Source organism: Saccopteryx leptura, chromosome 8, assembly GCF_036850995.1.
Source record: "Saccopteryx leptura isolate mSacLep1 chromosome 8, mSacLep1_pri_phased_curated, whole genome shotgun sequence".
Lineage (NCBI taxonomy): Eukaryota > Metazoa > Chordata > Mammalia > Chiroptera > Emballonuridae > Saccopteryx > Saccopteryx leptura.
In genome coordinates, this window is record NC_089510.1 from 22,055,443 (window position 1) to 22,199,621 (window position 144,179).

At 36.9% G+C, this 144,179-nt stretch overlaps 1 protein-coding gene across 1 annotated transcript; it reads left to right on the top strand.

Annotated features, from left to right (window-relative positions):
• Positions 1-11,520: 11,520 nt before the first annotated feature.
• Positions 11,521-97,173, top strand: HTR1F (5-hydroxytryptamine receptor 1F). Its single transcript, XM_066347405.1, has 2 exons — positions 11,521-11,625; positions 96,038-97,173. Exon 2 carries the CDS (start codon positions 96,076-96,078, stop codon positions 97,171-97,173), a length of 1,098 nt encoding a protein of 365 aa, XP_066203502.1. The 5' UTR covers positions 11,521-11,625; positions 96,038-96,075.
• The last annotated feature ends 47,006 nt before the right edge of the window (positions 97,174-144,179 follow it).

The following is a 144,179-nucleotide window of genomic DNA, read 5'->3' on the forward strand; positions in this document are numbered from 1 at the left end:
TAATTTCTTTTATTCCTACCCAAATTTTCCTTATCTGACATTCCTTGCCCCACATTAAGAATATGACATGTCGCCCTGGCCGGTTGGCTCAGCGGTAGAGCGTCGGCCTAGCGTGCGGAGGACCCGGGTTCGATTCCCGGCCAGGGCACATAGGAGAAGCGCCCATTTGCTTCTCCACCCCTCCGCCGCGCTTTCCTCTCTGTCTCTCTCTTCCCCTCCCGCAGCCGAGGCTCCATTGGAGCAAAGATGGCCCGGGCGCTGGGGATGGCTCTGTGGCCTCTGCCCCAGGCGCTAGAGTGGCTCTGGTCGCAACATGGCGACGCCCAGGATGGGCAGAGCATCGCCCCCTGGTGGGCAGAGCGTCGCCCCCTGGTGGGCGTGCCGGGTGGATCCCGGTCGGGCGCATGCGGGAGTCTGTCTGACTGTCTCTCCCTGTTTCCAGCTTCAGAAAAATGAAAAAAAAAAAAACAAAAAAAAAAAAAAAAAAAAAAAGAATATGACATGTCAAATCTGCTAGCACTATTTTTACTTACTTCTAGATAGATAATTTTATTGAAGAAGGTAAAATTGAAAGTTATTATATTTCCATTCTCTATGCTTTGCATAAAACTGATTCACACTATTTTGCAAAAATCCCTGAAGTTTTGGCCAATAAGATATTCGATATCATTGGCTTCTAGCAATACTTCAGTTGTTTTCTATTGGTTTATAAATTATTCCAATATAAACTCAAATAGGTGAACAATTGCATGCAATATTGTGAAGAAATTCTTCAAATTGTGATTTTAGACCCTGTTTATATATTCTGTAAAGACTGAATAGAAAATTTACGCAGAAGTTATTAGTTTAAGAAGCAGCCAAGAGTGTATACATTGAACTCTTTATCTAAGATAGATCTTCCATTTTGTCTTATAAGCTCAAAATATTAAAACTTTGTCTTGTTTTCCCCCAAATAATATGACTTTCTTTGAGTGTACTAATCTTTCATAGACTAGGTTACTACAATAGTATATAATCTTGATTTCAGGCAGTTTATTAACTTATTTCTTCTCATAGTTCAATACAGCTCCTCTTAGATTCTTCGTACTTCTTAGATTCTAACCAGGAAATATTTTTAACTATATGTGAATCATGGTTACAAAATTTTGAATTATTTAATAGTCTGGCTCATTGGCTTCTCTAAAAAATTACCCATAAATATTGCCTTGAAGATCAGTTGTTTTCAGGGTATTCAATAGAGTACTGTTGTAAAAAGGAATATTCCTATAGACAAGCACTTAAATTATTTGAATGTGATAGTTCTTAGCACAACTACACACTGAAATTAATAATTTTGAAAAGGAGCAAAAAAGGGCTTTGACCTTGGCCAATTGGTTCAGTGGATTGTCAGCCTAGTACGTGAGTGTCTGGGGTTCAAAACCCAGTCAGGGCACACAGGAGAAGTGACTGTCTGATTCTCTTCCCCTCCCTCTCCTCCTTCTCTCTCTTCTCCCCTCTCACAGCCAGTGGCTCAATTGATTTGAGCATCAGCCCCACATGGGGGTGGCTGGGTGGATCCCAGTCAAGTTGCAGCAAGAGTGTTTCTCTCTATCTCCTGTCCTCTCACTTAAAAAAGAATAAAGAGGAGAAGAAGGAGGAGAAGGAGAAGGAGAAGGAGAAAAAGAAGAAAAGAAGAAGAAGAAAGAGGAGAAGAAGGAGGAGGAAGAGAAGGAGGAGAAGGAGGAGGAAGAGAAGAACAGGAGGAGGAGGGGAGGAGGAGGAGGAGGAGGGGAGGAGGAGGAGGAGGAGGAGGAGGAGGAAGAAGAAGAAGAAGAAGAAGAAGAAGAAGAAGAAGAAGAAGAAGAAGAAGAAGAAGAAGAAGAAAGAGGAGAAGAAGGAGGAGGAGGAAGAGAAGAACAGGAGGAGGAGGGAAGAAGAAGGAGGAAGTGGAGAAGAAGGAGGAGGAAGAGAAGAACAGGAGGAGGAGGGAAGAAGAAGGAGGAAGAGGAGGAGAAGAAGAAGAAGAAGGAGGAGGAGGAGGAAGAGAAGGAGAAGGAGGAAGAGGAGGAGGAAGAGGAGGAGAAGGAGGGGACGGGAAGGAAAGAGCTATGAACAAAGTAGGGAAAAAAGAAATTAATGAGTTTTGTTTTGTAATTGTGGGAACCTTTAAAGTATAAAAGACATGACAATAGTACTTCAAGTGTCAACAGATGAAAACTCAGCTCTGAAAGATATATAATATCAGAGAGAAAAGATTAATGTTAAAATTATAGAAAGATAACTCTAAAGAATCTGGATGAAAGTGTTTTGGCTAGTGGTATTCTGGTAAGCAGCACCTTGGAGAGAGAGAGAGCAAGAGTGTCAGCTGGTAGAGTTTGCTGTATAGATACTCTGACCTGATCAATTTCAAACTATCAAGGTGCCCAGTGATTCCCATAAGCCAGTGGGAACCAACTCTAACATATCCCTGGAATAATCTTTATAACATGTTTTTGAAATGGTTACCAAGTTACATAAGATCTAACTGATAAAGGTAAAGGGTATCTTATGCCTGGTGGCATGTTTTTCACCCTTAAAATAATGAATGAGTTGATGTGCAAATCAAGGTGATTGAGACCATCAGGTTAGAAACTCATGGGTTTGAATCCAAGCTTTATCAATAGTGTCTGGTTTTAGCAAAATTACCTATTTATCCGAGCCTTAATATTTTCACCTGTAAAATTCTGAATAACGAAGGCTATTTTACAATCATCTTTTAGTGATTAAACGACAATAAGTACTAGTGTTGGTATATAAATAGATGAATATTATTTTTCTTTTATCTGAACTCTTCATTTTCTTCTTCTTGCTCTTACTCATTAGAAAGTATTCAAATGAGGTCAGGATTGGTATAATTAATTAATAAGGAGATGATCATGCCTCAGTCGTTTATACATCTCTGTAGCTACCTGAAAATTGCTTTTATACAGAGGCTAAGTTCTTGAGAAATGCAGATACCATGGGAAGAATTTAGACAGAATCACCTACATTTGTTTCTCTTTCCATCCTTGAGGTTTCAAAAAAATTAAGCACAAAACTTTGAAGAAACCACGGGGTAAAGGCACAATGATAATCTTCATGGCTTGATTATGTTGCTTATCATTTTGTAACCTATGACCAAAGAAAAGGAAGACAAGAGTATGGAATGGGTATTGAGTGTGCCAACTTGTGGTGTTTGCCACAAAAATGCAATTCTGGAAAAGTAGAACTAGTATGTTATGAGAATTCTCAGAAGAAAATAACTTTTGGCTATATTAAACAAGTTAAACTTAAAAGCTTGACATTTAAAATGGTATTTGCAGGATTTTGATGGATGGAACCAGTCAGATTTAGAACACTTTGGGTGAATCAAAAAAAATGAGCTGACATGGGAATCTAAGAGACTAATATTTTTAATTTTAAAATGCATGGCCTAATATTATTACAAATGCAAAATAAACCTAAAGTAAGATCAAGAGAGTATTAAAGAAGTACCTTGCTACCATATTAACAAATGAGAGTATGTTTATTTCCTGTGTAATTAACACATTGAAGATGCATACACTATACTAGCTGTTTATTATGTGTCCATTTCGTTCTCAGATCAATACTAAAAAGAAAACATCATCGCGTTCTATAGAGGAGGAAACTGCTGCCCAGTTATACATGGATGATCTGAGGTTATAAAACTGAGCACTAGAGAGAAGACATTGAAAGTTTTTGACCAGAGACAAAAGATGATGGAAACTGTAAATTTCTATAGTTATTTTATAATTGCTAATTAAAATTCTTAACGTATTTTATATATCAACGGTAAAATTAGAGGTTTTGATTATTACAGACATGGGTGGGGTCGTTAATTTTATGGCAAACAGTATTGTCTTAGAGCTTTCTCTAGGAAAGCAAAAGTGACCTCTTTAGCATTTCACTTTTCTCCCTCTTTGCAGTAAGTATATCATTGAAGGAGTTTTTGCCCTTTCTGATATATAAACAAAAGTTGTCTAGATAACTACCTCAGGGTTTTTATTCATCTTTTCATTGAGGAATAAGTTATCCCATCTACTTTGGTGCAAAGCATTGATTTGGATTGATCTTTCAGTTTCATTTGCAGAAAACTAAACCTTAAGGCCATTTGAAACATGACAAGAAAACGTGATTAAGTAAAGGACAACATTTGCAAACATATTAGTCTAGTTGAAAGAAAGAACATAATTAAGTGTGTAGGAAGGTATAATTCCCCTGTAATTGTTCTCACCGAAATCATTAGTGACCTCCAAATTGATAAATCCAAAATAGAATCTTCAATCCTCATCTTATCTTATTACTTGGCAGTATCTGCTATAATTTACTGAAACAACTTCTGTTTTTGAGGTATGATTGACATACAAAAGCTATACATATTTAAAGTGTACAACTTGATAAATTTGGAGATAAGTACACATTTAAAACCTCCACCATCTATGCCATAAACATCCATCACTACCAAAAGTTTTCCCTTGCACTCTTTATTTCTTACTTTTTTGCAATAAAAATGCTTAACATAAAGCCACCCTGGTAGAAAATGTTTAAGTATGCAATATAGTATTATTAAATATAGGCACCATGCTGTACAATAGATGTCTAGGATGTATTCATCTTGCATAACTGAGACTTTGCACCCTTTGACTGATATCTTCCCATTTCCTCTTCCTCTAGACCCTGGCAACCCATTCTGTTCTCTACTTCTCTGAGTTTGACTATTTCATATAAAAAGGAATTGTGTACTGTTTGCCTTTTTGTGTCTGACTGTTTTTACTTAAGATAATGTTCTCCAGATTCATCTACGTTGCTGCAAATGGCAGGATTTTCTTCTTTTTAAGGCTGAATAATATTCCATTATGTATGTATATATAATGTTCTTTATACATTCCTGTGTCAAATATCTTTTCAAGATCATTATTTTAATTCCTTTTGATAACCCCAGTAATGACATTTCTGGATTATATGGCAGTTCTATTTTTAATATTTTTAAGAATCTTCATATTGTTTTCCCCAGTGACTGCATCAATTCACCATTCCACCAACATCATACAAGGTTTCTTTTTTCTTCACACCTTCCACAAATTTGTTGCCATTTATCTTTTTGATAATACCCATCCTAACAGATGTCAAGTGGTTACGATTTGTACAATAGTTTCCTAATGATGAGCAATGTAGAGCACTTTTTACATATACTTCTTGGTCAGTTGTATGTTTTCTTTGGAGAAATATCTGTTTAGTTCCTTTGTCCATTTTTTAAGCAGGGTTTTTTTTTTTGTGGGGGGGTTGTTGTTGTTTTGGTTTTTTTTATTTCTTGCTATTAAATTGTAGGAGTTCCATATATTTTTTAATATTAATCTTTTAGCAGATAAATGACTTGCAAATGTAGTTGTAGAAGTTCCCTATATGATTTTTACATTAATCTTTTATCAGATATATGGCATACAAATATTTTCTCCCATTCCATAAATTGCCTTTTTTTATTCTTTTAATTGTTTCCTTTGCTGTGCAGAAGCTTTTTAGTTTGATATAGTTCCACTTGTCTATTTTTGCTTTTGTTGACTGTACTTTTGTTGTCATTGACAAGATCAATGTTAAGAATCTTTTCCTGCCTGACCAGGTGGTGGCATGGTAAATAGAGCATCAGACTGAGACACAGAGGACCCAGGTACGAGACCCTGAGGTTGCCAAGCTTGAGCATGGTCTCATCTGGTTTAAGCAAGGCTCAGGAGCTTGAGCCCAAAGTTGCTGGCTCGAGCAAAGGGTCACTTGGTCTTCTTGCACTCTCTCTGTCTCTGTCACTATATATATATATATATATATATATATATATATATATATATATATATATATATATACATACACACATACATATATTTTTTCTTTATGTTTTCTTCTAGGAATATTACAGTTTAAATTCACTTTTAGTTAATATTTGTGTATGGAATATGATAAAGGTCTAATTTTATTTTTGCATGTGTATATCCAGTTTGCCCAACACCATTTATTGAAAGATTATCTCTTCTGCATTGTGTATTGACATTTTTCTCAAAGTCAGTTGACAATATAAAAAATGGATTTTATTTCTGGGCTATTTTGTTTCATTGACCTGTATGTCTGTTTTTTATATATATTTTATTTTATTTTATTTTATTACAGAGTCAGAGAGAGGGATAGATAAGGACAGACAGATAGGAACGGAGAGAGATGAGAAGCATCAATTATTAGTTTTTCGTTGTGACACCTTAGTTCATTGATTGCTTTCTCATATGTGCCTTGACTGCGGGCCTTCAGCAGACTGAGTAGCCCCTTGCTCGAGCCAGCGACCTTGGGTCCAAGCTGGTGAGCTTTTTGCTCAAACCAGATAAGCCCACGCTCAAGTTGGCGATCTTGAGATCGCAAACCTGGGTCCTCCACGTCCCAGTCCAACACTCTATTCACTGCGCCACCGCCTGGTCAGGCTATATGTCTGTTTTTATGCCAGTACAATACTGTTTGATTACTGTAGTTTTGTAATATATTTTGAAATCAGGAAGTGTGATACCTCCATCTTTGTTCTTCTCGTTCACAATTGCTTTGGCTGTCCGCACAATCCCAAAACTCAAAGGTCGCCGACATGTAAAGCCCAAGGTCACTGGCTTGAGTAAAGGGAAACACTGGTTCACCCCGGACAAAGCACATGTGAGAAGCAATCAACATACAACTAAAGTGAAAGCGACTCTGAGTTGATGCTTCCTACCCTCTCTCCCTTCCTGTCTCTCTCTCAAAAAAAAAAAAAAGTGTGTTGGTTAATTTCCATGTATATTTGTGAGTTTTCTCATTTTCCTTTTGTTATTCTAGTTTTATTCCACTGTGGTTGGAAATGTACTTGGAAGTAATTCAGTCTTCTTAAATTTGTTGAGATTTGTTTTGTGCGTAGCTATGTTACCTATCCTGGAGAATGCTCTATATGCATTTAAGAAGAACGGAAGAATGTGTCTCTGCTCCTGTTGTATGAAATGTTTTACATATGTCTGTTAGATTCATTTATTCTGTAGTGTTATTCAAGTCTGTTGTTTTTTCTTTTTTTTGTCTGGATGATTCATCCATTATTGGTAGTGGGGTATTGAAGTCTCCTCCTATTATTTTATTGTCTATTTCTTTCTTCAACTCTATTAATGTTTGTTTTATGTATTAGGTATTCCAATGTTGAGTGCATATTTATAATTATATTCTCTTGGTGACTTAAAAATTTAATGATAATTTCTCTGGATATTTTTTTCTAGAACAGTTTTTGACTTAAGGTCTTTCTTTCTGATTTAAGTGTAGCTACCCATATACTCTTTCGGTTACCATTTGAATGGATTAACTTTTTCTAACCTTTTATTTTCATGCTATGTATATCCTTTAATCTAAAGTAAGCCTCTTATAGACAGCATATAGTTAGAAATTGGGGGGTTTTTTGTTCATTTAACCACACTATATCTTTTTTTTTTTTTTTTTTTTTTTTTTTACAGAGGCAGAGATAGACAGGGACAGACAGACAGGAACGGAGAGAGATGAGAAACATCAATCATTAGTTTTTTGTTGCCCATTCCGACTTCTTAGTTGTTCATTGATTGCTTTCTCATATGTGCTTTGACCACGGGCCTACAGCAGACCGAGTAACCCCTTGCTGGAGCCAGCGACCTTGGGTCCAAGCTGGTGAGCTTTTTGCTCAAGCCAGATGAGCCCGCGCTCAAGCTGGCGACCTCGGGGTCTCAAACCTGGGTCCTTCCACATCCCAGTCCGACGCTCTATCCACTGCACCACCACCTGGTCAGGCAGCCACACTATATCTTTGATTGGTGAGATTAAAAGGTTTATATTTTAAAGTAATTATTGATAGGAAAGGACTTACTATTGCCATTTTGTTCACTGTTTTCTATCAGTTTTGCAATTCTTTTGTTCCCCTTTCCCTCCTGTACTGTCTTCCTTTATGATTTGATTGAGTTTTTGTCATAATATATTTGATACTTTTCTCTTTGTCATTACTGTATCTACTGTAGGATTTCTCTTTAATGTTACCATGAGTCTTACACAAAATTTCTTGTAACATTCCACTATACACTGATAACAACGTAACTTCAAATGTATAGAAAACCTCTACATTTTCTCTACCCGCCCTCACTTTATGTTGTTGATGTCAGAATTTAGTTTGTTTTAGTTTGTGTATCTGGTTACAGTTATCCTTAGCACTTTTGTCTTCAGAAACTAGTTCTTAAAATTCTCTAATTAGTTCCTACAGCAAAACTCTCTTGACTTTTGACTATTCTTTCTATATCTATATATTTTGTTAATTTGTTTTGGTTTGGATGGTACTTGAAGTCTATTCACTGTGACAAAATCAAGGTAGTAAAAGAGTGAGAAAATCAAGTACATTTAACCTTTTGTAAAGATTCTTTACAGTCTGACCTCTACATTTTGAATTTCATTTCTAAACCATACTCACACAGTGTCCTGAATTTCTTTTTCTTTCCTTTTTTTTTTTTTTGTACTTTCCTTTTTTTTTTTTTTTTTTTCTGAAGCTGGAAATGGGGAGAGACCGTCAGACAAGACTCCCGCATGCGCCGACCGGGATCCACCCGGCATGCCCACCAGGGGCGACACTCTGCCCACCAAGGGGCGATGCTCTGCCCCTCCGGGGGGTCGCTCTGTTGCAACCAGAGCCACTCCAGCGCCTGGGGCAGAGGCCAAGGAGCCATCCCCAGCGCCCGGGCCATCCTTGCTCCAATGGAGCCTTGGCTATGGGAGGGGAAGAGAGAGACAGAGAGGAAGGAGAGGGGGAGGGGTGGAGAAGCAAATGGGCGCTTTTCCTGTGTGCCCTGGCCGGGAATCGAACCTGGGGCTTCCGCACGCCAGGCCGACGCTCTACCACTGAGCCAACCGGCCAGGGCCTGTGTACTTTTCTGAAATTGAAAATGGAGGCAGTCAGACAGACTCTCGCATGCGCCCGACTGGGATCCACCTGGCACGCCCACCAGGGGGCGACACTCTGCCCGCCAGGGGGGCGACGCTCTGCCCCTCCTGGGCGTCACTCTTTTGCGACCAGAGCCACTCTAGCGCCTGGGGCAGAGGCCAAGGAGCCATCCCCAGCGCCCGGGCCATCTTTGCTTCATTGGAGCCTCGCTGCAGGAGGGGAAGAGAGAGACAGAGAGGAGGAGAGGGGGAGGGGTGGAGAAGCAGATGGGCGCTTCTCCTGTGTTCCCTGGCCAGGAATCGAACCCGGGACTTCTGCACACCAGGCCGACGCTCTACCACTGAGGCAACTAGCCAGAGCCTGTCTTCTTGCTTTTGTCATCACAGATAGATGGGAAGAATAATGGCAATTGAGCCTTTTTTATAAAGGCACTAATTCCATTCATGAAGGTTCCATTCTCATGACCTGAACACTCCCAAAGGCCTTCTAAATATATCACATTGCAGATAAAGTTCAACATAATGAATTTGGCGCGGAGTGGGGGGGGCAAACATTCTGGTTATAGCACAGGGTAATTTTGGAATCCTTTCATAAGTCCTGCAGGAACTTAACTGGCCTCAAGAACTAGAACCTTCCTACACTTACGTATTGGGTTCTTGCCTTCTATCTTCAGCTTTTTCTGAAATTCCAGGAAACAGGAAAATATCCTCTGACATCCTGTTACATATAGAACAACAGAAAGAGTTTTCTTCCAATTTCTTACTGTTACAAACAGTTCAATGAATTGTCTCGTGTGCATAATATTTTTCTTCATTTAATCTATTTTTGCATGGTAAATACTTAGAAATGGGATTACTAGTCGGTGATATGAACATTTTCAGGCTGTGTTGCTTATTTCCAAGATTTTTAAAAAAAGAATTTAACCAGTTTTCACTGTAAATTTGTATAATTGTGTTCATTTCCTCACAACTCGATACACACATATGTGTTTTTTAAATACTTTTATTTTAATTTATTATGTTAACATGGTTTCAAGTGTCCCATTCAATATAACACCCTCTACACACCACATGCTGCACCACCATGCCCCATGCAAAGTCTCCACCCTCATTTCCGGTCTTTGTCACACTCCCCCGACCTCCACCCCTTCTTTCCCTCTGCGAATTGCTACCCTGTTGTCTGTATCTGTGGTATGTATTTATGGTTTTGGCTAATCCCTTCACTTTCTTTGATCCCGTCCCCTCTTCCCTCTGACAGCTATCCATCTGTTCCCTGTGACCTGCCTCTGTTTCTACTTTGTTCTTCAGTTTATTGTGTTCATTAGATTTCACATATAAGTGAAATTACATGATATTTGTCTTTCTCTGCCTGGTTTATTTCACTTAGCATAATCATCTCCAGGCCTATCCATGCTGTCACAAAAAGTAAGATTTCTTTCTTTTTTATGGCAGCATAGTATTCCATTTTGTTTATGTACCACAGCTTTTTTATCCATTCGTTCACTGATGGACACTTAGGCTGTTTCCAGATCTTAGCTATTGCAAATAATGGTGCAATGAATATGAGGGTGCATATCTTCTTCTGCATTAGCGTTTTAGGATTCTTAGGATATGTTTCCAGAGATAGGGTAGCTGGGTCAGGCAGTTCCATTTTTAAATTTTTGAGGAAATACCAGGTTGTGTTCCACAGTGGCTGCACAATCTGCTAGCAGTGCAGCAGGGTTCCATTTTCTCTACATCCTCACCAGCACTTGTTAGTTGTTGATTTGGTAATAAAAGCCATTCTGGCAGGTGTGCGGTAGTCATCTCATTGTGGTTTTAATTTGCATTTCTCTGATGATTAGTGACTCAGCATTTTTTCATATGCTTATTGGCCATCTGTATGTCCTCTTTGGAGAATTACCGGTATCTATTCAGGTCCTTAACCCATTTTATTAATTGAATGGTTTAACTTCTTAATGTTAAATTTTATAAGTTCTTTATAAATTTTGGTTATTAACCCCTTATCAGATGAATCAGTGAATATGTTTTTCCATAGAGTAGGTTGTCTTTTTATTTTAATAATGATGTATTTTGCTGTGCAAAAGCTTTTTAGCTTGGTAAGTACCATTTGTTTATTTTGTCCTTTTCCGTTTGCCTGCGGAGATACATCAGCAAAAATATTGCTTCTAGAGATGTCAGAGAGTCTACTGCCTGTGTATTTTCTAGAATTTTTATGGTTTCATGACCCACATTTAAGTCTTGACCCATTTTGAGTTTATTTTTGTGAGTGGTATAAATTGGTGCATGAATATTTACAACGGTTATATTCTCTTGTTGGATTGCTCCCTTTATTATAATGTAGTGACCTTCTATGCCCCTTTGTTTTAAAAAGTTTTGCTAATTTAGTACATATTTTTTAATTTATCTTTTTTTAAAAAAAGACCTTTTCTGTCACTTTAAACCTTTAAAAATTGGCTATTTGTTGAGGAGTGGAAGGAAGGGCTACAGTTCTATCAAAACATCAGAGTAAGAGTATATAATTTGTTTCACTTTTTAATCTTTTTCAGGAAAGGCTAAGAAGAGAGGGTGAGACTAAATTGGACTCTGAGCTTTCACTAACTTCTCAGAAGAGCAGGAGCATGAGGAGGCAGAGTGGTGATGAAAACCAATAATTAAATCTTCCACAATATGGTGAGCATTCCCAGATTTAACTGATACAGAAAGGTAACTTAAGAATTAGGGAGAAAAAATTTTAAAAAAATATGGTCAGTAAAAGAAATAAAAACAAAAGTGTAAGTACTGTTTCCAGGAATGGCCACTTCCATTGACTGATTCACTCCCATTGACTGATTCACTCCCATTGATTGATTGATTCACTAATGGACAGTTGTAGTTAAAGGTGAGAGGAAACTGAGACCCAAGGACCTGCTGGAAGAAGATAGGCTAGAAACGTAAAAATGTTGCCAAGGGGACATGTGAGTGAGTAAACATGAATTAAGAATAAAGTGAATTTAGAGAAGTATTTCTAGAAAATGAAAAAATGGCATAAAAAATATATTAGGATAAAAAACCTGCTGAATATTAAATTTAACAGATAATCAGCACTTGATAGTTCAATTTTTCTTTCTTTATTATTTAGAGAAATGATAATTATCCCTGACAGAATGATACATTGGTTTTAGCTGTTATGTTTTCGTGTATCTAGAGTTATTTGAAATAATAGGCAAAGTAATGTTTTAAGCATAGCCACAATTTATATTGCTCAGGCTGCTAATTGCCCAGTTACCCGTACAGTACACAACCTATACAACCCATAGACATGTTTCTGATTCTAAGTGTAAATAAGAAAACAAATTACATAATAAATGGTGATCCTGGTAAAAGCAGTGGATTTGGAGTCCATAAGATCCTTGTTTAGATCGCACACATATCTTTTAGTTTCTCGCTAGATGGTGTTATTCAAATTAACCTCTCTGAATCCCAGTGTCCTTATTAGTAAAACAGGGAAAATAATATTCATCTTCAAAACTTAAATATTGATTGAGTTAATCAAAGAATGTTTTCTAGAATTTCAAGTTTTATCAAAATGCACATGTTTTAAAAGACTAATGCAACCACAAGGGAATCATGTTGCCACATATACAGATTTTAATCTTTTTAAAGAGATAGTATTGCATACTATGGTATGTAGCTATAGTTCCAAAGCTAGAAGTACCTATTTAATAAATAAACTATTATTTTGGTTTAAAAAATAGCCATAATGTTACTATGACCAAAAAAAAATATTGTTTATATTAATTTGTAAATACATATATTAGATTTAGAAATCCTATTGGTCCCCATTATCCTTAATATTTTTTAAAAGATATTTCTTTACCTAGTGAATTGATTCTCTGTTGTCATGGAGAATATCCACAGTTTCTAAGCTGTAGTAGACTGCTAGTTTGACTAATATAGAGAGCAGAAATATCCTAATTCACAATCGAACTGCCTTTTGACCCTGCTATCCCACTTTTAGGAACATACCCTAAGAACACCATAGCACTCTTCCAAAAGAAGAAATGCCCCCCCCCCATGTTTATGGCAGCATTGTTCACAATAGCAAAGATCTGGAAACAGCCCAAGTGTCCATCAGTGAATGAGTGGATTAAAAAGCTTTGGTACATATATACTATGGAATACTACTCAGCCATAAGAAATGATGACATCGGATCATTTACAATAACATGGATGGACCTTGATAACATTATACTGAGTGAAATAAGTAAATCAGGAAAAACTAAGAACTATATGATTCCATACATAGGTGGGACATAAAAATGAGACTCAGAGACATGGACAAGAATGTGATGGTAATGGGGGGGGGGGAGGAGAGAGAGGAGGTGGGGGAGGGGAACAAAAAAAACAGATAGAAGGTGATGGAAGACAATTTGACTTTGGGTGAGGGGTATGCAGCATAATCAAATGTCAAAGTAATCTGGAGATGTTTTCTCGGAACATATGTACCCTAATTTATCAATGTCACCCCATTAAAATTAATAATAAAAAAAAAGATCTTCTTGTCCATGCATACTATACACAGTCTACCCTGCAGCTCATCCTCCTTTGTAGGTCCTCTAGATGTTGAATGATCTAGGAGTCTTCCGTCAACCCTCTTCCTTTATTTATTCACACCTAGTTTATCTCAACAGTTTCCATGGCTTAAAAACATTTACATAAGCAGAAGTTTTCAGATTTCAGATTTCTAGCCCCAGTCCTGAATTGCCCATAACCTCTAGACTTAGATATCAAGTGGCTCTGCCACATTTTCCACTGTATGGGTAATCTATATCTCAGAATAAACATGTCTCAAATCAACTTTTCAATGCTCCATCTAAACTTGTTCTTCTACCAGAAATCTTCCTAATTTTTCTTATTAATGACACTAAACTTCTGGTTGCTTAGGTCAAAATTATGAGTGTTATTCTTGATCCCTCTTTTTTCCTCTCATCCCCATCCAATCCATCTGCAAGTCCTATTGGTCCTACTCTAGTGTAAATCCCTTATCATGCCCTATAAATGCTACATGACTGTATCCCTGGCCACTGTTTCAAGTTCATCTATGTAAAACAGGTTTTTTTCACCTATCACTCTTCATAGCACAAAGCCTTCCTTGAAATTAGATTTATACTTATTTTTTTATCTATTTGTTGTATCTCTTCCTTATTATAGAAGGGCTTCTGTTTTATTCTCAGATTGCTAGCTGGCACATTGTAGGCACTCAATAATACTTCTTCATGCATTAACTCATAGCTATAATATAAATGGCCTTGGGATTGACGAGAATCAGATTGACAGCTATACATGAGCGTCAATGTGTTAGATGCCATAAACACATTCTTTTTTATGAAATAGATTCGTGGTGTTCATTTTAAACACAGAGAACCAAAAATATGTTGCTTCAAAGAAATAATTCTACCTATTTTCAACTCAACTTAATTCTATAAGAATGAAAGCTCTCAGAAACGAAGGAAGGGAAGGTCATATTGTTTATTTTTGAAGAATCAATTTCTCCATTCATCATGCCTTACCTCTTGGATTTTTATACTTAGGAACATATTTTTTCTTTCATCCCAGAGTCAAAAATAATATTCAGACTTGATCATAGTGATCATAAGAAATATTACACTGTCAAATCATTTCAAATTGTGCAGCAGCCAAAGCTCATAAAAATATGTCATGGTAATAAATCTGTTTTGCTACTTTTCACAATGTTTTTTTTTTCCCTAACAACTTTCAGACAATAGATATAATAAATTAATTTTCCAGTGTGAATTGCATATCCTTCATGGAAAAGTAGTACATATTTCAGATATCAAAGTTATTTTTTATATATTTAAAGAATTCTAAATAATACTCCTCTGAGTTATTCTGATCTGCCTGTTAATGAAGTTTATAGTCTACTATAGCATTTATGGCCTAGGCCAGCAACAAATTAATTTCCAGGAAATATGGGAAAAATGTGTTTTTGTAAAATCCCTGGTTTCTCTCTCCTGAAATACTTGGATAATTACTAAAGTATGTGACATCGTTTTGAGCTCAAATTTAATCTTCCAATCATGGATCTTGTTCCTCCTCCCATATTCTGTATGTCAGTTGATGATATCTTCTCTTCTCCAGTCTCTCAAGCTAGAATAATCACTCCTTAATGCCTGCCTCACCTTCATTTGCCAAATCAAATGAGTCACTATATCCTCTCAGTTCTGCCTAAGAATATCTCTGGCATCTATTTACTTCTCACCATCATGACCTGTTTTAAAGATTTGCTCATTCAACTTTCATAAAGGTTCATTCACCTGGCTTCTCACTATATATATCATCTCTTTGCCATAAAACCAGAGGGAAGTCAGCTCAGAATCATGTGCCAAAGTCATGAAAGGCAGTAGGATTTACGAATGGTTAGTTGCCTTGCTAATATACACTAACCTGCTGAGATGCTCCTTGAGGCAGAAGATTCTACAAAAAAAAAAAAAAAAAAAAGTGTAAGTTGTCATACCAGTAAGACAGGGCTTTAAGTCATGTCTCTGCTTCTACCAGTGGTGTTATCTTGGATGAATTTATCTCTCTGAAATGATATTTAACTCTGAGAAAATAATTTATACCTCATAGGGTTGTAGTGAAAACTAAATAAGACCATGTGTATTGAAAGATATTTTCAGATATGTGTTGGAATGTCCGTTCTCTTGCATTCTCCTACCAGTTCTAGACACCGTCATGTTACACAGAACACTCCTGTGGGAACTTTCTTAGCCCTCTTGTACTGATTGATATCGTCTGGGTACTAAAGACTTTGTTATTTCTAAACCAGGAGAGAAGAACCTGAATATAATTCTATTCTAAGGAAACCATTTGCTTCTGCAAATCTTTGTGCCAGAATACTTGAAAACTATTTCTCTTCATGTTGTTTTCTTGCTTTAACATACATCAATGATTGCCTCTGAGTTACAAATAGAAATACAGATTTCTTAGCCTTCCTACTCTACTCTGGCATATTTATATAAAAAAAAAAGAAAAAGAAAAAGAAAAACTCAGCTTTGAGACTCATTTTTTTTAGCTACTTGGCTTTCTCATAAAGTTTATGGCCTTTACTGTTTAGTGCTCTGCATGGCCAATCTGTCCAAATAGCATGCCATTTCCTCCTTGTAGGTCCACTCAACTACTTACATTTTCAGATAAAAGTCTGCTATAAAGCTTTGTCAACCTTTGCTGCATCATAGGAAGTCTGTTTTTTCCAGGTCAGTGTTCCCATTACACTTCTTTGAAACTATTTTATTTTTAAATTATAGTTGAAATACAATAATATTAGTTTCAAGTGTACAACCCCATAATTAGACATTTGTATATATGACTAAGTGATCACCTTGATAAATCTAGTTCTTTCCTGACACCATACATAGTTATTACAATATCATTGACTCTACTCTCTATGCTGTACTTTAAATCCCCATGACTATTCCGTCACTGCCACTTTGGACTTCTAAATCGCTTCACCGTTTTCACCTATCTCCCCCAGCACCCTCTCATCTGGCAACTGTCAAAACATTCTCGCCCTGGCCGGTTGGCTCAGTGGTAAAGCGTCGGCCTGGGCGTGCAAGAGTCCCGGGTTCGATTCCCGGCCAGGGCACATAGGAGAAGCGCCCATCTGCTTCTCCACCCCTCCCCCTCTCCTTCCTCTCTGTTTCTCTCTTCCCCTCCCACAGCCAAGGCTCCATTGGAGCAAAAAGATGGCCCGGGCGCTGGGGATGGCTCCTTGGCCTTTGCCCCAGGCGCTAGAGTGGCTCTGGTCACGACAGAGCGACGCCCCAGATGGGCAGAGCATCGCCCCCTGGTGGGCGTGCCCGGTGGAATCCCGGTGGGGCGCATGCGGGAGTCTGTCTGACTGCCTCCCCGTTTCCAGCTTCAGAAAAACACACACACAAAAAAAAATTCTCTGTTTTTATGAGTCTGTTTGTTTATTTTGTTATTTAGATTCCACATATAAGTGAAATCATCTAGCATTTGTCTTTCTCTGACTTATTTCACAGTAAAATACCCTCTAGATGCATCCATGTTGTTGGACCTAGCAAGATTTTATTCTTTTTTATGGCTGAATCATATCCCATTATATATATATATATATATGCACCACTTCTTTATCTATTTATTTATTGATGAACATTTAGGTTGTTTCCATTGGCTATTGTAAATAATGCTGCAGTTAACACATGGATGTATATGTCTTTTTGATTCAGGGTTTGGGGTTTATTTGAATAAATACCTGGAGATGGAGTTGCTGGGCCTGTCTTTGTCTCTTGTTAAAGCCTTCATTTTAAAGTCTGTTGTGTCTGGTATAAATATTGTCACCTCCAACATTTTTTGTTTGTTTCCATTTTATGAAAAATATCTTTTTCCATCCCATTACTTTCAGTATGTGTGTGTCTTTTGATCTAAAGTGAGTCTCTTTTTTTTTTTTAATAATTTGGGTGGTTTTTTTTGTTTTTTTTTTGTTTTAGATTTTATTTATTCATTTTTATTAGAGAGAGAGGAAAGAGACAGAGAGAACAGGGGGAGGAGCAGGAAGTATCAACTCCCACATGTGCCTTGATCAGGCAAGCCCAGGGTTTCAAACTGGCGACCTCAGCATTCCAGGTCAACACTTCATCAACTGCACCACCACAGGTCAGTAAAATGAGTCCCTTATAGACAGTATATGTAAGGGTCTTGTTTTGCTATCCATTCAGCCACCGTATACCTTTTGATTAGAGCATATAACTCATTTGCATTTAAATTGAATATTGATATGTATGTATTTATTGTCATTTATTATTCATTTCTAATCTTTTTTTTTTCTTCTTCTTAAAGAAGACCCCTTAACATTTTATATAATACTGGTTTTGTAGTGATGAACTCCTTTAGCTTTTTTTAATCTGGGAAGCTCTTTATCTATCTTTGGGTTCTAAATAATAGCTTTGCTGGGCAGAGTAATTTTGGTTTATAGGTCCTTGTTTTTCATAATTTTGAATGTTTTTTGCCAATTATTTCTGGCTTACAAAGTTTCTGTTGAGAAAGCTGACAGTCGATGGGAGCTTCCTTATAGGTAACTGATTTTATCTTGCTACTTTTAAGATTCTCTGGGTTTTTTTAGACTTTGTCATCTTTTTATTAAATTATTTTTATTTATTTATTCATTTTTTAGAGCAGAGAGACAGACAGAGAGAGAGAGAGATAGAAAGAGAAGGGGGGAGGAGCAGGAAGCATCAACTCCCATATGTGTCTTGACCGGGCATGCCCAGGGTTTTGAACCGGTGACCTCAGCATTCCAGGTCGATGTTTGATCCACTGCGCCACCACAGGTCAGGCAGACTTTGGCATCTTAATTACAATGTGTCTTGGTGTGGGGCTCTTTGAGTTCATCTTGTTTGGGAATCTGCGATTCCTGGCTTTGCATGCCTATGGTTCTTTCATCAGGTTAGGGAAGTTTTCAGTCACTATGTTTTTTTTCAGTCACTATTTTTTAAAATAGATTTTCATTAAGCATTCTTATAGTCAGTGTTTTGAACTCTGCATCTGGGAGATTGCTTGTCTACATTTTGTTTAGTTCTTCCTCTGAAGTTGTGTTCTGTTCTTTCATTTGGGACATGTTTGTTTTTCTCCTCATTTTGGCTGCCTCCTTGTGTTTGTTTCTATGTCTTGGGTAGAGCTGCCTTATGTAGCAGGTGTCCTGTAGGACCCAGTGGCACCCGTGTGGGCTGTGTGTACTGTCTTGTTGCAGTTGATCCTTGACTGATGTTGGTGCCTCAGTGGAAGAGCTTTATCCTTTCCCCCCCTGCCAGCTGTTCCGCTGTGAGGAACTGTGGAGGAACTGCTTTTTTTCAGGGGCTAACCTCATGGAGCAGAACTCACTTCAGAGGGCCTAGTACCCAGCAAGTCCGCTCCTTGATTATGTCACTCATGTAGATGGTTAGATGGTGGCGTGGTGTTGTATGAAGCTGTCCACTCGGTGCACTGGCTCTGGGGCTGTCTGGGAAGTACAGGCCAAGGTCAGCCACCATCTCTGCCCTTCCCCAGGGCTTCCCGGCATGAGCTACAAAGCAATATGTACATGCTACTTGTCCTTGGTTTGGAAGTGCCCACCTGGTTAGGAGAGGCCAACCTGTATACCAAGATTATCTGCCTCTAGTTCTAGAGCTGGGGCCACTTAGCAAAGGGTGTGGGGTGCACCGAGGCCAGCTGCTGCTTGTTTGAGAGATTTTAGGAAAATCAGTAACATGAGCCAAGATAAGCAGTTTGTATGGAAAAGCCATTAGAAAGAACTTGTGTGGGTCTGTATGGTGGGTAGGTTGTGGTCTCAGGGAATCTCCAGGGCTGGCCAACAACATTAGCCAGGGTAGTGCAGACTCATATATGGCACCTGCCTGTTGGCTCTGTGGGGAGAAGGTTCAGCAAAGGAACTATGGCCTTTGCCAGCACTTCTATCTGGGAGAATGCTGGCTTTTTAGCCATGATCTCAGCTGGACAATTCAGTTCCTGTGTGTCCCTGGCACCTTTGGAGCTACTGCTCTTACACCAGATTTTAGAGCTAGTGATTCCTAGTAAGTCTGTGCAGGGGCCATTTAAGAAGAATGCCTGGAAAAAAATAAAAAATAAAAAAGAAGAATGCCTGGGACTCCAGCAGCCCACCATCACAGCCACAATCTCCACTGGTTTTTACAGCCAGGAGTTACAGGGATTTTTCTTTCAGCACTGGAACCCTGGGCTGTGGGTCCTGGTATGGGGCTAAGACCTCTCACCTCAGGGGAAAATTCCACAGGTGAGATATTCCTCCTGATTCTTATCTGCCACATGTGGGTATGGGACCCACCTGTTCCGTGTCGCTACCCCTCCTACCAGTCTCAATGTGGTTTCTTCTCTATACCCTTGGTTATAGGACTTCTGTTCAGCTAGATTTCAGGCAGGTCTCAATAATGATTGTTCTGTAGTTTAGTTGTGCTTTTGATGTCATTGTGAAAGGAGCTGAGTACCGGCATTTACCTACACCACTATCTTGTTAGGAAGTCCCCATTATACTTTGATATGTCTCTATAAACATGTATCTTGTCATGTTGGAACTATTAGTATACTGTTTGTGTTATGCACTCATGTAAATTTCTTGAATGGATAACAGTACCATGGTACCTAGAATGTGCTTGAAGTTCCGTAAACCTTTAATGGATAATGAAGATGTTATTATCATTTTTATTATTGAAATTTTTTTCTTTTCTTAATTTTCTTTGTTAAACTATGCTGTTATTTCAGATTCTATACTATAAGCAAATATGATTAATATGCAATTGCTATTTTCATATAACTAAGAACATCAAGATGTAAAAACCTAGATGCATTCTCTGGTATGTGTACATATCTTAGTTGCATGAAAATAACATTCTACAGTTGAGATTTCAAAGCTGAAAAATTTCAAAGCCTTGTTTAAAAAAAACCAGAAAAATTAATCATAATTTATTAAATATAAATTTATTGATCATAAGTTATTAAATAAATTGGAAAACAACAAAAATAGTTTAAATAAATTAAAACAAACATTCATTCCCAAAGTTCTTTAATATTACAGTTGGCACCCAGCTATTGTATCAGATTTACCGTTAGGACAGCCAGGTCAGAGATGACCATGCATACCTAAAATCTGCATTCTTCTCTCCTGTGGCAACTTAATAAACTTCTGTGGTTCCCTGCACAGGATCTTCAGCACTGAGGTCAAGGTCAGAGAAAGAAGAGCATTTAAACATCTAGCCAATAAGCTTACTTTACAGTAGATCTAGACTAGAAGGTTTGAAGATTTTTATACATATTTCCATCTGGGAATGGGGATAGCAATTGTACTGGCCCTTTCCATATTTGTGATGTGTTTTACATTACTTACATTATTTTAAGATTATTTTATGAATTCTTTCCCATCTCTTAAAAAAACCTGATAGGTTATTGTATGTCTATACATTCTTCAGTTTGTGCATGAGAATTTCCAAAACCCGCTTTGTAAAATAACTGGTAAAATGGGAAATTTGTACTTTTTGACATAAGAGCTGAGGGTAACATTCAAGTTTTATCAGTTAAGCTCTAAAAATATTAATCTCATGCTTGGGGAAAGATGGGAATATTTTTAGGCTTTTTTATTACTTGAAGAAGAATTTTATAACAAATTCAGTTTAGGTATAAATACAGTTCTTAATTATTTGTAAAAGTGATGAAAGAAAAATGAAATCTACAGATAATTCTAACTTTTTTTTTAAATAAAGCGCATTGAGCCTTTGTTCCCAGTGAGCTTCTTCACATGGCTCAGATGTGAGGATTAATTTGTGTGGATTCTATCTTTTTAAATTTGTCACCTCACCCACAGAACAGGAGCTGATCAGTGGTAAATTAGACACTAAGTATAGAATGGGATGAAAAAAGTGAAATCATAAACCAAAGGACTTGAATCAAACACAAAATTCATATTTAAACCTTGAAAATTAAACATGAACTAAATCTTCATTTTGTTTTATCTTAAAGAACTAAATACAAAACATATCCCATGTGAATTTTTAAAAAAATCATCTCTTGTCATTTGAAAACATAGATAAATACATTTTGATTAAACTTTTTGGATCAAGCAGTACAAATAACTCCTAACTTCCTAAAAAAGCCTTCCTAAAAAAACAACACAAACAAAAACGCCTTCTTTGCTTCCCTTCTGTGGTTTTCAAGTTCTGTTTATCAACAGAAAACCATTTGCAGTTAGGGTTCCATTTCAAAAGTAGACAAGTAATGTTTTTATTTGTTGTGTCAAGTCAGCATGCAAAAAATCAAGTCAACAAGATCTGTTCTGATGCTTTCTTTGGTTCTGAGTCTGTCTTTAGAAAGGAACACCACCCAACCAGAACAAACACAGCAGCAACCACAGATGGCTTCTTTTACAAACTCACCAATAGTTCTTGCTTTGCAAAACCTCAGTTTTGTCTCCAAAAACTCTGATATTGGGGTTGGGTGACTTCATGAGAATGAGCTACTGATTTATAAAAGGATATTTATTTTCATTTTCATTTATTATCATTTGTATGTAATATGCAGACTCAGAAATCCAGCCCTGAAATGGTCAAATGAGGCTTAAGTGGTGATACATTGGATATACGTAAAGAAATCACCAAGGGTTGAAGCATCATCCATATATGCCCAGATTTCCTCCCCGTTCGGGACACATACAAGAATCAACCAATGGATGAAAAATAAGTGAATCGCAATCGGTGCTTCTTCTCTCTTTAAAATCAATAAATAATATTTTAAAATAATCATCTTTCTCAATAAGCTGAAACTTCAATCCTCCATTTATGAGAAAGAATGCAGACCACTACCCCTCACTATCCCTCTCTTGGGATTTCCCATTTCCTGAGGCATCCATTGATGACATTTCCAAATGTTGAAGCTTGAGTGGGACTGAGAAGCACTGCATCTAGGTTTCCACACTCGATTTTCATTCACCGAGCATGTGATTAATACTCTTTGTTGCTTCAAGTAAATACGACACACCCTTATTCTCATGGAAACAGTAAATAGGTCTCCATTTAGAAAGGAGATCATTTATTTAAATTGTTTGTGAAAATAATGGTAACCTTGCTATTTAATCAAAGGTGCATTCGATTTGTAAATAGTTTAGAAATTACTGATATCTTCAGTTAAACCCAGTAATTAATGATAAAAACCAATAATTGCTATTACTAGAACCAAAATTAATAACTTATTAATAATTAATAAATTATAACTATAATCCCAATGAAATGACTATTAATCTTTGTTTAAAATTTTTAGCCCAAAAATAGTCTTTAGTCTGACATATACAGTAGTATTTCTATAATTTAAGCAAACAACCTTTAGTCTTATACACAAAATAGTCTATATAGAGGCTTTAAAACAGAAGATACATTGTCATAGCCCTTTTTACTGAATTAAGACACAAAGAAAAATTTTAAGTCTATACAAAAAAAAAACAGTAAAAAATTTATGAAGCTACTAAGATCCTTTTCTGCCATCTCAGCCTGACATTTCTTAAGTTATTTTGGCTAATGCTTTTATTCAAACCAGTTTTCTTGTCTTTACATTTTGAATGTTTTAATTTGTTTCTAAAATATAACAGGCAGAGAAACAACACAAAAATCATTTTTTCATTTTATGAAAAATAAACTTTAAAGACTTCAAATATGGAATTATTTGGTATCTCTAATATATGACTGCATATTTTAAAGCTTATCTTACAAATGAAATTCATGGGTGAAAGTTTTGTTATTTAATGACTTCACCTATTTGGTAATAATAATGCTCCTTTTTATTACTTTGAAATAATTAATAGATTCATAAGAAATTGCAAAATAATAAAAAGAGTCCCCTAGTACTTTTTACCCAGTTAACTTGTTAAGATGAGCTTACATAGTTCTATGCCATTTTATCAAATATGTAGGTTCATGTAACTATCACAAAAATACAAAACTATTCCATCACTATAGAGAGCTTCTTCATGATATTTTCTCTCACAACTCCTAGCTCTGATAACCACTACTGTTGTTCATTACTATAATTTTGTCAATTTGAGGTTTATGTAAATAAAATTATATAATATGGGAAAATTTAATAAAGTTTTTTTTTACTCAACATAATGTCCAAGTTATTGTTTGTTCTTTTTCATTGCTATGATTGCTTTTGGTTATGAAGCATTATACATTTAAATTGTTCCAAAATTATTCTTTTGCAAGCAACTTTCCAGTGTTCCCAGCACCAATTATTGAAGAGGCCTCCTATTCTCCACTGTATGTTTTAAGCTCCTTTGTAGAAAATTATTTTCCCATATACATGAAATTTTAGTTCTGGGCTATCAACTTTGTTCCGTTGGTCTGTGTGTCTGTTTTTCTACCAATAACACTCTGTTTTCAATACTGTTGCTTTGTAGTTATATTTAAAGTCCAGGGAGTGTGATACTTCTGACCATTCTTTTATTCTTGGGATAGTTTTGGCTACTCATGGTCTTTTGTGTTCCTATAAAAATTTAATGATTTTTTTTCTGTTTCTTTGAATAAATGGTATTCAGATTTTGATAGGGATTGTATTAAATCCGTACATTGTTTTGGATAATATGGTCATTTAAACTATATATGTTTTGTCAATCATACACAAAAATTAACTTAAAGGAATCAGAAACCTAGACATCAGGCCTGAAACAGTAAATTACATAGTAGAAAATATAGGTACTAAATTTATCAACCTTGGTCTTAGAAAGGATTTTATGAATTTGACCTCAATGACAAGGGAAATAAAAGCAAAAATAACTGAATAGGACTCCATCAAACTAAACAGCATCTGTACAGCAAAAGAAACCATCAACAAAACTAAAAAATACCAACTAAATGGGAGAAAATATTTGCAAACAACACCTCTGATAAGGGCTTAATATTGAAAATAAATAAATAATTCATACAACTCATCAAAGTAAAAACAATCCAATTTAAAATGGGCAAGGAACCTGAACAGGTACTTCTCTCAAAAACACATACAGAAAGGGCGACAAGATGGCGATGGAGTAGGCAGCCATACCAACTTCCACCTCCCAGAACCAAAGTGGATTACAACTTAATTTGAAAAACCATCATCTGGAAAAACCAACTTTGGACTAAATTAAGAGGAGTCTTTAACCAAGGAGCACTGAAAAAGCCACACTGAGGAAAAGCGGAAACACGGAGAGGGCTGCCCAGCTCCCGGGAGGAAATGGCAGCCCAGAGAGACTCACGTGGCTGGAAATGAGTTTAGCAGAGAGGGGAGTGTCCTGGATCACAGGAACAAAGCCCCAGCCTGCAGCCCCAGAGCCTAGAAGAGGCGTATGGACAGTATTTAGCTATGAAACAAGGCAGGATACTGTTTGTGAGAAAAAGACTGATTTCTCAGACCCAGGATTCTTAAAGGGACCACACAGAAACCCTCTTTTACAACCACTCACTTGGGGCTCCAGGGGACAGGGAGAGATGAGAGATCCAGAGTAGCAGGAAGAGAGTGTAATCTAGGAGGCACAGGGAGAAACAATTTGAGGGACAGCCACCCTAACCCCTGGGTGTCACCCCCCCAAATCTAAAGTGAATATTTCCCCTGGAACCAGCAACACTAGCAAAAGGAAGCAAGACGCCAGTCAAATAAGCTCTCCTGCGGCACTCAGAGCTGAGTCAGAGTCGCTTAGAAGGAAGGAGTCTTCAGGAATACAGTATTGAGTGCTAAGTTCTGAGCTGCACTGCCCCAACCCACATTGCTGAGGGCTCGCTGGAGGGCAGGAAGTGGTGCAATGCATAAGCGCAGTACCATCAGTGAGGACGAAAGCTGGACTGCCATGACTGAGGCCCAGCATGAGCTCAGTCTCACCTGGTGGGGTCAGAGGAGATGCACGAAAATGGTCAGACCCAGCTGCAGGCCAAGTGAGCAAGAGCGGTCCCACCTGTAATCCCACCCACAGGGGAAAGGTGAGAGCCTGGAAACGGCAGAGTCCCGCACCTGAGTGCAGGCACGCAGCCCCACCTGGCACGCAGATCCGGGGCTTGCAGCCTATTAAACAAGAACAGATCCACCTGCGGGGGTAAAGTGAAAGCCCAGGAACAGGCGGAGACCCACAGCTGAGTGCAGAAGAACAACCCACCTGGCCTGCAGAGCTGGGGCCTGCAGCTCGGCGCACGAGCACAGCTCTGACCACATGGGGGGGGCAAAACCTGGTGAGCAGAAAGAGACCTGTGGCTGAGTGCCAGCATGCAGCCTTGCCTTGCCCACAGAGCAGGAACTTGTGGCCCAACACCTGAGCGCAACTCCACCCATGGGGCCAGGCGAAAGCCAGAAAATAAGCAGAGACCAGCAACTGAGCAAAAGTGTGCAGCCCTGCCCATGGTGCCAAGGCTTGAGGCCCCAGGCATGGCACACAGCCCCACCCGCAGGCACAGGGCGAAGGCTGCTGCAGGCCGAGGCTTGTAGACTCTGGCATGTGAACACAGCCCCTCCCGTGGAGGAGAGGCAGAACCCACAGTAACAGCTGCAGTGGTCCAGCACTGGCGATACCCATAACCAAACCGCCAAGACAGTGGCAGAGGAGGTGGTGGGCTTGCAGATAGACCACACCTAGGGAACACTGAAGCCACACCCATTGGACTCCAGTGGTCACACCCTTCTTATACACAGACAAAATAGGAAGGCAGAGAAACACAACCCAAATGAATCAAGAGAAATCCCTAGGAAAAGACTTGAATACATCAGATATAAGCAAATTACCAGATGCGGAGTTTAAAAAATGATTGTTAGGATGCTCAAAGATCTTAGAACAACAATAGATGGTCATAATGAACACCTAAATAGATAGCAAGTATAAAAAAGGACATTGAAGTCATAAAAAAGAATCAGTCAGAAATGACAGATACAATATCAGAAATGAAGAACACAATGGAAGGAATTAAAAGCAGGATGAATGAAGCTGAGGATTGAATCAGTAAGTTAGAGGACAAGATAAATGAAGGCATGGAAGCAGAGCAGAAAAAAGAAAAGAGACTCAAAATGTCTGAAGAAACTCTAAGAGAGCTCTGTGACAACATGAAAAGAAATAACATCTGCATCATAGGGGTCTTTCAAGAAGAAGAGAAAGAACAAGGGATAGAAACTTTGTTCAATCAAATCATAGCTGAATACTTCCCTAAATCAATGCAGGAAAAAGTCATACAAGGTCAAGAAGCACAGAGAATTCCATTAAAGAGAAACCCAAAGAAATCTATATCAAGACACATCATAATTAAAATACCAAAGATAAGAGATAAAGAGAAAATATTAAAAGCTGCTAGAGAAAAAAAAGCTATCACCTACAAAGGAGCCCCCATAAGGATGACATCCGACTTCTCAACAGAAACACTTGAGGCCAGAAGGGAATGGCAAGAGATATTCAAAGTAATGCAGAACAAGAGCTTACAACAAAGACTACTTTATCCAGCAAGGCTATCGTTTAAAATTGAAGGAGAAATAAAAAGCTTCCCAGAAAAAAAAACTCAAGTCATTACAACCAAACCAATGTTGCAAGGAATGTTAAGGGGCCTGTTTTAAACAGAACAAAGGGGGAAAATTATAGCAAAAGAGAAATACAGCTTTAAAGAATAAAATGGCAACAAACAACTACATATCAATAATATCCTTAAAAGTAAATGGATTAAATAATGAAATCAAAAGACATAGAGTAGCTGCGTGGATAAGAAAACAGGGCCCATATAAAAGATGCACATGGACTGAAGGTAAAAGGATGGAAAAAATATTTCATGCAAATGGAAATGAAAGAAAAGCTGGGGTAGCAATACTTATATCAGACAAAATGGACTTTAAAACAAAGGCTATAGTAAGATATAAAGAAGGTCACTACATAATGAAAAAGGGAGCAATCCAACAGGAAGATATAACCATCATAAATATCTACACACCTAATACAGGAAAACTTAAATATATAAAGCAGACTTTGATGGATATAAAGGGCGAGATCAACAGCAATACTATAATAGTAGGGAATTTCAATACCCCATTAACATCACTAAATAGATCCTCAGGAAATAAAATTAACAAAGAAACAGCAGACTAAAAGGACACACTAGATCAACTGGATTTAATAGATATCTTCAGAACCTTTCACACTAAAGCAGCAGAATATACATTCTTTTCAAGTGCTCATGGTACATTCTCTAGGATAGACCACATGTTAGGTCACAAAAGCAGTCTCAACAAATTTAAGATGATTGAAATCATATCAAGCATTTTCTTTGATCACAATGGTATAAAACTAGAAATCAACCACAACAGAAAAACTGAATAATACTCAAAAACTTGGAAACTAAATAGCATGTTATTAAATAACAAATTGGGTTAACAATGAGATCAAAGAAGAAATAAAAAAAATTCCTAGAAACAAATGTTAATGAGAATACAACAATTCCAAATTTATGGGACACAGCAAAAGCAGTACTGAGAGGGAAGTTCATAGCATTAAAAGTATACCATAAGAAGCTACACAAAGCTTAAATAAACAACCCTGCATCTAAAAGAACTAGAAAAAGAACAGCAAGTAAAGCCCTGAGGTAGTAGAAGGAAGGAAATAATAAAGATCAGAGCTCAAATAAATGACATAGAGGCTAAGAAACAATACAGAGGATCAATGAAATCAGGAACTGGTTCTTTGAAAAGATAAACAAGATCAATGAACCTTTAACCAGACTCACCATGAAAAAAAGAGAGGAGACTCAAATAAATAAATTTAGAAATGAGAGTGGAGAAATAATAACCAACACAACAGAAATACAAAGTGCTGTAAGAAAATACTATGAAGAACTGTACACCAAAAAATTAGACAACCTGGATGAAATGGACAAATTCCTTGAAACATATATTCTTTTAAAAATCAATCTGGAAGAATCAAAAAACCTAAACAGACCAATTACAATAAATGAGATTGAAACAGTTACAAAAAAATTCCCAACAAACAAGAGCCCTGGGCCAGATAGCTTCACAAGTGAATTCTACCAAATATTCAAAGAGGAACTAACTCCTATACTTCTCAAGGTATTTCAAAAAATTCAAGAGGAAGGAAGACTTCCAAGCTCCTTTTATGAGGCAAGCATAATTCTGATTCCAAAACCAGGCAAAGATAACACAAAAAAAGAAAATTATAGGCCAATATTCCTGATGAATTTAGATGCCAAAATCTTCAACAAAATATTAGCAAACCAGATCCAGCAATATATGAAAAAAATTATACACAATGATCAAGAGGAATTTATTCTGGGGAGGCAAGGCTGGTACAATATTTGCAAATCAATCAATGTGATTCATCATATAAACAAAAGGAAGGAGAAAAACCACATGATAATTTCAATAGATGCAGAAAAGTATTTGATAAAATCTAGCACCCATTCATGATCAAAACTCTCAGCAAAGTGGGAATACAGGGAACATACCTCAACATGATAAAGGCCATCTATTGACAAACCCACAGCCAACATCATACTCAATAGGCAAAAATTAAAAGGAATCCCCTTAAGATTAGGAAAAGGCAGGGGTGCCCCCTTTCACCACTCTTATTCAACATAGTTCTGGAAGTCCTAGCCACAGCAATCAGACAAGAAGAAGAAATAAAAGGCATCCAAATTGGAAAAGAAGAAGTAAAAATATTATTTGCAGATAATATGATATTGTATATAGAACACCCTAAAATCTCAGTCAAAAAACTACTGGACCTGATAAATGAATTCAGCAAGGTGGCAGGATATAAAATTAATACTCAGAAATCAGAGGCATTTTGTTTATTTATTTATTTCTGAAGTTGGAAACAGGAAGGCAGTCAGACAGACTCTCACATGCACCTGACCAGGATCCACCCGGCATGCCTACCAGGGTGTGATGCTCTGCCCATCTGAGGCATCGCTCTGTTGCAACCAGAGCCATTCTAGCACCTGAGGCAGAGGCCACAGAGCCATCGTCAGTGCCCAGGCCAACTTTGCTCCAATGCAGCCTTGGCTGCAGGAGGGGAAGAGAGAGACAGAGAGGAAGGAGAGGGGGAGGCGTGGAGAAGCAGATGGGTGCTTCTCCTGTGTGCCCTGGCCGGGAATCGAACCTGGGACTCCTGCACACCAGGCTGATGCTCTACCACTGAGCCAACCGGCCAGGGCCAATCAGAGGCATTTTTATACACCAACAATGAACTATCAGAAAGAGAAATTAAAGAAACAATCCCCTTTACTATTACAACCAGAAAAATAAAGTACCTAGGAATAAATTTAACCAAGGAGATTAAAGACTTGTACTCGGAAAATTATTCAACATTAATAAAAGAAATCAGGGAAGATACAAACAAATGGAAGCATACACTGTGTTCATGGTTAGGAAGAATAAACATTATTAAAATGTCTATATTACCCAAAGCAATTTATAAATTCAATGCAATACCAATTAAAATATAATGACATACTTCAAATATAGAGAAAAAATATTCCAAAAATTTATAAGGTACCAAAAGAGAACACGAATAGCCTCAGCAATCTTAAAAAAGAAGAATAAAGTGGAGGTATCACACTTCCTGATATCAAGTTATACTACAAGGCCATTGTACTCAGAACAGCTTAGTAGTGGCATAAGAACAGGCACATAGATCAATGGAACAGAACAGAGAACCCAGAAATAAACCCACACCTTTACGGACAACTGATATTTGACAAAGGAGGTAAGAGCATACACTGGAGTAAAGACAGCCTCTCAATAAATGGTGTTGGGAAAATTGGACAGCTACCTGCAAAAAAAATGAAACTAGACCACCAACTTACACCATTCACAAAAATAAACTCAAAATGGATGAAAGACTTAAATGTAAGCCATGGAACCATAAGCATCTTAGAAGAAAACATAGGCAGTTAGCTCTCCAACATCTCTCACAGCAATATAGTTGCTTATTTATTTCCATGGGCAATTGAAATAAAAGACAGGATAAATAAATGGGACTATTTCAAACTAAAAAGCATTTGCACAGCTAAAGACCATAAGAACAGGATAAAAAGACAAACTACCCAATGGGAGAACATATTTGACAATATGTCTGATAAGGGGTTAAAAACCAAAATTTATAAAGAACTTGTAAAACTCAACACCAGGAGGAAAAACAACACAATCAAAAAATGGGCAAAAGAAATAAATAAACACTTCTCCACAGAGGACATACAGATGGCCAATAGGCATATCAAAAAATGCTCAACATCACTAATCACTAGAGAAATGCAAATTAAAACCATAATGAGATATCACCTCACAGAAGTCAGAATGGTACTCATCACCAAACAACACAAAATAAGTGCTGGCGAGGATGTGGACAAAAGAGAACCCTCCTACACTGCTTGTGGGAATGCAGACTGGTATGGAAATTCCTCAAAAAATTAAAAATCGAACTGCCTTTTGACCGAGCTATCCCATTTTTAGGAATATACCCCAAGAACACCATAGCACTGTTTCTAAAGAAGAAATGCACCCCCATGTTTATGGCAGCATTGTTCACAATAGCGAAGATCTGGAAAGAGCCCAAGTGTCCGTCATTGGATGAGTGGATTAAAAAACTTTGGTACATATATACAATGGAATACCATGGGGCCATGAAAAAGAAGGAAATCTTACCTTTTGCGACAACATGGATGGACCTGGAAACTATTATGTTCAGTGAAATAAGCCAGGCAGATAAAGAAAAATATCATATGATCTCAAGTCATTTGAGGAATCCAATGAACAATGAGAACTGAGAAACCGAGTTGAGACAGAGGAGAGATCAAAGGGACCAGAGGAAAAGAGGACAGAGGGAAAGCGATGATAGGATGGGATAAACCTGAAGGAAAGGGGGGAGGACTCTGGGGAGGGGGCAAAGGAGATGTTGAGGGGAATACGGGGATGGGGGATGCATTTAGGGCAACACTAGAATCTATGTAAACACAATAAATTAAAATCAATAAATAAACCCACATACAAATGGCTAACAGAAATGAAAAGATGTTCAATTTAAGTGTCTATTTAGGAAATGCATATCAAAACTACAATGAGATACCGCCTCACACTTGTTAGAATGGCTATTATCAGTAATACAAGTAATAATTTTTAGAGAAGTTGTGGAGAAAAAGGAACCCTCATTAACTCTTGGTGGGAATGTAAACTGGTCTAGCCACTATGGAATATAGTATTGAGGTTTTTAAAAATATTAAGAATAGGGTTACCATTTGACCAAGCAAACCCATTTCTAGGTATCTACCTGAGAATTGTGAAAAAAATTTATTCATAAAGATATATACATATATGCCCTTATGTTCATTGCAGCATTATTCACAGTGGCCAAAACATAGGAACAACAGGTGTACAATAGATGATTAGGTAAAGAATATTGATACATATATATGTATAATAGAATACTAGGCCTGACCAGTGGTGGCGCAGTGGATAAAGTTGAGGTCGCTGGTTCGAAACCCTGAGCTTCCCTGGTCAAGGCACATATGGGAGTTGATGCTTCCAGCTCCTCCCCCCTTCTCTCTCTCTGTCTCTCCTCTGTCTCTCTCTCTGTCTCTCCCTCTCCTCTCTAAAATGAATAAATTAAAAAAATAAAAATAAAAATGAATAAATAAAACATAAAAATATAAAAATATATAATAGAATACTACTCAGCCATAAAAAAGATGAAGTACTGATATTTGTGACAACATGGGTGAATCTTGAGAGTATTGTGCTAAGTGAAATTAGATGGAAAAAGTAAAGAAATATATTATTTCACTGTAGTGTGAAATATAAAACTGAAAGCAACAAATGAACAAACAAAAATTCATGGACACAGGTAATAGAATGTTGGTTAGCAGAGGGAAAAGAGAATAAGTAGAATATAGTAAAGTGCCTGACCTGTGGTGACAGAGCGTTGATCTGGAACTTTGAGCTCTCCAGTTCAAACCCCTGGGCTTGCCTGATCAAGGCACATATGAGAGTTTATTCTTCCTTCTTCTCCTGTGTTCTCTCTCTCTTTCTCTCTAACTCTCCTCTCTCTCTAAAAATGAATAAATAAAATCTTTAAAAAAATAAAGAGTGTAGTAATGGGTAAAGGTGGTCTAATATGGAAGGAGATCTGACTTTGATTGCTAAACAAGCAATGCAGAATATAGTTGATATATTATAGAATTGCCCACTTGAGACCTATATAATTTTATTAACCATTGTCACTCTAATAAATTTAATATAAAAAAATTTAAATGTAAAAGGAAAAATTGTTCAATATTGCTTAATAGTGGACTTGAATGAAAACCAGTTGAACTGTCCACATATATTATGGAAATAATAGATAATAAAAGGAAATAAAATAAGGGTAAATTTACCTTCTTAAAATCTAACATTCTCTTTGATGGGAAATTCTAGAAAGGACCTAATCTTTTTTTAAGTATGGTGGGTGGCTTGTTATATGCAATAATCTGAGTGGATCTGAAAGATTTCTTTTTCTGGGTTCACCTTACTTCCTAATTCCCCTCATTAAACAATTCTTTTAATTATAACCATCAATAAAAACTCTACTTACAATTACACTGTATGCTTGAAAAGAAAGACCTGGAGAAATTGAAATGTTAAACCATTAGCCTACTAATTATAAGAGCAAATATATGTCTGTGCAAGGGAATTTGAGAACTCAAATAACTTGCTTAAAGAAAATTAGGAAAAAATACAGATACCTCACTCAGTGTATATTTTATCTGGAAACCAAAACCATGAATATTTATAATGCCTTGGCCTAAATTGATAATTCAGCGGAAAGAAAAAAGATTCTAAACCAAACATGAAAATAACAAAAGTAGAAGAATATGAACATTTAATTTTTACTAAAAATGAGGTTGCTAACGATTCCCTTTTTCAGATGTGACCACTTATGCAAAGTATGTATGTGAACAGTCTTATCTTGGGTAAATATAAGGCAAATGGGAAATCAGTAACAAAGCTTCTTCCTTTCTTTTGTACTTCTAAATTTTTACCTCTTTCTGGACTGCAAGTCAAATGACTTTTATAGTTTCTCCAATTTCTCACTTTTACTATTTTTAAAATGATTTACAAATGAGAAACAAGGACTCTTACGATTAATACTGTACTAGTTTTAATGGAGGTCGGAGAATGAGCTGCAACTTGAGAAATGGGTTATGTTTGAATAGACTGAGAATATATGTAGATAAAGGCCCATAGGTAGGAATTAACAGGACATTTTTGTGAACAACGGTCAGATTACTCATTCTAGAGCAGTTTTTCTTTGAAGAGGTTAAGCTGGAACATGTATGGAGCTCAGTGTACAATTTTAAACCATTCAAAACCCATATCATTGGTTATCAAATCACCTTGAAGAAAAGTAGCTATTGCTTAAGACTGGAAACACTTCCAGACAGAGAAAGCCTGGTGATCCATTAAGTAACTGCTAAATCATTTGGCTTACATGTGAAAGGTCTACTTGAATCAGAAATGTTGACAAAATGACTTCTAACAAGACAGTGAAAGAACAAAAGAGGACTTCTGCCCTCTGCTGAAACAGACATTTTTGCTCAGTTCTGTTTCACCTAAAAATGCAGGATGAGGTAAAGGCTGTTGTTTTAGGCTTGCTCCTGTGTCTCTGAGTAGATAAGAGAGATTGTGTTTTCAGATCCACTCTTTTATATTGATCTTGCTCTTCACATATGCACACACATATGTGCACACATACACAGGCACATAGTTTTGTGGGTTTTTTTCATAAACAGGAATAGAGAGAAAAACAAAAACAAGAAAAATTATTTGTAGGCTGTTTCCAGCCTTCACTGAAAATTATGTGTTACTAGTCAGTTTATATCTTACTCTATTTCTTTGCTTGAATTTGAGTCTCACCTATTGAATAGGGTCATATTATAGTTGAGAAAAGAAATATTCAGTTTCTTAATGCACGAAACACAGTAGGAAGTTTGTTACTTATTTTATTTTCGAGTAGAAATATGTAATTAACACCCCCAAAAACTTATGTGTAGATAGATAGAGTATAAATATTTTTTAGTAGAAAGTGGAAAATGAGGTTGGATTTGTGCTTTTTAAATATGCATGTGATAATCACATAGGACCTTTTGAAATCATATATGTTATGACAGTTCTTGGCTACCTATATATTTAAATAATATTTCAACAAAGTAGTTCCTTTTTTTAATTTAAAACTATGCTGGAATTTAAAAATCGTGATATTACCTGCAATCTAGTTGTAAATATAGTGCATAGTATTAATTATTGTTAATAGTCAAAATCTTATTTTTCACAATAAATATTTTTCAAAATTCTCAATGAAAATATTCACAGTGAGTTACATTTAATCTTATTTTGCTTCTAATTTTACTTTGACAATATACTGTATTTATTCCTTCTTAATCTCTTACTAACCATATAACTTTCTTAAAACAGTATTCTTATACGTAAAGTGAAAGAATATAACTACTTAATTTAAGAATATTATAAAGATTAGATGAGATGAGCTTAAACTGTTTAGTACAGCGCTTAGTACAAAGTAAGCAATCAGGAAATGTTAAAGCCCTGGCAGGATAGCTCGATTGGTTGGAGCTTCATCCTCGAGCACAGAGGTTGCCAGTTTGATTCCCTGGTAAGGGCACATACAAGAGCAGCTCAATGTTCCTGTTTCTCTCTCTCCCTGCCTCTCACACACAAAAAAGAGAGAGAGAGAGAGAGAGAACAAAAATGAAAGAAAGAAAAGAAAAGAAAAGAAAAGAAAAGAAAAGAAAAGAAAAGAAAGAAAGAAAGAAAGAAAGAAAGAGAAAAGGGAAGAAAAGAGAAGGGAGGGAAGGAAGGAGGGAGGGAGAGAGGGAGGGAGGGAAGAGGAGAGGGAGGGAGGGAGGGAGGGAGGGGGGGAGGGAGGGAGGGAGGTAAAGAAAGAAAGAAAGAAAGAAAGAAAGAAAGAAAGAAAGAAAGAAAAGAAAAGAGAAAGAGAAAGAAATGTTAACACCTATAATTCATATTATTTTAGAAGAAATTGAAGGAGATGTATTTATCAAATTGTGAATGACTAAATTCATAATATCAAAAAAATTACATTTTTTATTCTACCACCTGCCATTTCCCAATTATAGTGGAAAATTTTTATTTTTAGATTTACTGTGTTCCAGGAAAATTTTGAGGTTACCAAGCCACAAAAAAAGAACATCTTATATTCCTCCAAATTAGAACAAATTTTCTGACTGACCTTATTAGGTTAAAAAATTTATATATTTACATTTGAGATTCAATAAGGAAAATGTTAGGCAGTTACAAGGTCTTATCTGATAATCCAGGCTATAGTAATATTGAATGTTTTTTGTTTGTTTCCTTTAAATGAGCCTATGTTTGATGATTTATCACCTATCATTTGATTATTAACTAACTGGAAAACTTATGGCACTCAGTAATTGCCAGCCTGCTGAGTCTGACAAGTAAAGTTCTGATATGAAAATGAGATTAATAATTTAACTGTGATTTAGACATGAGAATGTTTGTATTTAAATTACAATTCTTACTATAAAGACTTTTGTTGAAAAAATATAATTTGGATTTTATTAAACTAATAAAAGTATCTTAAATTTTTATTAAAATATTTTATGACTTTCTTAACACATTCAAATCTCTCAAGCATTTCATATACCTAACAAGAAAGATTCGCAAATCTGGTAAACCACAATCTCTTAAATAACTTATAAATCTGAAAAGTCTAAATTTCTAAAGTATTAAAGTATCAAATATTTAAATAGACATCTATTTTTATAGTTGACAATTTTAAATCATAAGTACAAAATGTACATCTCTTAATTATTCCATCTTAAAAATTTTAAGTTCAAATAAATAATTCTGAAAAACTCAAACTAAAGACCTTAAGTTTAATATCAACCAAATGTTCTTAAACACATATTAAAAAGATAAATGCAACATGACAGATTTTCTAATGTCAAATTATCTTCAACATTTACAAACTTAGTGAAGAAAAAACACATTGTCATGAGAATTATAAAACTTGTTCCTAAACTTAACACAAAGGTATTATAAGCATTATTTCCATATTGTGATTTAGAGAGCTAGTTGCTACCTACAAGGGAAAGAATGTCAAACAGGCCAGATTTAAGGTGTCTGTAAGCAAAGACACCAGCATATAGGAATCTGGCTTCATCTTCAGGATGATTTAGTCAGCACCTTTTGTGTCAAGTTTCCTTTTTTATTTTTATTTACAAAATTAATTTTAATGGGGTGACTGATTAAGAGTACATAGGTTTCATTTCTATATCATTTGAACTGTTGATTGTGTTGTGTGTCCATCACCCGAAGTCAAACACTGTCACCACATACTTGTCCCTCTTTACTCCCCTCCTCCATGCCCTTCCCCTATTATCCCCTTGCTCCAGTGCCTATCTGCTTCTCTCCCCTCCCCCTCTCCTTCTTCTCTATCTCTCTCTTCCCCTCACACAGCCAAGGCTCCATTGGAGCAAAGTTGGCCTGGGTGCTGAGGATGGCTCCATGGCTTCTGCCCCAGGTGCTAGAATGGCTCCTGTTGCAACAAAGCATCACCTCAGATGGGCAAAGCATTGCCCCCTAGTGGGCATGCCAGGGGGATCCCAGTTGGGCACATGCAAGAGTCTGTCTCTCTGCCTCCCTGCTTCTCACTTCAGAAAAATATAATAACAATAATAATAATAATAACAACAACAACAATAATGAATGTTATATCTTATCCAATGCCATTTTTACATCTATTGATAGGATCACATGATTTTTGTTTTTTGTTTTGTTGATATGGTTTATTATATTAATCAATTTACATATTTTGAGTCATCCTTGTGCTCCTGGAATAAATCCCACTTGATCATGATGTATTATTTTTTTTAATGTATTGTTGTATTCAACTTGCTAATATTTCATTTAGGATTTTTGCATATCCCTCTGAACACTGCAAATAATCTGCTCACTATTTGGTTGGTTTCTAGACTCTTTTTATATTTTACTTTCTTATCTGTCAGACCAACCATCACTTAGGATAATTTTATTGACACACTGCTGCTTCTCAATAAATGGCACCCATTTAACTCTTTTCATGAAGGAATACCCATAAAAATAGCCTCCAGTCTCCAGTTAGTCATTATACCTTGCCCCTCAAAATTCTTTGTTTCATTCATTAAGGCATAATTATTTCAGGGAATGTTTCACCTCAGTCAAGTTCACGTTTCTATCGAACCAATCAACACATATTTTATTGTCCCACAAAATATCTTCTCTTCTTTCTCCAGTTTTGTAGAAACCTAAAGGACAAGAATCACATTAAACTCATAAGAGGGTTGCAACCCCATCCTTGGTATCACCTTTCTTGTTTCTAGTCAGACTCTATCAAGAGCTCTGTGTCTTTAATTCTGTGATTGGTGATAAACAATCAGTGATAACATTCTATTTAACTTAGAAAGTAAGACAAAGAGTGTATGATGTTGCATTGATAAAAAAAAGTATTGAAACATATTCAAAGAATAAATATATTTATTTAAACATAAAAAAATAGAAATGCTACACTAGCCAAAGTTAGTTTAATTCTGTTATTGGCATTTTGCCCAGAAGATTTAAGTGCCTATATCTCTTGCATTCAATATTTCAGTTTCCAATTATTATTAAAACTTTCAGAGACATGGACAAGAATGTGGTGGTAACAGGGAGTGGGGTGGAGGGGTGGGGAAGGGGCGAGGAAGGAGAGGGAGGGAGTGGGGGGAGGGTAGGGGCACAAAGAAAACCAGATAGAAGGTGATGGAGGACAATTTGACTTTGAGTGAGGGGTATGCAGCATAATCAAAGGTCAAAATAATCTGGAGATGTTTTCTCGGAACATATGTACCCTGATTTATCAATGTCACTGCATTAAAATTAATAAAAATAAGATTAAAAAAACTTTCTGCTTTAATATTCAGATCCACTGTAATCTTTACTTGCTTTATAATAACACAAAGAAAATAAGACATTGTGGAAAGAACTTGAGCTACAAAGTTATAAACTCAAATTCCAACTCTTTTTACTTCACTTTTCTGACCATCATTTTCTTATTTTGAACAAGGGAGGGTGGAATCTGACTTGAAATGAGATGACATTTGTTTTTTAGTCTTATTTTATTTAGAAATTTAATTTAATGGGGTGACATTGATCAATAAAAGTATATAGGTTTCAGGTGAAAATCTCTATAACATTTGAATTGTTGATTGTGTTGTGTGCCCATCACCCATTACAGATGACATTTGTAATGTTACCCAATACAGTTATTGGCACAAAATAGATGTTTCAGAAATACTAGTACTTTTTTTATGGCATTGTTTTTTTTTGTTCAAAACCCCAGGCGAGCCCAGGGTTTTGAACTGGCGACCTCAGCATTTCCAGGTTGACGCTTTATCCACTGTGCCACTCCAGGTCAGGTGGCATTGTTTTTCAACTTAGATTTACTTATGCTGTATATTGTAAATAAAGTGTTGCATATTTAAATGCAACATTTTTAAATAAAAATTATATTTTTGAACATCTTTGTTTTTGGCTTTGTTTTGTTTTCCTCTATACTGAAATGAAGGGCAATTGGTTTGCATCTGAATCTTTTGGGAAGAGTTGTATATTTCAGTATATTTTTGTGATGGAGCTAGTATAACAATTGTTTAATAAAGAATGATATGTTACCATCACTTATCAGGATCATCTTTGTCAAAGAGTTTTCTGAGTAATTGATTAAATCTCTGAGAAGGAGAAGGTTTACTAACATACTTTGAAAAGAAGTATGTTATCATTACCTTTCTTATAGTACTATTGGTTATTAGACTGTTGGCATTTGTTATCTGAAAAAGCTTCTTCCAACTTGCAACTTTTACTAAAGGGGAAACTAAAACTCTGAGAGATATGACATAACTCTCCATTTCTATGGCAAATCAGAAATTGAACCTAGATTTCCTGAATCCCATTTGACTGTATTTAAGCCATAGATGCTTACTTTATACAGTTTCCTTAACTAGAATTTTTTTAAGCAATCATTCATTAGACATCATTTTTACTCCAGTTCTTATTAAACATAAATTTTCTCCTTTTGATGTCCATTTACTCAGATAGGTGGCTCAAGCTTCAAATGTATTTTCAGATTACATTATATTATACTTAATTGGTTTAGTAAACATTTAACCAGAGGTCCCCAAACTTTTTACACAGGGGGCCAGTTCACTGTCCCTCAGACCGTTGGAGGGCCAGACTATAAAAAAAACTATGAACAAAGCCCTATGCATACTGCACATATCTTATTTTAAAGTAAAAAAAAAAAATGAGAACAAATACAATATTTAAAATAAAAAATCAACAAACTGACCAGTATTTCAATGGGAACTATGCTCCTCTTACCGACCACCAATGAAAGACGTGCCCCTTCCGGAAGTGTGGCGGGGGCCGGATAAATGGCCTCAGGGGGCCGCATGCGGCCCACGGGCTGTAGTTTGGGGACCCCTGCATTTAACTGACTTATTCTAAAAGATGATGAAACAAAGAAACAAATGAAAAGCGCTGAGCCATCTTATTTTCTCATTTTTATATTTAAAGAAATCAAGAGGCATTTTTTGTTTGTTTCGAGCAGTGAATGGTACTTAGGCACCATTGACTCTGAATATTCTGCACAGTAACCATATAAAGCAATCTACTGTCTCATCGGAGCTCCCTTCTCAGACTGCTCCCATAGCCGACCTGAGTGACTGAGGATATGGGACCCTGGAGATCCAGGCCCAGCTAATTAATCAAATTCTTTCTTTTCTGTATTTGAATTGGGACACAAAATTGTAGTTAAAATGTATTTGACGGGAAGTTATGAAGTATTAGGGCTAAAGCAATATTTATATTCATGTTGTAGAGCAATGATTAAGGTAGTGTGATTATTGCAATATAGTTCAGTTCTCTAACATTCTAGTTTGTACTAGCAAAAATGATTTTATATAAAAATTTTATTTTTTTAATTAAAAATATGAAATCAGTACCTAGCATGTACTAAGCTGGTTGTATATATAACTACTGAGATATGATAGCTCAAAAATATAATTTTTTATTTATTCTTTTGAAATATAATTACTTTCTTGCTGAAATTATTCTTATAAGAGATGTTATTTACTAATAACTGGGGGAAATTCAAATTATATTGAAAGAGTAGATGTTGTGTTATTTGAGAGCCTGGTACAATACTTACTTCTAAAACAAAGCTTTTGCTTCCTCTGTGTGTTTTTCCTCGCTGAGAAATATAGTCAGTCCCTTTACTAAGGAACTATTTCCCTTCTTCTTCTGAAATGGTAACAAGATTCTGCTGTGAGAATTAAAACATGGAATAAACATAATATACTTCCTCTAGGAAGTAAGAACATGACATACAATTGTTTGTAACAGAACTAATTTTTATTTGCTCTGGTCCTCTTTTAGCCTTATGAATTTTCCATTCCTTAAAATTTATATAAATCACACAGGTAAGCATTGTCCTTTGACAGTGCTGGCCTAGCCCAATGATATAATAAAAAAACTAAAGCAGCTTATTTTCTTCTTTTTTTTTAACTTTTGTATTGCGTTTACTGGGTGTACATAGGTCAACAAAATTATATAGATTTAAAGTGTACAAGTCTACAATACATCGTCTGCACGGTGTACTGTGTGTTCTCCATCCAAAGTCTAGACCCCTTTCTGCACCATTGACCCCCTCTTTACCCTGTTCCACCTGCCCCCAAACCGCCCCCCACACCTTCCCTCTGGAACTCACTACACTGTTGTCTGTGTTCATAATGTTTTTTTATTAATCCTTTCAGCTGGATCACCCTGTCCCCCGGCTCCCCCTTCCTCTGACAGATGCCAGCCTTTTCTTTGTACCTGTGAGTCATTTCCATTTTGTTTGTTTCTTTTGTTCATTAGTTTCCACATATAAGTGAAATCATGTGGTATTTGTCTTTTTTATGGTTTCTATATTCTTTCTATGCTTACTATCTCTTTGTGAAAGTTCTCATTGAGATCATTTATTCTTCCCCTGAGGTCACTGAGCACCCTTACAACCATTGTTTTAAATTCTGAATCAGGTATCTTGGTTACTTCTAATTTAGTCAATTATTTTTCTGGAGAGTTCTCTTGTTCTTTCATTTGGGACATGTTTGCCTCTCCATTTGTGTGTGTGTGTGTGTGTGTGTGTGTGTGTGTGTGTGTGTGTGTCTCTGTGTGTCTGTATACTAAGTAAATCTGCTGTGATTTCCAAACTTGGGGTGGTTTTAAGATTTAGCTGTCGTGTGGGGCTCAGTGGTGCAATCTTTAAGGTCACCTGAGCTAGGTGTTCCAGGAACATCTCTTATGTGTGTTATGTGCACCTTCCAGTAGTAGTTTAGTCTTGAATGCAGTTGGGCCTTTCATGGGTAGGGTTAGCGCTCAGACTGGCTGACTGTAAGGACAGACCTTAATTACAGTGTATTAGCCACTAGTAGGGGTTCACCTCGAGTTATTTGCAGCAGGGTCTCTGGTGTCTGCCGTGATCTCCCTTTGAGTGTGCCATTTGTGTGGTTAGTTTTGTTGAGCTCTGGTGGGTCTCAAGCCCAAAACCGATTGTGGTGAGTCTGGGTGCACTTGGGCAAGGTCCCAGTGCAGGTCAATGTCAGACACTGCCTATGCTCACCTTGTGCTGCCTGTCTGGGATTACCGTGCAATTTGCTGTTTGTGGTGGCATCTGCTGGGCCTGAGTGTTCAGGGGAGGGGCCTAGCTGTATGCAAGGGTCGGATTCCTCCAACCCTTAAGGAAGGAGCAAATTAGTAAAAAGGCCAAAGTGTTCTGAGGTCCACTTCCACCTGTCAACCAATTCACCACCCCCGGAGGTTGCCTGGGCTTCCTCAAGAGCCCTCGGTAGACAGACTGTAGAGTTGGCCTTGGCTGACCAAAATGCACAGACTCTTCCACAGGTATGATGAGCTCAATAAGCAGGGCAACTGGGTCAGGAGTACAGGGTTAGTGACTCTCCTGCTTGGGGGCAGCGTAGTCAGGCAGTCAGTAGGGTGAATTGGGACTTTCCTCCAGAGTTCTATTACTCAGTCTCTGCCTGAGCCTCTAACCCTACCTCCCCCAGGAGTGCATCACAGATTCAAGTTGGGTGCAGCCAGCTGGCCCCTCTGCAAGTACAAGCTCTGCAGGGTGGGGCCTCTGGGCAACAGAGGGACAGGTCAAATGAGTCTTGCATTGGAGAAGTGGTGTGGATTGAGCTCCCAAGTGGGTAAGAATGGCCCCCCTGCAGCCATAACCACACAACCCACTGCCTAAGTTTCAGACAAAAAACCCCCAGGGAGATGAGCTCTGAAGGCCCTAGCTCTGAACAGTGCTTTCACCCCCTTAGAAGACTGAGCTCAGCAGGGCAGAAGCCACCAGGAGTTGAAGGACAGGCTAAGTGAGTCGACAGTTGGGGGTGATTGGGTGTTGGTTGTGCATACAAGGTGGGGAAGAATGGCTCCATTCCAAAACTATGCAGCTCAATTACTGTCTGAGTGTCCCAAGAGCTTCTCCCGAAAAGGCACACCAAAGTTCCCTGTTGGGTGCATTCTTCAGAGATCTCTTCAGGACTTGAGCTCAGCAGGGTGGTGTCCCCAGTAGTTGGAGTGCCTAGCCACTGCACTCCCCTGGCTGGTGATATAAGAGGAGAAGTACTGGCTCTGTGAAGATGGCATCTGGCTTCCTAGCAGACTTCCTTTTCTCCCAGGCAGACTGAATCCGTGTACATTTTTTCTATCAGATGTTACGCAGGTTCCTCTTTCCAGCTCTGGTGCTCTGGGTTAGGGATCCCATGTGGAATACAACATATCTTGGAGAAATAATTCGGTTCTGGAAATATTAAATTTGAGATGCATATCAGACATCCATGCAAAGATTTTAAGTGGATACTTGTGTTTATAAATATGAGATCTTGAGAGAAGATCTGGATATATAAATTTAGAATCAGGACACATACATACATGGTAAAAAAAAAAAAAAAAAAAAAAAAAAAAAAAAAAAAAAAAAGCTATAAGTTTAATTTCCAAGGATGTGAGTATACATCACATAAAAAAGAAAGACATCCAAGAACTGAACTCGGGACAGACATTTCAGTAGAAAAATGGGGAAACACAATATAAATATGACTTGTACAAAAGCATTTTTTTATTATAGCACAGTTTTAGTTAAAGTACACTCACACTGGCAGAATAGAAAAAATAAAATTTTCTATTGTTTACTTTGTTTTTATATGCCATTATGTTTAAAAATTATGTCAAGTTACCTATTCTAAACCCCTGTCCTTATAATGGGACTGTGTTTTGAGATAAGTCTTTTAAAGAGATAATGAAAGCAAAATGAGGTCATATGGGTGGGCCTAACTACAGTATGGTGGATATCCTTATAAGAAAAGAAGATGACAACAAGTACACACAGTAGAAAGAACATGCAAAGACACAAAAGAAAGATAGTAATCTACAAGTCAAGGAGAGAGTCATTATAAGAAACCAACCCAGATGACACCTTGACCTTGGACTTCTAGCCTCCAGAACCATGAGAAAATACATTTTTGTTCAAACCACCCAGTCTGTGGTGCTTTCTTTAGGGCAACCCTAGAAAACTACTATAAAATCATAAAAAAATTTATAGTGCCTGAGATTTTTCTTGACCTCTAAAGGAATGTTTTTACTAAATCCAACTTTCTATTATCAATGAATATACTCAGATAAGTGTGAAGTATGAAATTAAGGCAGCTGCCTAAATAAATGTGTATTAGATATGATTGTTCCTTTAAAAAATGTAATTTACATAGACTCACCAAAAATGGGAGAAAAGGGTTGTCTTTCTAGTATTCTAAGAGAATAACTATTTGCATAGTACTATGGTTAGTTTCCTCCATCACTGGTTTTCAAGTCAGGAATGACCTTTCTAGTGATTCTTTTATATATTTCCAAGTGGGCTAATTTCAAAAATATCCAATAATTAGAGTTAAATATAACAAAAGGAGCAGCAAGACCTCTACAAAATAATTGTCAAACACTACTAAGATAAAGGAAAGTTTTAAATAAATGGAGTGATATAAAAATAAGTTTAAGTAGAAACAGGTTGTCTGACCAGGCAGTGGCACAGTGGATAGAGCATAGGACTAGGATGCGGAGGACCCAGGTTTGAGACCCTGAGGTCACCAACTTGAGCGTGGGCTCATCTAGCCTGAGCAAAAAGCTCACTGGCTTAGACCCAAGGTCGCTGGCTCGAACAAGGTGTTAGTCTGCTGAAGGCCCGTGGACAAGGCACATATGAGAAAGCAATCAATGAACAACTAAGGTGTTGAAACGAAAAACTGATGATTGATGCTTCTCATCCCTCTCCATTCCTATCTGTCCCTATTTATCCTCTCTCTGACTCTCTCTCTGTCTCGGTAAAAACAAAAACAAAACAAAACAACAAAAAAAAAACAGGTTTTTATAGAAATGGATTCTAAGATTTATCTGTAAATGCAAGATAATCTTAAAGAATAAAAACAAAAATGAATGGCTCAAAATACATATAAAGACTTATAGAACTATAGTTATTAATATCAATGTTGTTATAAGAGCAGAAAAATAGAAATATAGAACAGAACAGAGATTCTGGCAAGATATTCAGACATACAGAGTCACCTAATTCATAATCAAGATGGTTATTCTTGTTGTTACATCTCATTGAGTCAGCTGCAGCTCTTTCCACCCTGATGAGTGAGTGATGCCCCCCATGCCCTGTCATTAAGAGCGTGGGTCAACTACTGTAGACTCAGCCTGTGTCTTTTATGGAATCAGTCATCTACTATTCGGTCTCCCCCTTTTCCTGCTGCCTTCTACTTTATATATATTTTTACATTTTGAATTATATTTACATGTTTTATATTTTATATCAAGATGTTGCTGCAATGCAACAGAAAATATTCTTTTTGAGACTTATTATGCATTAATTTCATTGGTTAAAAAAACTGAATCATGATCCTTACTCTTTCTTTATCATGCACAAAACTTGAATCACAGTCCTAACTGAAAAAGCTGGCAATAAATTATCTACAGGAGAATATACCTTCATGACTTAAGAGTGGGCTAAGATTTCTTAAACAGGACAGAAAGAAACAAAACAAGAAAGATAAATATGAACTTGATTCCAGTTAAGAATATTTAAAAACCAAAAGATTAAGAAAGTTAAAGTGAAGCCATAGTTCACTAGATAGTTGCAATACATCTATCTGATGAAAAGTTTGTGTCTTGAATATATAAAGAAATTCTAAAAATTACTAAGAGATAGACAATGCAGTTTAACAGAAAATGAGAAATGAACCAACATTTCAGAAAATAGCATAATTAATAGGAATACCTAATCCCACGTGTTTCCATTTTTAGAAAATTCAAATACCAGTAAGCTAATCTACAGGGATGCAAGTTAGAATAATGGTTTCCTTTAGTGGGGATGGAAGTGATAAAGTCTGGGAGGAGGTATGAGGGAAACTTCCCAGGTGATCTATAGCCTGATCTGAGAAATGTTCACTTAATAAAAATTATAAAGCTGTACACTGATGATTTGTGCACTTTTCCATATTGTTTTATTCTTCAATAAAAATGTCTTTAAAAAGCTAAGAAAAGTAAATTGAAGCCACTTATATTAATTGTTGTCCTGGACTCATCAAACATGTCCTACTCAAAACTTGACTTTTTTTTTCTTCTTTTTTCCACTGTCTTTTGATTTCTAAAACATACACATTTTCTTTTCCTTTTGGATATATAAGTTGAGATCATTGGTAGTAATAAAAATTCTGCGTGGTTTACACAAAGTAATAAGTGCTATAAAATAAATTGTAAAAAAAAGTTAGATTGCTCCCATGACAATTCTGACTGTCATAAAAACACTTTTTAAATGAATTTCTTCTAAAGAATTTTATTACTGACTGTTTTTGAGTGAGTAGGCAAATGTAAATTCTATTCACAAAGGACTTAGAAGTTAACTTTTCCATTTTAAAGACTTTTTATTTAGCAAAAATGGAAACTGTCACTCCAATCTTCCCTCTGAGAAATTAGCACAAAGACAGCATTTCTTAAGGCTTAAAAATAAAGTGTTTAAAAGCTAAACTGTGGATTTAAAGATGCACATATTGGGTGATAAACTACAACTAAGCAAGGATTTGATATCTGTGGAAGACAAAATAATGGTTATTGTTGGAGGGAGAATAAGGGCAATGATTAGGATCAGGAATGAAATGGGGGTATCTGGGATGGCTGGCAAGGTCCATTTTTTGACCTGGATGATAGTTACAAGAGTGTTCACCTTGAAACAACTTATTGAAGTATACATTTGTTTGTGTTTCATTTTACAACAAAAGGGGGAAATTTTTTTAACTGATATTCTCATTTCAAAAAATATATAAAACGAGACTCAGGCACATAGATAAAAGTAAAGTGGTTACCAAGGGGAGGGGAGTAAAGAAGAACAAATATATGGTGACAAAAAATAATTTAACTTTGATGGGCACAGAACACAATCAATAGTTCAAATGCTGTAGAATTATCTGAAACCTATGAACTCTTATTTTCAATGTCACCCCCATTAAATTTAATTTTATGAATTAAAATATATATATGATATATATATGATTCAGAGAGAAAATACCAAAGACTAAGAGTGAATGCTAACTTTTTAAAATTTGTCTTCCATAACTAACTTCTCCAAATTGGTCTTTTATAGTTAAAATTCATTGAAACTGTTTACTTGTAAGGTCTTATGAAACTTACCTGTTCTTCTTATCTGTATTGATATTAAACTGCACATTTGGTAAAAAGCAATCACTTTCATGAAACTAGAAATAATAGCAAGCAAGCAAGTCATTATAAGAATGTTATGTCGATTTTTTTTCACATTCAATTCAATTCAATGGAATAAAAATCTATTCTGTTGACAATATGCTGATAATGTTGGTTGTTGAACTGAATTGTTCATTTTAATTTATAGAAATGAAGAGTTAATGACATTTTAATCAAATGATTTGAACAGAACAGAAAAACCTTGAAATTGAAGTAGCTATGTTTTCATAATAAAAAATAGTAAGTTGTATAAAAAAAATGATTTGGAATATCTTTTTAAGCTATAGCAAATTTACCACATGTTTTTAAAGTAAAAACAATAATAGTAACCATTTACTCTAGAAACATTTTTTCCATGTCTACTATGAGCATGCTAACTACTCTAAGTTTAAGAGGTGTGCAGAAAAAAATGAATAAGTAAAATAAATGTTAAATAGATCAAAGGCAAGAGAAAAATCATAACACTAAATTTAAATATAGGTAAATAGTAATGTGGTTTCTGAATAGAGATGGACTGTCTTAACATAAAAGCAGTGGAAGAAAAAGCAAAGAAATAGAATACTTTCAAAGATTTTTTAAAACTAATTATATATTAAGGTATAAATTAGTATAAGGTTTTTGAAGCAATTGAAAAGGTGCTTTGAGTTTGTTCTTTCAAATTTGTATTCATACACTTTGAATCAATATTCCCATTTCAAGTACCTATCCCAGAAAAATAATCAAAAATTGGTAAAAATACATTTTGAAATGTATCCAAAAGTATTATCCCAAAAGTTTGAGAACATAATAACATAATTGGCAACATTTTTATTGAGATATTGCTCATCATAGATATTTCCCAAGTTATTCTTTTTTTTTAAGTTATACAATGTAATTTATTTTTGAAGTTCACAATGTTATGATGGATATACATCTATACTGTGATATAACTTCCACAATCAAATTAATTAACACATCCATTACCTCAGCTATTTTTTGTGTGTATGGGGGGGATAAAAACAATATATACTCCCCTAGAAAATTTCAAGTAGACAATATAATATTATACATATTAATTATAATCACTATGCTATGCATTAGATCTCCAGAAATTACCTTACCATAGAAAGTCTGTACCTTTTGACAAACATGTTGCCACACCCGTAAACCTCTACCTTCCTGGTCACCACCATTTTACTCTCTGGTTTGTATGAGTTTGAATTTAGATTCTCTAGATAAGTGAGCTCATATAGTATTTGTCTTTGGCTTATTTCACATAGCATAATTATTCTTTCAAATGTTGATTTTATTGCTATGAATCTGTCATAAAAGAATCTGGCAAAAGTAACTCAATAAATACCATTTTGAGGAAACAAAAAGAGTTAGATTGATGACTACTGAATGAAAATGCTAGTGAATCTTGTGTTTTGCAAAAAAATAACCGCACTGTTACAGTATTGTTACAAAACAATAGTAGTAACCACTGTTACAATAGTAGTAATTATTGTTACAAACTTTTTATGCAGCTAGCAAGCAGCATCTGGTCAAGAAAGTCTTTTCAAGATTTTATACACAGAGAAATCTTATTTATTTAAGATATGTTCTTTTTAGAATCCCGCAATTGGGATAAATGTTACTGCAGTATTTTAAGTATGATGATGTAATTAGTTTCCAAGAACTACCTGATAACCTAAATGTATTTGCAGACTATAATATAGTTGCTGTAGTCTAAATAAAATTATATTTTGAGAGTGAATTCTAGAAATATTTAGAGTCAGGTCCATTTCCCTCCTCAAATCCTTCTCCTTATGCCCTGCTCTCAGTAGGTTTTATCTGAACTGCACTTAACAGACGCTCAATCCTTGTCTACTGAATAAACGAGTGAATAAACATGTGTGGGGGCTTGTGAAGCTATAAGATGTTAATGCTCATTTGCTCAAGCAAAGAAACTTGTTATTTTTCAGTTAAATTGACATACCTACTAAAAAGATATTAGTCTTATAGAAATTCTTATTTCAAAATCTTTTGTTTTTCTTTGTGGAGTAAAATCTTTCTTAAATAAATTACACTGGAATTTTGCAACAAAAAGGTAAAAAAAAAACTATTATTGTACATTAAAAGTTTTCACATAGATTTCTTACCTTATTATAAGGTATAAGACAGGGGTCCCCCAACTTTTTACACAGGGGGCCAGTTCACTGTCCCTCAGACCGTTGGAAGGCTGGACTATAAAAAAACTATGAACAAATCCCTAAGCACACTGCACAGATCTTATTTTAAAGTAAAAAAACAAAACGGGAACAAATACAATATTTAAAATAAAAAACAAGTAAATTTAAATCAAGAAACTGACCAGTATTTCAATGGGAACTATGGGCCTGCTTTTGGCTAATGAGATGGTCAATGTGCTCCTTTCATTGACCACCAATGAAAGAGGTGCCCCTTCCGGAAGTGCAGCGGGGGCCGGATAAATGGCCTCAGGGGGCCGCATGTGGCCCGCGGGCCGTAGTTTGGGGACCCCTGGTATAAGATATTATGAATGTTCCCCCAAATCCACTTTTCTTTTGCTTCTGGGTATGAGAAAGGCTATTATTTCCTACCCCTTAAAGTCAATCATGGCCATATAAGCAGTTCTGACAACAGAATGTGAGGAGAGATGATTGTCACCGGCAGGGAATAATGGTGCCCCACTCTCTGTGACCATTCTTTCCCTTCTCTGCGAAGGAAATGCAGTGTGGTGTGGAGTGACCACTTGGAAAAGAGCACCTCATTGACCCTGTTGCATGCGTAAACGTCTCTCTCTACATACAAGGTCTGTCTTCAAGACCATGCAAACATTCACTAACAGTAAAATAAATAAATAAATACATAAATAAATAAATATAAAAAGATAGTTATGGTACCTATCATCTCCTTGATTTAAAAGCAGAACGATTCAGTAACTTTTTATCATCCAGCCATAGTTTCCCTTTCTTCCCTCCTTTAAGAATCTTACTAGGGACACTTGGTAGAAAATCAAAGGCCCTGGCAATACAGAATCAGTCTCTATGAGAAAGATTAAGTTCAGCTGTAAGACAGTAAGAAAAATAAGATTTACTTAAATATGATAGAAGTTCATTTTGCTTTCACGTGAAAGAATCTGAACTTGAAATTTAAGGCTTATATGGCAGATCCCCAGTGTCTTCAGATATGCAGGTTCCTGTCTTTCTGTTCTACCTTTTTCAGGCTGTGGTTTTATTGTCAAGGTCACCTCTTCCAAGATAGCTACTGTAACTCCACCCATTGCGTTGGCATCCAGGCCAGCAGTAGGAAAAAGAGGAAAATGACAAGAGCGTCTTACTCATTTTTCTTTAAGCAGTTTCTATGATTCTTCCATGAAATTCCCCACATTCCCTGTTACATCTCATTGCCCAGTACTTGATCACATAAAACCAATGACCTACAAATGTGGCTTGGAAATGTAATATTTTAGCTAAAATTAAGAGGGGGATGAATATTAGATGGCAACTATTATACAATCTGGGCCAGGCCCTTTACCTAAAATTTGAGCCTATGTTGGTTATAATAATTTTCTATAAAATTATTATTTTTTAATATTCCTTTCACCCTTTAAAATTTAACTTCTATTCCTATTCATTCACTATATACATATTGATGTTTGGGGTTTTTTTCCTACAGAGACAGAGAGAGTGTCAGAGAGGACAGACAAGGACAGACAGATAGAAACGGAGAGATGAGAAGCATCAATCATCAGCTTTTCATTGCGCGTTGCAACACCTTAGTTGTTCATTGATTGCCCCCCCACCCCGTACGTGCCCTGACCATGGACCTTCAGCAGAGACCGAGAAACCCCTTGCTCAAGCCAGCAACCCCGGGCTCAAGCTGGTGAGCTTTGCTCAAACCAGATTAGCCCATGCCCACGCTGGAGACCTCGGGGTCTCGAACCTGGGTCTTCCGCATCCCAGTCCGACACTCTATCCACTGCACCACCACCTGGTCAGGCTTGATGTTATTTTTTATGCATTATATTCTTTTTTCTTTTCTTGACAAATACAATGATCCTTTTTAATTCCAAGTCCTGTTGGCACCTAATACAATTTCAAACTCCTCAAAATTGAAAGAGTTCTTTTCTTCTTGCTTCCCTGCCTTTCTGATTATAGCTTTTCTTGTGTTTTCATTTACTATCTCCACACACTATCCTCCCTAGCTCAATATTTGATTTTTGGTCTAATTTTGCATATTATATATAACACTGGCTTTTCAATTGTTACTGATAAAGTAAGCTTATTTTTTTAATATTTGAAAATGATCCACAATAGTAAATATCTATCGCTGGGATGCTTGGAAGAATAATTATACTTAAGAATTGTCCAATAGAACATATGAGAACATAATTCTGTTTCTTGCATTAACAGCCTAAGACAAAATAGAAAAGGGCAGAGCACCCAGTGTGTAAGTACATATTGATTGGATTTAACTTACACTCTTTAATGTGAGAAGAAAATGGATTATCACAAGACTTGGATATTTGATGGAAATTTTCCACAAAGGCAAGGTATTAAATAATATTCATTTAATTTATGTGCAAGGCATTCTGGAAGGTTATGAGCATTTTAACTTGAAATATATTATTTACTCTTTGCTTTTTCAAAAAGCAGATATATTCATTTCATGTTTTGAAGCATGGGCTTATATGAGTATCTTTCACATGATACAACCACATTTACATATTTATATTCCTTTACATTACCACAATGAAAGTATCTAAGTGGCTAAAGTTGGTGTTGATAGATCTGCATGAAGTTGATTGAGTCTTTGAAGTTACGTTCATGATTCTCTTTAAAGGTACTTGCAGCAGAAGATTTAGTACTGACTCTCAGGTTTAACAGGGATTTTGGATTACCAGATACTTTACCTTAGACAGTAGGTCAAGTTAGGATAAGTATATACACGACTCTTCTTAAAACAGTATTGTTCATATATCTCACTTGTCAGCACAGCCTTGGGCAGGTGCTTCTTCTATATGGTCCCATAGCACCTTATTTTAGTCTTTATCAGAATACTTAAAATATTCTAATTATTAGTTTATATGTGTCCCTTATTCTATAGACCTCTTTTGCTGATATATTGACCATTAATTTTTTTATTCTATTTGTAAACCTCAAATGGTATATTATATTTGGAATCTCAATTGCCACATTTTATAAAACGACTTGTTCTTTGAATAAAGAAAGAAAAAAAAATGAATGTGAGCCTTTGTAGTGAAAATTTATTCTGATTTTTCTTTCTAAACATTTATGTTATTTGTACACATACCAATTAAGATTTGAAAATACCTCAACTGAATTATTGCATTTATTCCTCCTGAAAAGGTATCTAATGACTAATTAAATTTCTTTCATATATCAATAATGATATATAAATTTGGGGGGTTCTTTTTTTTCCCTTGAGTGAACTTTGCTAATTTGTGACTTTCAGGGAATTTATTTTATCTAAATTGTCTGAATTTATTGACATTATTATTCTTTTTTTTTTTTTTAAATAAATTTTTATTAATGGTAATGGGATGACATTAATAAATCAGGGTACATATATTCAAAGAAAACATGTCTAGGTTACCTTGTCATTAAATTATGTTGCATACCCCTCGCCCAAAGTCAGATTGTCCTTCGCCACCCTCTATCTAGTTCTCTGTGCCCCTCCCCCTCCCCCTAACTCTCCCCCTGTCCTCCCTCCCCCCACCCCTGGTAACCACCACACACTTGTCCATGTCTCTTAGTCTCATTTTTATGTTCCACCAATGTATGGAATCATGTAGTTCTTGTTTTTTTCTGATTTACTTATTTCACTCCTTATAATGTTATCAAGATCCCACCATTTTGCTGTAAATGATCTGATGTCATCATTTCTTATGGCTGAGTAGTATTCCATAGTGTATATGTGCCACATCTTCTTTATCCAGTCTTCTATTGAAGGGCTTTTTGGTTGTTTCCATGTCTTGGCCACTGTGAACAGTGCTGCAATGAACATGGGGCTACATGTGTCTTCACGTATCAATGTTTCTGAGGTTTTGGGGTATATACCCAGTAGAGGGATTGCTGGGTCATAAGGTAGTTCTATTTGCAGTTTTTTGAGGAACCACCATACTTTCCTCCATAATGGTTGTACTACTTTACAGTCCCACCAACAGTGAATGAGGGTTCCTTTTTCTCCACAGCCTCTCCAACATTTGCTATTACCCGTCTTGTTGATAATAGCTAATCTAACAGGGGTGAGGTGGTATCTCATTGTAGTTTTGATTTGCATTTCCCTAATAACTAATGAAGCTGAGCATCTTTTCATATATCTGTTGGCCATTTGTATCTCTTCCTGGGAGAAGTGTCTATTCATGTCTTCTTCCCATTTTTTTATTGGATTGTTTGTTTGTTTGTTGTTGAGTTTTATGAGTTCTTTGTAAATTTTGGAAATTAGGCCCTTATCTGAGCTGTTGTTTGAAAATATCATTTCCCATTTAGTTGGCTGTCTGTTTATTTTTATATCAGTTTCTCTTGCTGAGCAAAAACTTTTTATTCTGATGTAGTCCCATTCATTTATCTTTGCCTTCACTTCTCTTGCCATTGTAGTCAAGTTCATAAAATGTTCTTTAAAACCCAGGTCCATGAGTTTAGTACCTATGTCTTCTTCTATGTACTTTATTGTTTCAGGTCTTATATTTAGGTCTTTGATCCATTTTGAATTAATTTTAGTACACGGGGACAGGCTGTAGTCGAGTTTCATTCTTTTGCATGTGGCTTTCCAGTTTTCCCAACACCATTTGTTGAAGAGGCTTTCTTTTCTCCATTGTGTGTTGTTGGCCCCTTTATCAAAGATTATTTGACCATATATATGTGGTTTTATTTCTGGGCTTTCTATTCTGTTCCATTGGTCTGAGTGTCTATTTTTATGCCAATACCATGCTGTTTTGATTATTGTGGCCCTATAATATAGTTTAAAGTCAGGTATTGTAATGCCCCCAGCTTCATTCTTTTTCCTTAGGATTGTTTTGGCTATTCAGGGTTTTTTATAGTTCCATATAAATCTGATGATTTTTTGTTCCATTTCTTTAAAAAATCTCATAGGGATTTTGATGGGAATTGCATTAAATTTGTATATTGCTTTGGGTAATATGGCCATTTTGATTATATTTATTCTTCCTATCCAAGAACAAGGAATATTTTTCCATCTCATTGTATCTTTTTCGATTTCCCTTAACAATGCTTTGTAATTTTCATTATATAGGTCCTTTACATTCTTTGTTATGTTTATTCCTAGGTATTTTATTTTTTTTGTTGCAATCGTGAAGGGGATTATTTTTTTGAGTTCGTTTTCTAATATTTCATTGTTGGCATAGAGAAAGGCTATGGACTTCTGTATGTTAATTTTGTATCCTGCGACCTTACTGTATTGGTTTATTGTTTCTAATAATCTTTTTGTGGAGTCCTTCGGGTTTTCGATGTATAGGATCATATCATCAGCAAAAAGTGATACCTTTACTTCTTCTTTTCCAATATGGATGCCTTTTATTTCTTTGTCTTGTCTGATTGCTCTGGCCAGAACTTCTAGCACCACGTTAAATAAGAGTGGAGAGAGTGGACAACCCTGTCTTGTTCCTGATTTAAGGTAGAAAGTCCTCAGTTTTATGCCGTTTAAAATGATGTTGGCTGATGGTTTATCATATATGGCCTTTATCATGTTGAGATATTTTCCTTCTATACCCATTTTGTTGAGAGTCTTAAACATAAAATTGTGTTGTATTTTATCAAAAGCCTTTTCTGCATCTATTGATAAGATCATGTGGTTTTTGTTCTTTGTTTTGTTGATATGGTGTATTACGTTAACCGTTTTGCGTATGTTGAACCATCCTTGAGATTCTGGGATGAATCCCACTTGATCATGATGTATTATTTTTTTAATATGTTGTTGTATTCGGTTTGCCAGTATTTTGTTTAGAATTTTAGCATCTGTATTCATTAGAGATATTGGTCTGTAGTTTTCTTTCTTTGTGCCATCCTTGCCAGGTTTTGGTATGAGGGTTATGTTGGCCTCATAAAATGTGTTTGGAAGTATTGCTTCTTCTTCAATTTTTTGGAAGACTTTGAGTAGAATAGGAACCAAGTCTTCTTTGAATGTTTGATAGAATTCACTAGTATAACCGTCTGGGCCTGGACTTTTATTTTTGGGGAGGTTTTTAATAGTTTTTTCTATTTCCTCCCTGCTGATTGGTCTGTTTAGGCTTTCTGCTTCTTCATGACTCAGTCTAGGAAGGTTGTATTGTTCTAGGAATTTATCCATTTCTTCTAGATTGTTGTATTTGGTGGCATATAATTTTTCATAGTATTCTACAATAATTCTTTGTATATCTATGATGTCTGTGGTGATCTCTCCTCTTTCATTTTGGATTTTATTTATTTGAGTCCTGTGCCTTTTTTCCTTGGTGAGTCTTGCCAAGGGTTTGTCAATTTTGTTGATCTTTTCAAAGAACCAGCTCCTTGTTTTATTGATTTTTTCTATAGTTTTTCTGTTCTCTATTTCATTTATTTCTGCTCTGATTTTTATTATCTCCTTTCTTCAGCTAGTTTTGGGTTGTCTTTGTTCTTCTTTTTCTAGTTCCTTAAGGTGTGAAGTTAAGTGGTTTACTTCGGCTCTCTCTTGTTTGTTCATATAGGCCTGAAGTGATATGAACTTTCCTCTTATTACTGCTTTTGCTGCATCCCAGAGATTCTGCTATGTCGTATTTTCATTTTCATTTGTCTGTATGTATCTTTTGATCTCTGCGCTTATTTCTTCTTTGACCCATTCATTTTTTAGAAGTATGTTGTTTAGTTTCCACATTTTTGTGGGTTTTTCCCCCTCTTTTTTGCAGTTGAATTCTAGTTTCAAGGCTTTATGATCAGAAAATATGCTTGGTACAATTTCAATTTTTCTAAATTTGCTGATATTGTCTTTGTGGCCCAACATATGGTCAATTCTTGAGAATGTTCCATGTACACTAGAGAAAAATGTATACTCTGTCACTTTGGGATGAAGTGTCCTGTAGATGTCTATCATATCCAGGTGTTCTAGTATTTCGTTTAAGGCCACTATATCTTTATTGATTCTCTGTTTGGATGACCGATCTAGAGCCGTCAGCGGAGTATTGAGGTCTCCAAGTATGATTGTATTTTTGTTAGTTTTTGTTTTAAGGTCAATAAGTTGCTGTCTTATATATTTTGGTGCTCCTTGGTTTGGTGCATATATATTAAGGATTGTTATGTCTTCTTGATTCAGGGTCTTCTTAATCATTATGAAGTGACCATTTTTGTCTCTGAGTACTTTTTCTGTCTTGTAGTCAGCATTATCAGATATGAGTATTGCTACACCTGCTTTTTTTGGGGTGTTGTTTGCTTGGAGTATTGTTTTCCAGCCTTTCACTTTGAATTTGTTTTTATCCTTGTTGCTTAGATGTGTTTCTTGTAGGCAGCATATAGTTGGATTTTCTTTTTTAATCCATTCTGCTACTCTGTGTCTTTTTATTGGTAAGTTTAATCCATTTACATTTAGTGTAATTATTGACACTTGTGGGTTCCCTACTGCCATTTTATAAATTGCTTTCTGTTAGTTTTGTATCTAGTTTGATTCTTCTCTTTCGTTTTTCTATCATTTGTTTTTGTTTGTTTGTGTTCCATACTTCTTTCCTCTGTTGCTACCTTTTTTAAGTCAAGTGTTTTTGTGGTGGTTTTTTCTAGGGTGGTTACCATTAAGTAATGAAAAGGGTACCTACCATATTCATTGTAGTACCCTATCTTATAAGTATTTCTGCACTTCATCGTCCTTTGCTACTGTTAATCTCCATCCTCTCCCCCCTTTTTTTCCTTTGTTGTCACAGTTTAAGTTTGGTTTTATTGTGTTCTTGGTGGAGCTGTTACTTGTGGTGTTGTTTTCTTTTGTTCTTTGAATCTGGTTGGAAAACTCCCTTTAGTATTTCCTGGAGTGGGGGCTTTCTCATGATAAATTCTCTCATCTTTTCTGAATTTGTGAATGTTTTTATATCTCCTTCATACTTGAAGGATAGCTTTGATGGGTATAGTATTCGTGGCTGAAAGTTCCTCTCTTTCAGGGCTTTAAATATTGGGGTCCACTCTCTTCTAGCTTGTAGAGTTTCTGCTGAGAAATCTGATGATAATCTAATAGGCCTTCCTTTATATGTTGTACTCTTCTTTTCCCTGGCTGCCTTGAAAATTTTTTCTTTGTCATTGGTTTGTGTCAACTTTATTATGATGTGCCTTGGAGTGGGTTTGTTGGGGTTAAGAAAACTCGGTGTTCTGTTTGCTTCTTGAATTTGAGGCTTTAGTTCTTTCCACAGGCTTGGGAAGTTCTCATCTATTATTTGTTTGAGTATATTCTCCATTCCATTTTCTTTCTCTTCTCCCTCTGATATACCTATTATTCTTATGTTATTCTTTCTGATGGAGTCAGATAATTCCTGTAGGGCTTTCTCGTTTTTTATTATTTTTGAGTCTCTTTCTTCTTCTCTCTGTTGTGCCTCAAGTTGTTTGTCTTCTATTTCACTAATCCTATCTTCAATCTGGGTTGTTCTGCTAGCTAAGCTTGTTACCTCGTTTTTCAGCTCGTGAATTGAGTTTTTCATTTCTGTTTGATTTGTTTTTATAGTTTCAATTTCCTTGGTAATATATTCTTTGTGTTCATTGAGTTGTTTTCTGATCTCCCTATATTGCCTTTCTGTGTTTTCTTGTATATCTCTGAGTATTTTTAAGATTTCTATTTTAAATTCTCTGTCATTTAGCTCCAAGGCTTCCAATATGTTAAGTCTTTTCTCCATAGATTTTTCCACATCTATTTGTGTTACCTCTCTTTCTTTTGTATCCATAATATTCAATTTCCTCTTTCTTATTGGCATCTGATGGTGGTCTTGTTGATAGCACTAATTAGAATTAATAAAGAGTAAAAAGTAAAAAAAAAAAAAAAAAAAAAAAAAAAAAAACACCAAAGGGTAAAACACCCCACAAAAAAAAGCAGTAATAATTTATTATTTCCCCCTTTTTTTTCTTTCTTCTCCTTCCCTCCTCTCCCCTCAGGGAAATATCGTGCCTATAATGGAGGGCCTGGTTTGCGGTGAAGAGTTCAAGGGGCAAAAAAAAAGGGGAGTAGGGACCTACTAAATGCAAAAAAAAAAAAAAAAAAGGAAGAAAATCTTAGACAAGCATAAGTTGATCTGCCTGCGGGTGATGGTCAACTAAGAGATATAATGAGAGGGATAAGAGGGAACCAGAAAAAAGGACAAAAAAAGAATAATAAAGAAGAAAAAAATAAAAATAATAAGTAAAAATCTGTTGTATTAAGTGGAGCGAAGACCAAATACAATGGAGACCTTGGGTTGGGAGGACCCAATATGCCACAAAAATAAACTAACAAGAAAAAAACAAAAACAAAAGTGAAAAAGAAAAATAAAGCCAAAAAAAGCCTTGAGTCCCAAATTAACTAATTTGTTCGTGATTGAGGATTAAATGGGAGGAAAGTAAAACGAGAAAAGAAAAAACGAATAGAAAGGAAAAAATAAGAAAAAGAGAAAAACGAAGGAAGAAATAAAAAAGGAAGAGAAAAAAACAAAATAAAGCAAAAACAACAACAACAAAAAAAAAAAAAAAAAAAGAGGAGAGAGTGAGAGTTAAGTGTCCTGGAGTATAACCCCAAAGGAGGGTGAGGATGAAGAAGAGAAATAAAATGTAACACTTATGGGTAGTGTAGTTCAAGAAAAGGGAAGCATAAGATGGGCAGAGAATAGAAGGACCGAGGTGGAGGAAATAAAGGCAATAGGATAGAAGAAACAAACAACAACAACAACAACAAAAAAAAAAATTAGTGGAACAAGTTGTAAAGTCTGTGGATTTTTCTTGATTTTGAGAGGTTAACTTCTTCCTTTTTCTTTTCTCTCCCTCTTCCTGGTCGGTGACTCTGTACCCCAGGCTCTGCCCCTGTGTCACATTTAGGTAGGGATTTGCAGTTGATGGGATTCTATGGCAATGTCATATAATTGGCTTTAGTCTTGCTGGTAGTCAAGGCTTGTTGGCTTTTAGGGTCCAACGATGAGAGAGTTTGCTTTCGTGGATTCTCTCTCCTAGTTCCCCCTTCCTGAATTAGCAGCCTGGTGATCCAGCTATAAGGCTGCCACTGCTTCTGCCTGGGGAGTAAGAGGCTCAAAGAGCTGGGAAATCCCCACTCTATCCTCACTCAGTGCAAGGCTTTGGGAAGGGCTCTGGCAGTCAGGGCCTCCAGTGTAATCAGGCGGGGGTGGGAGTCAATTGTTGTCAAGGTGACTGTTCAGCGCCTAGCATTCAGTTGGACCTCTCAACCCAGGCTTTCCACACTTTGTAGCCTGTTTTGGCTGGTAAGAAGAGGCACTAGTCTCTGCTTGCGACTAGTGTAGTATAGATCTTATTATCTGCCAAGTCCTTCTTGTTAGCGTTTATCCCTGAATATGGAGGCTCTATCAATCAGAAGTTGCCCCGCCCCTTTAGCAAGAGGCACTAAAAAATATCACACCTCTTGTCTTGGGTCGCTGAACTGAGAGAGATCTTATCAATTAGAACCGAGGGTGCGCAGATTTCACGGGTTAAGTTAATTTTAGTAATTGGGTCGCAGCTGTGCTCCCGAAGGTATTTCAGGCTGCCTGCGCCCGCCCCTCCCCCAACGCTTGATTGTTAGCTTGAATGGCTGGGTGAGGTGCCCCGCCCGCGGAGAGAATCTCCCAAGTAGGGAATACCACCCTGGGGCCTCTCCCGCTCCCCGTGCGTGGGCCGCTGGGAACGTTAGCGGTGCTCGGTCTGCAATGCTCGGTCTGCAACCAGACCGGGCACGCGCCAGCGGCTGCTCGCGTCTCCGGAGTGTGGGCGGTGCTTGCTCTGCAATCGACCCGGGTGCTGCTCGCGGCGGCTGGAGGCGGCGGCTGGCAGTGGCGCCTCGCGGCGGCGGCTGGCGGCGGCTGCTCGCGGCTGCTGCTCGCGGCTCCTGCTCGCGGCTCCCGACTGCGGGATGACTTACCACAGGCGCACTTCCTCGCGGCTTGAATGAACGTCCCTGCCGTAGCTTCCTCCACACCCTCGTCTCTCAGATTCAAGTGATAACAGTCCTTTCGCTTTCAGTTTGTGTAGAACTCCGTAATGCTCCGAAGATAAATTTTCCTGTTTCTAGTTGATAAATTTGTTGAGATTTGGGGGAGATCTGTCGGACGCGCTGCTCACGGCGCCATTTCCGTGACGTCACTCCTATTATTCTTAATATACTCTTAATGTCCTTTTATTTTTTTTCTTAATGTCCTTTTAATATCTTTATGATTTGTTTAGAAAACCTTCTTTCATTTCTCCTATTGCTGATTTGTTTTTAATCTTTTATTTTCTTAGCTTATTCTAGAATTTCTTTACTTTTGTTGGTCTTTTAAAAAGACCAGCTTTAACTTTGTTAATTTTCTTTATATTTTTCTATTTTTTCATTGATTTCTGTTCTTATCTTTATTATCTCTTTCCTTCAATTTGAATGTAGTTTGTTCTCTTTCTAGTTTATTGTGATGCAACCTTAAAGAAATGGCTTTTGACAAGATAACTTCTTATCACTTTACTTCTATTTATTTATGTCTTCTTCTATATCTAATATAAACAATAAGCTCTCAGTTTTCTTCTAAGAACTGTTTAGTTGTCTCCAGAAAATTTGATATATAGTATTTTTATTAGCATTCAGTACAAAATAATTTTTATTTTCCTCACAATTCCTTATTTGGTCCACAAATAATTAGATCTATGTTGTTCCATTCAAATGCTTAGGGTTTTACTATGCATATTTTGTGTATACTGCAGTTGTTTGATGTTCTGAAAGTATAAATTAGACCACAATAGAAAATTGTGTTGTTTAGATGTTCTATATTCTTACTCTTTGTGTGTGTGGAGGGGGTCTTATTGTTCTATCACTTACTGGAAAAGGGTTTTTAAAAATATATATATGTTGACTATGTCTCTTTTTAATTCTTTAATTCTATGGGCTCAAGAGCACAAGTATAGTTTGTGGCCCATAGAAAGCACTACAGAAACAGTAGCTACTTCTAACCGAGATTCTTCATTTACTCAATCAGCTTACAGTTTCCATTTCAGCCCTACAACAATATTAAAGTCATTCCATAGATGATTGCTAATGATGTGCTAACAGTCAAATCCAGGATCCCTTTAACTACAATTTATTCTGGTATATTTCTGCTGCATTTGACATTACTGATCATCATGTTTAAAATCTCTTCTTTTGGTTTCTGTGATAGTGTATTCTCTTTATTTTGTCATCTTTCTCCCCAGTCCACTTATGCTTTACAATTAGAGGTGTTCCCTCACAAGATCCTGCATTAAAAACACTTCTCACTTTATACTTTCTTCCTTGGTTACTTTTGTCTATTGCCACATTCTCAACCACCACCTCTGGGTATATGTACCCACATCTTTAGCTCTGAACTTTCTCCTGAATTTAAGATTCAGATGGTCACTGTCTGATGAACACTTCAAAGTAAAATTCCAGGACCCCAAATTATATGTCTGTACACATTCGTTACCTCAAGATGTGTATATTTTTTACATAACCACGCTTTTAGTCATTCAAGCTGAAAATATTAACATTTTGAGGACGGCAATAACATATGATAGTTAGGACTACTGATACAGAATTCTTTGTGTTCAAAGCTGGCTCTGTGAGATTCATTTCCCCAAACTATGTAGGTGGGACAGTGATAGTCCCAAATCTTATCGTTTAGAGTAGGCATCCCCAAACTACAGCCCACGGGCCGCATGCAGCCCCCTGAGGCCATTTATCCACCACCCCTCACCGCACTTCCTGAAGGGGCACCTCTTTCATTGGTGGTCAGTGAGAGGAGCACTGTATATGGCGGCCCTCCCACGGTCTGAGGGACAGTGAAGTGGCCCCCTGTGTAAAAAGTTTGGGGACCCCTGGGAGGGTTAAAGGAGACCATGACTATCATACAATTAGTGTACCATAAATTACCAATCTTATTATATTCGAATTCTCTCTGCTTCCTACACCTATTCAGGCCAGAGCCTGGCAAGATGAGCTCTTTTATTTTTATTTTTTTAGTAAATACACATTATCACTGTCACTATTAGTACTTTAGTATCCACTTTTAAAATTAAAGTCATATCATTTGACAGCTATAGCTACCAAAACAAATCTAATGTCTTCTTCAATTTTGTAGTTAGAGGAAAAAAACCTAATATCTAAAACTGAAGAATAGTTTGAAAAATGTTTTAGTTACACCAGGAAAGTGATAGCTTGCTTTAGTTCACTTTAAAAGGCTTTCAGGCCATATAAATATTAAAGAGATAAACATGAGATATAAAAAGTACATTAGTAAGTGCGTTTAAGACACAGCCATAGGGATATTTCATGCTGTTTTGATAATGTGATTTTCTTAGTGCAATAATTAAATCTACACTGAGATGTGATGTGAGACCACTATGGTTTGGGAAGGATTATGAGTTTTACAGATTACATAAGAATGACTCAGTAACCTAACTGATGAAATAAGTACACATTTTACATCACAGTACCTCAACTGAATACCAATATCATTTAAATAAGAAAAGATACCAAGTTTTAACCTGCTTGTGTTCCATCAGAAAACATTCTTTAACTCAGCAGACATTTAAAAACTTTTTTGAGTTTGTTAAATAAAACGTATCATTAACACATTTCCTTTGTTTCATTACGGAAATACCTATTATGTTGATCTTGATCCCTGAGAACAGTGGCTTTCAGCCTGGCTACATGTTATAATCACCAAAGTAGTGTTTAAAAATCCCAATGTCCTTACCCCACCCCAGATTCATTAAATCAGGATTTCTGGGGCTGAGACACAGCCATCAATATTTTTTATGTACTCAAGTGATTTCAAAATGGCAGCCAGCAAATTGAGAATAGCTGTCTTTTCACTACTGAGGAAACTTTACTCCTGTGACTGGTTACTGATCTGCAATTTAAGAAACATTCTACATAAATCACAAAAAGAAGTAGTTTTTGTAAATTACCAGAAAATGGTAGCTGTCCAGATGACACTGATGATTAGATTAGAGGTGGTATTAGAGTGGTAATTCTCAAAACTGAAGGAGTAGGCAGGGTAGTTCTAGGGATAGCAGAAACCAAAAGAAACTGACCTTTAGTGGATTTCTATGAATAGGGAAAGAATATAGGTTTAAAGCCTTAAAAACCTGTATCAAATCCTAATTGTGACCACTTAAGTAGTATATATGTGAAAAAAAAAAAATCACTAAACATCTTTGAGTGTCCATGTAAGTTGTGAGGATATTATAAAAATCATATAAACAAGCTCTATATGGCATCTTGCATGGTTTCCATTACCAGAGTAGGTCCTCAACAAAGGTTATTTCCAATTTTCCTTTTCTCCAATCCCCATGCATTCCTTCTTTCTTATTCCCTAATTGAATTTATTCAATTTAAATTAATCCACCAATGATTAGAGTTAGCCATTTGAAATCTGTCCTAACAGACTGTGGTAGACTGGTTTCTATGACTATCCTATTACTCTAGTCCTCAAATAGCCTGTGATCTGGAAATTCAGATGAAAATGAGTTGGACCCTTCTTCAGAATTCCCAAATGGTGTTTCTTAGAACTCTCGTGTCTCTCAAAATATATTTGGTGTGCCACGCACATAGAAATGTCTATAGTCAAGGAAAATCAATACACTGCAGTCTCCTCTTCCAGATGCCCAGGAAAAAAAGTAGCACACTGAAGCTTCAGAGAAATTTTGCAGTAGAGATGGGCCTTTGACCCCAGATTATCCCAATTTCATCTGACCACCCATCCCCACAGAAATACCCATTCATAGCTTTAGTAGTTCAAGTCCAAAAAATATAATTTAAGAAATACTGCCGAATGATATTATTGATGACTAGTCAAAAGCCAGAAAACTAATTTTAACTCGCCCCTCCTTGTCTTTGAAGAGAACTCATCCCCAGCCAACTCCAATCAAGGAAGGAAACCTAAAAGCTGTGGGGGAGGTTTTTAAAGTGAATTCTGAGAGGAAATGTTAAAATGGAGACTTAAAGTGAAAGTGTCATCAGGATTGTGGCTACTTTTTGTGCAGTTTAATTATTTTTTTATAACTTTAATGTATTCTAATGTAAACATGGTATCTGGTATCTTACCCAAGAAGGTAACTTCAATGAATGAAAAAAATAATTATAGAACTGAATTCACTGATTTCTCATTTTGTAATCTAAAAGTAGCAAATATAAGAGACTATATAAAATAGAGGAGAGGGATCTAAAAAGGAATGCAATGTTTATATACAAATACTGGTGAAATGTTTTAGAGTTGCCAGATAAAATACAGGACACCAAGTTAAATTTGAATTTCAGATAAACAGCAAATATTTTTGTCAGCATAAGCTTTCTAGACATACTAAAAAAAATTATTTATTGCTTATCTGCACTTCAAATTTAACTGAGTTTTCTATTTTTTATTTGCTAATCCTGGCAATCCAAATGTGCTAAATATCTAAATTGCTTCAAAACTGACATACATAGAATACAAATAAAGAAAACAGGTAAGTTTTCAGTTTTTAAATATTGACATACCACAAAAGAAAGAGAGAAAGGCAACTTCAATATCCTGCAAACAGATGAGAAATATTAGAATCTCTCTAGGAATTCAAATTGCTGCTTTGGCAACTAGTTAGAACAGCAATATTTAAGAGGGAAATGGAAAACTAATAGGCAAATTTTAATTAAATTTTTCAAAAATTGCTTTAGGAAATGCAGATTGATAGTGCAAGAAATAGCTATAAAGACTATGGCAAGTTGCAATTTTTAAAAATGCCACACACCTCTAAACAGCTTTTATTTAAATAAATGTATAATTTCTGCAGCATAAAATTAAAGATAAGCCAAAAGAGAGATTCAGATGCAAAGAGAATAGATGAAATTCACGATAGTTAGGTCAAGATATGAAAATTATACTGTCAAAGTTTTCTTCTAAAAATAATAAAAGAAACTAAATGGTTATATGTGTCATGAATTAATTCATTACAAACATAATAGATTTTTTTTTATACTTAAATTAGCAAGATATGAAGTCATCAGAAATTCTTTTAAAAACTAAATTATGTCAATGGCATTGACTGGCATTTTATGTATTTATATTCCTCAGGTTTATATGAACAAAATTTCTATAGTGCCTAACTAATGGAAGGGAAAAGATAAACACAGAATACAAGTGACAATTTACTTTGTTCTTACTTGGGAAGATTATTTTATAATAATTAAAATTAAATTGGTTTCCAGTAGCTCTTAAGCAAATGCTGACAACCAGCACTTGACAGCAAATGCTGACAACCCAGCCCGGCCCCAGATGTTCTCCCTCCAGTCTTACAATTTAACCTAATGGTTTTCATGTGCAATAAGTATTACTTTAATAACACCAAATATTACATTTTGTTTGTTAATTTTTATAAATTCTAATAGATCAAATAATTGTGGATGATTTCATTGTTTTCATTAGTTTAATCAAAGTTAATTAAAATATTGATTTTATAGTCTGATAATTATAATTCACTAAGCTTTTTAATAAATAAAAAACAAGCAAGTAATCTCAGGCAAAGATAAGCGACTGTGCCGTGGCACTCTAGTGTGCCTCTAGTGTGCCGTGAGTATAGATACATTTAGAAACTATATTATTAACTATATGTATAATATGTACTGTGTTAGAGTGTCATTTTGTGTCATTTTGGTAGGTGGTGTGCCCCAGGATTTTATAAATGTAAAAAATGTGCCGCGGCTAAAAAGGGTTGAAAATCACTGGAAAACTTTCTAACCAAATAGATATGCCAAATGTAAATTATTGGCCTTTTATTCATTGGAACATCCTGTTTTCTCAATTAGTTTTTCACAGCAGATTATTTAATGAAAAGTCAAATTTACCCTTAGAATATTTTCATTGGCTTCAAACATTGGGAGCATGTGTATAAAACTAACATATAGTGGCTCCTCAATAAAGATTGCTTTGGGACAATAATCATAATCAGTTGTACTATTTCAAAAAAAGTATTGCGTTATGGAAGAGAAAGTTCCTGCCACAACTATGTCTAAAAAACTTTTTAAACACAGTGCATCCGTAAAGTCATGGTGCATTTTTGACTGGTCACAGGAAAGCAACAAAAGATGATAGAAATATGAAATCTGCACCAAATTAAAGGAAAACCCTCCCAGTTTCTGTAGGATGATGTGGCAGCATATGTGCATGTGCAGATGATGACATAACACCATGTATACAGCGGAGCAGCTCACGGCCATGCCAGTCGAGATGTGAAGGGTACAGAGGAAAGTTCAATGTGTTCTGTGGCTCGCTAATTTTGAATCTGTGACCAAAGTGCAACGTGAATATCAGCGCATTTATAATGAAGTGCCACCACATAGGAATAACATTACTCGGTGGGATAAGCAGTTGAAGGAACCTGGCAGTTTGGTGGAGAAACCCTGTTCTGGTAGGCCATCAGTCAGTGACGAGTCTGTAGAGGCGATTCGGAATAGCTACCTAAGGAGCCCTAAAAAATCTGTGCATGAGTCCACATCGAACTGCACTGAATAGGTATGAAACTGGGAGAGTTTTCCTTTTATTTGGTGCAGATTTCACATTTCTATCGTCTTTTGTTGCTTTCCTGTGACCGGTCAAAAGTACACCATGACTTTATGGACACACTTTATATATTAGGGTATTAGGCAAGAAGGAGGAGCTGAGTTAACATAATAGTCTAAATGTGAAGAATTTTAAAAAAAGAAAGAAAAAATCAGTTGGCCTTACTACATCTTATTTATCATTAAAGTGACACCCGAAGAGAAGAAATCAGTGATGCTTTTGCTGTGTGTTGTGTACTCATTTCACGGTGATATTAAACTATGGCCTTTACTCTGCTAGGTTGCAAACCCCAGTCTGTGCTTTTTAGTATTTCTGTTGGCCTCAAAGTGTTACCTACAACATTGGGTCATGTATGGCCAGTAGCCGCGGCCACAATCACAGCCGCCTGGCCCTTGCAGGTTCACATTCAATCTGGACAGATGGTAATGAAACAATGGAGCCAAGAACTGGTGGGCCATTACCTTTAATCCTAGTTTGCACCTGGCAGGCAAGAAATACCCACAGTGGGAAACCACTTCCCTTTCCATTCAGTGCTCCCAAAGCCACTGACTCATCTGAGTATTCCTAGAATCAAAGGTTTCTACCTCACCAGCCTTATTCACCTCTGTTACACATCTCCTTCTCTCTGCACAAACTGGCTTCTTCTTCAGCACTCCACCATTTTGGCTGCCTCTCCTCTGCAGTGCTGATGGCAGGATCTGAGCAAGGCTGCCCCCGATCTGCCTCATTTTATAGTGTAGAAATTAAAGCCTTTAAGCCAGTATACAAATAAGGAAGTCTCTGATACAAAGCCACTCATCTGAGGCATAAATGGGATTCCTCATAAGAGTGCACCACCCCACATCATGCAACAGTCAAGGGTGTGGGGAAAAGCTCAGTTTTGAGAAGATCTTAGTACTAAAAGGGTGGAAAAGGCTTAGTCTTAAAACTAAACCTTAAGCTATAAGGACCTTGCCAGCCTACAGTCTGTCTCCCACACCCAAAGCAAACTATAAGTGAGCAAACATATACATCATATTTACAAACTTATTTGACTAACAGGTCATGTCTAGGAAACCCACAATTTTGTAGTTCAGAACTAAGAAAATTTTTTTAATTTTTTAAAGATTTTATTTATTTAAGAGAGGGGAGAGAAAGAAAGAAAGAAAGAAAGAAAGAAAGAAAGAAAGAAAGAAAGAAAGAAAGAAAGAAAGAAGAAAGAAAGAAAGAAAGAAAGAAAGAAAGAAAGAAAGAAAGAAAGAAAGAGAAAGAAAGAAAGAAAGAAAAGAGAGAGAGAGAGGAAGGAAGGAAGGAAGGAAGGAAGGAAGGAAGGAAGGAAGGAAGGAAGGAAGGAAGGAAGGAAGGAAGGAAGGAGAAAGAAAGAAAGAGAGAGAGAGAGAGAGAAAGAAAGAAAGAAAGAAAGAAAGAAAGAAAGAAAGAAAGAAAGAAAGAAAGAAAGAAAGAAAGAAAGAAAGAAAGAAGAGGCAAGAGGAACAGGAAGCATCAACTACCATATGTGCCTTGATCGGGCAAGCCCAGGGTTTTAAACCAGTGACCTCAGTGTCCCAGGTCACCACTTTATCTACTGTGCCACCACAGGCCAGGCAGAACTAAAAATTTTATAACGCTTCATTCTCCATGGAGTTGAAAGAATTCAAGGGAAGCGTCTGTTTTCATCCCAGGGCCAGAGATCTTAATTTTCTCTAAATTAATACTTTTATTTTTTCCACACCTCTCTAGCAATAAGTTGCTTTATCTTTACGACTGAGTTGTAAATCCTCTGAAAGCAAAATCTGTAATTTAGTTTCCACAGCCCCAGGGCACCAAACTTCATACTTGGTAGAAACTCATAAAACATTTAGACATTCATACCAAGGAATCAATGCGTCTTTCCTCTTTAGCACCAGGACCTTTCTCCAGTCCGGTCCGGTTTTCTGGGTATTCCTTTCCCTCTTTGCTGCATGACCCAGAAACTCAATCCAATTTCTTTTTCTCAACACCTGCACAAACCCCTTGAGGTTCTTTTCCCCTTATGTGGATTGCAGAGTGAAACACAATTATCACAGTTCTCCACTTACTTCCCCTACTTAAAGCTTTAGATTAACTCTTCACAGAGAAGCAAGACTGGGAGGATGGGAGGGCAGCCAAAACGTCTGGCACTATATAGAAAGCTATTTATTAGAGTAATTTCCTCTGGAACTGCCTTGAAATAGTCTTACAAATCCAAAGTGCCCCAGAGAGGAAACAACCACATTTAAAAGACTTTGGAGCAACATGTATACCAATTGCCAAAATTATTATGGCCTAAGAGTTTCATCTGATCTAGTTTTCTTTTCGCCTTGGAAGAATGCCAAGGTATTCAACTTCTTTCAAGGATCTTCTTTTTTTTTTTTTTTTTTTTTTTCTTTTCATTTTTTCTGAAGCTGGAAACAGGGAGAGACAGTCAGACAAACTCCTGCATGCGCCCGACCGGGATCCACCCGGCACGCCCACCAGGGGCGGTGCTCTGCCCCCCAGGGGGCGATGCTCTGCCCATCCTGGGCGTCGCCATATTGCGACCAGAGCCACTCTAGCGCCTGAGGCAGAGGCCACAGAGCCATGCCCAGCGCCCGGGCCATCTTTGCTCCAATGGAGCCTTGGCTGCGGGAGGGGAAGAGAGAGACAGAGAGGAAAGCGCGGCGGAGGGGTGGAGAAGCAAATGGGCGCTTCTCCTATGTGCCCTGGCCGGGAATCGAACCCGGGTCCTCCGCACGCTAGGCCGACGCTCTACCGCTGAGCCAACCGGCCAGGGCTCAAGGATCTTCTAAGGACAAATATTAAAATACTATAAAATCGTTTACAAATATTAGAGTGTAAATGTTAAGTATAGCCCTTATCACCCTTACTTGGAGTTCTCTCATCTTCAACTGGGTATACATTAGGTCAAAGTAAGATACTTTTAAGGCCCTAATGTCATTTGCTTACCCTGGCCATAAACATATCAATAAAATTATCAACATGGAGTAATCAATCTACTCAATCTACTTTGTCAATACTGCTTAGTGTTTAGATTTTTTTGACATAGTTTGGGGGATTTTTTTGACATAGTTACCCTTGTCTGAACTTCCTTGCCATTCACCCCTTCCTCCTTGCCACACCTTGACTCCATCCTGCTGGCAACATCTAAGCACAGCTTACTCTAAAACCAATTAAAACTCCTCCTCAGAGCATCAATAGCACAGGGAAATACTGAGCCAATCAACTATGGGATGAAGCAGCCATGGAACGGAAGGTTATATAACACTGGCACCAGAACTTCATGTTGGTTAGCGTGCAAGCAGAGCAAGTTAGTAAAGAAAAGAGCAGAGATAAATGAAAAAGAAAGAGACCACTCAAATCTGGAAAATAAATAATATGATCCCCCTTTTCCTCTCTCTTTCTAGTCCCCAGAATGGCCCAGCTAAACCTTCTTGATCTCATGAAATATTGTCATTCATCTAGTAACTCCCTTATCTTAAGCTGACGTAATCAGATTTCTTTTTTCATACAATCATGCTCTTCATAAACCCTGAATAATTAAAGTAAGAACATATGAATTCAATTAATGACATGTATTTGCAGAAACTTTGAATTAATGACATGTTTTTATGTAAATAATATGCTACATTGTGTGATCTTTAAAAAAATTGTTTCAATCTCACCAGTTGGCTCAGTGGTAGAGTGTTGGCCTGGTGTGTGAATGTCCTAGGTTTGATTCCCAGCCAGGGCACATAGGAGAAGCACCCATCTGCTTCTCCACCCTTCCCCCTCTCCTTTCTTTTTGTCTCTTCCCCTCCTGCAGCCAAGGCTCCCTTGGAACAAAGTTGGCACAGACACTGAGGATGCCTCAGGTGCTAGAATGGCTCTGGTTGCAACGGAGCAATGCCCTAGGTGGACAGAGCACTGCCCCCAAGTGGCTTGATGTGTGGGTCCAGGTTGGGTGCATGCAGGAGTCTGTCTCTCTGCCTCCCTGCTTCTCACTTCAGAAAAAAAAAAAGATATTACAAAGCTTTTTAGTAGACAGTTCTTATTCTTTTTTTGCACCATATACTTACTTTTTTCATATACATAACAAAAGTAAACTTCAGTCCAAAGGAGGTAGCTAATGTCATATTATAAAATAGGAAATTGTAAATTGTAAAATTGAATTGAACTATACAAAATCACAGAAAGATACTGGAGAGGATCCCATTCCAGACCTTTCATACAGACAAAAAGCATATTGATCATATGCTGCCTTCTTAAAGGTGAAGTCAATAGACATATGCCAAGGACGCTAGTTAATAATTACATCTTTAGTAGAATAACTGGAAATATATCCTATAAGTAATAAGTTTTACAAGGCCAAAGATTTTGAGGATACTGAACAAGTACAGAATTAAGACAAATACCAAGTATTACACCCATAAAACATACATTTTAGACAGCTAATGCAATATAAAATTTATCCAGGAAAGATGAAGACAAGGAATATTCATTTTCCCATAAAGTATTCTGCGGGTTAATGCCAAAAGGTTACTAAGTAGGGAGCCACATCAGTTGAAACTGCTAACATTTAACTCTTTCCCTTAGCAGACCTGTGACTCAGAAATGAAAGAAAAGGTCATCCTTCTCCACTATCCACCTACAACCTTCCTGTGCTCCCAAATCTTTGCATCTTTCACTTGCTTATACATTACAAGTCAAGAAACATTTGCCAAGAAATCTAAGATGGTAGCAAAGTAGGTGAAATATATACTCACTTCCTCCCTGGACCAAACCAGAATTACAACTAAATTATAAACAATCATCTTGAATAACCAAATGAAGATTAGCTGAAGAGAGTCTTGTAACCAAGGATTTACAGAAGAAGACACATGGAGGCTGGTTGGAAGGATGGAGACATTTAAAGGGCTGCTACTCATTCTACGGAAGTGTCTGACATTCTAGATGTATATCTCAGTGGTGGGATACGGGGGTGGGGGGAATTTCTCCCTAAGAAGTATGGTATCTAAAACCTAAGCCACGCTCCCCAGCTGAGAGCATCAGAACCAAGAAATAATGCTTACATAATATCTGTCTGTGAAAGCAGCAGGGTATCTGTCTGTCAGGAAGAGACAAGTATCCACTAGAAACACAGGAACCCCTCTTAAAGGACCAATGCACAAAATTTCATTCGCAGCTACTTACCCTGGGTTCTGGAAGAGAGAAGGGTAAACCAGACTAGAGTCACATAAGGAGAGTCTGGGGTTTATGGCTCTGTGGAAAGAACTGAAGGGACATCTGCCAAGATCTCAGTGCTGAGTCATTCTCCCATACCACAGAAGCCATCTTCATTGGACAGAACAATCCTCTTCATGCATCATGAGCCTGGGGAAAAGCAATAGCCCCACTCTCTGGACTCTCTCTCCCCTCATCCTGTGGAGCTTATGCCCTGTTGATAAGTCAACTGCCTAGGTCAGACTGCAGAGGTCTAGGCAGACTCAAGAGTTGTTGGTGACAGAGTTGTATGGTTTTGAAGCCGGAGCTATTGCTCCCCACTTTCCCATGAACCTGATTGGTGCCTCCCCCTCATGGGAGATCTGCTAAACCCACTCTCTGGGCCACCAGACCCCAACATCCTGACTCCCAGTGGCCCTGCCCTTGGTGAGTGGTCTCAGGCCCAACACTGGCATGAAGTTGGAACCTGCATCTGGTGAACACCACTCACTCCTACCTGGTGACTCACTGAGATCCTAACTCATACAATTCAAGTTCAAGTCACAGGAAGCCTCTGACATTGGTGTTCACCAAAGGTCCTCTCAAGAGGCCTCAAAGTCAACACACCCACAGTGGCCAGCTTCAGACAACATCAAACAGGATCCAACTAGCTTTATAAGTGGCATATCCAAAATATCTCAGCAGGCACCAGACCCAGCTAAGGCAAATTCCACTCCATGTGATCTGCACCTGCACATCAGCTTGCACACTGAGGTACGGGTTGTTTCTCACAGTCAACCAGCCTGAAGACCAAACCAACAGGAACAAGCCAACAAAAATAAAGACTCAATGACAAAAGGGGGACCCACATAACCAACATAAAGGATATTCCTGGAGTATCCAGCTCAAGTGATCAAGGAGACAGTGCCACTGGGTTTCAGAGAACACTTACTACATAAGGCCGCCCTACAAAAACTGGAAGTAATAACAGACATACCTAATACATATAAAAAGAAAAAAAAAACACAAAGAGGCAGTCAAAATGAGGAAATAAAGAAATATGCCCCAAATGAAAGAACAGAAGAAATCTTCAGAAAAAAAAGCTAAATTAAGTAGAAGCAAGCAATTTACCAGATGTTGACTTCAAAAAAATGATTATAAGAATGTTTAAGGAACTTTGTGGTAACTTCAAGAAATAGATAGCAAGCATCTTTTAAACGGACATAGAAACCAGAATAAAGAACAGTCAGATATGAAGAATGCAATATCTGAAGTGAAAAATACACAGAAGGATAAACAATACATTAGATGAAGCAAAAGATCAAATTGGCAGTAGGAGAAGGAAAAAGACATACAAGTCTAGGAAGTGCAGAGAGTCCCAAACAAGATGAACCCCAAAAGGCCCAAACCAAGATATGTCTTAATTAAAATGACAAAGATTAAAATTAAAGATAAAGAGAAAATTAATTAAAATTAAATTAATTAAAGACAAAGAGAAAAGTCTTAAAGTCAGGAACTGAAAGACAGTTACCTACAAGGGAGCTTCCATTAGAGGATCCACAGAAACATTTTCCAACAGAAACATTTCAGACCAGGAGGGATTATCATGAAATATTTAAAGTGATGAAAAGCAAGGAGTTACAACCAAGACTACTTTACACAGCAAGGCTGTCATTTAAAATTGAAGGAGAAATAAACAGTTTCCCAAACTAGAAAAGAAATAAAGGAATTCATCACCACCAAACCAGTATTACAAGAAATGTTAAAAAGTCTTTCAAAAGAAGGAGGAGGAAAAGGAGAACAAGAACAAGGAGAATGAGAACAGAGGAACATAATTATAAAGAATAAAACAGCAATAAATACAGCCTGTCAATAAGTTTAAATGTAAATTGCTTAAATGATCCAACCAAAGACATAAGGTAGCTAAATGTATAAGAAAACAGACCCATATATATGATGTCCACAAGAGACCCACCTCAGAATGAAAGATACACACAGACTAAAAGTAAAGGGATGAGAAATCAATAATTCATCCAAATGAAAAAGTTGGGGTAACAATACTTATATCTGACAAAATAGGCTTTAAAACAAAGGTTATAATAAGAGGCAAAAAAGGACATTATGTAATGATAAAGGAATCTATCCAACAAGAGGATATAACCCTTATAAACATTTATGTACCCAGCACAGGAGCACTTAAATATATAAAGCAAACCTTGATGAACATTAAGTGAGAGATTGACAGTAATACAGTCATAGTAGGGGATTTAACATCCCAATCACATCAATCGATAGATCCTCCAGACAGAAAATCAACTAGGAAATAGTAGACTTAAATGACAGAGTAGATTAGATAGACTTAATTGATATCTTCAGGCATTTCACCTAAAAAGCACTATAATACACATTCTCTTTTAGTGCACATACAACATTTTCTAAGATTACATGTTTGGACACAAAACAAGTCTCAGTAGCTTTAAGAAAATTGAAATCATATTCAACATCTTCTCTGACCACAGTAGTATGAAACTAGAAATACATCACAAGAAAAAAAACCCTGAAAAAACACACAAAGACATGGAGGCTAAATAACATAGCTAAAAAATAATTTGGTTAACAAAAAGATCAAGGAAGAAATGAAAAGATATCTTGAAACATGAAAATGAGAATGTTGAGCCTAATTCGGAGAGACCCGAAACATCGAAGACAGGAACAAGGTCCGTCGTTTACACATCAAAGCTTTATTTGTCTAGCTTGGCCAAGCAGCGGCAAACTCCAACAGTTGTCTGAGGGAGAGCGCGCGCTGGCCCTTTGTTCTACTTAGTTTTTATAGGTTTGTAAGTGGGAAGTACAGAAGCAAAAATTGCAATTAGGAGTCCCTTACCACTATTAGTTATAGTCATATGTCCTTTAACATGATAGGACCACGTTCAATTTGTAAGCTATACATCCTTTTGGGGAAAACAAAATTTACAAGCCAACACAATGGTAGAAAGATGTCTCTTTACATATTAAAAGGCATTCCTATATTATCTAGTGTTCATCTGCTATCTCTCTGTCCTGAGTCACACGTGTTAACCACACGCATTTACATAGGAGAAGTAGTTTTGGTGGGGACAAATGCCCACAAATGGCTCATTGCTATGAGAAAAGGTTTATTTTGGCTTTTCTCTCCCTGTACCTGGCTAGCCATTCACCCCTTTCCCCACAGGTGTGGTGGAATGTCTGGGGATCCATATTTCCCTCCCCTTTGCATTTACAACACAATGCCAAGAGCCATCCTGGTTATGCCAATCACACAGTACAGAGACTATTCTCACAATTTCTCTGCACACCTTAACTCAAATCAACAAAATGTTTCTCAAGCCTCCCAAAATATTAATATTAATTCTGTAGCTTTTGGTACTTTACAACACCTGCAGGTGAAGTGGCTCAGTGGCTCCTCAGAGAACAAAACAACCAAAAATCTATGAGATACAGCACAAACAGTCCTAAAAATGGAAATTCATAGTATTATGGGCCTACCTCAAGAAACTAGAAAAATCTCAAATAATCTAACTTAAACCTTAAAGGAACTATAAAAGAACAACAAACAAAGCTCAAAGTGAGTAGAATAAAGGAAATAATAAAGATCGGAGCAGAAAGAAGCAAAATAAGATCTAAAAAAATACAAGCCTGACCAGGTGGTGGTGCAGTGGATAGAGCATCGGACTAGGATGTGGAGGACCCAGGTTCGAGACCCGTAGGTCGCCAGCTTTAGCACACGCAGGCTTATCTGGTTTGAGCAAGGCTCACCAGCTTGATCCCAGGGTCACTGGCTCAAACAAGGAGTCACTCGGTCTTCTGTAGCCCCCCAGCCAAGACACATATGAGAAAGCAATCAATGAGCTGCCAGCCTTTCCCTCCCTTTGAGCAGGGAGCAGCAACAAAGAATTGATGTTTCTTGTCTCTCTCCTTTCCTGTCTGTCTGTCCCTATCGGTCCCTCTCTCTCTGACTCTGTCTCTGTCACACATAAAATAAATAAATAAATAAAAATAAAACAACAAAACCAAGTACTGGTTCTTTGACAGGATAAACATAATTGGAAAACTTTTAATCAGACTCGTCAAGAAAAAAGAGAGAACCTAAATAAATAAAATTAGAAATGAAAAGGAGTGATAACAGTTAACACCAGAAAAAATACAAAGGATTGTAAGAAAATATTACAAACAACTATTTAACAACAAATTGGACAGTCTGAATAAAATGGATAAATTCCTGGAAACAGTCTTCCAAAACTGAATCAGGAAGAATAAAAAAATCTAAATAGGCTGATTACAACTAACGCTATTGAAGCAGTAATCAAAAACCTCCCAACAAACGAAAGTTCTGTACTGGATGGCTGCACAGGTGAATTTTACCACACATTTAAGGAACCTGTTCTCAAACTATTCCAAAAAATTCAAGAGTAGAGAAAACTCCTAAGCTCATTTTATGCGGCCAGCATTATCCTAATTCCAAAACCAAATAAAGACACTACAAAGAAAGAAAATTGTAGGCCTGTATTCCTGATGACTATAGATGCTCAAGTCCTCAAGAAAAATATTAGCAAATTGGGACCAGAGATATAGTTAAAAAGGTCGCACACCATCATCAAATGGGATTTATTTCAGGGATTCAAGCAAAGACTTGAAGGAGTTGATGGAGTTAATTAGCCAAGAATATTTCAAGCAGAGAGAACAGAAAGCGCAGTTGGTTCTAACTTGCACATGCATCAGAATTCCTTGGAGGGTGTGTTAATACAGGGATTTCTGGGCTCTATTCCCAAAGTTTCTGATTTGGTGTCAGAGGAGAAAGCGAGATTTTGCTTTTCTAAAAGTTCCCAATTCATGTTGATGGTCCAGGAACTACACTCTGAAAATCAATGAGCTAAACAAAAAAAGAAAAAAATTTAAAAAGAAACAAACAAACAAAAAACCCAAGATAGGATGTGCCAGACGTACTCAAGCATCTCCCTGAGCTGGAGCCATTCCGAAAGAATTTAACCCTGAAGGACTATCTTCAAAGACTGGGCTGTGCAACGGAACACCATGGGTTAAGGAAGAATTTTCATGATGGACTAGAGAAGGTTAGAACTCTGCCCTAAAATCCTCACTTAGTTCATTACATTCACTCCTTTTAAGACATTTTCTCCTCCACTTGTAATCTAAACCTGTTTCCCAACTGGTATCCTCATCGTTTAACTTCAGCTACTTTTCGACTAATGTCCTTAATTCCTTTGCTACCTTGTGTTTCTCTGACAAATTACGTAATCCAACAATATTTATTTTCCACCTTATACAAAGGCTACTGAGCATTTCCAAAGGAAAAAAATGCTACCTAGTAGAGATTGGAGCTCATACAGCTCCAAACAATACACGGAATTTTTTTCTACCATTGATCACCTCTTTTCCTACCCTCTATAGCAGTGGTAGTCAACCTGATCCCTACCGCCCACTAGTGGGCATTCCAGCTTTTGTGGTGGGCGGTAGCAGAGCAACCAAAGTATAAATAAAAAGAATGATTTAACTATACTAAGTTGTTTTATAAAGATTTATTCTGGCCTGACCAGGCGGTGGTGCAGTGGATAGAGCATTGGACTGGGATGCAGAGGACCCAGGTTCGAGACCCCAAGGTTGCCAGCTTGAGCACGGGCTCATCTGGTTTGAGCAAAAGCCCACCAGCTTGAACCCAAGGTCACTGGCTCCACCAAGGGTTTACTCGGTCTGCTGAAGGCCCACGGTCAAGGCATGTATGAGAAAGCAATCAATGAACAACTAAGGTGTTGCAATGCGCAATGAAAAACTAATGATTGATGCATCTCATCTCTCTCTGTTCCTGTCTGTCTGTCCCTGTCTATCCCTCTCTCTGACTCACTCTCTGTCTCTGTAAAAAATAAATAAATAAAATTTAAAAAAAAGTAAATTCTTAAAAAAAAAAAAGATTTATTCTGCCAAACTTAGCGAAAATCCGACATAAAGTACTTGGTAAGTAATCATTATTAAATGTTTTAACTTGCTGTAACTCTGCTTTATAAATTTTATAAAGTAAAGTTACTTCTGTACTTTATAAATCACCATTACTGTGGAACCGGTGGGCAGTTAGAAAATTTTACTACTAACAGAGATACAAAAGTGGGCGGTGGGTATAAAAAGGTTGACCACCCCTGGTCTATAGCATCTGTGCCAAGTGTTCATCTTACCCTTCATGATCCCTGCCTCCTCCCCTTCAACAGACAACACAGTCTCCTCTGCAAAGAGAAAACAGGAGTCTATGACCCATGAAAACTCCAAGTTCCTGCCATTTTCCACTGCCCTTCCCACCACCAAACATACATGCTCACATATTCACTAACTACAAACCTATTTCCTTCACTTGGGAGTTTCCCCTGGTCACAAATGAGACTATACAATCAACATACTTAAAAAAGTGTTTGGCACAAACTAATATACTCAATAAGCTTGTTTGATCGGTTTTATTTCTTTTTAAAAATAGGTAACAACAGCATAGTAAGTGTAAAATTTTAGAGTCTCTTTCCAAACATTATCTCCCTAGCCATACATTTCTATTCTCTGGAAGCAACTACAGTTACCAGATTCTGTGTATCCTTCCAGAGATATTTTATGTACAAATAAGCAAGTTTATTTATAAATATTCTTTATGTTACATGAATATTAGCATACTATACACTTTCTGCACCCTGCTCTTTTTGTATTTTAAAATGTTTTGAAAATATTTTTATATAAGAATATAAATTTCTTATTTGTTGTATATATGATATATACAATAATTTATTTATCTTTCCTTATTTTCTTATTCACCCATGGAAATATACTTATAAGATAAATTATTAGAAGTACAGCCCTGGCCGGTTGGCTCAGTGGTAGAGCGTCGGCCTGGTGTGCAGAAGTCCCGGGTTCGATTTCCGGCCAGGGCACACAGGAGAAGCGCCCATCTGCTTCTGCACCTCTCCCCCTCTTTTTCCTCTAGGTCTCTCTCTTCCCCTTCTGCAGCTGAGGCTCCATTGGAACAAAGATGGCCCAGGTGCTGGGGATGGCTCCTTGGCCTCTGCCCCAGGCACTAGAGTGGCTCTGGTCGCAACAGAGCGACGCCCGGATGGGCAGAGCATCGCCCCCTGGTGGGCAGAGTGTCGCCCCCTGGTGGGCGTGCCGGGTGGATCCTGGTCGGGCGCATGCGGGAGTCTGACTGTCTCTCCCTGTTTCCAGCTTCAGAAAAATACAAAAAAAAAAATTATTAGAAGTACAATGATTTTCAAAGATTACTGTCATAGTGTGTCCCTGGGGTTGTAACAGTGTGTGTCACTAGTGTGTAATGGATGCATGCTTTCCCTCACTCTCAATTAACACGGAGTGGTTTGCTTTCACTCACCAAAAAATTTTGAGTGACTCTACTAAACAAAATTTTATCCTAGGCCCAAGGATTAAAGTCTCTGCTCTTATATAGATTACATACTGAGTATTTCGAAAGAAAAAAGCATGACAGGTGGCTAATCGTATTGCTAAGGCTAAGAAGCCATTCACCATTGGTGAAGACTTGATCCTTCCAGCCACTAAAGACATTTGTCATGAACTTCTAGGAGAGGCTGCGGTTAAAAAGATAGCACAGATACCTCTTTCGGCTACCACCGTCACATGGCACATTGAGGAAATAGCAGAAGACATTGAATCACAGTTGTTGGAAAGGATTAATAAATCACTGTGGTACGCTCTCCAGGTTGACGAATCTACAGATATTGACAATAAGGCAATGCTACTTGTTTACGTGCATTATCTTTATCAAGAGGATATGTTATGTGCACTATCATTGCCAACCAAAACCACAGCCGCAGAACTATTTAAATCACTGGATGACTATATATCAGGAAAACTGAAATGGTCTTTTTGTGTTGGCATATGCACAGATGGAGCTGCTGCCATGACCAGAAGGATGTCTGGTTTAACTACTCGGATTAAGGAGGTTGCACCTGAATGTGAGTCTACGCATTGTGTCATTCACAGGGAAATGCTGGCTAGCTGAAATATACCACTGGAACTTAACAGCGTATTGAATGATGTCGTTAAAGTTATTAACCACATCAAAGCACACACCCCTTCACTTGCGCCTGTTTGAGCAGCTTTGTGAGGAAATGAATGCAGAGCACAGACACCTTCTCTTATACACAGAAATAAGATGGTTATCCCGAGGGAGGTCCCTGGCCAGAGTGTTTGAATTACGAGAGTCGCTGCAGAGATTTCTCCAGGAAAAGAGTCACTGCTAGCAGCACATTCCAGTGACGAGGAATGGGTCGCAAAACTCGCTTACTTGTATGACATATTTAACCTCCTCAGTGAACTCAATCGGTCACTTCAGGGGAAAATGGCAACTGTCTTCAAGTTGGCAGATAAAGTAGCTGCATTTAAAGCCAAACTAAATTTGTGGGGACGACGTGTGAACAGGGGTATATTTGACACGTTTCAAACATTCACGGAAATTTTGGAAGAGACTGAGCCCAAGCCTTCATTGTCCCAGCTGGTGCACCATCACCTGTATTTGCTTTTAAAAGAGTCACCTGTATTTGTTTTTAAAAGAGTTTAAACGCTACTTCCCAACCACAAAAGATCCACGAATTGCCAAGGAATGGATCCGTGATCCATTTGTCAACAAACCAGGTGAATCCAGTGTGTCTATGCAAGAGGATCAACTATTGGAGATTGCAAATGACGGCGGCCTTAAAAATATGTTCAAGACTACAACTCTGCCGGTGTTCTGGATTAAAGTCATGGCAGAATGCCCCGAGATCACTACAAAAGCTCTAAAAACCCTGTTGCCATTTCTGACATCCTATTTGTGTGAAGCAGGATTTTCTGCAGTGACAGCAACCAAAACAAAATTACGGAATAGACTGGACATAAGCAACACACTTCGGGTGTCATTGTCTCCCATTACCCCTAGATGGGACCGTCTCGTTGCAGAGAAACAAGCTCAGGGCTCCCGCTGATTTAGCGTTATGGTTGTTGAGAGATAGGCTACTATCTCTCATTCTATATAAACACTATAATAAATAACCCTTAACTTACAATATTTATAACAATGTGAGTTGTATTTTTCATGTACTTTATATTTATTTTTGTGTTGTATCTTATTTTTAAGGCATGTTTAAATGTTACCATAGTGACTGGAAAGTGTTTGCAGGCAGAGAGGATGTTACTCATGTTGTTGGTGCGATGTTAAGAGGACACTTCTAATAAAGTTGCATATGAGTACACAGTGGATTCATGTTTATTTTTATTGTCGTAGGTTCATGATTGGTAGCGAGCCTGAACCTATCATATTACATATTGATGTCAGACATGAAACGTTGTCAGAATAACAAATTTAAGTACAGCCTGAATAATGAGGACATGCTCGTTCGTTCCTCCTTTAACTTAGCCCAATAAATATCGTAAGTTCGACAATAAAAATATCACAGTTTTTACACCGGTCACATAATTTTATTTCGTGCATTTATTCGTCCCACCCTAAAGGCTGGTCCGTGAAAATATTTTCTGACATTAAACCGGTCCGTGGCCCAAAAAGGTTGGGAACCACTATTCTACAGCATTAAATAAAGCCAATCAAATGAAATAAAAATAGAAAATATCCATCTTATTTAAAACCATAGCTATTTAATATTTTGTATTTATGTGAAACCAGTCTATAGTTAGACTAAATATGTCTCAGTCAAGCACTGATTGTTTTAACCAAGTTAAAAGTTAAGTTTTTTTATATTTTAGGTATTAGTATTGATTAACCAGCAGACTGGAAGACCAGAGCTCTAAATAATGGTTATATAACATCTGCCTTCTGTTCAGTACTGAATATTCTGTAATAGCATTAGTTGAAGATGACAAATAAATTACACAATTTGATCTGACAGCTATTAAACACTCACACTATGTTACTAGACTACTGCTTTGTATACCAGCTCTACCAACCAGAGTGCTAAACAAATGTCAATATTAACCATTTGTTTTATTTACAATACTCAACTAATCAGTTGGTGCTTACCAAACCAGAGATGTAAATATGTACTTTATAAAGCTTAAATCAGAGGGTTAAAAGAAAGAACATGGATTAAAAATTGAAAGAAGAGGAAGAAAAATGTTTCTAATTTAACATATTTACAAAAGAACATAGACTAAAGTAGAAGAGCATACATCATGTTCAAGGGAAATAGCTTTAATTCCATTAATTACATTTGCATAAAATGTAAGTACCACTCCAATGCCTTTCAAGTTCTGGTTAAAATGAAGAGAGAGAGAGAGAAGGAGAAATTGTCATACTTGAAATTGTTTAAACCTTGACAGCTTAGCTTGGTTTATTAGTTATTATGCATCAAAAAAAAATAGAAGTTGTTTCATCATGTACCATCAATAAAATTAAACATCTTTTAACCTCACAATATAGTATTCATTGAATTTTAACACATCCTAAGCATGTGATTATTTTTTTAAATAATTCATCATGATATTTCTATTTATGGTTAGGTAAACTTGGTTATTGTATCTACAAATTTTGAGATAGAGTATCTAATATTTTATTTTGGATTAAGAATAAGAAATTAAAGGTCTAAATTAATATATTTATCAGATTATTAATACTAACTTTAGAATTTTTAAAATAATTTTTATTTTAACTTTTCAGTTACAGTTGACATACAATATTATATTTGTTGCCAGTGAACAACAACATAGTGATTCGACATTAGGTAACTTACCAACTGATCACCCTGATAAATCTAGTACCCATATGACACCATGCATAGTTATGGTTAATTATTGTTATTACATATTGTTAACTACACTCCCCAGGTTATACTTTACAACTCTATAATGTTTTGTAGCTAACACTTTGTACTTCTTAATCTCTTCCCCTTCTTCTCTCAACCTCCAAACCCTTCCCATCTGGCAACCGTCCAAATGCTTTCTGTATCTATGAGTTTTTTTTGTTTTGTTTTGATATTCATTGATTTCATTTTTTTAAATTTCCCACATAAGTGCAACCATGTGGTACTGTCCTTCTCTATCTAATTTATTTCACTTAACTTAATAAGTCCATTCAAGTTGTTGCAGATGGTGAAATGGCATGCATTTTTATGTCTGAGTAATATTCCACTTTAAATAGGTACCACTTTTTCTTTATTCATTCATCTCTAGATGGACATTTAGGTCCCTTCTATATCTTGGTTATTGTAAATAATGTTGCAATGAACATATAGATGTATATGTCTTTTTGAATTAGTGTTTTGGGAATTTGGGGATAAATACCCAGAAGTGGTATTGCTGGGTCCTTTTTTGTCTCTTGTTATAGCCTTTGCTTTAAAGTCTATTTTATCTGGTAAATGTATTGCTACCCTAGTTCTTTCTGTTTGTTTGTTTCCATTTTCATAAAATATCTATTCTCATCCCTTAGAAATAACTTTTGAAAAATATTTTTACTTCTAGCTTATATGTAAATTTCATATTTTTAGTACTTTTCCAGTAAAAGTAATTTTCAGATTCTTTAGTTCCTGGTGTTAATTATATTTAATGTCATTATGGAATGAACAATTTGTCTTACTGAATACTCAAGAGAAGTCTTAGAAAAGAACAATGAAAGATCATGAACATGTTCTTTCAAAATTTCCATCTCTAACTTGCTAACATATTACCTGTCCTCTATTTTAATTCAAATTTTGAGAGAATATGTATGTCCTCAGTTGTGGTTATTGTATGTTGTTTCATCCCACTATCTTCTTATAGAGGATTTAGAACACTTGGTATTAGACCAGTGGTCCCCAACATTTTTTGGGCCACAGACTGGTTTAATGTCAGAAAATATTTTCACGGACTGGCCTTTAGGACTGGGCAGATAAATGCACAAAATAAAATTATGCAACTGGCTTAAAAACTGTGGTATTTTTAAATATAATTGTCATACTTATGAGACAAGCGTCAAGAGTGAGTCTTAGACAGATGTAACAGAGGGAATCTGGTCATTTTTAAAAAATAAAACATCATTCAGACTTAAATATAAATAAAACAGAAATAATGTAAGTTATTTATTCTTTCTCTGTGGACCGGTATCAAATGGCCCACGGCCCGGTACCGGTCCGTGGCCCGGGGGTTGAGGACCACTGTATTAGACAATGACAGAACTATGAAATGTTGACTGAAGTAAAAATAAAAGTAACACTTTTTACCCTGTTAGACCTATTATGATAATCCTAAAGGTAGAGATTGCTAGCTCCATATTTCCGATGACAAATATAAATATTGAGTTTATTAGGTGCCAGGCACCTAAGGGTTTTATATTTAATGTTTAGCAACAGTTTATAAGGTTTGATTCTTATTGTTTTCACATTACAGATAATGAAGCTGAGTCTTTGAAAATTAAAATGTCTTTCCTGAGCCCACACTAGCAAATGGGGAATACAGGCTTTAGTTCTTTTCAACTCGAGCATTGTGGGTTTCATTCACAATACTCAATGAACTGAAATCTCAGTCTCAGGCATGAATATCAGTTCCTACGGCCTTCCCAACCCCATTCTTCCCACACACACCCCCATCCCACCTCTGCCTCACAAGTGCTCAGCTTCATCGCTCTTCTGGTTTCAGCCCCAGTCGCAGGAACTAGTACAGAATGCTCTGCCGAGTTTATGCACATGTATTTGCATCTTTTTCCATAGCAAGAGCTTCTCTAAATAGTTTCAGTGCTCATTGAATGTACTGCAGTTTTTCCTAAGATGTTCACTGTGGCGATTTATTATTTTCCCAACTGGAGCAGACGACTCTGCTCCTGTCTCTTGAAAACAATAACCAGAATCAGTCATTCAAGCTATGTGTGAATACCTGTATGTAAATTTTATTTAAAGCACTCTGATCTTTCTAAATACTTATAAAATGTGGTTCATGTTAGTTATGCTTTAATGCTCAAAGCTGATTGAAGTAATGATTTTAATGAAAATTTTGCTAAATAGTTTTGAAATTTGGTTATAGCTTCTTTGGTTATTAATTTCCAATTCCTACTTAGCAACGTGTCTCCATGTATCCATCTAGGGGACTGGTCGGGGTAACCGTCATCCAAAATATTCCTGGAATGAAGGTATTTAATGAAGATATTAAAGTTTACATTAGTGCTGGAAAAGTTAGGAAAACAAGGTCCGGAAAGTAAATATTTAACTTAAAGTCAAACTCCAGTTGTTGCCTAAAGTTAAGGAAGCAGACACTGAAGCATCTCAAACTAAAGCCTGAAGAGACTTGTTCTCAAAGGCCTCCCTGGAGTTCTCTCCTACATTGCAGTTCTCGAAAATATCTGAGAAGCCTGACCTGTGGTGGCGCAGTGGATAAAGCGTCAACCTGGAAACGCTGAGGTTGCCGGTTCAAAACCCTGGGCTTGCCTGGTCAAGGCACAGATGGGAGTTGATGCTTCCTGCTCCTCCCCCCCTTCTCTCTCTCTCTCTCTCTTTCTCTCCTCTCTATAATGAATAAATAAATAAATAAATAAATAAATAAATAAATAAATATCTGAGAAATTTTCCAAAAGCACATAGAAGCTTCTGTCAGTGTCTGCCCGGGCATCTATCTGCAACCATATTCTGAGGGTCATCAACTCTCCTCCTCTTCTGCCTCTCACATAGTGTGGGAATTCCTCGTTATCCAACTAAATCCAGAATCTTTAGAGAAGGGGATGCTGGGAAATAGAATTCCTTACATTTGCCCTACAATAGAATATTTATTTTTTTCTAGCCGTATATAATAAGGTATGGAAAGGGAAGAATCAAAGTTTGCAAGCCTAATTTAGAAGAAATATATAAGATTTGCTAGATAGGAAAACAAAGCTATTTCTCATCACTGATCTGGGAAGAGAACAAAGACTTTCAAAGCAAAGATGGCTTGAGGGTAAAGAACAGATTAAGAGTATGGCTGTAAAACTCTTTATTAAGATTTCAAAAATGTTTAAGAGAGTGCCAAGTAAAGTGTCTTCTAAGAATCTGAAGGGTTATCACCCCATAGCCCTAATATTCTGTGCAAGGTAGACGGAAGTCTGACTAGATCACTTATGCAGGTAATATTTGGGGGCATACTGTAACATCCAATCAGGTTCATAAGGAAACATGGAGCTTTTCAGAGAATTTTTTAACATGGATCAAAGGGGAAAGACACAGTTCAAAATAAAAACATTTTCTATAGGCAGAAAAAAGGCCAAAAAAGTCAACTTAACTGTAAATCCAGATTATTTCTCATAGAAATAATAGGACTTCTCTGAGATCAGGGTCAAGAGCCCAGAGAGAGGCTTCAAGAACCAAAGAGTACAGTGGATTGCACAACCGAATAAGGGAACAGAAGTCAGCCTATTAGGAAGGTGCATTTCTCACCTACCAAGTAGACAACTCTGACATTTGTCTGGGTGAATTCAGATCAGTGGCCAACATGTACCTCTATTTTTCTCATCCTTTTGAGAGGAGATGTCTATCGCAATTATCCTGTCTCTCACTGATGATTATATGTTGGGAACTGGAGAACAGATAACTTGTTATTTTATAGTTCACAGGTCTTTGAATTAAGTGGCACTGCAGCCTCTACATGCCTCATTTGCTTCTTAATCTCATGCAAAACACAAAATTATGGATTCTGAGACTGTGCCATGATTGAATGAGTTTCACGTGTCCAAAAGAGTGGGTGAATATTTTTTAAGTACGAGAGAAATAGAAATTGTTGCAGCCGGTGGACAATCCAAGAGAATAGTAATCCGAAAGGTGAGAAGGGGGCTAGGTTAGACATCTGGAAATGACAGTCACAACACCTAAATTGGATATGGGCAGAGTTGAAGGAAGATCAGACAGGAAAGAATGGGTATACAAAGCCAAAAAGGTAGTTGAGTTAACAAATCTTAGTAGGATGTCTCAAGAATCAGAGTTCAAGAGAATTAAGGATTAGATTCAGCAGTCAATGATAAAATAAAGAAAATGTATATATATACATGGAAAGTGAACAATGCTCCTTTGACTTTAGAAGTGCCATAAAGCCTTTGTGATGAGCCACATTGCTCTCTCCAAGCAAGTCTTCACTGGCCTGAAGGAGTTAGAGCAATTCTTGACATTTTCATACACTAGCCCTTGAATCACTTCATAACTTTGAAACTCTGCAATCCCAGGCTCTGAACATAACTGCAATCTCTCTCTCTCTCTCTCTCTCTCTCTCTCTTTCTCTCTCTCTTTCCATCCTTGAACATTACCTGAGCCTACATTATGTCCATTCTTTACCTCATCAAGACCTTGAATTACCCAACCCTGGCCTGTTTCCTCACTGAATTTTCCTCTCTGATCTGTTCCTTTCTGAAACTACCATTGACCCAGGATTGCCAACAACATTTTCTCTTATCTTTGACCCCAATTCCTCATTTAATCCTGAATCAGTTCAATTATCTTTGTCTCTTGGTTAGAATCCCTAATTTTAGAACACTGATGGAACGTAACAAAACTTAGATCAATTTTATGCCAATGACCTTTCTAAGGTTCTAATTTTAGCTACATCCTTAAGAGTTCTCTGTGATTTCTTTGCTTATGCTTCCTCCCTAGAGCAAGCACACCACTCTCCTCAAGCCGGATCAGTCTACCTGCACAGCTCACTCTGCCAAAACCCAGATCCTATCCTTTTACTTACATTCTTAAACATTTTAAAGACTGCTTTTTTGCCTAGAAAAAAGAAAAGATCTAGTGCACTCTTGATAGCGTGTCAAGCCCTTCTTTGTCTTCCTAGTAAACTTTCATTGCTCACCTCAAACCTGGGTGTTGATGTGCCTTTGCAGTACTCACATCGGACACTTACTTCATGTATCTGAGTGCAGTCCTGCCTCTTTATGCCTCTTCTCTTGCCCATACTTTCTCTTCTACCTGGAAAAGCTTTCATTGTTTCACCATAGTATGATTAATTCTCTCTCACCAGTATTTCTAAGACACGTTATACATATCTCTATAATGCCTTTAATTACATTGTATGACTGTATTTTAGGTACGTGTTTAGCTGTTTCATAAACATATTGGTATCTTAAAGACAAAAGCAATGTGTTATTTTGCTGTTTTGTTTGGCAATAGGTTTGTTTGCTTGTTTTGTGGGGGTGGGGTGATTTTTTTTTTTTATACCTAGCAGATTAATCAGCACATAAGTAGCACTCACTAAAATAGTTCTTAAAGAAATAAATGGGAACAAAGAATTATAAACGGAGGTACACCTCACAATAAGTTAGTAAAAAAAATTGGAGGGGGGGACACTATGAATACATTTTTACAATTACAGTTTGTACATCAATTTACACATTTAGACCTGGTCATTATCTTAAACATTCCCAGAAAGAAATGAATACTTCACATCCATACCAAAATTATAGCTAAACTACAGAACAACAGTCATTCAGAAACACTTAAAATCTGGCTGAATAGGGTAGGAGAGGCAAGACTTGGACAGGCTGGTCCCATATGTAGTTGTGACTGTTAAAAATTAGTAGGCGGGATACCTTAGCTGTGCATATCACCCCCCCACACCCCCGCGGAGTAAGGGATGCCAACCTTATACGAGGCCTCCCAACCCAGAGCCAGGAGAAGTCCCCGTAACTTCTGACTGTAAAAGCCAATGAGGATAAAGGCAAAAGAAGACAGAGGCTACTGGATTCCCAAGCAGTTCCCCTGAAAGGTCGCTGCTTGCACTTAAGCAGACTCACTCCCTCGGAGCTCCAGAGCTGAGGCAGCAGCTTGGAAGGAATCAGGAACACATTTGGAAGAACTGAATTGTCTTGCAGAAGCCACTGTTCCTTTTCTGAGACCCTCTCCACAGAGCCAGCAAGCAGGCACAATAATTGAGTATCCAACAACCTTGTTCACACACTTTCTCCCACTCTGGTGATTCCTTGAGACCCCATCTCACACAACTTGTGGGCCCACTCAAGTAATTTCCAGTGGGTTTTTCATACAAATGGCCTCTCTTGCCTCATGCTTTAGACTTTCTTAAAATCTCTCCAACAAGCAGCATCTGGCCTCTGCAAACCCCATACCTCTTGTTAAGCATCCCTTGTTCTGACACTAGTAACTGCAGGCTTTGGTTCGTAGTTTGGCCTATCCTGAGCACCTCCAAGCCCAGAACATGTGAGCTCTCTGCAGATTTCTATATAGCTCTTTCCAAGTAGTCCCAGGCAGAACACAGGCAGTGGCTGACCTTGAACATGCCAAGAAGCCTCAGAACCAGTGCATCCAGTGGACAGCTTCTGACCATGCTGGATTACAACCCTACCACCTCCACAAACAACACACTCAAGGGGAAGACTCAGTGAGAACCAAAGCCCCACTGAAGCAATACCTGCCCAGCAGCTCCTCCACAATAGTTGCAGCTGGTCCTTGCAGCCAACTGGCCTGGAGGTCAGTCTCTCCCAATGACACTAACAGCAATCAAGGCTCAGCTACCACAGACAGTGCATACAGCCCACACAAGATTGCACCTGGAGTGACCAGCTCAGGGGCCTGGGGAAGCTGCACCACTGGGCCCTAAAGGACATCTACACAAGGCCATTCTACCAAGTTCAGGAGATGTAACAGCTCTACCTAATACATAGAAACATGGGGAAGAAACCAAAGTGCCACAAAAAAAGAGTTCCTAAATAAAAGAACAGGAGAAATCTCTAGAAAAAGAACTAAATGAAGCCCATCCTGGCTGGGTAGCTCAGTTAGTTCAAGCATCGACTTCTTTCACCAAGGTTGCAGGTTTGATCCCCAGTTGGGACACATGCAAGAATCAACCAATGGATGTGTAAATAAGGGGAACAGCAAATCGATATTTCTCTTTCTCTCTCACTCTCTCTCTCTTAAAATATTTTTTTAATTATTTAAAAAATAAATAAGTGTAATGGAGGCAAGCAAACTACCAGAGACAGCGTTCAGTGATTATAAGGATGCTCAAAGAACTTCAGCAGCTTGTTAAAGGACATACAAACCATTATTAAAAATAGTCAAAGCCTGACCTGTGATGGCACCATGGATAAAGCGTCGACCTGGAAGTGCTGAGGTCGCTGGTTCAAAACCCTGGGCTTCCCTGGTCATTCAACTTCCATATGGGAGTTGATGCTTCCAGCTCCTCCCCCCTTCTTTCTCTCTGTATCTCTCCTCTCTAAAAATGAATAAATAAAATTTTTAAAAAAAGAAAAAAAATAGTCAAAAGTGAAAGACTACATTAACTGAAGTGAAGAATAATTTACAGAGAATCGACAGTACAGCACATCAAGTCAAGAATCAAATCAGCAATTTGAAATATAAGGAAGCAGAAAACACCTAATCAGAACAACAAAGATAAATAAATAATAAGATAATGTAAGGATCCTCCAGACAACTTAAAGAGTACCAATATTTGCAGCATGGGGATGCCCAGAGGAAAAGAAAGAGAGCAAGATATTTGAAAACCTATTTGAAAAAATGACAGAAAACTTCCCTAACTTGGTGAAGAAAAGACATATAAGTCCAGGAAACACAGAGTCCCCAACAAGATGAACTCAAAGAGGCCCACACCAAGACATATCATAATTAAAATGTAAAAGGTTAAAGACAAAGAGAGAATCTTAAAAGTAGCAAAAGAAAAACAGGTCGTTAACTACAAGGGAGCTCTCATAAAATTGTCAACTGATTTCTCAACAGAAACTCTGCAGGCCATAAAGGATTGGAAAGACATACTCAAAATTATGAAAAGCAAGATTACTTTACCAAGATTACTCTACCCAGCAGTTATTATTTAGAATTGAAGGACATATAAAGATGTTCCAGACAAGAAAAAGCTAAAGAACTGTATCACCTAAACCAATATAATGTTAAAGGGTCTTCTTTAAGAAGAAGAAGAAAGAGGAGAAATATAAAAATATGAACAATAAAATGGCAATAAATGCATATCTATTAACAAATGATGCCCATCAGTAAAAGAGTAGCTAAAGAGCTGTGGTACATTTACACAAATGGAATACTAGTCAGCTATTAAAAAAAAAACCAAGATATTACATTTTGTGACAGCATAGATGGACCTGAAGAGTATTATGCTAAGTGAAATAAGCCAATCAGAAAACGACAAATGCCGTATGACTTCAATTATATATGGAATCTAATAAAAATAAATAAACAAAATAGAAACAGTCTCACAGGTACAGAGACCAGACTGACAGTTAGAGGCTGGGTGAAAAAGGTGAAAGTATTAAGCAAAGGAAAAAAAACTCATAGACACAAACAAAGAGTATGGGGATTACAAAATGGGAAGGGTGGGAGGAGGTAGGAGAGGGTGAAGGAGGTATAAATGGTGGTGGAAAGAGACTTGGGGTGATGAACACACAGTACAATATACAATATACAGATAATATATAGTATCACAGAATTGTATACCTGAGACCCGTAGAATTTTATTAACCAGGGTCATCCCAATAAATTTAATTAAAAATATAAAATAAAATAAAATGATTAAATCTAAAATAAAATAAAGAAATGGACTTACAGATACAGAGAACATGTTTTCATTTGCCAGATGGGAGAGGAGGTTGGGGGAATGGGTGAAAAGGTGAAGGGATTAAGAAGTACAAGTTGGTTGTTACCAAATAGCCATGGAAAAATAAAGTACAGCATAGGGAACAGAGTCAATAATATTATAACTCTTTATGGTGCCAGGGGAGTATGAAATTTATGGGGATGATCATTTAGTAATCACTGAGGTGTACACCTGAAACTAATATATGTCAACTATAAATGAAAAAATAAAAAAATGATTTAAAAAATAAACAGTTCATTCTGTTGGATACTTGCCTTGATTTGAACATAATTCTTATTCTGTAACATAATCCGAAAAAATAGTTACTTTATAGTCCTCGATACTGGAACAGAGTTATTAAGTAAAGTAACAAATCTCTCACAGACAGTAAAATGGTGAGTAACTGGATGGGTTTGTTCTATCTGTCCGTTATATTGTTATTGTAGAGAAGTTCATAAAATCTTTGCCCTTTAGTTTTCTTATCTATGAAATGGGAGAAAATCACTGTGCCTACCTTATAGATTCGTACTGATAATTAAGTATATATTGCAGTTAACATAGTCCTTGGAGAAGTAAACACTTAAAAAAACAAGTATTATTATTCTAATACATGCAGCCAACATTGTAGATTCTCATAAGGTCTTGATAGAATTGAATGTTACTTTCTTGCCTTTTTACAATGTGTAAAACTATGTGTGTGTAACCCCACTTCAATTCTTTATAATCTAAAGTAAATTAAAGTAGGAATTTATAGTTTAACCTGAATGGAAAATATAATTGGACAGTATGACAAACAGACAACTAAATATAAATCAACATTAGTTTTTTTTTCGCCTGTCTGTAAAGCAGAAGAGTCAAATGTATCATGTAATTAGATCAATAAAATGGCAAATATTCATGCTGAGTAAATCCTGAAAACTTTTTCTCTGAATGTTATTATCAAAAAGGCTATATATAACTAATGGGATTGCAGGCTCTACTTAAAGAGTAATCTTGACTATTACCCACTGAAGATATTCAAAATACAGAATGCAATCTATGTTCTAAGAGTAGGAGAAACTTGTGTGACATAGCTTAAGTTCAGTAACTCAGAGGTGGTCCCTAGCATCATGAGGACTCACAATGGGAACTATAGAAGTAAAGAAAAGTGAACAAATCTGATTAGAGGTTACATTTGAATTAATAATGGTTCGTGATTTATTAAATTTTTCATTGTAAGTGTCAGGGAAAATAAGACAAAAAAGATAAACCCCCTTGTGATTGGCTGTATTTGTTTTCCTAGTTTCTTTGTTTTCTATCAACATACTATCACAGAAGATTAATTTTCCAAATTTAATAATAAAAAAATTTATTATAAACTGCAGTAGAATTTATATGACATGTTTTGATATCTTTCTTAGTACTAAGTATAATTTTATTAAACCTAATTTAAATGGTATTGTGTGATGCTTACAAAAATCAGTTGAATTATCAAATAATTCACTTTCTTATTTAAGTTGGTCCATTTTCTTACAGAACTGCTTTTTTGTTATGGAAACCCAGAAATATTCTTAGCTTCTCTTTTTTAATATTCTATTCAAAATCTAATTTGAGGATTATCTTTTCAAGAGGATTTTGTGCCAAAACTGTTTATCCGGCAAATTAAAGTGAAAAGTTATTTTTGCTTATAATGGAAAATGTCAGCACTTTTAAATAAATTCTGAGAACACTAAATACTGTTGCAAAAGAATTAACCAATTAAGAAAATATTTAGCCCTTTTCACTGACTATGTAGTGCAAATTTTATGATGAGAGAATGGGGGTAAAATTAGAAAGAAGGTAGAAATTAATTAAATCTGCCATGTTTCTAAGAGATGTCTGTCTAAATGGCTTTGGAGTAAGCATTTTACCATTGACCACTGACCTCCCACCCCCACACAAGAGCGTTTCCAGGGAACATAGCTAAAGACTGTGAGGTCCGCTGATATTGAAAGCACATATCAAGGGTTTTCATGACAGTTCCAATGGTGCCAATGAGCACACCATTATGCCTCATGACTTATGATCCAAGATTGATTTAGGCAATGTGGTCATATGGCATAACTCTCACAATGGACTGAAAAGAGTAGAAATGAGGGGATAAAGACACCTAGAGCAGCAGGCCCAAGAGCTGTCCTAAAACTACAACAAAAATGGAAACTGTCAGAAAAGAAAATCTGGAGTAAGATCATTTATTTTAGACGAACCAAGAAATGTTAGAAATGTGAGAGAGACGCTGAAGAAGTTGCACATGAGAAACGTCAGAGCTGCTCTCAATGGAGAGGAACTCACAGATGCTGTAGCAGTGAAAGGATTAAATGGCTGAGAAACAACCATATTGATCACCCGCCACAAACCCGCCTTTCTGGACAATAGCACCAGCATCAGCTGGGATCTTGTTAGAAATGCAGATCTGTTCCAGAGAGGGGGACCTAATCATTTGTGCTTAACAAGCCCCCCTGGTGCTTCTGAAGCAAACTAAATTCCAGAAACACTGATTTAGACTCACGGATAGTTAAGCTTCTCTTCTTTATCTATGATTGTCTTACTTGGCCTTTAAAAATAAACAAATGTTGATATATGTTATTACATAGATATACAACTCCTTTTCAATTACACATAGCAGTAATACTCATTTTCTGGGAATCAAGAATTCAAATTTCTCCTGTCACTCAACTTGCTGAGGAACAAACCATCAGAACGTACCTTCAATGAATATAAAAAAATAAAAATTAAATTTAGTACTGGTAAGCAAAATACAAGTAGAATATTAAATACACTGCGCTCCAATGTTTTATAATATACACATACACTTCATAGAAAACACTTGCTATAAAAATATCAAGTATTTAAAAGTATTGTTCTATTAGTTCCAACAAATAAAACATAACCATTTAAAGTAAAAATTATTTATCTTAACATTAACATCCTGAATTTAAAAAAATGGATAAAGTAAAAATTATTTAAGGAATATGGAGGTGCAATTATTATTAGTTATAACTAAGAAAAGTTATAGATAGTTATATATATAGTTATAAATATATATTATATATAGCCATAACTAAGAATAAAGTTTCAGATTTCCATCTTTTCTCTCTTCGTAAGATATAGGTAGCTACTAAAGAATTATTAAAGAAAAAGAGAAGGGTAGATGCAAAAAATTATTTTATAAAAATGATTATTCTTATGTGGTTACACTTCAATAGCTTTTATTTGACTTGTAATTAAATAATGGCATGGACTAATAAAACTCATAACCCATGTTTGGAGGGTTTTCTTTCAAAAGCCAGATCACATGATTATTATAATGGTGACTTATAAAAAGATTAATTTCCATTTCAGGTTGTGTGCCAGTATGAGCTCTTCTTATGGTCAAGTTCATTTTGTTAAATGTGTTATTTGGTCATAGATGTTATTGCAATAATGGACAGTGTTGTCCAGTTATTTGACTGTAACTAATTTTATTTCATTTTAAAGTGAATAAACTACTTCTCTCCATAAAAACTACTAAACACTCTGACATTTTTCTAACTTCATAAAATAATCATGGAATACTAGAGAGATACTAAAAATATATTATTTTTGTTTATTTTCCTTTTTATAACCTTTAGATCATGGCATAAAATGCATTAAAATCTCCTTTAGTCTCCATAAATCCAATAATAATGTTCTCAATGTAACTTTGAATTAAGTACAAAATTGTTTATGATTTTAAATACTGCCCTTAAAATTATATTTTCTTATATAATGCACAAATAAATATTAATGACATGTACTTTTAAACTTTTCTGCTGCAAAGAGAATATCATAGCTAGAATTAATATACATTTTTATTGCAATTCTATAATGTAGAGATTTTACGAAGAAATAGTTTAGATTATTCATAAAAATGCTTTATTTGAGCTGTTTTTTCAAAAATGTTTTGAAAGCGATTGTTTGCTATGTTCTCATTGGTTTCTTAAATTAAATGAGAAAAAAAAATCTGCCGTTTCAACTCATTTTTATTTAACCCATAGAATATTCTGAGAAAACATACACCTATGTGTATTTTTTAATTATCCTGAAAGGAAGAGAAAAATCTTTGAAAAGCCTTCTCTTAACTGTTTCTCCCCTCCTTTGTTACAGGTACTCATTTTTTCAGCTCTATTAATCTTTCTAAAAAGATGGATTTCTTAAACTCATCTGATCAAAATATGACCTCAGAAGAACTATTAGACAGAATGCCATCCAAGATTCTGGTGTCTCTCACCCTCTCTGGGCTGGCGCTGATGACAACAACCATCAACTCTCTTGTGATCGCTGCAATTATCGTCACCCGCAAGCTTCACCACCCAGCCAACTATTTAATTTGCTCCCTGGCTGTTACCGACTTCCTTGTAGCTGTCCTGGTGATGCCTTTCAGCATTGTGTATATTGTGAGAGAGAGCTGGATTATGGGGCAAGTGGTCTGTGACATTTGGCTGAGCATTGACATTACATGCTGCACGTGCTCCATCTTGCATCTCTCCGCTATAGCTTTGGATCGGTATCGGGCAATCACAGATGCGGTCGAATACTCCAGGAAAAGGACTCCCAAGCGAGCTGGCATTATGATCACAGTAGTTTGGATTATATCTGTTTTTATCTCTATGCCTCCTCTGTTCTGGAGGCACCAAGGAACTAGTCGAGATGATGAGTGCATCATCAAACACAATCACATTGTTTCCACGATTTACTCAACATTTGGAGCTTTCTACATCCCACTGGCATTGATTTTGATCCTCTACTACAAAATATATAAAGCAGCAAAGACATTATACCACAAGAGACAAGCAAGTAGGATTGTCAAGGAGATGAATGGTCAAGTCCTTTTGGACAGTGATGAGAAAAGCACTAAACTGGTCTCCACACCCTACACGCTAGAAAAGTCTTTCTCGGATCCATCAACAGACTTTGACAAAATTCATAGCACAGTGAAAAGTTTCAGGTCTGAATTCAAGCATGAGAAATCTTGGAGAAGGCAAAAGATCTCAGGCACAAAAGAACGCAAAGCAGCCACAACCCTGGGATTAATTTTGGGTGCATTTGTAATATGTTGGCTTCCTTTTTTTGTAAAAGAATTGGTTGTTAATGTCTGTGAAGAGTGTAAAATTTCTGAAGAAATGTCAAATTTTTTGACATGGCTTGGATATCTCAATTCCCTTATAAATCCATTGATTTATACAATCTTTAATGAAGATTTCAAGAAAGCATTCCAAAGACTTGTGCGATGCCGATGTTAGCTTAAAAATTTTTTACTATTAAAAGGTTAGGGGGTTTTATTGAGGTGGAGTAACTAAATGATTGCTAAATGACAAAACATTTAAATTTGTATAAGGAAATAAATTAAAACTAGTAAGATATGAATATGAAATGTATTGATCTAAAAATTGTTTGTTTTTCTTTTTCTTTTTATGAAGCAAATGAGATGCAGGGAGGCAGAGAGATAGACTCCTACATGCATCTCGACTGGGATCCACCCAGCAACTGCATCTGGGACTGATGTTCTGCCCATCTGAAGCAGCTGCTTTGTTGCTTGGCAACTGAGATATTTTAGAGCCTGAGGTGAGGGCTTGGAGCCATCCTCAGCACCCAAGGCCAACTTGCTCATTTGAGTGATGGCTGCAAGAGGGGAAGACAGAAAGAAAGAGGAGAAGGAGAGGTGGAGAAGCAGATAGTCACTTCTCCTGTGTACCCTGACTGGAAATCAAACCTGGGATTTCCACACGCTTGGCCAACACTCCTCCACTGAGCCAACCGGCCATGGGCCAAGATGTTTCTTTTGACCGTCATTCTAGAGTACTCAGAATTAGAAAATAATTTATTGTTTATACATAGTATTTTGCTTATCCAATGTTCCTAAAAGGCTAACTAAAGTATATATACATATATAATTAATAACGGTAGTTTTACAGATTTATGTCTTATAAAAATTATAGAAAAACATTCAATTAACAATGTACTGTCTTCCATAATTTTTATGGAATCCTACTACTCTATTATATAATTCTACTATTTTATTAAAAAGATACAATTCACCACAAAGCATACATTTCTCCTACTTAGTCACTCTTGTTCTCTGTCCATCTTACCCTGGACAATAAGGAAGGTGGAAGGAACTGACAAGGAGTCTTACTATGACTGGAATAAATGTGAGTCAGAGATTGATAATGTCTTACATTTAGATTGTAAAAAGTAGTCATAAAGTAAGTTGGGTAATTCAAAATAATTTTAGATACTAATCTTGTGCATATTTAACATATTTTTTGTTTAATATGAATTCCTAGAGGAATATTTTCTTAACCATCTATTATCAATATTTGAAACCAAAGCCTTACCCTAGTAGCAATAACTCAAAGGGAAGGGCCAGGGTGGAGGGTGTTATACTAACACATGTTTATTTAAGAATCAAATTTAAGGCACTAAGTACCCTAAGCTACTCACCAGTTATTATACTTCTAGTGTCTTTTTAAGAATATAAAATATATTTAATTTCTGTTCATATTAATAAGGTCAGTTGCTAACTATAATGTTCATGATACCTTGCATTTCAGCAGCTCCATACTTTCAATTTAAGCATTACTTCCCTTTTATTAGAGAGAACATGATAGAAACTCTTAGAACTTTCTGGTTTTCCAACAAATAGAAATGCATAGGCAAAAACTCATTATTACAATAAATATATGTTTATATAAAAATAATTATATATAAATATATATATAATATATATATCCAAATTAGTCATTCTACTAGTGCAGTGAGCCAAAGCAATTTTATAATTATCTCTTTCATATATATAGAAAAAAATCACAGAAAATGTTTTGGAAGACCTGCCATCAGCCAAGATCATTTGAAAAATGAATATATTCCTTTTTTTAAAGCTGCACCATTATGTGTATTCTAAAATTCTTCATGGGGTGCATAAAGTACATTACATTTTTTATGTCTCTATAATACATTACTCTCAATCTAACAAATATTTATAGAATTCTTATTTTATATAAGGCAATGAGATGTTCTATATAGAAAATTCAAGAAATAATATAATAGTTTTTTCCTTAACATGTTTACAACCTAAAAGATAGAATGAAAAAATTGAACACAATAATAGCAAAGAGAAAAACATAATCTAACATGGAATCTCTTTACATAATCAAAATTGCTCAAATCAAACAATGATCACTTCTGGTTGAAAAAATTAGAAAAGTTCATAAAGGATATATCAAAAATATTATTAAATAAACATAACTTAGGTAAGAAAAATGGAAGAGCAAACTCTAGATGGTGGTAACATCAGGGGTTCAGACTGCATCCTGCAAGTATTTGGTGGGGTATGTTCATGAAACATCAATAAGTTGGGCAACCAATTTTTTTTATTTTATTATTAATTTTAATGGAGTGACATAGATCAATCAGGGTGCATAGGTTCAGAGAAAACATCTCCAGGTTATTTTGACATTTGATTATGTTGCATACCCATCACCCAAAGTCAAATTGTCTTCCGTCACCTTCTATCTGGTTTTCTCTGTGTCCTTCCCCTCCCCCCACCTTCTCCCTCTCTTTCCTCCTCCCAACCCTGTAACCACCACACTCTTGTTCATGTCCCTGAGTTTCACTTTTATGTCCCACCTATGTATGGAATCATATAGTTCTTAGTTTTTTCTGATTTACTTATTTCACTTCGTATAATTTTATCAAGGTCCATCCATGTTGTTGTAAATGATACGATGTCATCATTTCTTATGGCTGAACAGTATTCCATAGTATATATGTACCACATCTTCTTTATCCAGTCATCTATTGAAGGGCTTTTTGGTTGTTTCCATGTCTTGGCCACTGTGAACAATGCTGCAATGAACATGGGGCTGCATGTGTCTTTACATACCAGTGTTTTTGAGTCTTGGGGGATTATACCTAGTAGAGGGATTGCTGGGTCATATGGTAGTTCTATTTTTAATTTTTTGAGAAACCACTATACTTTCTTCCATAGTGGTTGTACTACTTTACATTCCCAAGTTGGGCAACTATTTAAAACAGGAGGAAAACAAGAGATTAAAAGGGAAACTGACTGTTGTTATGGTTGACTCCGAATGGCAGAAAATGTTTACTGTCAATTGGCTGCTGTCTGCCAATGAGTAGTCACTGATACTTTTAGTAGAAAAATTTTAAGTTTAAGGAAATTCTAAAAAAAAAAAATTATATATATGGATTCAAGCAAATAGGATAGTTGGAAATAATTATTTCTTGTTAGAAAGTAAATCAATAAGCCAGGCAAGAGGTGATGAAGTCAACTGAAATGAGAAACTCAAGAGAAGGGGACTGCTGGTGAATTACGACCTCTGTTTTGGGCACACTAAGCACATAAAGACATGTCAGAGCTCACAGGCACTACTTAGCATTCTGGCCCAAGCAAAACTAACAAAAACATGAGGTTGATGTAAAGTACTTTTGTCTTCTGCTGGTCTCTTTATCTTTTAGCAACCTGATGCTGTGTTGACAATTTAAAGCCTGCTCTAGTCCCTGTCATTCTCTGCTTATTTCTTTTTCCCCTTCTCACCAAAATTTAATTATGATTTATTCATCAAAGGACTTGATAAAACTAAAATAATCTGTTAAATTGGTTTATTTATATCCACCTCAGAAATTTATATATTTATGTAGGGGAACTCTAAGAGACACTATATTTATATGGGGGAACTCTAAGAGACACAGCCCATCAACCCAAAGGAACAAATCTCAGTCAGGGTTAATAATCATCCAAATATACAGACTTCCCTCTACTCTGAGTTGAACCAAGGTTCAAATCTAAGAATACAATACTGTAAATGACAAAGGAGCCAAATCTCCCATCAGAGCCCTGGAATGAATGCAGTTTATTATTTCTGTGTGCATAGAGCATTTTTTAATCCAAAGGGGCTGTAACACATTACAGTAATTATCACTTGATCTATGTGGTTCCCCACATGCTGGGGGTACAGGCCATGTTACCCCTCATGAACAAATAGATATAAGTGAATTCCTTTTAATATCTTTAAACATAGGTAACATAGGACTAATAATAGGCAATTTGCACTTTCTTTGAAATTTACTAAAAACAGATTGCACATAAAATGGTATACTTCCCTGAATATTTAAGATTTATGCAATGAAATAAAATTTCAATAAAAATTTTCCAAGTTACTAGAAGTTGAGGATTTTTACAAGAAAATATATATTTCATACCAATAACAAATGTAATAATATAATAATGTATATAATTTAACTGATAAGTAGAGGAAGAATGTATAAATATCAAAGAAGTGGTTAAATATTAGATCAGGAAGGTTAATTTCCTACTACAATTTTAAATATATCAGCAACAGAAAAGTAGAAATTTTATTTTTGCTTTGTTTCTTCTAAAGATTTTCAAATGAAGAACATTTAAAAGGCAAGGTCAAAAGAGCAAAGAAAGACAGGAAGTCAAACTGCTGGATACTAATGAAATTTAATACAGCATACTTATGTATATATTAGGTTTAATACTAGGTTTAAAAATCCACTACCACTTATGAAATACAGCCTTTACTATAAAACTGGTGTGAGATGGTGGATTTCCTATCTTAATAGTTTGTTTTATTTCACGATAAACCCATGAGATCAAATTCATAGCATCAACAGCACATTCAGTTACTGGCAGTTGAAGGATTGATACTTATGTAGGACCATTTCTTATTTTGAATCTCCAAAACCAGTCTTCTTCCCCTTTCTGGTGGACTTTCATTCCTCTCCCCAACCTCACGTGTGCTAAGATGTGCATATTCCCTGCTTGCAAATAAAGAAAGGTTTCTTTGGGGCCCACATCCACATTCTTGCTTATATTGGTTCTGTCAGTTCCAAACTAAAAAATTCCCTTAGCAAAGCATGATCCCCATATGCCCAGGGTCAGTCTTAAACTTGTCCCTCTTTATCCAAGAGTTTTGTGTCAAAAAGCAATGGAACGTCTGACCTTTGGTGGCGCAGTGGATTAAGCGCCAACCTGGAAATGCTGAGGTTGCCGGTTTGAAACCCTGGGCTTGCCTGGTCAAGGCACATATGGGAGTTGATGCTTCCAGCTCCTCCCCCCTTCTCTCTCTCTGTCTTTCCTCTCTCTCTCTCTTTCTCTTTCTCTCTCTCTCTCTCTGTCTCTCCCTCTCCTCTCTAAAATGAATAAATAAATAAATAAAAATTAAAAAAATACTAGAAAAAAAAGAAATGAAACGTTAACTGGAAGCCAATTACTAGAAAAAGTATTGACTTGTTCCACCAAATATTATAAAAGTGGGGGTGGTCATCTACTTCTTGCTGACATGTTTTTCTCTACTTGAAGTAATGAACAGTTTCCTTGCGAATTTATACAAGACCTATTTTAACTTACAGTCAGAGAATTAGGTTTCCTGTATTGCAATAGAAAAAATACTTGAAGGATTTTTCCTTAAAGTTCTTCAAAAATAATCCTGCTCAATTCAAAATGTGTCTGCTTAATTTGTTTCAGAAAATATGTGTTTCTAATACACTCCTAGTAACTACAATGAATGTATTTAGTCTTCTATTTTGCCAGAAAATATTTCTCAGTATAAGTTAATAATTCTGTCATGAATAAAGTAAATGTTTTCTTGTGACATTGTGATTATTTTTCTTGGGTTTGTGAATCAATATGCTTTTTCCCCTTATTTAAAATGAGAAGCCTCTTGTGGAAAATATTTTCCAACATTGTAAGAAATGTTTAGTTATTAATATAGAATATTTTCTCTGTACAAAACATGATAGCACTTAAAATCTATTCAGGGAAAAATAAAAATTTTTCAAACATTTTCCACTCCTGGTTGGGCCAGAAATTATGGAGAATTTGTATCTCTGCAAAGACAATAAAATGAACTTAACAATTTGTACAGACACTACCAAGCTTCCTGTGTTATTCTTCCTATGCTCTACAATATACTTGTCATTATAGTACATCAATATTGCTAAATCATATGTATTAATATTTGTTCCTAAAAATTACACTTATGATTTCCTTAAATTTTATATATTGCTGGATCTACTTATTTGGGGATTCACTACCCCAAGCCAATTAATCAAGATTTTTTTTTTTTTTAGTGAGTGAGAGAGAGAGAAGAGAGAAAGAGAGAGTAATATGGAAAGAGAGAGAGATGAAAAGCATCAGCTCATAGATGCATCACTTTAGTTCATTGATTGCTTCTTATGTGTGCCTTGATCAGGAGGCTTAAGCCAGCAACCTTGGGCTCAAGCCAATGACCTTGGGTTCAAGTCAACAACCACGGGAACATTTTGATCATGCTCAAGCTGGCAACCCCATGCTCAAGCTGGTGAGCCTCCACTGAAGCCAGACAAGCCCACGCTTAAGGCAATGAACTCAGGGTTTTGAACCTAGGACCTTAGCGTCCCAGATAGACATTCTATCTACTCTGCCAATATCAGTCAGGCTAATCAAAGAAATTTTTACTTCTCCCTACCCTTGCCCCCCCACCTCACCCCCTACACACACGCAGGCCATTTATTTGTGTTGATTTGACTAAGATTCTAGTGAGTCTGTGACACTTGCAGCACATGAGCACATGTATGTAGGTGTGTTTCACTTTGCAGATGTTAAGGACTGAATTGAGAGGGAAAAAGAGATCTCCTTAGCACGGCACACTCTTAACTTTAAGATGGAAGACAAGGGTAATTCTGCAACAGGAAGTAGGAGGAGTAATTCAAATCTCAGATTTTTAAAACTGGTGTGCAGAAGAATCGCCTGAGATGCTGGTTACACAGGAAGATTCCAAGACTCTGAGTCAGAGTGGTGTCCAAGAATCTGAGTCTTCAGTAAGGTTTTCAGTTTTCTAATAAAGGTGGAGCTTAGATATTTTCTCAAGACCACAGAAAGGTCTTAGCTAGTCATTTAGGTGTTTTGTGGGGCACAGTTCTAGTAATGGAAAATGAAATTTCACCACCATTTCACTAATAAAGTCCCATTCAAAATCCAGAAAACTACTTGCTACTACATGAAAAGTGTGCCTAGTGCAAAACAGAACAGAAGTAAAAATCACATCAATATTGATGAGTGTATTATAAAACAATCAGAAAGGAAAAAAAACTATTAAAATTTATTATCAACATATTATTTAAGTTTTGCTAGGGCAATGAATAAATGCTTTTCATCACATAGAAAGCAGTAATCTTTGAAACCAGAAAAGGCTAAATGAGAGTCCTGATTCTACCAACCTTTAATTTAGTGCTGAACAAGTATTATCTATGCTGCTTTCTTCAGATTAGAGTTCAAAGATTAAGGAGAAAGTATAATACGAAGCAAATGCTCTTGAAAAAAAACACAAAAGAACTAATAAATATAAATTAGCATTATTATTGCTTTTATTCCTTATGGTAGGTCTGAAATGAGCCAGAGGACACTTGATATAGTACCTGGTCTTCTGCATCCTACACTGCCTATTTCTCAGTCTAGAGTCAAGTTGTGGATGGCCTCCTGTTTCTTGCTCTCCCTGTAAAATCTATCTTTGGTGAACAGTAACTCCTAACAGTTCTATCCATAACTACAAGAATGCCACCCTGAACATCTCCCTATTGTTTATTACATTGCATTCAAATATTCTTGCTTAGCTTTAGGGGTGTGTGTGTGTGTATGTGTGTGTGTGTGTGTGTGTGTGTGTGTGTGTGTGTGAGAGAGAGAGAGAGAGAGAGAGAGAGAGAGAGAGAGAAGAACAGAGTAAGAAAGAGAGGTGAAAAGCATCAGTTCTTCGTTGTGGCACCTTAGTGGTTCGTTGATTGTTTTCTCATATGTGCCTTGACTGAGGGCTACTGGGGTTCCTTGCTCAAGTTGGCGACCTTGGAGTTTTGAACCTGGGTACTCTGAGTCCCTGTCTGTTATTCTATCCACTGCACCACTGCTTGATCAGGCAGCGTTAGGGTTTTCATGTTAATAAGAAAAAAATACCTCTCTCTGGGAGCTTTTCCTTCTCACTCAGCACCAACAATGCTCTAGGGCACAATCCGGTTCCTCTCTGCATCATCTTCACGAGTGTTTTGCTCATCCTTGTCTTCAGTGCTCTTTTCACTTCTGGTATTTTCCCCCCATCTAAAATGATTCCCACCTCTTTTATTTTCTCCAGCACATAATATTTAAGAAAGTTTAAATTCTACTTTTTTCTTAAGACAGAATTCATATTCATTTTCAATATTGTCCTCAGTGATTCAGTAATTCCTTATCTGTTATTAATAGTAGTAATTCCTTCATGAGTGTTTGGTTTCATACCAACTAAAAACAATAATGTAAGTTACTCAAATAACACATATTTATTTATTTACATTCTTTCCATATCCATCTTAAATATTTTTGAATACTTATCTCCTTATCGAAGTGAGCCTGGTCCATTTTACTCTGTCCTGGTAACTTAAATATAGTTATAGTTGATTTATCTTTATTACTAAACTTAAGAAAAAGAAATTCAAGTGAATTATAATCACAAGAAAACTAAAAAGTAATAATTATTTTGATAAAAATAGAAAACTGAAAAGGACATCATAAGAAGAACCAGTCATAAATGAAGAATACAGTAACTGAAATGAAGAATAATTTACAAGGAGTCAACAGTGGAGTTGATGAAGTCAAAAGTCAAATCAGCAAATTTTAATATATGGAAACACCCAATCAGAACAACTAAAAGAAAAAAAAATTTTTTTAATGATGATAGCATAAAGAACCTCCAGTACAACTTTAAGCATACCAACATTTGCATCATGGAGTTGCCAGAAAGAGAAGAGAGACAGCAAGAAATCGAAAACCTATTTGAAAAAATGACAGACAACTTTCATAACATGGTGCAGGAAACAGACACACAAGTCCAGAAAGCACAGAGAGTCCCAAACAAGATGAACCCAAAGAGGCCCACACCAAGACATATCATAATTAAAATGCAAAAGGTTAAAGAGAAAGAATCTTAAAAGCAGCAAGAGAAAAGCAGTTAGTTAACTACAGGGAGCTCCCATAAGACTGTCAGCTGAATTCGGAACAGAAACGTGGCAGACCAGAAAAGATTAGAAAGAAATATTCAAAATGATGAAAAGCAAACCACCATTCAGTTTTAAATTTCTAGTAATTTTTTTATTTCTGAAAGTGTTGGGATTTTTGTGCATCTATTTATAATTTAGTCATGATTTTATGCCTTTTTATATTTTGAAACATTTTAAACAAACTTATTTTTATTTTTTCTGTCTGACAATTCCTATGTTTGAAGATATTTGAACTTTTATGGTGTTTTTCTTGCTCTAATTCATCGTGCTTTATTTTGTGGTGTGTTTATTGACTTTTTTCCTCTTTACTTTGAGCTCTTATTTTCACTTGAACTCTATCATTGGAAATTCTTTGAAGCCTGCTATGAAGTGAATTTCTTTGTGAAAGAATTAAAATAATATTTGCTTCTGTTAGACATCTGTGGACATTATCAAATGCTGTAGCAATTTTTAAACTAAATTATTGACTTGAGTTTTTTTGCTTCTCTTTTGTGGATGTTTCCTAATACCAGGGGATGCATATTAAGGGTATAAACTTAAGTGGAAGCCAGATTGTGGTTATGAATTTTCAGAAATCTTTTCTCACCTCCAATTTCAATCAAGGTTCAATGTTCAAATTTCAAGATGGACAATTTCTTTTATTTTTTTCTTTCTTTTTATTTCCAGTTCTAGATTAGTATCAGGGTGTTTTTCTAGTTTGTTCTTAAAATGGGAGTATAACATTCTGGATACTGGTTTTATTTTAAAGGGGTCACCTGATATCATACTTAATTTGAGGAGGGTAAGGGCTGTCACTCATCCTTGAAACCTTAAAAATTAATGCTTGAGATCATTTGAGTTCAGTAATGCTATTAAGGCAAAAAGCCAACCTCAGTGCTTTACTTATCTCTCAGATAACTTACTTTAGACCTAAATATGTATAGTATTTACTTTTATTTTTAAATATTTGAATGCATTTAAGATTATTAAAGTATTCTTGCTCAGCACATTTAGCTTTTCTCAACAATTGGATCACTTCAGGTACTTAGTTGACCAGGTTACCAGTAGTGGAAGCAAAATTGCTTTAAATTTGCTTCCTCTTCTGCATTCATTGCAATTATTGCAACCCTTCACTCAATTTCACTGTAATTTATTTTCCCCTTGCTATTTCTTATACTACAATTTATTTATTACATCTACAATTATTGTTCTTGAGTTTTCAATATAACCTTTTAATTCTAATCCATTTGGTTTTTAACTTTTTAAAAATAGATTATTTGTTATTATGTTATTATATAGCAAAAACAACTCATGGGGACTCTGCCTCTATAGTTTGAGTTATGCTTACTTTCAGACTTTTGAATATTATGAACCAAAAGTCTATCTACCTTTCTTCCTGTTTTCTTCCTTTCTGTTTCTTTCATTTTACTCAATTATAATTCATAAATGCCATTTGACTTATTTTAACTTGGATCACATTTATCATAAGGTGTTACTACCCAATTCAACAGTATTGATTCACCTGCCATCTTATATGTTACTAGCTGGTCTTTTCTTCCTATATATGAACAAACACGGAAGTGTTGGGATTTTTACACATCTATTTATATTTTACTCATGATTTTTTGCCTTTTCATATTTTGAAACATTTTAAACAAACTTTTTTTTATTTTTTTTCTGTCTGACAATTCTTTAATAATTTTTTATTAATTTTAATAGGGTGACATTAATAAATCAGGGTACATATGTTCAAAGAAAATATCTCCAGGTTATCTTGTCATTCAATTATGTTGTATGCCCGTCACCCAAAGTCAAATTGTCCTCTGTCACCTTCTATCTGCTTTTTTTTGTGCCTCTCCCCTCCCTCACTCTCCTCTCTCCCCCCCCCACCACACTCTTGTCCATGTCTCTTAGTCTCGTTTTTATGTCTCACCTATGTATGGAATCATGCAGTTCTTAGTTTTTTCTGATTTACTTATTTCACTTCATATAATGTTATCGAGATCCATCTATTTTGTGGTAAATGATCTGATGTCATTATTTCTTATGGATGAGTAGTATTCCATAGTATATATGTACCACATCTTCTTTATCCAGTCATCTGTTGAAGGGCTTTTTGGTTGTTTCCATGTCTTGGCCACGGTGAACAATAATGTAATGAACACAGGGCTGCATGTGTCTTTAAGTACCAACGTTTCTGAGTTTTGGGGGTATATAGCCAGTAGAGGGATTGCTGGGTCATATCGTAGTTCTATTTTTAGTTTTTTGAGGAACAACCGTACTTTCTTCCATAATGGTAGTATTACTTTACATTCCCACCAACAGTGGATGAGGGTTCCTTTTTCTTCACAGCCTCTCCAACATTTGTTATTACCTGTCTTGTTGATAATAGCTAATCTAAAGGTGTGAGGTGGTATCTCATTGCAGTTTTGATTTGCATTTCTCTAATAACTAATGAAGATGAGCATCTGTTCATATATCTGTTGGCCATTTGTATTTCTTCCTGGGAGAAGTGTCTGTTCGTGTCCTCTTCCCATTTTTTTATTGGATTGTTTGTTTGTCTATTGTTGAGTTTTATGAGTTCTTTGTATAATTTGGATATTAGGCCCTTATCTGAGCTGTTGCTTGAAAATATCATTTCCCATTTAGTTGGCTGTCTGTTTATTTTGTTGTCAAATTCTCTTGCTGTGCAAAAACTTCTTAGTCTGATGTGGTCCCATTCATTTATCTTTGCCTTCACTTCTCTTGCCTTTGGACTCAAATTCATAAAATGCTCTTTAAAACCAAGGTCCATGAGTTTAGTACCTATGCTTTTGTCTATGTATTTTATTGTTTCAGGTCTTATATTTAGGTCTTTGATCCATTTTGAATTAATTTTAGTACAAGGGGACAAACTGTAGTAGAGTTTCACTCTTTAGCATGTGGCTTTCCAGTTTTCCCAGCACCATTTGTTGAAGAGGCGTTCTTTTCTCCATTGTGTGTTGTTGGCACCTTTATCGAAAATTATTTGACCATATCTATGTGGTTTTATTTCTGGGTTTTCTATTCTGTTCCATTGGTCTGAGAGTCTATTTTCCTGCCAAAACCATGCTGTTTTGATTGTTGTGACTCTAAAATATAGTTTTAAGTCAGGTATTGTAATGCCCCCAGCTTCGTTCTTTTTCTTTAGGATTGCTTCGGCTATTTGGAGTTTTTTATAGTTTCATATAAATCTGATAATTTTTTGTTCCATTTTTTTTTAAATGTCATTGGAAATTTGATAGGAATTGCATTAAATTTGTATATTGCTTTGGGTGATATGGCCATCTTGATTATATTTATTCTTCCTATCCAAGAGCAAGGAATATTCTTCCATCTCATTGTATCTTTTTCGATTTCCCTTAACAATGGTTTATCGTTTTCATTATATAAGTCCTTTACATTCTTTGTTATGTTTATTCCTAGGTATTTTATTTTTTTGTTGTTGCAGTCGTGAAGGGGATTATATTTTTGAGTTCATTCTCAAATGTTTCATTGTTGGCATTTAGAAAGGCTATGGACTTTTGTATATTAATTTTGTATCCTGCGACCTTACTGTATTGGCTTATTGTTTCTAGTAGTCTTTTTGTAGATTCTTTGGGGTTTTCGATGTATAGGATCATATCATCTGCAAAAAGTGAAACCTTTCCTTCTTCTTTTCTGATATGGATGCCTTTTATTTCTTTGTCTTGTCTGATTGCCCGGACTAGACCTTCTAGCACCACATTAAATAAGAGTGGAGAGAGTGGACAACCCTGTCTTGTTCCTGATTTAAGGGGGAAAGTCCTCAGTTTTATGCCATTTAATATGTTAGCTGATGGTTTAACATAAATGGCCTTTATCATGTTGAGATATTTTCCTTCTATACCCATTTTGTTGAGTGTTTTACACATAAAATTGCGTTGTATTTTATCAAATGCCTTTTCTGCATGTATTGATAGGATCATGTGGTTTTTGTTCTTTGTTTTGTTGATATGGTGTATTATGAATAACCGTTTTACATATGTTGAACCATCCTTGAGATTCTGGGATGAATCCCACTTGATCATGATGTATTATTTTTTAATATGTTCTTGTATTCAATTTGCTAGTATTTTGTTTAGTATTTTAGCATCTGTATTCATTAGAGATATTGGTCTGTAGTTTTCTTTTTTTGTGCCGTCCTTGCCAGGTTTCGGTATGAGGGTTATGTTGGCCTCATAAAATGTGTTTGGAAGTATTGCTTCTTCTTCAATTTTTTGGAAGACTTTGAGTAGAATAGGAACCAAGTCTTCTTTGAATGTTTGGTAGAATTCACTAGTATAGCCATCTGGGCCTGGACTTTTATTTTGGGGGAGGTTTTTAATAGTTTTTTCTATGCCCTCCCTGCTAATTGGTCTGTTTAGGCTTTCTGCTTCTTCATGACTCAGTCTAGGAAGGTTGTATTGTTCTAGGAATTTATCCATTTCTTCCAGATTGTTGAATTTGGTGGCATATAGTTTTTCATAGTATTCAATAATAATTCTTTGTATATCTTTGATATCTGTGGTAATTTCTCCTCTTTCATTTTGGATTTTGTTTATATGAGTCCTTTCTCTTTTTTCATTGGTGAGCCTTGCCAAGGGTTTGTCAATTTTGTTGATCTTTTCAAAGAACCAGCTCCTTGTTCTATTATTTTTTTCTATAGTTTTTCTGTTCTCTATTTCATTTATTTCTGCTCTGATTTTTATTATGTCCTTTCTTCGGCTGGTTTTGGGTTGTCTTTGTTCTTTTTCTAGTTCCTTAAGGTGTGAAGTTAAGTGGTTTACTTGGGCTCTCTCTTGTTTGTTCATATAGGCCTGAAGTGATATGAACTTCCCCCTTATTACTGCTTTTGCTGCATCCCAGAGATTCTGATATGTCATATTGTCATTTTCATTTCTCTGTATATATCTTTTGATCTCTGTGCTTATTTCTTCTTTGACCCACTCATTGTTTAAAAGTATGTTTTTAGTTTCCACATTTTTGTGGGGCTTTTTCCCTCTTTTTTGTAGTTGAATTCAAGTTTCAAGGCTTTATAATCAAAAAATATGCTTGGTACAATTTCAATTTTTCTGAATTTGCTGATGTTATTTTTTGTGGCCCAACATATGGTCAATTCTTGAGAATGTCCCATGTACACTAGAGAAAAATGTATACTCTGTTACTTTGGGATAAAATGTCCTATAGATGTCTATCATATCTAATTGCTTTAGTGTTTCGTTTAAAGCCAATATTTCTTTATTGATTTTCTGTTTGGATGAACGATCTAGAGCCATCAACAGCGTATTGAGGTCTTCAAGTATGATTGTATTTTTGTCAGTTTTTGTTTTTAGGTCAGTAAGCAGCTGTCTTATATATTTTGGTGCTCCTTGGTTTGGTGCATATATATTAAGATGTGTTATGTCTTCTCAATTCAGTGTCCTCTTAATCATTATGAAATGACCATTTTTGTCTCTGATTATTTTTGCTGTCTTGTAGTTAGCATTGTTAGATATGAGTGATGCTACACCTGCTTTTTTGGGGGGGATGTTATTTGCTTGGAGTATTGTTTTCCAGCCTTTCACTTTGAATTTGTTTTTATCCTTGTTGCTTAGATGTGTTTCTTGTAGGCAGAAAATCTTGTTGGATTTTTTTTAATCCATTCTGCTACTCTGTGTCTTTTTATTGGTAAGTTTTATTCGTTTATATTTAGTGTAATTATTGACACTTGAGGGTTCCCTATTGTCCTCAAATATATTTTATATATTGCTTTCTGTTAGTTTTGTATCTTGTTTGATTTCTCTCTTTTGTTTTTCTATCATTTGTTTTTGTTTGGTTGTAATCCATACTTCTTACCTCTGTTACTACCTCTTTTAAGTCATGTGCTTCTGTGATGGTTTTTTCAGGGGTGGTTACCATTAAGTAATGATAAGGGTACCTACCATGTTAATTGTAGTATACTATCTTATGAGTGCTTCTGCACTCCAACATCCTTTGCTACTGTCAATCTTCGTCCTCTACCCTTTTTTGTTTTTGTTGTCACAGTTTAAATTTGGTTTTATTGTGTTCTTGGTGGAGCTTTTACTTGTGGTTTTGTTTTGTTTTGTTTTTTGTATCTGGTTGAAAAACCCCCTTTAGTATTTCCTGAAGTGGGGGTTTTCTGATGATAAATTCCTTCATCTTTTCTGTATCTGTGAATGTTTTTGTTTCTCCTTCGTATTTGAAGGATAGCTTTGATGGGTATAGTATTCTTGGCTAGAAGTTCCTCTCTTTCAGAACTTTAAATATTGGGGTCCATGCTCTTTTAGCTTATAGAGTTTCTGCTGAGAAATGATAATCTAATAGGCCTTCCTTTATATGTTGTATTCTTCTTTTCCCTGTCTGCCTTGAGAATTTTTTTTTCTCGTTGGTTTGTGCCAATTTCATTATAATGTGCCTTGGAGTAGGTTTATTGGGGTTAAGATAACTCAGTGTCCTGTGTGCTTCTTGATTTCAAGGTTTTAGTTCTTTCCACAGGCTTGGGAAGTTCTCGTCTATTATTTTTTTGAATATGTTCTCCATTCCATTTTCTCTCTCTTCTCCCTCTGATATACCTATTATTTTTATGTTATTCTTTTTCTTTTTCATGGAGTTAGACAATTCCTGTAGGGCTTTCTCATTTTTTAAAATTTGTGAGTCTCTCTCTTCTTCTCTCTGTTGTGCCTCAAGTTGCTTGTCTTCTATGTCACTAATCCTCTCTTCTATTTGGCCTGTTCTATTAGCTAAGCTTGTTACCTCATTTTTCAGTTCATGAATTGAGTTTTTTATTTCTGTTTAATTTGTTTTCATAGTTTCAATTTCCTTGGTAATATATTCTTTGTGTTCATTGAGTTGTTTTTTGAGCTCGCTAAATTGCCTTTCTGTGTTTTCTTTTATATCTCTGAGTGTTTTTAGGATTTCTATTTTAAATTCTCTGTCATTTAACTCCAAGGTTTCCAATCTATTAAATTTTTTTTATAGATTTTCCTCATCTATCTGTGCTACATCTCTGTCTTTTGTATCCATGATATTTGATTTCCTTTTCCTTAATGTCATCTGAGGGTAGTTTTGTTAATACCACTAATGAGAATTAATAAAGAATAAAAAGTAAAAATAAAAAATTGTTATTATTTCTTTTTTTCATTTCTTTCCTTCTTTGATAAAATACCATGAAAAACTGAAAATTATATTGTGCTAAATGGAACAAAAACTACCTATAAAAGAGGGCCTGAGTTGGAGAGAAGTGATAAAGGGGCAAAAGAGGAGGTAGGGAACCACAAAATGCATAAAAGAAAAAAATTTGGATCAAGAATAAAATAATTTGCTTATAAATGATGGTGGACTGAAGATATAGTGAAAGGGATAAGAGGGAAACAAGAAAAAGAAAAAAATTATTGTATTAAGTGGAACAAAAACTACATAGAATGGAGAGCCGGGGTTGGGGGGAATGCTAATGAGTTAAAAAGCGAAGTAAAAAGCACACAAAGTGCCACAAAGAAAAAATTTGAATCCAAAATAAAATAATTTATTTGTGAGTGAGGATCGAATGAGAGGAAAAGTAAAGGAGAAAAGAAGAAACTAAGAGAGAGGGAGGAAATAAAAGGCGAGAGTTAAGGGTTTTGGAGTGTAACCCTCATAGAGAGAAAGAAAAAAAATAAATAATGGGAAATATAATATTTATGGGTAATGTAGTTCAAGATGAAGAGAAAAGAATAAGATGAGCAGAGGATAAAAGGACCAAGGTGGAAAAAGAAGAAAAAATAAGGATAAGAAGATGAAAGAAACAAAAAAAGTGGAAAAAGTTATAAAGACTGTGGATTTTTCTTGATTTTGAGAGGTTCTCTTCTTCCTTTTTCCTTCCTCTCCCTCTTCCTGGTCATTGGCTCTGTACCCCAGGCTCTGTCCCTGTGGCATGCTTAGGTAGAGATTTGCAGTTGATGTGTCTCTATGGCAATGTCATATACTAGGCCTCAGTTTTGTTGGTAGTTGGGGCTTGTTAGCATTTGCAGGTTCCAACAATGGGAGAGTCTGTTTTCCCAGAGCCTCTCTCCTAGTCTCTCCTTCCTGAATTAGCAGCCTGATGATCCAGCTATGAAGTTGCCACTGCCTCTGCCTGAAGATTAAGAGGCTCAAAGAGCTGGCAAATCCCCACTCTATCCCCACTCAGTGCAGGGCTCTGGGTAAGGCTCTGTCAGTCAGAGTCGCCAGCATAATCAGGTGGGGCTGGGAGCCAATTGCTCTCAAGGTGTCTTTCTATGAGCCTCCAGGCATGTCTAGTATGCCTCAGCACTCTGTGGGACCACTCTCCCAGGCTTTTTGTACTTTGTAACCTGTATTGGCTGGGAAGAAGATGCCTTAGTCGCTGCCTGCAGAACAGGAGGTCTTAAAAGCTGCCAAGTCCCTCTTCTTAGCACACATCCCTGAGTATGAAAGCTCTGCCAATCAGAGCCACCAGCTTAAGCAGGTAAAGGGGCATGTTGACTTCTGTTCAGGTTCCTTTCTAAGGTTCCCCAGGTATATGTAGTTAAATTTGCCTTAGCATTCCATGGGATTGTTTCCTACAGGCTTCTTCCTTGTTAAAAAGCCTACAGCCTAGCCTGTATAACTTCTGCAGTGTTCTCTGAGGTTTGTTCCATAGGAATGTGTTTCTCACCCTGTATCGGCTAACAGGAAGTTGCCTCCACCCCTATGTGCAGAGCAAGAGGTCCTAAAAAATATCACATCTTAGATCACTGATCTGAGAGAGACCTTGTCAACTAGAGCCGCATAAGCCAGTTGAGTGGTGAGCAAACTGTGGGTTAAGCTAATTTCAGCGATTGAATCTGGGAATCTGCTCCAGAGACAGTCTGCAAACTGCCTGCACACCCCTTCCCTAGCACTTCCATATTTTTTCTTCCCCGGGATGTTAGCCTGAATGGCTGGCTGAGGCACCCCGCCCACCCAAAGAAGTCCGGGTGTAGGGAAGTTTGCTTTTGTGCACTCCTCATGCGCTGTTGTTGAGGGAGCAGGGACCACACCAAGACTCTGGTCGAAGCCCACGCAGAAGCCTCTGACCCTGCCCCTCTGTCCTGGAACACAGGCGCCCACCCCTGGGGCACTAGGAGGAACCTCTTGCACACTGTCCGTGCTCACCCACCAGGGTATCGGGGGTAATGATGGCGAATGATCACCTGCCTTTGCCGGGGTCTAGCACCAGCGTTAGCTCGCATGGGCTGATCCGCCGCGGATACACTCTTTCCTCGGCTTGTACGTCTGTGCCCCAGCCCAGCTCCTTCCACACCCCCAGCCCCCACTCTCTCTTAGTTCCAAGTGAAAGCAGCCCTTTCTCAGGTCAGTGAGGAAAGTGGAGTGTTCCGTTCTCCGTCTTATTTCCTTCAGGGTTGATTATATATTTAGTCAACTTTTCGCCCAATCATACCTTCTTGTTCAGTGCGTTGGACTTCCAGACACTCCGGGGATAGATTTTTCTGTCTCTAGTTGTAGAACTTGTTGAAATTTTGGGGAGAGGTATCGGGAGCGCTCCTCACAGCGCTATTTCTCTGGCATCACTTGTGACAATTCTTATATCTAAAGAAAATTGAGCTTTTATGTTGTTTTTGTTTGTTCTCATTTATGGTGCCTTATTTCTCTGTATGTTTATTGATTTTTTTTCCCCCTCTTTACTTTGAGCTATCATTTTCATTTGAACCTTGTGGAAATTCTTTGAGGCCTACAATGAAATGAATTTCCTCAGGGAGGAAGGAGCATAGCATTTGCTTCTGGGTTGGCAGGCTGGGATGGCAGAGCTGGAGCCCTGCTATGAAAGAGTGTTGCGTTTGCTGGAGATACGGTATCTGAGTTCTTTTTTAGATTCTGTCATAAGAGGATTCTTGGATTGGCCATCACTCCAGTGCTGCACAGTTCCAATAAAAACAGTAAGCCTATTGCCACATCTCATCTCTGATGAATTCTCAAGGAAGGCTTGTATTATTGTAGGTCACTCTTTGATTTTTTTTCTCAGGGATACCTACTTAACTTCTCAGTCCACATATTTCCAAATTAGATAACATTAGTGAGAAAGTTCAGGATACTGTATACTTGGTTTTCCCAATAGTTCTTCTGGAAGGTGAAGGCAAATTAAGGCGGTATAACACCATGTAATAGTATTTTCTGTGTCCTGCTTTTACCCTATTTCTTTATGGTATTGGGTGGTGATCCTTTATTTGTTTTGGTGCTTCTAGTAAGATTTACCCACCCCCACTTTTTGTAGGTTTTGTAATTATTTATTTGATTATTGACTTAGTTATTGGAGAATCTTGCTTTATTTCACCATCCTTAGCCATGTAAAACTTACTTAAAAATACCCTCCCGGGTTTGATTCCCACCAGAGCACACAGGAGAAGCGCCCATCTGCTTCTCCACTCCTCCCCCTCTCCTTCCTCTCTGTCTCTCTCTTCCCCTCCCGCAGCTGAGGCTCCACTGAAGCAAAGTTGGCCCCAGGCACTGAGGATGGCTCTATGGCCTCTGCCTCAGGTGCTAGAATGGCTCTGGTTGCAACAGAGCAATGCCCCAGATGGGCAGAGCATCGCCCCCTGGTGGGCATTCCAGGTGGATCCCAGTCAGGCACATGCGGGAGTCTGTCTGACTGCCTCCCCATTTCCAACTTCAGAAAAATACATAAATAAATAAATAAATAAATAAATAAATAAATAAATAAATAAATAAATAAATAATACTCTCCAGGCCCTGGCCAGTGGCTCAGTGGATATAGTGTTGGTCCAGCAATGTGGATGTCAGGGGTTCAATTCTCTGTCAGGGCACACAGGGGAAGCAACTATCTGCTTCTCCCCCACCCCTTCTCTTCTTCTTCCCCTCCCCCAGCCAGTGGCTAGATTGGTTCGTGCATGTCCCCGGGTGCTGAAGACAGCTCTGTTGAAGCACATCAGGCACTGAAACTATCTCGGTACTTGAGCATTGGTTCAAGATGGGGTTGCAGAGTAGGTCCCAGTCAGGGCACATGCGAGAGTCTGCCTCACTATCTCCCCTCTTCTCATTTAAAAAAAAATAACTTCCAGCAATAAAAATTATTCTTTTTATAAATAGCTTTATTTTTATAATTAGGTTTCAATAATACATATCTTTGCAGGATAATGTACATATAACAAGAGTAGTTAGTCTGTATAAATTATGGTTACCTGTAGAAAAAAAAAACACAAGTAGGAATGAAATACACGATCATTATATTTTTTTTGGAGGGGGTGTAATTATGGGTGCCAGACTTATGTAATAACCCACTAGGAGAAGTTCTCATATCCAGAGTCAGTGAAGAAGATCTAGAAATGCCAGAGAAATAAAGTGCTACCAAAAATAAATTTGACAACCTTTTCAACCTAGCACTTATTTTTATTTTTTTTAAAAGGAGGCACAAAAAATTCCTCATGTCAAGAAAATCTTTATGTGTTGACTTCAATATAACCTAGCCTTTGCGTTCATAATCAGGTGCTGCTACGATCCTAAGGTTCTGCACTACTATTTGCTGCCCTCTGCTGGCTAATTTAAAACTCACAGATTGTGAGTGTGAACACACGAAACAGTGTACAAAGACGTTTTGTAGAATTGAGCATCTTAAAACTGTCCTGCTATCCAGTGTCACCTAATAAATTTAATTTAAAAATAAAATAATACAGAAAATATTAGAATTGTGGGAAAAGAAACAAAAGTTTTGTACTACCAAAATGTATGAAAGACCTAAACTTGGGAGAGGCTTTGGAGTTTTCAGTCTGTAAGTCAATTGAAAAGCCGTACAAGAACTTGATGTTTACAACAGAGCTCTATGGTTGCAGTGGCCCCTCCCTGTAACTGCCTTTTTCTCTCTATAAACGAGGCTACCTTTTTCTTCTTGGCCCTTTTTTATGTACATGGCTCATCATGTCTCCAAGGAACTGGATTGCAATCCTTTCTTTTTCTGGAAAAAAAAATACTTTTATTAACAGAATACTTAGTCAACTTTTGTTTATGGTGGACAATTCCAGTATAAATGTACATTAGTGATCTTGATACAAAGGTGCTCATGAATTCTGAAAGTATTTTTATTTCTGTTGCATAAATGCCATGTGACTGGGAGCTATTATTTATTATATAATTGAGAAATAGAGAACTATAATGAAGCTTTTAGCATTAAAAGAAAAAATATGCTAAAGGTAGAAGTTATGTCAGTTTGGTTTTGATCCTTAAAAATACAGTGTAGTTGAACGTATGGGTCAATATGTGAAACATTACATGATACCGTTTCTCCCTGCATTTTCTTTATAAGCTGAGTCTCCTTGTCCAGAGAAATTCTTTTGTGATAAATGCTAAATATTGGCTTTCGAGTTCAGAAGCTTTGATGCAAGTATAACATTGGAAAAAAAAATTTAAGATCTTTATCTCATTCAGTCCCTCTAATGATAAATTTGCAAAGTATCTGCATGAGTAATAGAAAACCCATAATGTATTGAAGAAATTCTGAAAGTGAAAGATTCTGAGTCTGCTTTTCTTCTGGGACTGTGATCTAACAGTTCCCACAGGATTTTCTATTATAGAAGAGTGCAGTAGCAATATCTTAAAGATAGTTGCATAAGATATGGGGGCAGAAATGAGACTGATGCAGCCCCAGTGAATATTCTATGGCCTGTGGTAACATGGCGGTGCTCCCCAAAGATCTCAAAAAGAAGGCCAAAGTTAGAGAAAAGAAAGGCAGGAGGGAGGAAGAGAGAAAGAGAAAGAGATCCAGCAGCCCTAAGTGCCCTTAGGCTCAGAAGAAGACATAGAGCAGATCACATCTTTGTTGCAATCACATCTTGATGTTGATGTCAACATGGAAAGAGAATGTACGAGCGTCATATAAAATGAGTAACATTCAAAGGTTACCACACAGCCTTGAGACAGAGCAAACAAGAGAAGTAGATGAACTTTCCCAAACCTGGGAGGAAACAGCGTTGTTGACAGCAGATTCTGAATCTGAGTAAAACATGAAACACTCAGAAATCCCTGGAACAATAGAGCTTATTGGAAACAATTAAGGTTTATCCTTCAGAGAGAATATGGTCTTAAGACAAATATTTCATCCAGATATAAGAAAAACAAAGTTGTATTTTTCACACCAGCATTTGTGGTTGGGGGGGAAAAACCAGTGAAAGATTTAAGAGAAGTTTCTGAAAAAAAAAAATCGCATATCCTAGGTGAGACTTGGCATTAGTCGATGCCTTCACTAACATCTTACTGTCTGTTCACGGGTGGTGTGCACAATGTCTCTTGTTCTGTCTCTAGCGCTTTCTTCAGTTTGGATAACTTCACCCAACTGAAAACAAAAGCAGCAGGAGGACAGGTATTTTATCAGTTTTATTATTTGTCTCCAGTACCTATGATACATGCTGGTTCATGATACATGCTTAATAAATATTCATTAAAATGAAATGTGTTTTTTTTTAATTAGATGCCAAAACTCAGATAAGAAACCTATATTTTGTGAGAAATGTAGAATTATGACCAATGTAGAATTATCACCCTTTTCTTCTCAGTAATACTTAATTATTATAGCTAAACTTAACTAGTGGCAGGTACTAGGGCCCAACTTGGCAAATTTAAGAGACTTACCACTTGTTAACACAAAGGCAGATATTATCCTTTCTTAGAATTGAATTTTAATTGTCACAATTTACTCTTCCCGCTTTTGGATGTCCCTCTCATCTTCAGTCTCTCAGGAATGGGACAGCGGGCAGATATATATTCACTAAACAGAAGAAGAAGAGGAAAAGTTCCAAATTAACTTCAGGTAATAGCTTATATTTCAAACAAACATTGTTGTTTGCTGCCCCTTGCTGGTAGGATAATAAAATTGCTAAGTCACATTTTAATAGTATCATTCTTGGCACTGAAATTCTATTTTACAGGAAATAGTTCCTCTACCACAAATGGTATATAAGTTACACAAGTCAATTGTCTCAGGTATTGAATCCACACGAGAAGAGTCACTTAATTAAAGACGGTTGTTTTCTGTCCTTCGCTTTGGATAACTGAGAGAAAGTTAAGTAGAAAAATAATAAAAACTAACTCCATATATATTATATGCTCTCCCTTGCTTGAAAACTTGAAAGTTATCATTGGCAACACACACTGTCCGTTGATTTCCTTGAAGGGACAAACTTATTTTATTCATTTTTGAGGAAATATCTCCCAAATGCCCACATCGGAATAACCATGGTTTGTCTTCCAGTCATTTTTTTTTTTCAGATAAAAGTTGCATTCCATGAAAAGCAGCAGCTAACTCAGGTTGCAGTCGAAACTAGAGCTCAAGTGCTTTTGTCAAGATAATCATCATAATACTTCACAATCCAGCCAAAGAGCTGAAATGTGACAAAGGAGCAGGCCTGCACGGCTGGGGAAATTTGTTAGTGGGTGCTTTAGGAAAAATAATTCTGAGAGCGCCCAGTGCAAGGGTTGGGCCCCTGAACGGAGAGCCAGCAGTTCTGCCCTGGTTTCTGTTAATGGCGAATGAGCCTAGGGATTTCAGTGATTAGAATAATTTTCTTCTACCTCTAGTGCCAGGCCGGTTGGCCACGGCTGACTTTAATTTGGACGTGAAATGGCCACGACTTTACCAAGGAGGTGACTCAGAACTGTATGTTAACAAGCTAACGTGTGGTTTACACGGCTCTGTCTTCAGTAAACAGCACAGGTTCTGGGGCTAGGCTGAGACAAGCAGCCCAAGGCAATGTTCAGAGGATCTGGTTCTTGGCAAACAAGTAGACAGGATGACAGATAAGCAAATAATGCTGAAAATCTAGTCGAAAAGGTGAGGCAAAGTTGAAAATGGAAAGTGAACAATGAGGTCAGAAGTCAGGATCGGGGAGAACAGGCTGAAGGAGAAGGCAACTGAAGAATCAATGTGCATAAAAGCTGAAGAAAATAAAACCCCCAACAGCAGAAGAGTTCCGGAAACCCCTCTCTGTGGCATCAGGTTTGTGGGGCTTAGAGGCAGCTCTTCAAAGGGATCGTACAGAGCCAGGGAGGACAGGTAGGCCAAGAATAAAACTCCGAAGTCATCTGGAAGTAGGATCTGAAAAAGAGGTCCGAAGAAGGGAGCCAACAGTCAGGTAGTAATTTCCAGCAAAGTCTTAGCAAATCCGGTGTTGTTTCAAGTAGGCATAGTATCCCGCCCTGCTCAAAGAGGCAGATGCCAAGGTCTCTCCTCTTTCCCGTACAGAAAGCTACTGGAAAGAATAATGCTATCTCCTCTAACTCTTTTTAGCCAGTACACTCAAACTTTAACCCCACATTCCACTGCCCATCTGGAAAACCCTTTACACTTACTTATTTTAATCCCCACTTTGCTAAGTATTCATCAAACTTCTTCTCAAAAGTCTCTTGCTAAGACAGACTTTCCTGATCTCTCTAATGAAACAATGCTCAATATGACACTGTCACCTTCCCCGGTGTTATCCTGTCTTTAATTTTATCATCGAAAACTTCAGGTACAGGAAAGTAAACAGAACAGCTTCGACAGTCATTAAACTCATGGAGAAATTTGATTTATCTGGATCCACACCCATTTTTCCCTTGCATACTATTTCAAAGTGTTTCTCAGACAGCCTACCTTTTTATCCATAAATATTTCATATGTATCGCCACAAAAGGACTCCTCTGGTTAAACAACCATTGTCACAACTGAAAACAAGATAATTGTTCTTGGTATATATTACATGAAATATTTTTCATCCATAAAAATGAGAAATTCAACCATTTGCAACAACATCTGATGGACCTTGAAAGCATTATGCTAAGTAAAATAAGTAAAGAAAGACAAATACTATATGATCTAGAATTTTAAAAAAACTCGGAAAAGGTATCAAACTTATGGTTACCAGAGGCAGGAAGTAAAAGGAAGGGGAATTGGAGAAATGTGGTTAAGAGGTACAAGCTTCCAGTTATAATGTAAATCAGTGCCAGGAATGTAATGTACAACATAGTGACTATGCCGAACACTGCTCTATAATACAAAAGGAAAGTTATTAAGAAAGTAAATCCTAAGAGTTCTCATCACAAGAGAAAAAATTTTTTTCTTTCTTCTTTTTAAAATTGTATCTATATGAGAAGATGAATGTTAGCTGAACCACCTGTGGTAATCTGTTCACAATCAGATGCTCCTCAACTTAAGACAGGGTTTTATATCCCAATAGACCAATCATTAGTTGAAAATACTGTAAGCTGGCCTGACCTGTGGTGGCGCAGTGGATAAAGCGTCGACCTGGAAATGCTGAGGTCGCCAGTTTGAAACCCTGGGCTTGCCTGGTCAAGGCACATATGGGAGTTGATGCTTCCAGCTCCTCCCCCCTTCTCTCTCTCTGTCTCTCCCTCTCCTCTCTAAAAAAATGAATAAATAAAAAAAAAATTAAAAAAAAAATTAAAAAAAAAAAAAAAAAAAAAGAAAATACTGTAAGCTGAGAATGCATATAATACACATAACCTACTGAGTGTCATAGCTTAATCTAGCCTACCTTAGGTATGCTCAGAATGCTTAAGTTAGCCTACAGTTGGGCAAAATCGTCCTGTTGCTGATGGCCAGTACCACAAGAGAGTATGAGATCACAGATTGTTAGCCGAGGAAAAGATCAAAATACAAAATTTGAAGTATTGTTCTTGCTAAATATATATAGCATTTGCACCATCACAAAGTTGAAAATTTATAAGTCAAATGATTGTGAGTTAGGGACTATCTGCAAACCAAACGTAAATCAAACCATCATGCTATGCACCTTAAACTTATGTCATGATATATATCAAGTATTTCTTAATAAAACTGGAAAAGATTTCTTTTAATAATTAGCATGTCTATATGAAAGACTAAGCAGGCCCTGACCGGTTGGCTCAGTGGTAGAGCGTCGGCCCAGCGTGTGGAAGTCCTGGGTTCAATTCCCTGCCAGGGCACACAGGAGAAGCGCCCATCTGCTTCTCCACCCCTCCCCCTCTCCTTTCTCTCTGACTCTATCTTCCCTCCTGCAGCCAAGGTTCCATTGGAGCAATGCTGGGCCAGGTGCCATGGCCTCCTCCTCAGGTGCTAGAATGGCTCCCACCACAACGGAGCAACACCCCAGCTGGGCAGAGCATCACCACTGGTGGGCATGCCGGGTGGATCCCGGTCAAGCGCATGCGGGAGTCAGTCTTTCTGCCTCCCCGCTTCTTACTTTGGAAAAAAAGAAAGAAAAAAAAGAAAGACTAAGCAAAAGGTACCAGCCTGCAACTTGAGGAATGAGGGAAATATGTATTGTTTATCAAAGATTTACAGGAACCTTGTGACCAAATTCACATTAACTAGCACAGTCCTCCTCAGACCCCTGCTGGCCCCCAAATGATCAATCACCTCTTGCCCTTTCCATTTCCTCTTCCCGTGACATAAATACCTGAACTCTGAACTTTTTAAAGATGGACTTGTGGTACCACGAAGTGTTCAATCTTCTTGGTTCGTGGCTTATCAATCAATAAATCTTTCCTCACTCCTACTCCACCCCACCCTACCCCAAAAAATGGAAAAGGTAAAAAAAATTTAATATAGCAAATATCCAGTCAGTATTCAAATTATTAATCTACTCATGAATATCATTCCAAGTGTGAATCAGTATTCAAATAAGATACACAACTTGTTTATAAGTTTCTTCATTCCCTTTTAATCTAGAAGTTTTCTCTTTCACCATCCCCTCGTTTTTCCTGACATCTCTTTATTAAAAATAATACTTCATAATTTGTCTATAGAGTTTCCCACAGTCTAGATTTTGCTAATGAGTTTTATTACTACTTTATTCTTGTCTATGTATTTCCTGTGAAGTGGTGGTTAGATCATGAGGTTTTCTCTGTGAAACTTTCACAGACAGTGTGGTGTTCCTCCAACCGAAAGTACACTATCTGCTTTTGTGATATAGGCAGACATTGGTGGGTATTAACTCCTTAGGAGTTGCAAAATGATAAATTCCAATTCTAGTGTTCCATCTTAATTTATTAACTAACCTATGTCTATAAGGAGAAACATTCCCTCATCAATATTTTGGTTATCCAGCAATAGAGTTTATATTGGAAAGACAGGATATATGGTTGATTTGGTCCCCATTTACAAATTAAATTTCAAAATAATGACTTCACTAGCATCCCATAACAAGTACGTGAGTAATATCCCCCCACAGCCCACCCTTACAAACTCAATAGTTTAACACAATAAAGCATTTCCGCTTGTGACTAAGATGGGGAAACAAGACCCACATTACCCTCTCCTGCCTAAAATAATATTTTAAAAATGCAAAATATATGGAAGAACAATTTTCAAGACATTGAGCATTAGGAAACAAAAGACAGTTATCTCTGAGAGACGGGAAACAAATAGATAAGCTCAATGAATGTCTCACTATACTGAATTTATTCTGTTGAGGTATGTTCTCTCCATTCTCAATTTGCTGAGAGGTATTTTTTTTTTTTATCAAAAATGGATACTGGATTTTAGAAGGAGCTGCAGTCACATTGTAATAGACAGAGATACAGGCAAGGGAATAATAGAGGCTGTTTTTGAAATCTAACTTAGGATCATTATTAACTTATGGGCTTAATCATAGTTAACATAATTCAGTCAGTTGCAGTTGTACTTATTGATATTCAAATTGTACATATTAGGACAGTAGGGGCTGGTATTTACTCAGAACGCTGTGCCTCATCCTCTAAGTCTGGAAACTACATGCCCCAGAATGATCTTTCCTAAGTGGTTTTGGGGTCAGTTTGTCAATGACAGGAACTTGCAAAACTTGAAATTTAAAAGTAGAAGCAGAAGTCATTATTCTTAGGAGTTTGACCAGATTCAGTCGTTTTACAGAACTGCTTGACAGCTTCTACACTCTGCTAGAATTCCTGCCTCTCAAACCACTTCAATTTCCGACCGAAGATATTAGTAATGTAATCCACTGACTTCTCTTCCAGCTTTTCCACGTTCATGTAAATTCAAATTCTTATAATAGAGCTGTTTATTCCAATAAGAGTTGGTGTGGCTCTTTTGTTTGTGTCTGGGCTGATAAAGAGTTTCTTTGAGATGGCTCCTGAGACATGATGCTATAACTTTGTGCAGTCTTTGATAACTTACTCTGGTATAAGAAGGTATTTTAAAGTTATTTTGTACTATTCCTGCCCAAGATCTGGAATCAACCATTTCTTCATGGACATTCTGAGGTTTTGTTTGTTTGTTTTATTTTGTTTGTTTGTCCCCTGGAATACTCCTTTCTGTCTGAGCACATAATTTATTAATTATAGCTTCTATAACTATCTGATATCAAATCATATATTTATTTGCTCATTGTCCCCTCCATTAGAATGTAAATCCAGCGTGAGCAACAACTTGGCTTTGTTTCCTACTGTAGACCTAACACATTCATAATCACTAAAATTATTTCTTTTTTCCTTTATCTAAGGATTTCTTAAATTTCTGTTTAATAACTAATACCTTGGCCCCTTCAATGCAGAAATAACTTCTCCACCAGAAATATTCTTACAGTGTTTATAAAATATATCCCACAGATTCTTGATGCCTTCGGTGTTCTTAAATTATATGCAATAAAGAAAATATTAACAACGTAAATAAGTATAAACCTTTTATGTTAAAGTTTCTATGCAAGTTGACAATTGTCAGGTTTTTGTTTTTGTCTCTATTATACTGAAATTAAATTCAACACTTCCAACTTAAAAAAAAAAAAATACTCAGAAGAGTATGTGTGATGTGCCAGGCATTTTTCTTGCAGGAACAAGCTTTGGAGCACACACACTAAGAGTCCACTAGCCTGGGAAAACTGAGTGTCGCTTTAACAAACATTTGCTGCAACGCAGCTGTTATGTGACACCTAGTAACTTTGTGGTTTCTGTTGACACACAAAAAATAAATAGTGAACTTAGAAAAGTATCACCACAGTAGTCACTTTTTATATGAGCAAACTGGTGCCAAACATTTGATGCTAACCACAGAGTGAAAAAGTCAGTATGCAGATTGATAGATGGTAAAAATTGAAATGTAAATATTCATAATCACACCACTACAAGCCGCATGATTTTCATAAAATGTCTCCAATTTTCTTATTGGTAGGCTGAGTACCTATAATTGGAGAAAGGGGTCAGTCTAAAGAAATATAATCTTTCTACTCTAATCTTCAGTGATTTGAATGGACTGAAATAGAGAAGTAGCTAGAAATATTTTGGTGTTCTAACAATTCTTACTACAGCTAAACAGAAGAGTGTGCCTAGAGGGACCCTAATAAACACTGAGATTATATTTGGAAAAAGTGTTACCAAGACACATCAGGTTTTAAAAACAATTTTTATCTTTATACTTTAAATATATTTTCTTTGGTCTTCTTTATAAATTTGCTTGTACAAGCTGCAAAGATATTTTGAATTATTGGTGTCTGAGTATTTCAGTTTTAGTGTTTTGTAAAGGAGAAGCATGCTGACAGTGAAAAATGTTAACTCTAAATAAGTCAGAAATCACTCACAGATTTTCTGAAGTCAATAAAAGTAAAAAGGCCCTGGCCGGTTGGCTCAGTGGTAGAGTGTCGGCCTGGCGTGCAGAAGTCCCGGGTTCGATTCCCAGCCAGGGCACACAGGAGAAGTGCCCATCTGCTTCTCCACCCCTCCCCCTCTCCTTCCTCTCTGTCTCTCTCTTCCCCTCCCGCAGCAGAGGCTCCACTGGAGCAAAGATGGCCCAGGCGCTGGGGATGGCTCCTTGGCCTCTGCCCCAGGTGGCAGAGCGAAGCCCCGGAAGGGCAGAGCATCGCCCCCTGGTGGGCGAGCCAGGTGAATCCCGGTCGGGCGCATGCGGGAGTCTGTCTGACTGTCTCTCCCCATTTCTAGCTTCAGAAAAAATACAAAAAAATAAAAATAAAAGTAAAAAGGAGCAAACTAATCAGCACTTCCAAACCAATATCCAAGTTGTGATCTACTATGGCAAAATGAGTCTGTTTGGTAAAATATGAATGGGTTAGAGAGATAGTAGTTAGTAGTTAGCATTTGTATTCTTTTTGTATACTTTAAATACAAAAACATGTCATGTCAATCCAAGGAAGCCTATAATAAAAAGAATATATTAATTTATAATTTTTTAAATATCAATTTTTAAAACCCTAAATTTGTCTTCCTGCAAGCCTTGATGGCTCAAGAAATAGAGCAGAGCATTGTGGGTAACAGGAGTACAACTCCCATGGCAGCATTTGGAAAATGATCAGATCACAAGGCTTCTGAGCTGGGCTTTCCACTTAAATAAATAACACACACAGACACTCATTTTTTCCTGTAAGTCCAGGTTCTTCTGAAAGCAGACACCAAGACTGAGTTAAAAATGTAGAGGTGTAGTGGAGCTAACATCTGTACAAGGTAAAGAGCAGAAGGAGCCAAAGTGGGCAGAGAAAACCTCCAGTCCACAGTGTAAATTGACACCTGTGAGAGTAAAAGGGAAAGGACGAAAGATGGGCGGCAAGCACCCCAGACTAGTCGCAGCTCTGAGGAAGTCTCAGTCAGCCCAGTGGGAGCACTGGTGTAAAGACCGCTCACAAGTGAGTTTAGAATTAGGAGGAAATTGCCATGCCCTGGTACCCATGATGTGCTCAGTCTCTCCAGGGAGCTGCTTAGAGAGAGCTTAATTAGTCTTGATTTGAACACCCAATCACATCCTGAAGGCATGTTGGAGGCTGTCAGCTCATTGCATTACTCTCGGCCACTTCTCTCTTGAGGGCAGATCTATGTGGCACATGACTGCCACATCTTCTGTTCAACTTATAGCGATCCATAAAGCTGTCTTTCTCTTTAGTGGTAAGACAGATGGTTTTACAATGTCAAATATAATATGTGATATCTTGAAAATATGTCATGTGCACTACTTGATCTTTCAGTTATGGTGAAAATAAGATGTGTTCAAGATAAAAATACACTAAAAGATTTCAGAGAGATGCACCAAGACATCTATAACTGAACAAGAACTAAAATGATATCAGGCTTCTCAACAGCAACAAGGGAAGCAAGGGGACAGTCGAGTACTCATTTGAAAGTGCTGAGGGAACTGGGAATTAGAATTTTAGATCTAGGTGATTATTTATTTATTTATTGTATTTTTCTGAAGTTGGAAACGGGGAGGCAGACAGACTCCCGCATGCGCCCTACCGGGATCCACCCGGCATGCCCACCAGGGGGCAACACTCTACCCATCTGGGGCGTTGCTCTGTTGCAACCAGAGCTATTCTAGCACCTGAGGCAGAGGCCATGGAGCCATTCTCAGCACCTGGGCCAACTTTTGCTCCAATGGAGTCTTGGTTGCGGGAGGGGAAGAGAGAGACAGAGAGGAAGGAGAGGGGGAGGAGTGGAGAAGCAGATGGGCACTTGTCCTGTGTGCCCTGACTGGGAATCGAACCCAGGACTCCTGCATGCCAGGCCAATGCTCTACCACTGAGCCAACCAGCCAGGGCAGATCTAGGTGATCTTTTAAGTGTGAGAGTGAGATGGAGAGGCTCCCAGGCATACAAGGTCCTAGACGTTTTATTACACATAGTATTTATCAAAAATACTTTTGGAAGAAGCTTTCCAGAAAGAAAAGAAATGAACAATTAATAATATGTACTGTTTTTATATAATCATTATCTCTCAAAAAAGAAAGAGAAAACAAGAAAAAAAGAGGGGAAAAAGAAAAGGATGCATCAAAAAAGATTCTGGTTGAAGGGTGTTAGACTGGTGGAAATTGAGAAGAAGGCTAAGATGTTCACCTTCTTTGAAGGACAAAACAATGTTGTTTTAGGTTGCATTTTCCCAGAATCAGAACCTGAGCCAAAGATTTGAGTGCAAGTATTTGATTTTGTTGGTGACTCTAAACAACACCAATAGGGAAATGCAGAAGTGAGATAGGGATGGGGAGAAAGACAATACAGAATATGTTAAGGAGCAGGTTATCACTTAGCTAATAAGGTTAAGTCCCACTGGGAAACTCTAAAGGACCAGAACATGCCTCAAATTTGTCCCATTCAAGGAGATAAAAAGCTGGGGTGTTTACCCACCCACTCTTTCCTTCACTGATTAAAGACTGTTCTTATGGGCATTAGCTCCCTGGATATTTCTATCTGCTCTACAAATGGGCAAACACCCTCCTGAGACCCAGAAAATCTTCTGGCTCAGGGTCGCAGTGCTTGCAGAAAGAAGTGATTGGCACGCATGCAAAACATAACTGTACAGGGTACATGGGTTGAGCACCAACAGCAACTGTACGGTGGGCTGGGCACTTTGCACTTCCCAGATCTACTTATGCCCCACGTTAAATTCTGTGATTTACTGACCAGTCACACTTTTAAATAAAATGAAATTTAAAGGAAATGCTATTAATAGGAAGCTAATGGGACAAACTTCCACCTTGGCTGTAGTTGGTTTCAAGCAACCATAGATCGGTTAGAGAACAGTGAAAAAGGGATCAGACCCCTCACGGATGAGGGTCTGAGTTTTGTTAAAGTGAAGCTAACTAAGTTAGCAGAAGTGTCACCCAAGGCTAAGTGGATCATAAAAGGACTGCTAACAAGGTGAGATGGTGAACAGCAGTCAGAAACCAGCTTGCTACTGGCAGATCTGATCTCCAACCGCAGCAGTAGTTGGATTAGCTTTGGAAGGAGGAATCAAGGTTGTAAAGCAAATATGTAATCTCTACCTCCGTCACCATGTCTACTTTTTTAGGAGCCCATTATGAGCATTGGAATGGTCAAGCACAGAAGCCAGCTAGCCTCTCTTGATGAGTTATTGTGAACACTTTGTTGTTCAGTTCCCCTTCACTCTATGCTCATTCCAAACTTCCACCCATATGTCTCTTCCTCAGGCTTCTTTGATTCTATTTTTTCAGTTTTGTTCTTTCTAAGCTTCTGACCCACAAGATAAGCCACATGGCACTTCTCAAGATCTTATGTACAGTCTTTCAGACTACTTTTCTGTCTACGCAAAGGTGATAATCTAGTGTGCTCCCTCCGGGAGCGTTTCTCGTCATCACTGCTTTTCGGGGACAAACCTGAGTAAGTCCAAAGATAGGGTAGCATTATTAGTTCCTTTTTAGCTCACTCTCTAACATATTTAGCCAGCTCATCTGTAGAACAAAGCATAAAAGAATGTTTGAAAAATTCCCGTGTGTTTAGAGATTTGAAATAGCATACTACTAAACAACCTTTCCTTAAACAGAAAGAAAAAAATGGGGGAAACATGTGAAATACTTAGAACTAAAAGTCAATGTACTGTATATCAAGTCTAAGGAACATTACTAAAGCAATGTTTAATGGAAACATTATTGCTTTGGATGTGTTTATTAAAAAACTAGAACAATTAAAAACAAATCGAGCTGAGAGTTCAAGTAAAAAAAAATAGAGAAGGAACAACAGAGTAAAGCTGGTGGGTGGGGGGAAAGAAGAAAATAATAAAGATAGTGACAGAGTCAATAAAATGACAAAAACAAATAAATAAAGCCAAAGGGAGAGTTCAACAAAACAAAAGAGCTGGGAAATGCAAAGAAGATAGACAAATAAATATGCATATAACATATAACTCAGAACCCCCACTGTTGGTATTGTGCCCAGAGATAATCTTACACAGGCCCATAAAGGAACAGATACAAGATAAGTTTCTCTCAGCACTATTTATGAAAGTGGGCATTCAAAGGCACCATAGTTGTCAATCACTGAGATAACATACAGACAAAATGTGATGATGTATATTATAGAATACTATAAAATAGAAATAATGAAGTGAACGTAATCAAAGCTGCATGGATAGCTCTTGAAAACATGCTCAGTAAGAAAAAACATGCATAGTGCAATAGCATTTGTATAAATTAAAAACACCTGAATACAAAAGGAACACTGGAGTGTTTTAGAGATATAGACATTTTCTAAGAAATAAAATACATTAGCATAGACCCTGGGGGGGGAGAGACATATAAATTGGAATTGGATCTAAAGAGGAAATAAAATAAAATTAAATAGAATAAAAACTAGAGAAGGAATGTGCTAATGATATGTATCATAAACCAAAAAAGACTATTTAGTAGAAATTAGTCTCATATATAATAAAACACAGAATAATCCGAGTTATTGACTAGCCTATTTGTCTCTGAAGTTAAAAAATTGTATGTTTCTATTAATCACTAATTGTGTGTCATGAAAATTGAATTTTCTATAATGTAAAGATGACATTCTTTCATAGAGTCAAGACATGTCTTTTTGAAAGATTTTGAGATTTTTATTATTTTTATTTTATTGATTGATTTCAGAGAAAGAAACTGGTTTGTTACACCACTTATTTATGCATTCATTAGTTGTTTCTATTATGTGCCCTGACCAGGGACTAAACTTGCAAGGTTGGTGTATATGGATGATGCTCCCACTAACTGAGCTACCTTGCCAGAACCTTGAGATTAATTTTCTGATTTAGGTTTCCTTTGGGCCTTATTATGCTTTTTCTGTGAACTTACTTTGCCTATAATATTCCTAGTTCCTAAAAAATTCAAATATTTATCCAACTTAAAACTCTACATGATATTAAAATATCCTAAAAATAATAAAAATGCATTATCTGATCCTAAACTCCTAGTTTTATATCTACATTTCTAATGTTCTAATTCATTTTTTTCACTTTAAAATATTTTAATGATCTTTTTGGTGGATCAGTGGACTAAGATAAAACTTGAATTCTTTTATTTTTTTTTAAGTGAGAGGGAGAGATTGAGAGACAGACTCCTGCATGCACCCCAACCTGGATCTACCCAGCAACCCTTATCCCGGGCCGATGCTCAAATCAACCAAACTATCCTAGGCGCTTGGGGTGGATATTCAAACCAGTTGAGCCACTGGCTATGGAAGGGAAAGAGAGAGAGAAGGGGAAGAGGGTGGGGGAGAGAAGCATGTGGTCACCTCTCATGTGTGACCTGACCAGGGATTGAACCTGGGAAGTTCACAAACTGGGCCAACACTCTATCCACTCCCCAACCAGTCAGGGCCAAAACTTTCATTTCTAAGAACTCAAATTACCTAATGTGTTTTTGTTTTATAAATGCATGCATAAAATAAATGACATTAAATAATTACACTTTGAAACTGTGCCGGGCAGAACCAAAACAACATTCTAGTGGGCTTTCGAACACTTAGAAAACCCACAGTCGATGGGGCAGAAATGTGCCTTTTTGACACTTACGTCATCAATTTTGATCTATCGTCTCTGTGATTTACTTCTCGTGTCTACTTTTCTTGGCGGACAAATCATCTCCAGAGACAGGTCTCCTCTTTCTTCTTGGCTGCATCGCTTTACTAAGGCAATCCAAAGAATTATAAGACCACTGGTTTCTTGTTTGCTGATTGTCTTGGCCCACATCTTCCATTAGATTTAACTTATTAAGGGTGTGGTAGATCTTACGCTTATTAGCCAATGTTAAGAGATGAGAATTCAGCTGAAAGTCTGGACTCTCTCCCTCTGAGCTCCAGCTCTGAGGCAGCAGCTTGAAAGGCACCAGAGACATTTGGGAGGAACTAAAGAAGACAAGTACAGAGGGCCAGCTTTCTCTCAGACAGAAGTGCTGGTAGAGGCTGTTGTCCCTTTTCTAATCATTTTTAAAGTCAATGTACCTTAAGACATTTTTAGGTCAGGTCAAAATATTAATTTAATTATATTATGAACTGTACATTACATTTAAAGTATACATGTTATAACTATAAAGATCTTAATGGATATTAATTTATCTGTTTTGAACACTTTCAGAGCATAACTAAATTTGTATATTTTTCTATTGTTTTGAATACTGATGATAGCTTTGTCCTAAGCCAAATATAGATCTGTACAAAAATAAATATACCTGAGTTTGATGATCAATTTTGGAGTAGAAATAGAATAAATTTTTCTTTAGACAAAAATATTGCTTCAAAAAACGTTGGCTCCAGGATCACAGAGTATCAAGATTAGAATTAGGCATGAAGATAGTTCAGGAACATCATTTGCTAAAATAAAATTTACATGATTTAGTAGTAGACTGAAAATATAGCTGGTAATTAATTAATATTTTTGAATGAATGAAGTGCCAAGACAAGTTATATCAGAATACCATTTTCTTTTAAATACCCTTCATAAAACTCATCTGAAGAAGTAACGGGAAGATACAGAAGGCAGGGCCTGGAAGATGGTACAAATAGCACTGATGAAAAGTTTAAATATGTCCTACTAATGTTCATGTTGCCTATAATAGCTCTGGTTGAAGAGGTGCCGGGTGGTGTTTTATGTCCTCAAGGATACAGACTAGCTGACTTTTGGAGTTGTTGTAGATCAGATGCCAATACACATATGTATGCATTCATGTTAGCAGATGGACTACTGAGAATTTATTCTGGTTAGTTTCACTTTCAACCTCTCAGAGTGCAGTGGTCAGATCTGGTGATGGGTGTTGTAGAACTGACAACAAAGGTTCAAATTTACATTCATTTAAATCTCTTTAACAAAAAACAGCATCCTATACCAAGTCATTTACAAAATGCCATTCAGAGTCTTATGTTAATTATGTATATCTCATTCCCGTGGGGTTTATGTTGCCCAGATTTTATTTAACAATATTTTTCCTGTGGTCGACTTCTCTGACTGATTTTGAGAACATAATTTGTCTCCTGCCCCACGTGGTGCTTGTAGAGAATCTCTCCTGCTGTATTTCACATGAGTCACTTCTGTTTCTTAATTATGTACTCCCCAGGATTTTGTGTTCTGTTTTTTCAGCTGCAATGAGCCTTTACAATTCCTCAGGTGTGAGTCATATGGTTTTACATAACTGATTTAATTTCCAAATTCCTCTTTGATCTTTGAGATCCTCAAGGCCAGAAGCTGTGACTTACCCATGTTTGTATCTCTGGTATCTAGAGCAGAGCCTGAAATAGGGAAGGCACTCAGTAACTGTTGAAGTAAACAGAAAAAGAAACAGATTCGGGACTTGAATCTAGGAAAAATGTATTCTCATCATCAAATGCATTCCAGGCTCTATGTCATATTTTATGCCCAAGTTATTTTATGAGAGATGTTGTGAATATATATATATATATATATATATATATATATTTCATTCCCAATATATATTCATTCCCAAACTTACAAAATAAGAATTATTATTTAAAAACAAACAGTAAATCTGGTGCTAATAGACTTTGAGTAATTTTCCCAAATAAAACAATATTAGGATAAGTAGTAAAAAAATTATCTTTGAAAAAGTATCAGCTCATATATCTAAATCCAGCTGATAAAGAATTTCTCCCAATTCTAACATGGTGTCAAACATGATAGACAGGAATATTTGGGGGAGATTTGCCTGGTTAGAACAAGAAATTGTTGGATCTTACCTAAGGGCATTCTGGTCCTCTGATTGGCATGTACCCACCAAAAAAAGAGAAATGGGAAGGATCAAGAAGGACGTTAGAAGTAATATACATAGTTCTCTCTGATGTAACATTCAAGAAGTCATTGAAAAGATTCAAGATTAGAAGTTCTGATTTCTCCAAGTGTCCATCAGTGGACAATTAGATTAAAAAGCTTTGGCCTGACCTGTGGTGGTGCAGTGGATAAAGCGTTGACCTGGAATGCTGAGGTCACCGGTTCAAAACCCTGGGCTTGCCTGGTCAAGGCATATATGGGAGTTGATGCTTCCTGCTTCTCCCCCCTTTCTCTCTCTCTCTCTCTCTCTCTCTCTCTCTCTCACTCTAACTCTCTCTCCTCTCTAAAATGAATAAATAAATAAATAAAATTAAAAAAAAAGAAAGCTGTGGTACTCGCCTGACCAGGCGGTGGCGCAGTGGATAGAGCATCGAACTGGGATGCAGAGGACCCAGGTCCAAGGCCCCGAGGTCACCAGTTTGAGCGCAGGCTCATCTGGTTTGAGCAAGAAGCCCACTAGCTTGAACCCAAGGTTGCTGGCTCCAGCAAGGGGTTACTTGGTCTGCTGAAGGCCCGCGGTCAAGGCACATATGAGAAAGCAATCAATGAACAACTAAGGTGTTGCAACGCGCAATGAAAAACTAATGATTGATGCTTCTCATCTCTCTTCGTTCCTGTCTGTCTGTCCCTGTCTATCCCTCTCTCTGACTCACTCTCTGTCTCTGTAAAAAATAAATTAAAAAAAAAAGCTGTGCTACATATACATAATGGAATACTATGGGGCCATGAAAAAGAAGAAAATATTATTTTTTGCGACAACATAGATGGACCCGGAAACTATTATGTTAAGTGAAATAAGCCAGGCAGAAAAAGAAAAATATCATATGACCTCATTCATCTGAGGAATCCGACGAACAATATAAACTGAGGAGCGGAATAGAGACAGAGGCGGGGTCAAAGGATCCAGAGGGAAAGCGGACACAGGGAAAGGGGATGATAGGCTGATAGGATGGGATGAGAGCAGAAAAGCAAATCCTGGAGGGAAGGGGGGAGGGAGTCATGGGGAGGGGGACGGGGGGTATACTGGGGAACACGGGGCAGGGGAGGATGAATTCAGGGGGACACTAGATCTATGTAAACACAATAAATTAATTAAAAAAAAGTACCATCAATAGATTCCTTGGAGGTAGACAAACCAATAAAAGAAAAAAAAAAAAGAAGTTCTGATTTTATAAACTGTCTCCCTTGTGTGCCACAAACCAAATGTAAGTCTGGGGTGTGGGGAGACCTACTTCTAAGACTCTTTTCCCATATTGATTCAGTTACCTATTGCTGCATAACAAATCACCCCAAGATTTAGTGGCATCAAACAATTTCACTGTCTAACGGTTTTGTGAATAAAGAAGTTGAACAGGTCTCAAATGAGAGATTTGTGTTTCATGTAGGATTGATTGAGATCATCACTGAATAAACCAGTGGATAAGGTGGTCAGAAGGTCCAAGACCTTTTGCACTCATGACTGGTACCTTGGTAGGAAAGTCTAGAAGGCTGACTTCAGCTGTAACTGTTGACCAGAGCAGCAGCTTGTATATTTTCTAGTATGACAGTTGTAAGACAATCTAATTTCTTACATGACAGCCTAGAGCTCCCAGAAAAAAAATTTCAAGAAACAGGAAGTAGATTCTGCCAGTTGTTAAGGATGGTCCTGGAAATCAGCACAGGGTCATTTCTGCCATAATCTACTGGCAAAAGCAGGCGTAGAGTCCAGAATGATTGATGGTTAGGAGACATATTTCCAGACTCTTTGCTCTTCTAAGAGCAGGTTAAGTGTGTTGCCATTATCACATCTCAGTACGCCCAGAATTTTTTCATTATCATTAAATAATAGAATGTAAAACCAAAATGTATTTTGGGGACCATTTAGACCAAACCAGACATTTTACAGAAGTAAAAACTGAGGTTCAGTTCTTATGCAAATAATTGGTCTCACAGAACTAATATGCAGGGTTCATTGATCCTTCTTAGTTGCCCTGATGTCCTATATGTTTTGTCTTGGTATTTTCTCAAAAGGAATTTTATTAGGAAACTAAAAAGGAGAAGCTGTTAAAAAAAAAAAATTAAAAGCCAACTGAACTAACTCTATAATGCCAAATCATAGAAACTATTGAATTTTTGAAAATGTGTTTTCTAAAAAAAGAAAGAAAGAGAGAGAGAAAGAGAAAGAAAGGAAGAAAGGAAGGAAGGAAGGAAGGAAGGAAGGAAGGAAGGAAGGAAGGAAGGAAGGAAGGAAGGAAGGAAGGAAGGAAGGAAGAGAAAGAAAGGAAGGAAGGAAGGAAGGAAGGAAGGAAGGAAGGAAGGAAGGAAGGAAGGAAGGAAGGAAGGAAGGAAGACAAAAGAAAGGAAGAAAGAAAGAAAGGAAGAAAGAAAGAAAGAAAGAAAGAAAGAAAGAAAGAAAGAAAGAGAAAGAAAGAAAGAATAACAACCAGACATGTCTCCCTCTCTCTCTTTTTTTACCAAGTTTCCCTTCTTCAGCCTGTCTCCTTCTCCTTCTTCAAAGGCATCTTTTCAGTCTTTTGTCTTTCTACTTGTTACTCTGTTGGTTCTTCCCATCTCCAAGTTAGTTCTGGTCACTTTAGCCTAACACAGGGGTCCCCAAACTTTTTACACAGGGGGCCAGTTCACTGTCCCTCAGACAGTTGGAGGGCCGGGCTATAAAAAAAAACCCTGAACAAATCCCTATGCACACTGCACATATCTTATTTTAAAGTAAAAAAACAAAACGGGAACAAATACAATATTTAAAATAAAGAACAAGTAAATTTAAATCAACAAACTGACCAGTATTTCAATGGGAACTATGGGCCTGTTTTTGGCTAATGAGATGGTCACTGTCCGGTTCCATATTTGTCACTGCTAGTCATAACAAGTGATATGGTGCACTTCCGGAGCCGTGACACGTGCGTCCCACATCACTGTACATGAGCGACGCCGTGCTTTGAAGACCGCCACATACAGTACTCTCACTGACCACCAATGAAAGAGATGCCCCTTTGGAAGTGCGGCGGGGGCCGGATAAATGGCCTCAGGGGGCCGCATGCAGCCCGCGGGCCGTAGTTTGGGGACCCCTGGCCTAACAGGACCATTGGCTCCCATTGTTACAATATAACTTCTTGTTGAAAACAATGCCTTTTCATTCCCTAAGACTTTGCTAACATATTAGTCTCTATTTCTGATAGATATCCAGTAAAAAAAAAACTATAACAGGCAAATCAACTTCAGATTTCATCTTTACCTCTTGGCAAACAGTTTTCCTGAACTTCCTCTGATTACTTGCCTAGTTATTGAGGATACAGGTGATGAACAGAAATTAAGTAGATAAGATTAAAATACCATAGTTTAGTATTAGTACCTTTATTCATTCAAATGATTTTATAAATTAAAAGAGATGTAATCACTTCTCAGAATCCCACTCCAAGAAAAGCACAGTTCCCATTCAGTCAAGTTGGCCATCAGTCCTCTGAAACTACACAAACTAATTGAAAAAAGTTTTAGTAGTTCTTTTCTGCAGCCTGTTCTCCTCACTAAGGAAATAATACCTATACTTTATCTCATCACAATCAATAAGCGTTAATTGTTGTAGTACTGAAAGTATAGTCAAAATCCTTGAAATAAATCAACAAACACACTACTCCACTTGCCAAGGCGCTTAAGCACCATTCCCACATGAGTATGTGGTAGTAGCAGTGGAGTACAGAGAGGGGGGTGCAAATATCAGCTGACTCCTGAGTTATCAGAGGCGTACAATGCAACAATTGACACCTTCTACACAGTCCTAAAGATTTTAATTCTAAACAAATAGCCTACTTTGGACACCTCTCACACTCAAAAGAAGTACATGCATAATAATGGCATCTCTTTGTAACGGACTTGACCGGCTCCCATTTCCCACTGGTCAGCTGTTTGCTCCAGGAATTCCCTCACATGTTCAAGTTAAAAATTGTAGGGACCCTAACAGGGATATCCAGGATGTAAGCTCTGGTTCACACCATAAACTGCAGAAGCAATCCAGCTCCTACTCCTTTCTGGGCTGCTTGCCTCTCCTCCAGCTCCCCAGCGTATTTAGGCTGCCTGACTCAGCGCCAGTTCCCGTGCCTTTCTAGAGCAACTAGGCCTTTTCAGGCTACCTGCCTCAGCAACTGACATCACCTCACCGATGTAATGTTGTTGGCCTCAGGCCACCATTGTCCCTAAGCACTATATCTACCATGCTGGCACTGTAGGTTAGGACTGCTGGAGGTCTCCAGGAAGCAAGGGGCTATGAGACAGCCTGGAGTGAAGGACTGAGAAATGAAGGAATAAAGCATTGCAGCATGTCTCAAATTTCTCCAGCTCCGAGTGCTTTCTTCACCTTGGGAATGTCACCTCCTGAACCGTCCCCTGTGTAACAGGTGGGCTCCAACATTTAGCACAGTGAACAGGATGGGCACTGACAGAAAGTATGAATATAAAAGGCCACGAGCACTAAAATGTATGAGATTCTATTACCCAGAAATAAGTATAAATATCTAAGAATGGATTTTTGCAATTTATTTGTTTATTTAATATAATAACATAATGTGACATTTTTTCATGTCTAAATCCTCTCCTACAGCAGATTTCTCTAAGAGCTCTGTAGTATTCTGCTCTATGGCTGGTTCATAAAAATGTACTAATTACACTGGGGAACTTTTTTTATTTTTTTCATTTTCTGTTGCTTGAGGTTTTAGAACTGTTTCTATATATTTTTGCATCACCGATTCCAAATCTAAAATCTATTTTTTGGTGCATGCTCTAGTTTCTATGCAATTTTAATTTCTTTTTGTTACAGTTAATGGCATGCATTGGTTTTTAAATTGGAGTTAAAGGGCAATGACTCTTGCATTGAACATAAACACAGGCAATTAATGTTTTACAAACATCACTTTTACAAAATTGTAGTTGTTTTTAAATGTAAAGAATTATTATCTGGTAAAAGAATATATGTCTGAAAAAAAGCCATATGATCGCACATCCTAATATTCCTTTAGCAATACGACCTATCCCACACTCTGAGACACTCTCGGTTCCAGTTTTCAATGGCTTTATTTCTTCTAAAGATGAAAAAAGTGAACATGGTGATCAAGTGTATTTTGATAAGATGCATGAGGAAATAAATGGTTGTAGAATCTGAAGGATCATCTTCTGATACCAAGCAGTCATTAACCCCTCAGCAGTTTAGCCAACCCGAATTGAATGACTTAGTAAGAGATTTGGGCCTATCAAAGAAAGCAGCTGAGTTATTAGCCTCCAGGCTTCAAGAATGTACTTCACCGGGCAGATAAAGTATCCCATTTCAGGAAGCATGAACAAATTTTTGTGGACTTTTTTTCCGAAGACAAACACTTTGTTTACTGTCATGATATCAGTAGTCTTCTCAGCCAGCTAGGTGTTACCACTTACAGTCCAACAGAATGGCAGCTATTTCTTGACAGCTCTAAACAGAGTCTGAAATGTGTTCTTCTACACAACGGCAATGTTTATGCAGCAGTTCCAATTGGTTATTCAACTCATCTGCAAGAAGATTATAATGACATAAAAATTGTCCTCGATTTTCTGAAGTATGAAAAGCATAACTGGATCATTTGTGTGGATCTTAAAATGGTAAATTTCCTGCTAGGACAACAGAAAGGTTTCACAAAGTATCCTTGCTTTCTGTGTTTGTGGACAGCCAAGCTCAGGAGAAACACTGGGCATAGAAGGAGTGGCCAAAATGTGAAGCTCTGGAAGTAGAGATGCAAAATATTGTGAATGAACCTGTAGTTAATCGAGACAGGATCATTTTTCCCCCACTTCACATCAAACTTGGCTTAATGAAGCAGTTTGTTCAGGCTTTGAATAGAGAAAGTGAATGCTTTCAACATATTATTTCTGCTTTTCCTGCCTTGTCTTTAGAGAAGATAAAAGCAGGTATATTCAATGGACCTCAAATTCGAACTCTCATACGTGATGAGGAATTTGCCAGGAAGATGAATAAGGAAGAGAAAGCAGCATGGCAATCTTTTGTGGCAGTTACAAATAATTTCCTTGGCAACAAAAAAGCAGAACACTATGGCCTGACCAGGCGGTGGCGCAGTGGATAGAGCATCAGACTGGGATGCAGAAGGACCCAGGTTCAAGACCCTGAGGTCACCAGCTTGAGCACGGGCTCATCTGGTTTGAGCAAAGCTCACCAGCTTGGACTCAAGGTTGCTAGTTTGAGCAAGGGGTTACTTGGTCTGCTGAAGGCCTGCAGTCAAGGCACATATGAGAAAGCAATCAATGAACAACTAAGGTGTCACAACAAAAAACTGATGATTGATGCTTCTCATCTCTCTCCATTCCTGTCTGTCTGTCCCTATCTGTCCCTCTCTCTGACTCTCTGTCTCTGTTTAAAAAAAAATAGATTTACTTTCTGAACAGTCACCTTGATAAGTTTCCCAAAAATCTTGGAGCTGTTAGTGATGAGCAGACTACTGCTGGAGCATCAAACAAGATTGTCCTCAACAAGTACACAAACACAAGAGCTACAAACGCAAATTTTTGCCTGAATAGAATTTAAATTAGTTTTGCGCAAATTTTATGATTAAAATAAGTGTTTTAATATGTTCTATTTCAAAATTGTAGACAGATTCTGATGCAATTATATCTTTTAGTGTATTACTGTATTTACGCATTATATAAATTATATTTTCACAAAGATGATGCCCAAGAAGACATTCTACTTCATTATGTTAAACTAAATGTTGAAAATTTTACAATAAGATGAAAACCTAAAATCTTGAATTACAAAAAAAAACTGTAGCTTACAGAGAAAAACTAATGTCAGATTTGAGATCAGCACACTCGAATTAGGTAAGAACAAGTGTTTTTGTGGATGCAACAAAAATTTTATTCCCGTGTTATTGACCATTTAAATTAATTCCAATCATTTGTTTTAAAAAATAAAAAGATGCTGTCCTGAATATCCTAAAGCATATTCATTGCATACCTCCATGAGTATCTAGCTCTTCATGACAATATCAAAGAAGTGAAATCTCTAGGCCAAAAGGTTTGCCCATTGTAAGGCTTTTACTATGAATTTCCAGATTGTATTCAGAATCTACCAATTTTTATTCTGATCACATTGTATAAGATATTCATCTCACCCATACACTGAATAACATTAAAAAATAATAGCCATTGTTAGGCCCTGGCTGAGTGGCTCTGTGGATGAAGCATCAACCAGGCATAGCAGACATTGTGGGTTTGATCCCCCACTATCTCCATCAGGGCTAGTTGATGCATCTTTCTCTCTCTCTCTCTCTCTCCTTTTCACCCCTACTCTCCCTCTAAGTCAATGGAAAATTTTAAAATAATAATAATAATCATCAACGTTACTAGCCAAAAATGTTATCACACTGATATTTCACTTTTTACTTATTTGACTAGTGTGAAACTATACTGAGAATATTTTTCAACACTCCCCCACAATTAGAGCTTCTTGAAAGAAAGAACCTAGTCTTGTGTCCCTCAGTAAAGACCGTCTCCCTTAGAATCCAGACCAGAATGTATACCCATAATGTTTGTGGAATAAATGAAGATGAAATCAGAAAATAGTTAGACCAGAAATATAGTAAGCATGGGTCACCCATGGTTAAGAATTGGTGAAATGCACACACATATATACATGCAAATATACAACAGAACAAGAAGAAATTTATTCTCTCATAAGCATAATAGACTAACTTTATTTGGGACTAACTGAATTTGAGACTAACTTTATTTAGTATAAAAAAACTCAACCTAAAGTAGTGAAAATTCTTAACAGAATTTTTTATGTGGTTTTACTAATTTATGAATATACACCCATAACTTGTCATAGGAGCTTCCAAACACTTCCTAAGCCTGTTTATGGGTCTGCTCTGAACAGATGAAATGTATATGTAATTAGAGCTTTCCCTTGTCTATATTAAGTTCATTGCTAAAACCTCAAAAATTGCATATTCTCTTAAAAAATATGATGAATTCTAATTACCCAAATGCTGAAAAATTAAAAAATATGCACAATAAAAGCCCTAGTTAGCTCTTTTTCTGTAAACACAGTTCTTTTCAATTGTACATAGTTATTTTTAAATATTCTTTTAATAAAAGACTTTTATATATGACTAGCTGTACCCAGCCACACGTTGCTGTGGCTCAGTCTGGTTAAATGAAAAAGAAAGAAAAGAGAAAGCGCACGTTTCTAATATGTTTAATTTCACAATGCGTGTGGGTATACAATACTTTTTGTTGTTCCATTGTCTGTGCAGATATAGAGATTGTCTGGTTTACCAACTCTAGAACACGCAACATATAATTGTCCATGTGAGAAGCAATCCATGTCTAGATCTAAAGTGCACAGTTCTAAAGATTGGCCCTGAGCTTTGTTGATGGTGATTGCAAACGCCAATTGAATTGGGAACTGCAATCTCTTAAATTGAAATGGCATATCCGTTGGAATCATAGGAATGCGAAGAATGAGGACATCTTCACCTTTGAAATGTCCTGTCAAGATTGTTGCTTCTATGAGGTTGCTTATTAATTTTTTTACTGCAAGCTGTGTGCCATTGCAAAGCTTTGGCTGGTTGATATTTCGCAACATGATAATTGGCACCCCGATTTCAATTGCAGTACATGAGGTGGCATCCCCAGCAGATCGAATGAATTCAAAAATTCTGTTGGATAATTAACTGCTTCATCTGCTTCCACAATAGTGTCGACGGACTTGTACGTGACTGCCTCGCTTTGAATGTTAGACTGAATAATATTGTTAAGTTCAGAGAGGTCTTTGTTCTTGGCCGCAAAAATAGCTTGTTCACTCAGCCAATCATGATTCTTATAATTGGTTTGAATATTGGGAAATACTTTTTCAAACAATTCTTTTTTTGACGTCACTAAATTGCAGAAGTTATGAGGCAGTGAAATTCATCCTGAGGTCAGGTCAACTGGCACCTTTCCATTCCCAATTTTCAGCAATTGATGTGAGAATATCTCAGCTGATCAATCGTTTTGCAGCTGGACACGCATATTTGTAGTTAATTTTAATGTCTTTATGTGTCGCCACAAAGTAGAGTATTTCAGGCAGGCATTTATTTCATCCTCTGGTGTCGATTGAGGAATTACAAGGTAATTGTAAGATAGGTGGATAATGGGGGAAGGTCATATGGGTGGCCCAGGCCCGGGAATTTTGGCTAGGACCACCCACAACCAAGCACACCAAAAGAAACTTCCCAGGAGTCCTTTGGAAAAAAGCAACCGTCTGCCAGCCAGTGAGATTTCACCACATAATATTAGCTCGACCACCCTAGGGACCCTTTAAATATCTCTCACGCGGGTCACCCCTTGCGACTCCCCTAGCCTCTGTCCCTGGGGCTAGGGAACCTCGTCGGGCGGGAAGTGCTCTGTACTTAATAAAGCCTTTTATTATTCCACATTTCATGGCTCAGGTCCCTTCCTTCTTTCTCGGCGGGGAAAAGTACCTTACATTTTGGTGCCAAAACCTGGGAAGAGTTGAAGTCTGCAAGGACCACTCCTCTTCGCTTCCCCTCTGAGAAAGAACCAGGGTCTCTGACCTTCCACCCACTTTGGCGCACGTGTGGTAAGTCCCCTTTCTCCAGCCTTCCCTTCGGTTCTTTCTGCCGAGACTTCCTGTCTGAAACCATAGCTACATCAGGGATCTCTTTCCGTCTGAGTGTTG

Coding starts and splice junctions, on each gene's coding strand:
- HTR1F (XM_066347405.1), top strand. CDS start 96,076: ATGGATTTCTTAAACTCATCTGATCAAAATATGACCTCAGAAGAACTA.